The sequence below is a fragment of the Anser cygnoides genome, chromosome 1 (assembly GCF_040182565.1).
Source record: "Anser cygnoides isolate HZ-2024a breed goose chromosome 1, Taihu_goose_T2T_genome, whole genome shotgun sequence".
Taxonomy (NCBI): Eukaryota; Metazoa; Chordata; class Aves; order Anseriformes; family Anatidae; genus Anser; species Anser cygnoides.
The window spans coordinates 126577978-126720869 of record NC_089873.1 but is presented as its reverse complement, the minus strand read 5'-3'; the positions used below and the strand labels follow the sequence as shown (position 1 = coordinate 126720869).

General features: G+C 42.6%; 3 protein-coding genes and 1 long non-coding RNA gene across 13 annotated transcripts; 2 read left to right on the top strand and 2 right to left on the bottom strand.

The window, feature by feature from the left end:
• Positions 1–223: 223 nt before the first annotated feature.
• LOC106037856 (organic solute transporter subunit alpha-like) lies at positions 224–11315 on the top strand. 3 transcript variants are annotated; one of them, XM_048046009.2, is made up of 8 exons: positions 224–469; positions 1769–1920; positions 2034–2107; positions 3605–3763; positions 6533–6644; positions 7226–7372; positions 8698–8803; positions 9248–11315. In XM_048046009.2, exons 1-8 carry the CDS (start codon positions 391–393, stop codon positions 9433–9435), a joined length of 1017 nt encoding a protein of 338 aa, XP_047901966.2. In that variant the 5' UTR covers positions 224–390; the 3' UTR covers positions 9436–11315. The 3 variants fall into 3 exon arrangements, with proteins under 3 accessions (XP_047901966.2, XP_013039482.2, XP_013039483.2); XM_013184028.3 differs by lacking the exon at positions 224–469 and adding an exon at positions 710–990; XM_013184029.3 differs by lacking the exon at positions 224–469 and adding an exon at positions 710–1091.
• Positions 11316–36874: 25559 nt separating this feature from the next.
• PDK3 (pyruvate dehydrogenase kinase 3) lies at positions 36875–97449 on the top strand. The gene is made up of 11 exons (XM_048046002.2): positions 36875–37157; positions 58959–59100; positions 69903–69974; positions 77571–77755; positions 79479–79568; positions 83184–83261; positions 84753–84829; positions 85994–86095; positions 86307–86417; positions 90981–91094; positions 92179–97449. Exons 1-11 carry the CDS (start codon positions 37052–37054, stop codon positions 92320–92322), a joined length of 1221 nt encoding a protein of 406 aa, XP_047901959.1. The 5' UTR covers positions 36875–37051; the 3' UTR covers positions 92323–97449.
• On the bottom strand, positions 40746–44333 carry LOC136786684 (uncharacterized). Its single transcript, XR_010826045.1, has 2 exons — positions 43042–44333; positions 40746–41230 (listed from the first exon to the last, which is right to left on the bottom strand). It is a non-coding gene; the product is annotated as an uncharacterized lncRNA (long non-coding RNA).
• Positions 97450–103219: 5770 nt separating the features above from the next.
• Positions 103220–135339, bottom strand: PCYT1B (phosphate cytidylyltransferase 1B, choline). Of its 8 annotated transcripts, none has more exons than XR_010826025.1 (9): positions 135137–135337; positions 124069–124168; positions 121644–121760; positions 118317–118468; positions 117294–117372; positions 113997–114205; positions 111522–111710; positions 104966–105888; positions 103220–104356 (listed from the first exon to the last, which is right to left on the bottom strand). XR_010826025.1 is itself a non-coding variant. In XM_066980622.1 (9 exons), exons 4-9 carry the CDS (start codon positions 121687–121689, stop codon positions 106845–106847), a joined length of 894 nt encoding a protein of 297 aa, XP_066836723.1. In that variant the 5' UTR covers positions 121690–121760; positions 124069–124168; positions 129931–130076; positions 135137–135291; the 3' UTR covers positions 106835–106844. The 8 variants fall into 8 exon arrangements, 7 of the variants coding, with proteins under 7 accessions (XP_066836685.1, XP_066836698.1, XP_066836723.1 ...); XM_066980622.1 differs by lacking the exons at positions 103220–104356; positions 104966–105888 and adding exons at positions 106835–107063; positions 129931–130076 and having other exon boundaries at positions 135137–135291; XM_066980605.1 differs by lacking the exons at positions 103220–104356; positions 104966–105888 and adding exons at positions 106835–107063; positions 133158–133278 and having other exon boundaries at positions 135137–135288.
• Positions 135340–142892: the final 7553 nt, after the last annotated feature.

Genomic DNA, 142892 nt, shown 5'->3' with positions numbered 1-142892 from the left:
CCCGGAGAAGATCCTACAGGGACCCTACCAGCGGGTGAAACGAACTCGGGGAGCAGAGAACCCCCCGCGCACCCCTGCCCTCTTGTCTGCTGGCACACGAGGTGGCGCGGGCCTCATCTCCGTGCAGCCGGGCTCATCGAGGAGAAGATCCGAGGCTCCTCCAGGGGAAGCCCTTCCCGCTAAGGAGGGGTGCCCGGCGGGGAAGCGCCGCGTGCCCGGGGCCGCCCGGCGCCGTGAGGCAGCGCGGAGGCCGGGCCAGGCTCGGAGGCCGCCCGCCGGCCCGGGCTAATCATTAGCCGCCCCTCGGCCCTGCCCGGCCGCCGCTCGCCAGGGCCGGGCTCCCACCCGCGGCCATCTCCCGCCCCCCGTCCCCGTCCCCCTCCCGGCGCCATGGAGGGCGAGGGGAACGCGACCCTCCCCCCGCCCTGCGGCGCCAGCGAGCCGCCCTTCGCCTGGGAGCTGCTGGGCAGTGAGTGCCGGGGCTGCCCGCCGCCGCCTTGTGGCCTGGGGGTGCCGGGCAGGGAGGCAGGGGGCGGGCGGGGAGGCAGGGGGCGGGCGGGGAGGCAGGGAAGGGGCCGCGGGGCCCTCGGGGCTGAGGGAGCGGGGCGGCGGCGGGCAGGGGGCGCGGGGCGACCCCCGGGGGGCGCCCACCCCGAGCCGGGGCGCCCAGCACGGCGGCTCCTCGGGCATGGGGGGCAGGGGGAGAGGCAGGGAAGGGGGGTCCTGGCTTCGGGCCGTGGGGCTGGGGAGGTCAAAGAGCCGGGAAGGCGGCACGCCTTTGTTTCTTCGTGGGCCTTGCCGGTGGTGGTTGGCCGCAAACGGTTCCGAAATGAAGCGTGACCTCAGCGCCGTGCTTTCCTCCGTCGCTGGAAGCGCCTTCCTTGGGAGAGAATCCACCCCAGCCAGGGGTGAATGCCGACCTGCACGCCCGGTGTGCATCAGGCGTGAAAGATCAGGCGCTTGCACGCCCCGCAAGCTGACTCCGAGAAGGTTTGCACGCCTGGGGGGTTAGGGACAGGCACGTCTTTGAACCTGCGATGGCAGCAAAGAACTAACTCCGAGCAAATACACCGTTGCTTGTAGTGTGCTTGGTAAAGCTCCCAGAACATCCTCTGGTTTCTGTCTTCTGTTTATTTATAGCCATCTGAGCTCGCTGGTCCTAGATCCCTCCCTTTCTGAAGGGGACTTCTGTGGAATGCTTCGGGAACATGGAGGCATATTCCTCCCATATGCTGCCTGAGGATCCTGAGAAGATTTATTTATGAACTTAAATTTAAGTACTTGAATCATCCCGTGGAGTCAGTGGTCCCTGTGTGTAGCTAAGGATGAATCACGCAGAACCACAGCGTGGCTGAGGCTGGCAGGGACCCCTGGAGGCCACCTGCTCTGACCCCTGCCCAAGCAGGGCCACCCAGAGCAGGCTGCCCAGGGCCATGTCCAGGCAGCTTCTGGAGATCCCCAAGGAAGAGACCCCACAGCTCCCTGGGCAGCCTGTGCCAGGGCTCCTCACCCGCACAGCACAGAAGTGCTGCCTGGTGCTCAGAGGGAGCCTCCTGTTCTCCAGTTCATGCCCGCTGCCTCTTGTCCTGGCACTGGGCACCACTGAGAAGAGCCTGGCTCCGTCCTCTTTGCACCCTCCCTTCAGTGCAATGCTTTGCAGGAGCAGGACTAAGATGCCTCTCTCCAAGATGCTCTTTTTACATTAAACGTTTGGAGTGCCGATGACATGAATCAGATTTTTTGTTTGTTTTCTTTTCGCTTTCTGCAGGCCTTGACCTAGCTGGTAGATTTCTCTTTGCAATCTTGACTCTGATGACGCTAATTGCTGATCTGGTATTTATAGAGGAAGTGATCTACATCTACAGGAAAATCCCCTCCTCCAAAAGATCAATCTTAATTTGGATAAATGCTGCAGCTCCAGTAAGTATTATGGAAAAGACGTGAACCTGAATGTTGAAATTAGCATTTCCCTGACAATCTGCATGAGCCTGCTTTATCTCTGCCCTTCACACAGCCCTCCTCCCTTTCTCTAGGTGATTGCTACTACCTCATGCATTGGCATGTGGATTCCTCGCTCAACAATGTTTACAGATTTCACAGCAGCAGTGTGAGTATTCTGCTTGTTCTAGATGTTGCCCCAAACCCTGCATTTCTTCCCTTTAAACATCTGCTAGTCTTGGTAAACACAGTCATTTTGTAAATTTAACAATTTAGTAATTTTTGGTTTGAGTTGAAATCTCTTCGCAGCTCTTTTATGGGAGGTGGAAAATGCTGAAGCAGTTCCCAGTGCTGCAGCCCCCTAGTGTGGGAACGTCAGTATGAAAGAACTGTGACTTGCACGTAATTGATCGCCTTGACTGACGGGAGCTTTGAAGTAGCACTCTTTTCTTTTCTCTCTCTGAGTGTCATGTGGAATGAGATTCTGACCTGTGGCTCCTTCTCTGTGCTTTCATTAATGATGAGCTCTATAGGTCTATTATTAATGGTGGCAAGTGAACCTCCAATGAGTATATCAATGTAAAAATGTTCTGCACTTGTCCTGATAAAAGCACTTTCCGTGCACGCATGGCAGCTCTGACATGCACAGAGAAGAGTGAAGAAGCGCAGTCCCTGCTTTCTGGAGGTGATGGGGCAGCCCTCGAGGCGGAGCCTGGTGGGGGCACGCTGTGGCCACGGGCACACCAGGAGGGCCGGGATGGTTTTGGAACCCACTGCGGGACACTATCACGGTCTTGTGAATTGCCCCACCCCGTGTCACAGTGCATCTGCTAAGAGAGCAGAGTAAAAGAGATGGAAAGCAAAGCAGTGGGACTTCTAGCATGCTGCAGTTTATGCAGGTAGTGCAGGCTACCAGAAACTTCTCAGGATCCAGTCCTATGGTACGTTGAGCCTATCTCAGTCGCGCTCCTCCCTTGCCCAAGCTGCAGGTTCCTCTCCCTTCCCTTGCTCCATTGCTCTCACTTCTCCAGCTGCTCAGCAAGCTCCTTCAAGGAGGCAGTGCAGCTGGAGAGGACCTCTCTTATTTGGTGGGGCTGGATTTCAGTGAATCGGTTCCCTAAATCTGCGTGGGGCCAGGAGGAAAGGGTGTCTGCACAATCTGTAGTTCCTGGGAAGGGCTGAGAATGTGCAGCTGGTGAAGGAGGGAGAGGAGGGGCTGCAGCAGACACTGTCTGGATCTGCTTCGGCTGCAGAGGAACCGCACCCTGACTGGGGCAGCACATGATGCTGGCTAAATGCATATGTAAACCTAGCCATGTGTTGTTGTTTTTTTTCTTTTGTGTGTTTTATTGTTATTGTTTTTTTAAGAGGAGGAATAGGACCTGTTTTGAAAAGGTTGCACCAGTCAGGACTGGATAACTGATAGAAAAATACGGCTGCAATGACTTGGGCTAAAAAGCCTGTGATACTGACTGCCACCAGCGTGCCTTGGGGAAAACCTGAAGGTTTTTCACAGCAAGCGCCAGACTTTCTGTTGATTGCAAATCACGAACTTTAAACAACCTGGACAGAAAGTTTAAAAAACCCGGACAGGACTGGCCTGCGCAGGCATGTGCGAGAGGCAAGCAGGAAGTCCGTTCAAGCTGGCTTTTTCTTCCTCTCCTAGATTTTTTGCCATAGTTATCCACAAGTTCCTGATGATGATGATTAAAGAGTGCGGGGGCCAAAAGCTGTTCCTCAGGCGGTTTGAAAATGGTCGCTTCAAGATCAGCACGGGGCCCTGCTGCTGCTGCTGCCTTTGCCTCCCCGGCGTGCGCATCACTAGGTGAGTTGCCCTTTAAGATTTCCCAGCTGGAAAACCGCAGCTGGAATTCAGCCAGCTTGGCGAGCCAGGCTTACAGCAAAGGGCCTCCCTGCTTCCCGAAAGCCACTCTCAAGCTGTCTCTTAAACGGCCGCTGTCACTCGGGGCTGTACGCCGCCGCTAATTTCTTTCATTTTTATAATGTGGAGCTGCACGTGAGAGGCGAGAGCACAACATAACTCATTTTAACCCAGTGCGGTGTTCCCACTCTGCAGTCGTGTTGAGCGCTGTGGTATCTGCCCTGCTAATCCCGTTCTTTTCCGAGAAACCATTGGTACTGTAAGCAGTCGTATGTGGGAGGAGGAATTTCCACTCTAGAAAACCCGATAATTGGGATTTTGGTTTCTTTTCATTCCAGGAGGGAACAAAAGTCTCCAGACTGGGTATTTTTCACAAACAAAATCATCAAATTGAGTCTGTCTTGAAAGAAATTTTCTTGTGCTTTGATAAATTGAAATGTTTCTTTCTGATTTGGTCTTTAAAACTACTTCAGATTAAAATACTTTTTTAAACAAAAATAGATGTAATTCCTGGAGAGCTTTGATCTCAGTGAAATGCCGTTGTCTGGTGAGGGAAAACCAAATATTTTCTTCTGCCAAACTAAATAGCAAGGCACCTTTGAGAAGCGCGGTAAGGATGGAGAGCTGCACCTCTGGGAATCACCGAGTGTAACATAAACCCTGCCTGGTGGGGCTCCTCTTCTGGCAGGAGCTCAGACCCTGCTATTTACATGCTGTTCCACAGCCCGAAAGCCTCGTATGTTCCAGGGCTTTCCTACTGGCGCAGAGCATGAGAACGTTTCTCCCATTAACAGCAAAATCTCAACGGCTGAATGTGCAACACGGAGACGTTTCTGTGAGAGTCTGGACGTTCATGTCAGAAGGGATCTTAGGGACTTTTTGGTCTGGTTAAAAGGAAGTGGCAAACAGAAAGCAGTGCGGTGGTTTGTGAGGGATCCTGGAACGAGCAGGAAACAGTGCTGAGGGAAAGGGACTGAAGGGGAGGTTTACTGATGGAGCATAAGCTGCAGTGAAAAATATGTGAAGAATTTAACTAACAGTATACATTTGAAAAAATCTTCGTTTTTATTGTAATAATTTTTCCTTAAACTACCTAATTTGGTATTATAATTTTAACTCTTATTACCATGAATTTATTTTAATGGGATAACAGTATTCATTTACATGGAGGGGACACCAAGAAGAACATGTAGTAAAAAAAAACACATAAAATGTACCTCCAGAAATAGATGTGATACAATGATGTAAAATGGGTAAGTTATGCCAGAGAAAGATCAGTCTTATATTCCTCCCATAGATACCTTCTGGGGAGACAGAGTTACTCCAAGGGAGGGATTCGTTACTTTAAAAGAAATCATAGAATCAGAGAATATCTGAGTTGGAAGGGACCCACAAGGATCATCAAGTCCAACTCCTGTGTCCCCAAAAGACCACCCAAAAAATCAGACCGTGTGTCATATACTACTGAGTAGTCCTGGGAAAGCTAACAAGGTACAGAGGACAGATAAGGCAAAGCGACAAGCCGTCCAGCAGAGAGATGTGGCAGAAGAGGTCTGATGGTAAAAAAAAAAGAAATGGCAGACCTGCGCTTTCAAGGAAGACAACTCCTGGCATTGCAGGGACTGCACTGTTTGTCATGTTATTCTTCAAAGCCCTTCGGGAATAACGGGTCTTTGAAAAGGCACAGGCACTAAATGGCCAGCCAGTGGTAGGCCCTTCCGCATGTGTTTGTGCTCTTCATAATTCTGTGGTTATTAGCTCTATTAATTGAGCAATTCATGCAATTCCTGGTTCGTGTCTGTTTCCCGTAGCACACTAACTGGCAGCCTGTTGTCTGCTGAGGCACATCTGATGGCATTCTCAAGGGACCAAGGCGCTACAGTGAAGACAGCATTAACAGTGTGGGAAGTACATAGCGGCGGACTAAAACATGAGCAGCAGTAGCTGCCGCAGCTTGTCCTGTGAAGACTGGGGGAGAGTTTGTGTCAGTCAGCTTGCATGTCCTCAGTTTGCAAGGGCATCTGCCCCTTTTCTGGTGACCTTTAGCATTGGCAGGCCAGGTCATTGTGTAGGGGCTGTATACCGAGAGACAGTAGTAGGGAAATCATGAGTTGTGCTGCTGGCTTTTTGCCAGCTTGCCAAGTGAAAGTTAGCCCCTTTCTCCTCTTTCTGTACAGAGGAGAAAAACCAGGTGCTTACATGGCAGTATTCATGATGCACTGAAAGATTGCTAGTCCTTCCACCGAGGTCTGCATGATTCCTTGTCTTGATCTGCCACAGGACTGGCAGACCGGGCCTGTCTGAGCAGGAAGGTAGAGTCTGACAGCATCACTGCTGAAGGCAGGCTGGCTGTGTCAGGGATCGAAGCTCTCTAGTACTTTGCCTTTCAGCTGAAGGTTGCTCTGCCCAATTTTGACAGAGAACTGAAATAACAAGGCAACAAGGCAAGAGCAAGTGGCGTTGTTCAGAAACTGGGTATGCTACTACCAGTGCTGTGGTTAGAAAAGTATTGCTTTTGGAGAGACTTTGCTAAATAGACATCTGGGTAATTCTTGGAAAGTTTTTAATCTTGAAGCTGTTTCTCCCCAGATTTTAGCCATGTGCAGTAGGAGTGGAGAAGTTTCACTGCTTAACAGCATCCAAAAATGTTATTAAGGTTGCTAATAAGATTTTGGCCTATGTGATTTTTTTTTTATTTTTATCTTTTACCAGGCAAACCCTCTTTTGGCTAAAGCTGGGCACCCTCCAGTTTGCTTTCTTTCGACCCGTGTTCATGTTTCTGTCAATAGTGCTTTGGACCAATGGCAATTACAGCCTTTCTAATGTAAGTAAATGTTTTAAACAGAGATGGTCCACAAAGTCCACAGCTTTTGGTTTGATTTTAGTATCTTAGCCTACAACGAAAGTCTGGAATTTGGGAGCGTTTCCAAGTGTGTCCTTGCCATGTTCTTTTGAGGCCCTGAAGCATGTACTGTACTTCTGCTTTGTACTGTGTAAGCTGCAAGCTGATGGAGAGGTCTGTACCTGCTAATAATTTTGCACCTCCTGGATAATTCAGAGTAGCAGTAGTATTTTTGCAGTTGTTATTTCATGGTAGTAAAATAAGTGACCCCTCTGAGATGTCATGCTGAGTACACTCTCACGAGCTTGCTGAGCATCCCCAAGAGCTGCTGGAGTCAGATGGAGGGGCTTTGTCATCCATTACAGCTCCACGGTGGTAGCACTCCAGTCAGGGCTGTGCAGCTTCCCCATGCAAGCCCCAGCGACCGCTGTTGGCATCAGCTTTCGTGGAGATAGAAACAAACATTTTATTGCCTGCATCATCCAGTTTGCAGCTTCTGCCTGGAAATAGTAACATCTGCACTGTAAAGTTTTATTGGTACGTTTGTTTGATTTTCTTCTCAGTTGTCTCCTAAAGGAGCTGCGATATGGATTAGCTGCTTTGTTGCTGTCCTTACCATTATTGCTCTGTGGCCAGTTGGAATCATGTTTCAACAAGTCAGGGTTCTCCTTAACTGTAAGAAGATCATCCCTAAATTTGCTCTTTATCAGGTGAGAATTTTAATATTTCTGGTAAGAATTTCTCTTGCTGTTGATGCAACACCATCTCTCTGTTTCTTGACCCTTTGCTTAAAGATTATAGTATTTTTTTTTCCATTAAATGCTGCTGCATCCCCTTGAAGCACTTTCCTTGGCTGCTGTTCAGTTTCAGTTTGAGCCAATTTACCTCTAGTCTTTCAGGAGTGCTGGAGATGTGAGAGCTTTGTGAAATCCATTCATCTCCGGGCAGCTGAAATCAAAACAGCACCTTGAAGGAAGCTTTTTCGATGCCGTATCCTGAAACACAATGTTAAAAAGCTAGTGTGTACTTTTAGAAACGAGGAGAGGATGTGGAGCATTGTGTGGGTGGCTTTTGTTTGAACTGTTTCGGCATGTCATAATGTGCTGCTTTGACAATATTTTTCTTGGCCATTCTTCACTACGGAGTTAGATAATAACGAAAATACTGGCTGGGACTCATTACATAGTAAGGAACAGACCCAGATAGGCTGTGGGACAGGGACAAGGCCACCCTCTCCCACGTCACCCAGAAGAGAGAAGAGGGTACTATAGAACGGTAGTACAGTGTCTTCCAGTACAGGACACAGAGCACAGCTGCTGCACTAAGAGCTCTGATAAGTAGATCATTAAACCCTTATAAAAGCAATCAGCAGGATAGTCGCACATGCAAAGCTGCATCAAGGTGAATCCGGGTTTAAGGTGGCAAACTCTGTGCAGGTGAGGGTTTATACTCGGGCAGCTGCACCAGAGAGACACTCTGATGTCTCTGAGACACCGAAGGCCTAGCTCAGTGAATAGCAGGCACTGTGATGTGTGGTTATTGCTGAACCCAAGCTGCAGGATCCTCCAGCCCCTTTGGCAAAGAAGGCACTCGTGTATGTTTTGGGGAGCACCGCACCTCCCTGTTGCAGCAAAAAGATGAGACAACCCCAAAAAAACATTCTTTGAATGCTTCCTCCCACTAAGGGACAGCATAGCTCATGGTTAGATTAACAGGAAGCTTTTAAGACATTGTTGCTTACTACTCAGAGCTCAGTATTGCTTAAAATCCCAGCTGGGAGCTCTCTCCCAAATAAAGGGTTGAGAAAACACTTTTAGAACAGAGGTTTAATTTAATGCCCACATTCAGAGCAATATCTTCCTGACCTACAGATGAATTTTGCAGAATGGCAAGTGGCCTGGTGGTAGATGGAGGAGAGGGAGGGCAAGAAAGGAGGAATGAGGTGAAAGAGGGTCTATGATGAAAGCAAAATCTTTGTGTGAACAATAATCCTTTTCCTGGTAGCTAAGGCATCTGCTTTCTCTTTCTGGCACAGTTTGTCCTGATTCTGAACCACCTGCAAGCAGCTATTATCAACATCTTGGCCATGCAAAGAATTATCCCCTGTGCTCCACCACTCTCCTCTTCAGCAAGAGGAGCATGTAAGTTCTGTCAGGAAGGACGCTCTTCATTGACTTATAAAGGTGTCAGTTCAGAGTTGCTAACTGCAATATCTGATGTTTTCCCAAAATATGTGTTTCCTGGGATTACGTAGCTTTTGGAGAATCTCAGCTTTTATTTAAAAAACAATGACAACTTTTATAGCCATCATAGTTGCAGAGAAAAACATTAGTTGGGATCAGAAATTGAAGAAAAAGAAATCAACATGCATGATCACTGTTAAATCTCTTGGGTTTTGGATGCCTAATTAGCTGCGTGCTTATTGATGGGCAGTACTGTAACTCTGTAACTGATTTTATTGCCCAGTGTGAGAGACAATCTGTTATGGAGGCAGAATGGTTACATTTGTTCCTTTTGCACAGACCGTGGTGAATAAGATAGGTATTTATTTCTTGTCCGATGGTCTTTTTTCTTTTTTTCTTCAGATATAACCCACCAGCTCCTCATCATGGAAATGTTTCTGATAACCCTAATGTCAAGGGTGGTCTATCGGAGAAGATACGACGAACTAGAGCCTCCAGAGTGTGCCTGTGAAGAAGATGGGGACAGCAAGCAGACTCCTAAGATTATCCTGAATGGTGCAGTTAGTGAAGATGGATTGCCAGGCTTTTAGAAGCCCCCAGTGCTCCTGTTCTGCAGGAGCTGGAAGCTCAGCTTCAGGAGCTTCTTTCACCACAAATAGCCACTGTCCATGTCAGAACAACTTCTGACATAAATGCATGTGTGCTACACTGAAAGGACCAATGAGTGGAATGATAACCCTATTTATTCTCCAGTGATACATACATGGTGTGAATGTTTTAACACCATGTTCTTTTATCCTGTGATTGAGCACTGGATGGTAGCCAAACTGTCTCATAATGTGATTTTTATTTTTTTTTTTATCTATTAGAATTGCTGTGATTTAGAGTTAACCCAGAGCCATTCTTGTATCATCTATTTTGAATTCTTTTAATCCTCTTTCAGGTAGCCTGGATTGCTGTCATATGTCCCAAACCACATTTTCCTATCCTTCCTCCATTAAAATTTATCAGCTCTCACTCTGTCACAAGGTCACCGTAGCTAATTCTGATCAGTAAATACATTTGCAAATTTGATCTTAAATCCCAAAACCTCCCTGAGCTCTCCACTACATAAATGGAAATTTTCATTTATGGGAAGACTTTTTACATTCCCTGTCAATTCACCTCCTAACTTGGTAAATACACAGTTGCTGTTTTTAAATATGTCATTAGCTGATGCTCCTCTTAGAGAAGGGAGATCTCTGTCACTGGTCTGGAAAAAGAAAGTAGGAGCCGGTCTGAGATGCGTTCTGCAACTGCTCTGGGATGTTATGTTGTACTTTGGTTCTCTGTGTGGAAAATGGGAACTATGATACTCAGGATCCTTGCATTCAATGTGCCTGTGGGGGTGAACACTGTTGACAGGATTCTTTCAAAACATTATTTCCCCAACATCTTCACCCTAAATCTGACCTGCCCAGGTGTTCAGTTAGACTTAAAGTACTACTAGATTTTTTGAATTCACACCCATTGCTCCATTCTGCTGAAAACAGGTTTTAGTTTTATTTTTTCCAAATGATCCTAATGTTCTTGGATGAACCCAATTGCTTTGGTTTAGCTCACTGTAATTTATAATATGATACCATGTTTAGTAAGCATTTGGATATGCTGTTTATTGGGAAAGGAGATACAGCACCATATGCTAGCACTTGTCTCTCCTCATCTAATCTGACCCCTAGAAGTAAATGCTTCATCTGTATAGCAAGAATGGTAGACTGGGAAAATGCTTCATGTTGGAAAAGATGTAAATAACGTCCTTTACCTATAAGGTATCAAATACAACATTACATCAGAGCGAAGCTAGGCAGATAGTGGGGCTTTATTTGTATTTTATAAGGAATTCCAGAAATACTTTCAGTTTGGGAGTTGGCTGTGGAAAATGAAATATTCTGAAAACCTCGTCTAGTCAACAAGCTGGGAGGAGAAAAGGGGGTTGAATTAAACAAAATATTTTCTTACTGATTGAGGTAAAAAATATTATTTTCTTTAACAATAGGATTCCATTGTACTAGAAAAAATTGAAATATTTTTGGTTTGAAGTGGTTGTAACAATTTTTATACCTAGCTTTTTACTAAGCAGACAATCAGAGAAGTTAATACAGATTTCTGAACTCCATTAATGTGAGTGAATCTGCATTTTTCTTTGAAAAATAATTTAGGTGATAATTTTTCACGCTGCTCTAGAGTGTGACAGGAGAGTTAACTGGGATCAACTAATATCTTCTTAACATGAGAAATCTTCTTAATGTAATTTAACATTATGGCTATTAGCATATTCCTAATCTTGCCTTATATCAGTGTATTCTAGGCTGCAGATATGTTTGTAATGTTGCTCTTACAGACTTAATTTCATAACAGCACTGGGAATGGTTGGCTGTGAGTCAAAGAAGCTTCAAAACTGGAAAATAAAATATTTTGAGTTGGTAAGGTATCTTTGTCAATTGCTGTGGAAAAGATTTTAATTACTAGAGCAAATGAACCCTGCGGGAAAATGTTTTCTGTAGCGGCTCTGTAAAGGTGATGTCTTGGTGAGTGAGATCTGTCGCACGAAGAGCAGATCCATGTGCCAAAAGCATGGACAACACATTTGAAAACAGGTGGAGCACATGGACAAATGGTGGTCTTTGTATGTCCAGCTGGCAGGCTGCAGCGAGAGTCTTCATCCACCCTTCCTTGGGAGCACTTGTTCACCAGACAGAGGCCTTTTCTGCCATCGCTCTTGGTCTGGGGTCTGCCATGTCTCTGAAATGTCTACTAAATATATCTTGCAAACATCAATGTAGGCCTGATTTAGCTTCAGCTGGTATGCTTTTGGACGGGTACTTAATATTTATTGTGATATTTGTGCGATAAAATGTACCGTCAGGTGGTGATCGTCAAGCAGACATCAGATTTAGCAGCAAAGACTTTCCTTTTTACTGTGTACAGTTGTGGAGGTCTCAATCCAGAAATCACTTGCTTACATAGAACCCTCTTCAGAGCAGAACTGGGCATTCCTAAAGATGTGCCTAAGAGCTTTCCTGACTTACAGCTTATGCAAAGGCAGTAGAATGTATGGGGTTTATTGTTACAAATTTATTTCCTTTTCTGAGCCCCACCTCTGTCTCAGACCAATACCCCTGTAACGTAGGTGCCCCTACCTAGCAAGGGAAGCATCTGGGGCAGCAGGTGGCCTGCACTGCAGTACATTCATTCAGGTGCTCTTGAAATCACAATATTACAAATCACCAACCTTCAGGTTTTACCGCAGGCAGTCCGAGTATGGAAAAAAACAAAGTAGAAAGCAGGAAATTCCTCCATTCTCAGCTCTGATAAGGGCCTCTTTAAGGTCAGTGAAAAAATTGGTTTTCAATTATGAGTTGTGATTAAAGCACATGAAAACATTTAACAAAAGTTAGAAGATAACAGATTTCACAACTCATTTTATACTTCTGCTGTAATGTAATAAGTGTAAGGTGAGCACCTTATCTTTCTGCTAACTTCGCTTGAGATTATCTTGTCAGGAAGGGTAAAGGTAATTTTATTGGTGTCTTTTGCGATGATAAAAGGCACTAACATTATTAAATAGGAAGAGAGAGAGGTGATCAAAGGTTGAGAGTATAGGCAGTGGAAAGCAATCTATGATGACACAGAGGAAAAGATGAGTTGCACGTTTTGGGTGGCCGTGCACTAAAAAATACAAGTGTGGAGGTGAACGCTGACATGAAGCTTACCTGGGTACGGCGTATGGTTATGCAACGGGAGCAGCACATGCACAAAAGGTCACAACTAATGCCAGCAACCAGTAATTTTGCAGGAGTTGCTTGGCAAACAAGAGCTGCTCAGTGCTCTTCTTTTTCATCAACCACTCAAGCTACTTTTATTTTTTTATACATATATTTAAAGGCAGGCCTTTGTGTTTTGAGGGTCTCAGCAGCAAAGGCGACATGACTTAATGCCCAAGGGGGTTGTTTCAGGTGTTAAGAGGCTGCTCTGCTGATTATAGACCTTTTTGTCCCTCCAACCCTCTGCAAACTGTTCTGTCTGTTCCTGGACCCTCACTCATGCCCCTGCCTTGTTCTCGCTGCTCTAGAGAAAGAAACGGAGTGCTCCTGGGGCTGGCAGGGTGTAGGCTCCCGGGGCAGACAGACTATGAAGCCTGCCCTCTAGGAAGAGTTTGCTTGTAAAGAGGGACCAAGGAAGAAAAAATAAAAATAATAAAAATAAAAATAAAAATAAAAATAAAAATAAAGACAATACAAGAGCTGAATTGTGATCTCATGGTTCCCTGAGCTGGAGCAGGGTAAAAAGAAGTTAAACAATACGACAAAGATGCACACAATGTTAAATTGAACAAGTTGGGGGATAGGTTGGTTTAGAGTAAGCAGTAGGGAATCCCAAAAGAAGACTATGGATAACTGAGCAAGGAAGACAGTAGCCATTTGCTGCACAGCTGATGAAAACACTAGAATAATAGGTCTGTTTTAACAACTGCACCTATTGGATACATTGACATTTGGCTTCCTTAGTCTTTTAAACAAAGTCTGACAGCTGCTAACTGTTTGAATGCTAATCCTTTTACTGACAGCCATTCTGTCAGGGCGATCCTTCAGGACAACTGATTAATCAGCTTGCACCTCCATAGCTCCCAGGTAAAACGGACTGCTGTTTCTAAGACGATTTGTGGGGAAAGAGGTGAACTTGAGAGCTTGATCATCTTTGTTTTAGCCAAGAGGAATCAAGGCAGGAAAATCTAGTGAACTTGCCCAAAGAGGCAAGGAACGCAGGGAAGTTTTGTATCAGCTAGGATCAGGCTCTGAAAGTTATCCAGTCTCACCTCCCTGCTCTCAGAATAACTGCCTCTTAAACATGGTAAGATCACAAATTAAGCTATGAGTGTCTGAGTTAAACAATGGTCAGATGATGTTTAGTTGCGGCCACCCCAACAACACGAGTTGCTCTCAGCATTCAGAACCTCATCTGAGTAAGAGCTCCAGGTGAGAGCACCTCTTTGCAGCTTGTGGAACTGGTGGGAAGAACAGGCTCTTATGTTGCTGAGCTGCAAGAGAAAGTAAGCAGTCTCAGGCTATTTTCCTTGCTAAGCCATGCCTTAGTATCCAGCTGAAGGGCTGTAGAGCAGCCTCAGTAGTAGATATAGTGTCTCCTTCCACAGACTCATCGCATTCTTCACTTCTCAAAATCCCAGTTTCTGTTAAAATGCCTTTACATGAACACAGTCAAGGCAGCAGATTTAAATAGCTCAGAACTCTTTTTTTTTTTTTTCCCCAGAATATTCTTTTCTTTCCCCCCTCAATTATTGTAACCTGTTCTCTCTGTTCAACAAGACTTGTGAGGCTTACACTGATGCCACTCACAGCCACATAATAAAGCAGCAGGTGTGCCAGCACAGCACTTGATGGCACAGGTGCTTAGAGACATACCGAAAGCAGCTTGAACTCTCCAAAAATTCATTCTTGTTCTTCAAATTAGAAAAAAAAAAAAACTACTGAAGAATATGCACTGAAAAACAGGAAGAAGATTTGAAGAATTTAAGACATTTTTACATTTTTTTAATGGGAGAAATTAGGCTTAAAATCATGGAAATATTTTGGACATTCTTGGTCAGTTCCACGGAGAGAGAAAATTGTCCAAGGCAATCTCCCTTTGTGACTACGAAGAGGCCACCATCTTTAAGACCTGACTGCCCAGCACGCATTACACAGATAGGGTCGTGCTGTACGGAGAAAATTAATGGCAGGATAAAAGGACTTCAGTCTAGTTTAATGCAACTGAGCAGCTGAAAATCATCAGTTTCCCCTCTAGAGGTTCAGGCATCAGATCACAGATACCTCCTGGGGTCTGTGGCGTAGTTTTTACAGGCTGCACCGGGCTCAGACATCTAAGAAGAACGCCAAGCTGTGAGGAAGCGCCGCAAGGCGTTCTCCAGAGTACAGCCATGACAAGAAAGGTAACCCTGCTGCCAAAGGTGAGGGTGTTGACACAGAGATAATTAGCAGCCCAAGGCTTCCTGCGGAGAGAAAGCAACACGAAAAGCATACAAAATCCTCCAGAAAAGCATCGGGTAGCCTGAGGATGTCAGTTTGGCAATGATCAGCCCTTCCAAGCGGCAGCTGATGTCGACCCTGCCCCACTTGACTGGGGGCTGCCTGGCCAGCAGCGGCTCCTTGGGTGCTCTGTCAGGGGCAGTGAGCCCAGTAGCTTGTTCTACCTATGGATGCTGTATATTGACCAATAAATCACAAGTCTTACTCTTCTAAGCTAGGAGATCCTTCTTGCATAATCTTGGCATGTGGCAAAAGCCATCAAAATGAACTGACGCACAGAGGGAAGACTACAAAATAAGGGAGAACTGTACAGTATGGGCAGCACCTCCTCCTGCATCACCCTTTGAGAGTCGTGGCTCTAAGGGCTAGAGGAAGAGTTGGAAACAGCACAAAAACAACTTCTGAATTTACATTCCTCCTTTGCAGCAAATTACTGGAAAAGATGTGTTTCCGTGCCTCCTCATAGCCATACCCAGCCAGCAAAGGGTGTGAGCTAATTGTTAAATTCAGTTCAACAAGTTCCTCATTAGGGGAAAATTACTTGAGTTTGAAATATGCTAATTTTCCAATCAGGGTGAGTGTTTGCACTTGTGATTTGGAAATAATTAACACATGGTATAACATCAAAACCAACGTAAAGGCTAATGGTAGAAGGACTAATTTCCTTGGCATGAAAGTGGTGTGCTTGGTTTCCCCAGAGGTCTATTACTATCCTTTCAGTATAGGTATCTATTACAGAAGGTGTTCTGTTATTTATTTAGCTTGATTCTCTAGAGAGTTGTACACTTTAGTGCTAATTTTGAAAAATAAAACTTTTTTTTTTTTTAAGGCTTGGGGTATTTTATTTGTTTGCTTTATTTTGAAGGGAGCTATTTTTATTTCTCCTTCTCCTGTCAACACAGATTTTTCCAGAATGACTAGCTTCATTTATCTCTAGAAAGAGATCATAAACTGTCATTTCAGACTGTGACTTTAGTCTGAGTTTTGCAAAGTTTAAATGCACGTTCCCTGAAGAACCACGTTCTGATCCTTAAAAGCGTTCCTGGAATGTGAAGGCACTGCAGCATTTAGAAAAGGGTGTTCAGGTGGGACCATTAATTGAGAGAGTGGATTTGTAGGTGGGAGAAATAAATGCAGTTGCAAAATACAAACTGAGTTTCTACCTTGAAGTTTCAGCTGCTGATATAAACCACATCATCACCACCTTGATGCATTATCAGACAATATTGGCTAGCGTAACCAGAGATCGTTTCTGGCAAATGATGCTACCCTTACACCTCAGAGCTCTGCACCAGTACAGCTTGGTGCATTAGTCATCTCTCACCACCAAGCTTGCAAGGGAGAGGAAGGATTTGGTCTCCGGTGGCCAAGTCAGCTCCACCCGAGGGTGTTGTCAGCCCTGCTGGTGTGAGTACGCTGCAGCCCGTTGACAAGAAGGGTGTGACTTGCCACCTGCAAACATGAAGAGCCCGTGCCCTGCGAGCAGGCAGCTTGCTGCAGAGCACGGACATGCTACCCCTACTAATGCCTAGTCTACAAGCAGTCCAGTTTGGGCTACAGATGCAGTCACCCAGATCGTGTATATGAGCTCTGCTTGCTCACTGTTAGCATATGGTGCTTTTCCTTGCCTTTAAACCCCCAAAATCTCTCGCAAAAAAGAAAACCAGGGTAGGGTGGTTTTAAGTGGCATCTGATCTACCGATGCTTTGTGGTGTCAACCAGCATCCTTAAAGTAGAAATGCTGCCCTGCAAAGCGTGGGGAGGGAAATGTGGCCTGGGAACAGCTCTTTCTGCATTGCCCTGTCTCCTTTTGTGTCCACAGATATCTATGGCAACAGTTCTCACCAAGATACCAGTTGTGTTTCAGGTGTACGTGACTCAGCACATGGGAATTCTGTTGCTCGATTAATCTGTCTGGCTTAGGTAACCTGTTTTGAACACTTCCAGCATGTTAATAGTTTGGAGCTTTTTCTTCTTACTGCATTTTTGGATGGCTGTAAACAGAGCTTGGGTTTCTTTCTTCACAGAAGCGGCATTTGTGTGTTGCATGCAGGTTTATCAAGCAGCATTTGTGCTACTGGAAATGCTCCATGCAGGTGGTACATATTTGCATTCTCATGCAAGCTGACCATGACTCCCTTTCTCAGTCAATTTTACTATGTATAGCTCTTTGCTTATGAATCACTGTCTCTTCTGCAATTGTGGACTCCAGTTCTCATTTCCATTTTTTTTTCCTGTTGCTCTGTTTCTATTCACCTGCCTACTTTTGTTAATGACATCAGCTGCTATTTCTGTGCTTCAATAGAAACCGTTCACATATGAATTGGTTGCTTTGGTTAGAGGCAATGTTTTGTGTGTCACATCCCCAGAGCATTTTGCCTTCTCTCTCTTGTATGGAACATCCCCCCCTCCGCTGCTCATATGTAATGTGAAAGAGAGCATGAGCAAGTGAGCCTGAGGGGCTAATACATTAAAATTCATGGTTTTGATTGGAGATGCATCTTTATTTTTCTGAATCTATGTATTATCCCTGCGTGCGCTATCTTTTACTTCCACGGAGGATCAAGTTCTGGTCAAGTAACTCGTATTTTATAAGGAAAGAACGCTGCTCTTTTCACTCTGGTTCTTCCTAAGCAGTTATTGTGTTACAAATGGCACACCTGGTAACTCAGAGAAAATGTTTTCTGTAGTGCCAGCTGCCTTGGGAGCTGGTGAGGAACCTACACTGCTGGAGCAAGGAAGAACAAAGCCACTAGGTCATCTGTCAGACCCAGTGCTGCCTGTTGCCTGCCTGCGGATAATGTTAAGGAGGTAAAGCACAACCAGCTCCCTCTGTTTGTTTCTTTCTTCCTCTCTTACCCTTTGGCTACTAGGCAACCTCATCTTTCATGCTCCTTCCTCCCTTTGAAATTCTCTTCTTTGAGGCCTGGAGGTCTTCAACATCCTTCAGACTTGAGTTTCAAAATAGCCTGGACGCCTCCAAGACACACGTGACAGGCCAACATCTGCTGTTTAAATCCTGTTCATGTGCCTGGTTCTTCCTCTCCTCACCTGGCTGGGGCTTCTGCTTTCGCCAGCCTCTCCTGAAGGGAGGTGCTCCACTGGCCTTCACGGACTCTAGCACCGGCGTAGCTGCACGCTCGCAGTGAACTTCTCATGGGCTGACCCAAAAACAGGCTGGGGATAGGGTTCTCAAGCATTGCAGTGAGAGTTACGTGGCAAAATCCTCTGGTGAGCTGATACCTTCCTAGCTTGTGCTTTGCTGTCTGCTGAGGACCTAAGGCAGCTCTGAGCCCTCAGGTGGCTGACTGTGAGGTTATGATCAGTATTTGCTGTCCATACAGCTCTGCATCAGAAAATCTACCAGCTTCTGGAAGCTAAGATTTGTCTCTTAAAAATCATAAAGAGTCAAACGCTAGTTGGTCTCTTACCAGAAAATTGTGCATGCCAATTGTAAGGTTTTTAGTACTGTTTGGTAGCAAAGTAAAAATAAATAAATAAATAAATAATGATCAGCTTTTGGTGATTCTTCCAATGCATGCACACACACAAATGCACCAACTTCTGTCCTACAAATTCTTTATTTTCAGCCATTTGCAAAGATTTAACTGGGTGGCATGCAAAGCTAGTATCAGTGCTGTATGAAGAAACACCTGTGTATGCTAGGCTGAGAGAGACAAAGGATGATTTTTTGGGAGCTGTTTATATACAATCCAACATAAAAGCTATCTGACTACACTTTTCCCAACAGTATTTACAAACAGCTGTCTGGGCTGTCAAGCCACTCTCTATTTGTGGTCCAAACTGACCTGTTGTTAAGCATTGGCCCAGCATGCCACATCCCTATGGCCCGGATGCTTTGCTCAGCTCCTTCGGTCCCATGCACACAGTGCAGCTCGTCCTGTCTGCCTGGCCAGGGAGCAACCCCAGGTTGTCTTATGCTGCCCTCGACTGTGGCTTCTTGAGTAAAACTGCCTTAGCAGATCCCTGCCAAGGAATTAACTCCCTTCTTTTTCTTGTAATGATTTCAGCAGGATTTTGAATTCTTTCTGTAATTTTAAACCGAAGGCAATGCTAGTATTGTGTCTATAGCCCTGTCAACACCCTTAGCCTGTCACACTCTCAAAAAAAATAATGCTGATAAATGGAGGGAGATTAAAAGGATTTAATTTGGATTTATCTTCCTTAATTTTCTAATCTTAAAACCACCCTTTGAATGGCTCTGTTTGAGGAAGCAGTCTGAATCCTTTATTGGTTTAATAGGATTTAGCTAAGATTACTGACCTTATCCCATCCTTAGACTGGACTTCCACTGATAGTCTCAACAGATTTCCCTGACACTAAGCAAATTCCTCTCTGTAAACAGTTGTAGCTGCCTGAGACCAGATTAGCTACTGATGCTTTCCCTCCTTGCTGCTATGCAGTGGCTGTTGAAACCTCCTTTAAGGAGAAGCGAGGGGATTGTCACCTATATTACTTACATGTTTTTATTACTATTTTCTTCTGTCTGTGCTTTTCTGCCACTTGAACCTGGGTGCAAAATCTGCAGTGAGAGACACTTAGTAGAGCTTGACCACCTTTTCCCCCCCACCATACAAGTTCCCGTGTTCAGGGAAAGCTGCAGGCTGACCGTTCAGCAATGTGCCCTTCCCAACAGCAACAGTCCTTCCCAACCCTGAGCCCATGAGGGATTTTCTCTCTTTTCCAGCCATTGGCAATAGTTGAAACTGCAAGCATGTGCAGGTGTTCTCCCTGCCTCTTGCATCCTTTCTAGTTGTCCTGTGTTACAGGCTCTGTGTTCTACGCTTTCCGTCTTCATTTTTTTTTTTTAGCAGAGAACTGATAACCTTTTAGTTTTCTAGGATAGCTAAAGGACACGCTATGCCAGATGCAGCATAAAACTCTAAATTTTGAAAGCAATTATTGGAAAAGGGCACTTTTTTTCCCTGAGAAATATTTTAGAGCACCTGCCACGATTCTTTCAATGCCAAGAACACCTCATGTTTTCCCCAATACGCAGCACCCACACTATTCTCATTGCACATGTCTGTGAGCAAGGCTGTTTGGTCAAGCCTTCGGTGTCTCTATACGTCAGTAGGAGACAAGTTAACTCAGTTACTTCTGCAGCTAGTACGTGTGGCTTTCATGTGTGTGTGTGCAGAAGTGGCCTTGGAGCAGAGAGGGGCACCACGAACAAGCCCCCTCTGAAGGAGGGTCAGTCGCGGTGGGGCTTGGCAGCAGTTCCTCGGCAGTCCAGTTTGGGGATTTAACTCATTCAACTTCTTATTTATATTCTGCAGTGGCTTTATCACTGCACCTTACAAAGAAACCTCAACTATTTTTGGCCCTTCTCACAAGGCCCAAATCGCTGCCTCTGAGACAATGCACCAGCCGGGCTAGGAAGTCAAACCCAACCGCCCCAGGGAACGAAACAGGGCTAAATACTTGCCCCAGACCCCCTCCTCTTGCCTCCCCTTCCCCAGCCGGGCCGGGGGGCCCAGCAGAAGCCCCCAGGGGCCGGGGGTCTCTGGTGGGGCCCGGGGCGCCCGAGGGCCGCTAGATGGCAGGCGCCGACTGCTCACTGCCACCCTCGCCGGGGGTCGCGGGGCCGGGGGCTTTGGGCCCTCTGGGGGTTTGCCCGCGGGTGCTGTGCTGAAGGAGGAGGGTTTTTGTAGAGTCCCTGCCGTCCCTTTGTCTACGCTCCCCCAAATATTTGCTAGGAGTTCCCGTCGCTGCGACGGGTAGCACGAACCGCAAGAATCAACACTTGCTTGTCTGCTGGCCATTCAGTGCTTCTGCAGTTACCTCAGAGGAAAAATGTAAATAAAAGCACGCAAAGGGCGGCAGCTTCAGTTGTTTGTGCTCAGATCCTACCGTGTCAGCCCTGCCAGGTGGGGACCAAACTTCCTCTATCGTACAGCAGGCCTTTGTGTCGCCAAAATCACCAAGGCAGTGAATTACTGCCGTAGTTTGGCTCTGACTTTCAGCCTTGCTAGCACAAGACCACTTATGGGATCTGAAGCTATATATACACATGCTTCTTCAACCCAGTCTTCCAGGGAGAGGCACTGGTGCTTGAACCTTGGGCCAGCTGGTTCTCCACCTTGGCCTGGGGTTTCCACCTTGGCCTGGGTTCTTCACCTTGGGCTGAAGCCCACCCCAGCCTGTCGCAAAGCAAGCAACTCCTCTGGGATGCATTTTTACTTCTGGTCAGACTGTGTGTGTCTACACTACTGTTTTAAATGGGATTGGCATTTGCGAAGCAGATCTTGTTTCTAACGATGCTTTGGACTGCACCGTGGGCCTCATCTCTGAGCTCTCCAGTGGGACGCCCTTAGGGTGAAGCTCAAGGGGTAGTCGCACACCTAGCACTCCTCAGCTGCTAGCAGGCTTTCAGCCCACGGGACCGGCCCAGAGTTAGGTCAATATGTAAGTAAAGGAGGTATTAAGACTTCAAATACTGCATCTGTACAGATCTACTGTACAGTAAATCTATACTGCACTGTACAGATTTACTCCTGTTGTGCCACACTGCTTGCCAAATGTCCATAGAGTCACTGTTACTGGGGCTCAATGTAAAATTTATCCCAGTCTTTTTTTTTCTTTTATTTTTTTCCAGTAGCAGTCCTTCAATCTATACCTCACTGATCTCTGTACTGTATGTTGTTTCTTTCATATAAAAGCTTTTTGAGAATTTTGCCATCAATTAGCTAGAACGTGCCTACTGTGCGGTATTTTTCTTCCCTTCCTTCTCTTTGCTCCCCTAAGTGCCTGTCACTGTGCCTGGATCTAAGAGGATTCAGTCATACACTGTGGCTCTTTTCAGCCTTGCTGTTTTTCACCTTATCACTTATGTTTGGGATAGGATGTATAAAAATCCAGGCTCATGTGCCCTCTAGTGAGAGCCTTGTCCTTCCCAAACGCTTGGTTAAAGAGGCACTGTCAGAAATTATTTAGTGTCCTGGTTTGTTCTTCCTTCCTTGAAAGAAGGCTAGAGAGAGCCTGTAGATACCACTTACTAGTGGAAAAAAAATGCTTCACCACTTCACAGCACCCCCTTCTGAGAGCAAAGAGCATCCGCACTACCTTGTGCTGCAGTCATTTTATGCATCCCCATTTTTGTTGGTGGTATTTAGACCTTGAAGTCTTCCTGCATGGCAAGAAGAAATGAAACAGCGGCAGAAGGAGAAGGACAGGAGACCCAGGACTAGCACTCACACCTGCAACCTTTTCTCAGAGGGTCATTTTTTTCTGCTTGGGCACCTTGTATTGTGCCAAAAGGTTGCAACTTTTAAAAAATTGGCAACTATTTGTTGGTTAATGCATACAGTACATAGACTTACAGGCTGCTCAGCTAAGTATCAATGATGCTCACTACCCTGGCAAGAAGCCTCATGCATTTTTGCTGAGTTGGCTCTTTGGACCATGTTGTGGTCCCTCACCTAAGTGAATTGCTATCTGCTGAGTCTCTGCCTTTTTTCTTTATGTTGCATTTTTATTATTTATTTATTATTATTAATAATAATAATTTACCATGGTATTTTTCCTTTTGAATCCCTGACCTGCTAGCTATTACAGTATTGATAATTTCATTTCTGCCTGCATACTTAATTTCACATGGCTTTGATTTACGCTCTTTCTTACAGCTGGACAACAACTCTGTAAGCAAAGTTCAGCCAGTTTTTAATCACTGTCCACAGCGAAAGCAAACCTTGGGTCACGGACAGCTGAACGTCCGGGCTGCAGTTTGGTGTTTGAAAGTTAGATGCATATTCCCAACAGAATAAAGCTAAAGACATAATATTACCCTGTGTCATGACACCTAGACTGATCATTAACATTTTTTTGCTATGATTAGGGCAGGTTAGACTACTAGCTCTTCAGGTATTGTGGTACTGTCATGAAGAAGTTCAGGCTAGACAGCTCATAAGAACACCAGCAGCAGAGTTTCTGAACCAACCATTGATTATAATGCAGAAAGACTTTCAGATTAACACGCTGATTTTGATTTCTGAAAAAAATCTTCTAATGGTCGGAAGTTTCCCAGAGACTTAGGTAGATTGTCCCAGGGGTTGCTTTAATAGCTCAGGAAAGGACCAAGTGTACCAGAATGTTTTCAGCAAGATGTGATGGTTTTGAAATAGACTGTAAAAAAATTCAGCATGATATTTTGTGGTGGATTCTTTTGTAGAGAACAAATAGAAGACTAGAATCTACCTTTTTACAGTTCAGACATATTGGAAAAAGACCAAGGTTTTTGGATAGCAGAGCAGAAAAGCCCCCAGGTATCTGATAACTAAAGGAACCACTTACTTATCAGAAGCCACACATACCGAGGATGAAGGATGTGATCTTGGTGGGGCAGCTGGAAACAACCGCTTTGATATGCCAGTTAATCAGAATGTACTGCAGAGAAATCAATACGAGGATAATCTCATTTGCTACTTATTTCTGGCTCGTATTTTCACAGGCTTTGAAATGTGCATTTCATCAATCATCTACTCTGGAAAGGAACGGTATGATTTTCAGCACTTCTGCTATTTTTGCCTGCAAAATATTCAAAATTGTTTCTGCAGAAGCTATGGGCAGCAGTGGGGGACATTTATTGAAAGAAATTTGGAACAATGGATCGCTAGTGGTTAAAATAAAAATGGAAATTACATTCTGGATGCAGGAGGTAAATGACTATTGCATTTACAATACATTGGCATTTTGCATGTCTGAACTATCCCTGAGTAGATGCATTTTGGAAATTTTGAAAGCTGGCTGTCTTTTGAAACCTATGGAAAATGCAGATTCAGGATCCTGATTTTATGCTAATGTAAATAGGTGAAGGAGAATACCGTTTTGTTGAAACAAGGGAATTAGCATGTGAATGGGGAGTTTGGGGCTTCTCCCTCTTGTAAAGGCAGCTTTCAAAATAGACACTGGGATTTAAATCACACTGTGATTTTTCTCTTTTCATACCCCTAAATCATGTTACTTGTAGTGCAGTAACAGCCTTTGAGCCTCTATTCCACTGGGCTACTGGTCCTGTAATTTTAATTAATAGCAATAATCTACAAACCTAACCACCAGTGAAACAGCCTGTTTTCTTTGCCCCTTCCTAACTTCTTTTGGATCTCAGTTTCCGTTTCCAGGACTGATAATTATAAAAACACGAAGTAAGAATTTGAGTGGGAGACCAGCCTAGACTCCTTCCCTCCTCTTGTCAAAGCCTCTCAAAGGATGGTGCTGCCAGCCACGCCAGAGAGGCTGCGTTTGATGGGGATATATTCCTCATGAACAAAAGGAGCTGGCAGCAGCACGTTGCTGAGTAAGCCAGATTGCAATGACACAGGAGAATTAGTGCCTACTGAAGGGAGAGGACCTGTGAAGATAGTTTCAGGAATGTTTCCAGCACAAGCAGGTATCCGTGTGTCTGAATACACACAGGTTGAACCTCCTAGTCACACACTGTAATACGTCAAGCCACCCGCAGCACACACTATGACTTTCTTTGCTCACGTGAGGTAAAAGGTCAGGAATCTCTGATGTGAATGTAACTATAATGAAAGCAAGCTTTCTCCTTCCAAGTTCCTCCTCTCCCTCTCCCTCACCTCCATCCCTGGAATTAGCCATGGAAACCTGCCCTGCATTTGAAACGCCTGTTTGCGTTTGTGCTACGGTGTGTGTGTTTGCTTTCCTTCAATGCATTTTATTTGCCTTTGATTAATGATTAAAACAAAACCATTGTGGCTGTTTTTAAGTGCCTCCTTCAGCAGGGAGGAGAACCTGCAGTAAGCCTGCTCTGGTGGCACGACTCCTACTGCTGCTGCCAGCACCACCCGGGACGTACAGAGTACGGCCCCGCTCCAGGGCTGAGTCCTGTGAACGCACTGCAGGCCCTGCTGGGGACGCTTTGGTCTGCAAGTCCATTCACGTTGTGTTGGGAACAAGATTTTGCTTGTAACACAGAGATTTTTCAGTCGTAGTCCTCTGACTTGTTGGGGGTAATTATGGTAGGTTTCGCTTTTAATGATGTAGAACTGATTTGAGCTCCATAGCAATGGGATGCTCCAACTTCAGTGGCTAAAATCCACTTCTGCTGCGCTGCCGTTTGGAAAGATGGCAGGAGGTACAGTTAGATTATGCTGCTTTAAAGGTTATAAAGCTCTTCTTCCTCCTGGCAATGACAATATTTGCCTTTCTGACTAAATGACTGACTTCTTGATGGAATAGCTGCTTTGCTCCTAACGGGAAATGTAAGTCACTCAATAAAACAAGTGTTTACAGTTATAAGATTACAAATGTTGTTTGTTTTTGTATGTTTTTTGAATGGATGAGATGTGTACTTGTCTTGATTGCCCTACTGGGCGATAAAAGTTCTCTAATCAGTTCAGTGAAAATCTTGATTGGTACAGGACTGCTGTAGTTGCTTCTTTGTAATGAGACGTAGCATCTCCCAAAAGGGTTTATTATGAGACATCTATAATCTTCTCAAGAGAAGGCAATTTAAGTGGTAACTGGTGGGAAAGAACATGCCATTTTCCAGTTCAATTCGCTTTGACCTTTGTCTGAAGGCAGGAAGTGGTGTCGCATTCCTACATCTGCTTTACATATGGCTTGATTTAAATGAGCTCCCACCTGATGTCTGAATCAGAGAATCAGAAAGCTGCCGCCACGCTTAGAGTCAGGCTGTGCTTAAAGAAGAGGCGCTGTACTACCGCTGAGCAAACCCCGTGCTGGAAGGAGAGGCTCTACTGTCACCCTGGTTCTCTCACAGCCCTGGAGAGGACCTGTAACCTCCTCTCTTCCCTGGTCTGGTGAGGAGTGGGGACGTGGGAGCAGTTCTCTGCTTCTGCGGGTTGAGCTCCCTACACGAGCACACCCTGAGTTTGGGCTCGTGCCCAGAGCAGGGCACAGAGGCAGCCCCGGGGAAGGACAGGAGGGGGGGTGGGAAAGCCACCCGCTGTGTGCTGCATGTTTGTGGCACGGCCTGAGCCTGATACAGCCGCAGGTGCCGGCTGTACGCTCAGACCGAGAGGATCAAAATGGGATGGAATTGCAAAGTCCAGCCTTTTGTGAGCAGCACTCCATGACAACTCAGCACTGGCTTATCTAGAGCTGTTAGCCAAGGAGTGCCCTTTGATTCTGAAGCTGGAGCGTTAGCAAGCCAACTGGGCAACTTCAGCTGGGGCCAGGCTGGAGATTCTTCCTCAGAGCTGTCTCGGCTTCTTACCTTCCCTGAAATTGTTTACCAAGACATGCCTTAAGCAATTTTTCTGGATCATGAATGTTGTTCTTTGGAGCTCCTTTTGATCTGCTCAGTGTGGCAAGGCAGAATAGTGTGCTGTACTGAGCTGACCATTTTTAATGCACTATTCTCCCACATCCTGCAATCACACATGCTTATACTGAAGTGCTTCACATTTGTCTTTGTCTCTCCATGAACCTACATTAAATCATAAAGATGAAATAGAATGTGTGTGTGTATATATATATATATATTTTTAAAAAGCCTCTGTGTATCAGTATATATGCTTGGGAGAATTTTTGTCAAAACATTTCAATGTGTTTGTCAAAAATCAAGACGTTGAAAGAAATTTATGTACTTTAAACATATTCTTTGGTGGGAGAAAGAGTTGAGACAACAAATAAGTATGGGAACATTTCAAACTTTTCTCTGAATGCTAATGATGAGTAACAATAAATAAGAAAATATACTTCATAATTCCTGTTCTGTAATCACAGTATGGCTGAGGCTGGCAGGGACCCCTGGAGGCCACCTGCTCCAAGCCCTGCCCAGGCAGGGACACCCAGAGCAGGCTGCCCAGGGCCATCTCCAGGCGGCTTCTGAAGATCTCCAAGGAGGAGACCCCACAGCTCTCTGGGCAGCCTGTGCCAGGGCTCCTCACCCGCACAGCACAGAAGGGCTGCCTGGTGCTCAGAGGGAGCCTCCTGTTCTCCAGTTCATGCCCGCTGCCTCTTGTCCTGGCACTGGGCACCACTGAGAAGAGCCTGGCTCCGTCCTCTTTGCACCCTCCCTTCAGGCATTTACAGACACTGATGAGATCCCCCTGAGCCTCCTCTTCTTCAGGATGAACAGTCCCAGCCCTCTCCTCCTTTCCTCACAGGAGAGGTGCTCCAGTCCCCTGAGCACCTTCGTGGCCCTTCATTGGACTCTCCCTGCTATGTCCACGTCTCTCCTGTGCTGGGGAGCCCAGAATTGGACACAGCACTCCAGTGCCGAGTAGAGGTGATCACCTCCCTCAACCTGCTGGTAATGCTGGCAATAATCATAACAATTGAAATTCTTCATTTATTTTCACAAATAAAATTATTTAGAAGGATGATATGAAATGATTTTTTGGATGAAAAGCATTTGACATTTATTTTTTCTGTGAACTTAAGCATTAAACCAGAATTGCCAGCTATGACACTCATGAATAAATAAGAAGTGATTTTGAAGGGAGATCTAGTCTGGATGAAGAAGGACAGGTAAGTACCTTAGAAATGGTATGCATTGCATAATGTTTCTACAGTCATAATCTAATACCTTGGTAACCGTCCCTGCAGCACATCTAAAACATTTCAACCACACAGTAGTCATGTAATCAGTTTGTGTCACTCGAACCATTTCTGTGAGAAGGAGAGGGTCTTTGATTTGGGAGGAACAATATTCAATATTCATATGACATTAATTTTCCAGCTGTCACTGAATAGCAATGAGAATATTTTTCATGTAAAACATGCAAGCTACAATAAAATAATCAAAGTCTGATCTTAATGGGTGAAAAATTATATAACAGGTATAAATATGACAAACAAGATGGTAAATATCATTCCATTATAAACAATGAGTCAGGAGACAAAAGCAAAACACCTAAAAATGCACCCTTGCAACTACCTTGAAACTACCGTTTCCTTGACTAAGCCTGGCTCAGAAAGGTTATTTTCCTGTTAGTGGAACTGGAATCCAACTTTCCCTTTGACACATTGTTAAAGGATAGTGAGGAGTGACACTAGTCCCCCTGTGTTCTTCTGAGAGTGTTTTGAAAGAATAGAGCAAAAGAAAATTTCTTAGAGCAACTCGTTCTGTGCTGCTTTTTCTCAAGTGTTTCTTCATCCCCACTTTCTGCTGAGAAGTTCAGCTCACGTTTGATGTGGTATCTTATCTGGAAACGTGGGGTTTACTAATTGTGGTCATCCAACAGTAATAGCTGTTATATATACAAGACAGGCATTTTGAGCTACAGGTTACAGTTATCTAGGCCTGCTAATGCTGCAGTTTCACTGTCGTAAGTGCACCTGATGAACATTTCTTCCCCTTTTCACTGACTTAGAAAGGCCACGTTGCATTTGTATCACACTCATTAGGCATTTGTGACACCAAACTACCAGAAGTCAATGCTGGTGAAGTGGTTAGGGGCTTTTGAAGGTCTACAGAGCAGAACTGAAAATAAGCAAGCATTCAGCAACCTTAATAAGAGAAAATGGCCTCTGTTCTTTATTTTGATTTTCAGTGTGCCTGAAGTACAGCAGAAAAGCATTAAAATTACATAGATGTGAAAACATTGCTAATGATTTGAGTGTGAGAACCTCATGCTTTTTATTTGGTTGTTTAATGAAGTGTAAATATGACCTTGGGCCAGCAGCGTTTCTGTTCTTATCCATATCCCTATCTAATCTTTCAAAGCTAATCCATCCTACAACAAACGTGGAGACCTGTGTTATGGTGCAATGTGGAGAAAGTAAGACTTCCATGTAGTCGGATTTCTGCACAGGATCCGTTTCTCACCTAAATGACAGCAGTTTATCACTCCTGTTATCTTAAAGCAAACATCTACCAGCAAGCACTGAAACAGAAGTTTTCTCCCTACCCATGAAACTCTCAGGCTATGCTTCCCTGCTGACCGTCAGAATAGTTTGCAAAACAAGCTGTATAATATGCTTCATAGGTAGAAGTTAAAATATATACATACATGTTTGTTTCTTTTGTTAAATTACAGTATTTTTCAGTCATCTTCTTCAAGGAAACTGCACAGAGACCCAGGCAATTTGCCAAGTGGTACTGATGGAAAAGCCATCAGCTGTTGACAGCGGGCCTTCGGGCCTGAATTGAGGCCTGCTCCTTTTACCAAGATCAGGTGCATGGACACGACAGACGAACGGGATGTGTTTACTTCTTTCTTGGACTAGGAACACAAAGCTGACTGAAAATGTAGTGGGATTCTTACCTGGCATTGGTCTTGTGTCCCACTACAGGTGCTGATCTGAGCAGCCACACTGACTTTCAGATGTCAGACTTTCCCCACTGTCAAAAGGGAAACCAGTGTTATGGTGCAGGAGCAGCTGTACAATGTGTACAAGAAAAGCTTCTCTCTAACAAAAACTCCTGTGCTGTTCTAAACCAGACAGAAGTTTCTTGTGTCAGTGAGGAGAGGCAATCTTCCTTTAATGGTTCTTTTCTTTCTCCTTGCAGAGCTTCATTTGCTGAAAGTTATGTTTAGGGCTAATTTCTAAAGTCACTGTAAACAGACATAACGATTGTGTTTGCCTGTTTTCTCATCTAAACTCATCTACAAGCTACAGTTCGGAAACCACTACAGAAAAACAAACAAAACGTATCTTGCTGTTTACTCTGCAGTGAAGAGGAACTCCAGAATCTGGCAAAAGGCAGTATCAGCAAAAGGTGCAAAAGTATATTTGAAGTTCAGGATGTCACAAAAAGGCCAAAGATAATATTTAACTTGTGTTACGTAAGCCAGCTCAGCTTCTTTACTGTGCACTTGCACTGTAATAAATAAACAGAATAAATATATGAAAACAGGAACAATAAAAATTTATTGGTTGAATAAAGGCTGAAAAGTGCTTTTCCCAGAGAAACTGAAGAAACTACAGTCATTAGTTTAAATTTTCCATGAGCTTACGTTAAGATAAAAAAAAATAAAAATAATGAGTAAATATATAGAGTGAAAAAGCCTGATGAACACTAAAAACCACAGGTTAATAAAACATATTAGGTCAGACAAACCTGATACTTAAAATCACTGTAATTGCATGTTTGTTATACAGAGGCATTCTGGTAGAAGTAATGCTTATTGATTGCAGAAAAGCACTTGATACGATACTGAATTATAAATCTTTTATCATTTGGTGTGTGAAATACAGGGAGATATCATAATGGGGTGAAAAGGAGACTGATCAATGCGGAGGAACAAAGTGTTGTATCACTGCATCCTCAGTGGGCAGAGCTGCTGCTGGAACTGAGACTCTTCTCTCATCCCACTTTCTACTGCCAAGATCTGGAAGAAAGGGTAATCGTAAAATGCATTTGTCCTTCCCTAAAATTCTGTTTCTGTCACTTTTTTTTTTTTTAATTATTATTTCTTTTAGAGGAAAATGGCTGACAATTCATTACAAATGTATTTAGATTTATAATTTATATTAATTTGTTTGCCTCTTGGCACAGAGCTACCTCTGGAAAGTGCAGCTCAGGAACGGGAATTATACTTTGGAAGACTTTTTAACATTCAGAAAGTTCTGCTATGACAAGCAGAGCAGCTCTTCTTCCCAGTTGTTTCTGGAGCTGAACTTCCACACTATTTTGTTTAAAGAATCCCATAAAATGGGTGGTTTCTCAAACAAGAATGTTTTGATATTTCTACAAAAAACATGTTGTTTCCTGGCATCTTTAATTCTCAACTCATGGACTGTACAGAAACCAAAAAGCCCCAGTTTCAGGACAGTCCATATGGCAGCGCTGTGGAGACTGGGGCATAAAAACCTTGGGAAACTTGCTTCTCCAGTGCTCCAGAAGCCCACTTTATAGGGTGTCAAGCAGTGGGAGTACCAGCACAGATGGGAACAACTTCCTGTGAGATTATGGCAATTTTCAGACAAAACTGACTTTCTTTTGAAGAACTGAGTGTGTGGAAAACAAATGTTCTAACGAAAATGAATGAAAAGGAATTGCTTTCCAGCTGAGAACATTCAGAGCCAAGACAACTCAAATCTACTCTCCTAAATTGCAGATTTTATTACATCTACCTGAGAATACAAGAACTTCTGCTGTTGCTGAGCATGGTAAATCCCATGTAGCAAGATCTAGCTCCTTTTCATTTTTTTCCTCTTGAGACTCCTACAGGGTTCAATTTCTGCAAACAGAAAGGCACTGAGGTAAGGTGTGCCAGGGTATGGTTACATCAGCTCAAACTGAAATAAATATTTGAATTTCCTCTAGGAGATTCCCTGGCAAGGTCGTGAATGACTGTGAGGGAAGAAAAAAAAATATTAAAAAAAAAAAAAAAGAATTTCTTTTAGGGACTCTGCCCTTTTTTTAATGCCAAACTGGTGCTGTCCTCCTCCTTGGAGAAGGTTGGTGATCCTATTTTAATGGATCTAGGATATTAGTACAAAACCCACAAGTGTATTTCTGATGTATGTCTAGTGCCTCTTCCTCAGCTGGTGTTTTTACAAGCTGTTTCTGGAAGATAAGTTTAAATATAAATCCTTGGCATAAGTTTGCTGGTTAGGTTCAGTTTTGCACAAGTTTTAAATGCAAGTTAGGATCTGGCTGTGTCATTTTTGAACATTTGAATAGTAAAAGTAGTGCCAAGACATAATCTTATGGGGAAGAGGTTGTTTTGGTATGGTTCTCTTCCACCTGGTCATAGTTCTAACTCACTTGTTCCAACAGTTGCTCTTATGGTACAGGTAGAACAAAATACTGTGGCAGCAAGAATCCTTCTCCTAGGCAGTTTCCAGGATTAAAGCACTGTTCCTTTCTGTCAACCATCTGTTTGGTTAAAATGGGACTTCCCATCCCACTGATGTTCTACCTGCCGGCTGGAAGAGCAAACCCCCTTCAACAGGACTGTGCCCCCAGTGGGGTTCAGGGCTCTGATCACACCATGTGGAACTGGCTGGGCGCTTGGACAACCACAATGCCTGGCTCCTGCTGGTCTCCCTGCTCTTCTTCCCCCGAAATGCATTTGAGAAAAGGGCAGATGTAAACTCTGACGGGGAAGGGAATAGAGAGAAACACCCACGAAGCAAAAGGAAAAAGTGTGGCTAATTGTGTAGTGTTAGGAAAAGAGTAAGGTAAGAGTAGGTAAACTCATAAAGTGAGCTTTCCTCACTGACTGAGAGAAGTAGTTACACTCTTTTTATATGTGTTTACTGTTAGTAATTTAGTGGCAAGTATTTTCTCTCCTGCACCTCCCGAACAATTGCAAAAGAAAATCACATATTTGTTTTTTCCCCAGAGATGAAATTTTTATGGGCTGTTAAAGAATAACGTAGCTCTGTCTGTTAATATTGGACAAACAGATGGTGTCATCTGACAGACAGCTGACAGTGCCACCATAGTGGCAGCCAGCTCTACTTCTTCTAAAGCAAATTACTGAGGATAGCTACATAATTAGGAGACATGTGGAGTTCATACTCTAAAAAAACTAGTACTTTTGAGCCAACTAATTGCAAATGCTTTCACAAGCATTTTTATATAGTAACTGTTATTATTTACAAAGCCATGTACTTATATATATTTAATTCCAAACTCTTAGATTTACTGAATATAATTTTTGATAGCCCCTGATGCTTGTTTTGGTAAGATCTCTGAACTTTGCTGGTTAGATAACTGGGATGAGGAATACTAAATATAATGAAAACCAGCTTTTGCTGGCAAAAAAAAAAAAACTTAGTAAAGAAACTTTGTTTTCTTGGGTAACAGACAAGAATGACTGAAAAGGTAGACTATGACAGTGACACAATCTAATACTACTCATGTGATCCCACATGTAGTTAGTGACTATGCTTACTTTAAAGTCATGCCTGAGTGCTACCTATCTTCTGACCATTATGGGTAGTAGCCCATCCAAACTTACCCATCTGCTTGCATAAATGTTAGGAAGACATAAAGTATACAAAATGAAAACAAGTCTTTTTTGAAGTTTAAGAAAGCTTCATCAAGAACCCTTATTCCCTTCTAACTCCGTGTGTTCCCGATGTGGCTTTGCATGATCCGTTACTTTAATTTCCCCTTGAAAGCACATAATGGCAGGTGTGAAAATACAGCAATCTTATTGAGAAAAATTAGTACTATGAGCAGAAGTAATTTGTATGAAACGTCTCACTACTATACCAGTTTATCCTGTTCTGTGCTGTTTTTTTTTTTCTGTCGCTTTGTAAAATGTACTTTGGGACTCTAATTCTCTGTGTGAATTTCCCCAAAATAACTGTTATTGGTTACTGTTATTGTTAGTGTTTCAATTGTATTATACCCATTCTCAATGAGTGCTTCTGAACTTTAAGATATAGGGGTACAATAACTTCAATATAGCTTTTTTTTTGTTGCTGTTAAAAAATTACTGTGAATTCCACAGAGGCATTGTGTCCAGAAAACACTAATAACCATGTTTTCTTGGTTTACAGTTTAACATTCCTTTTCCCCTCCTCTGACACATATACAAAGAAGTTCATTATGCTGAATCCCCTGCAGTTACCAAGTATTCTGCAGTGAAGAAAGACAAGCTTTGTTAAGGAGATTATGGCTCTGGTGTTTTAACAATCTGAAATGTTCATTGAGAATAAATCTTAATTGGACTAAACTTTAAAGGCTTTTGTTGCTCCCTGAAAACAGAAACACCTGTAATATACAGGTCCTGGAAGAAGATGATCTGAAAAGTTAACAAAAATGTGACTTCTGAACTTCCCAGATGAACTTTTGCTACAAATTTCTATGGGAGTAATTTTCTATAGGAGTAATTTCTAACTGTAAGCTAGCACTAAGAAAACTAATTTGGTCAAGGCCTTTCATTTCTAGTAACCGAATTTTTCTGACTACTACAAGTGTTCCTTCTTCATCCCTGTGGCTCCACTGAGTTCCCATATCGAGACTGCTCACACACATAGGTGTCAAGGAGGAAAGCGTATGCTCTGCATGAAGGGAGCCAAAAGCAATGAACCCCCAAACATGGGCTGGTCTGCCTGTGTGCTCACCGGAGACGGTGGGAACCTCCAGGGGGCTGGGCAGGGGCAGGGGGAAGCAGAGCAAAGAATATCAGAGAGTATTTCTGGCCCTCTTCCCCTCCAGGACCAGTGTGGAAGTGATAGAGGAGTAATGAAAACCAGCCTCTAGGAGTTTAAGGGAAGGAGCTGTGGTGAAGCTGGCTCTGCTGGATGTCTGTCCGTCTGACCGTTGTGCTCAGGTTCTCAGGATTTCTGTGCTGCTGGGCCTGGGGGCACTTCCCAGGTCTGGGTGTGTTGCCAGGCCGCATTCTGAGTACAGCTTATGACAAGGAACTTTTTTCTAAGCAGAAAATACATACGTGAGTTTGAGCTAGGAAATAAACTAGAAAATTAGGAGTAAGAACTATCAAAAATGCAAAATAGAGAAATGGTTAAAGAAGCCTTTATTTATTTATTTATTTATTACCAAAGAATAAAGATATATTTGAAGATACTACCTTGAAAATGATTTTTGACCCATCATGATTTTTACAGCAAGATCCTACCCCTCCTTGTGAACATAGATACTGACTTCAGCGACTGTTCAGGAAACAAAGCTCCAAGTAAGAGAAATCCAAGAGTTTACTTTGACAAACACAATATGAATGTTTTAATAAATACCTACGGTGAAATATAAACTGCAATATCCTCATCTTGAAGATGAGCTCTTGCTTCTCCTGTCTGCTTAAAGCATATTTGCATGGCTTCCATTACTTCCTTGATTTTTTAAAATCAAAGCATAGGTGAAAGCCAGTGGTGTGAATGGTTTGTTATCAGTTCTGTATGAATTTTCCTCTAGGTAATCCACTTCTTTCCACACAGTATGATGCCAATTAAATCAAAGTTTAACTTCTAGTTGTTATGTTACATCGTTAATTTCTAAATGATCCTAGAGACTTCTGATTACCCTGTTATGTTCTGTGAGGGATATCTCAGTTTGAGCATGGATGCTGGTGGTTCTGGGAAGCAAAACAACAATCCAGTTGCCAAACCAAATCTCTTTCCTCCCCTTCCAGTTCACTGCAGTGTCTTGCATGGTCACCACACAGTTCTCAGCCATTTCATTACATGTGCAAATTTTCCTGAGGAGATAAAATCGTGAGCTTATAGTTTACGTCTATTGATCCCAGTGACATTTTCTACTTAACAGGGTTTATGTCACTAATTTCTCTTTGTTCAGGCAGATTATTTAAGAACTAGGATTACTCTTCAATTGGTAAGACAATTGTAGATTTATCTATGTGCACTTTATGTTCACTCATCCAAGTCTTGTAGTCTTCATATGTACAAGGTTAGGCAGTGTTGTTGGGCGAGTTTGTCATCTGTATTTGTCTTGACTGTGTGTAAGAAGAGTTTTCAGGGCTCTATCTGTTGGTTATGTGACCGGATTCTCCAGTGTAGAGAGGAGCTGTTGAACGTCCATTTGACGAGAACAGCACAGCTCTGCTCTCCAGTGACTTTGCCTGTACCTTCATTATGTTTTTCAGTCTGTGTCAGAACAGACAAAAGCAATTCCGATTTTTACCTGGTCTGGTGAATGTAGGTTTAAAAAAAAATCCCAACAAAGTGATGCTGTGACATTGTTTATATTGCAAAAAATGTTTTGTGTTTAGAAAGGCATCTCTGTAAGTAATTGTGGTCTTGCTATGTTCGAGGCAGAAGTGAAATCACATTAGGATTAGTTGAAAATGTAAAAGGCATACATAACCATGTGGCTTAAATTTTGACAATGTATCATCCTTTGTACCTGCTAACATTTGTGTTAATATGGGGAAAGATAATTCTGTCTGTAATGGAAAAAGATAATACTTGCTGCCACATAATTCTCCAACTCATTTCAAAGTTACGCTGTAGATAAACCGCAATCAAATCCTGAAGAGTGTATAGCAAAAGTTTAAAAACACTTTTCGTCATCTGCCAAAAAAGCTTCAGAATTACAGGAGATGTTTCATTTTGTCAGCCTTGATTACATGACATGTCTCTTCAGGACAGTTATTTCTGTAACCTGCAATTGAAGTGATTTTAAAACGTTTTCCAGCTATTAGAAGTTATTTTGTGCATTAGGTCAGGATTTCTCAGTCTCCAATTCTGTAAGGGCAATCACGTTAGGAAGGATGGAGAGAGACGTTCGGAACTGAAGAGTACCTCTTTCTCTTGTGATTGGGTTACAAAATTATAGTAATACCTTGAATGTGCTGAAGTTTGTATTGAATTCATTGGAGAAAAGATAAAGGAATTTGTGACAGCTTGTCATTAAGTTCATTTGCTATAGATGTATCTAAAACACAGGACTGCAAAGTTACACCAGGGGAGGTTTAGGTTGGACATTAGGAAGAACTTCTTTACCGAAAGGGTTGTTAGGCATTGGAATGGGCTGCCCAGGGAAGTGGTTGAGTCACCATCCCTGGAGGTCTTTAAAGACGTTTAGATGTAGAGCTTAGTGATATGGTTTAGTGGAGGACTTGTTAGTGTTAGGGCAGAGGTTGGACTGGGTGATCTTGGAGGTCTCTTCCAACCTAGATGATTCTGTGATTGTGTGAAAGCAGGAGAAATGGTGATTTCATTTGGCGGTACACCGTTGCTCTCAAACACCAGACTTTAGATTTTAGCGATCAGAATTATCTTAACTTTATTGAGGCGCGCGCTCTTTCTCAGATAGAAAATTGACTTTCCAGGAAATCGTGAGCAGCACCGGAGAGCTGAAGCCTGACAGACACCGGGTATGGGCTGTTTTCACAAGGAACACAGGGCTGTGGGAGATGCGGTGGGGCAGCACGCACAACCACGGCAGCTGCTGCGTTACGAGGGGGGTCTCGGAAACACGTACGGGGCCCCCGCCTCAGCGGCCCGACCGTTAGCGAAGGCGGGCAGGGGGGCTCCAACCGTCGCCGCACGCGCCTGCGCGGGGGCGGGGGGCGGGCCTCCTGCGCTCGCCCCTCCCGCCGTGCCGTGCCGGGCCGTGCCGGGCAGGGCAGGGCAGGGCCGGGCCGGGCCGTGCGGTGCCGGGCTGCAGCGGGCGGTACGCTGGGGCCGGGCCGGGCCGGGCCGGGCCGGGCGTGAGCTGCCCCCGGGCATGAGCGCGGGTGGCCGCGGCGCCGCAGCGCGCTAGGGGCGGCGGCGGGGAGGCGCCATGCGGCTGTGCGGGGCGCTGCTGAAGAGCCCGATCCCCAAGCAGATCGAGTACTACTCGCGCTTCTCCCCCTCGCCGCTCTCCATCAAGCAGTTCCTCGACTTCGGTGAGTGACGGCAGGGGGGGACCGAGGGGGAGCGGCCCCCGCCGGGACGGCCCCGGCCCCGGCCTCCGAGGCCGCCTTAGGCCTCGCGTCCTCCCCTGCGAGGCCGCTGGGCGCCCCGCCCGGCCGCGCCTCGCCTCCCCGGGGGGACACAGGGGGCTGCCCCCGAGGCCGGGCCTCCCCCGAGGCCGCAGGAGGGACGGCAGACGTTTGTCCCCCCCGTGCCCGTGCTTACAGCTGGGGTGTAATCCTCACCTGCTCGTGGGGATTTTGTGCGCTTTAGGCAGCTTTCCCGGTGAATAAATAGGTATTTCTCGTCGGGAGCACGGGACCCAGGTCTGGGAATGGCTGGTGTGGCTGTTGGGGAGCTGGCGTGTTGCTCGAGATCACAATAAGTTTCTCATATCTGGGTCAGAGGTTGCTTGGCTGCCGTCATCTGGCACCAGGGCTGCCTACATGTTGTTATCCCATGAATGTTGCCTGTGAAGTAAACATAAAGGTCACGCGTAGCGCCGTGAAGCTTAATATGGTGCTCCTCCGTTCCAGTAGCACGTTGAAGGCAGGAGAAGACAGAAACGAGGCCGTGGTGTTAAGCCACAAAGCGATTAAAAGTGGAAGCGGTTGCATGTTCATGGCAATGGCATTAGCAAAAGAAGGCTGCGAGTTTAAAGAGCCTGCACTGGGAGTGTTCTTGCTATGGTGTCTTAGTGACGCAGGGCTTTTATCATTAAAACAAAACAAAAACCGACAGCACGCCTCGTCCTGGGTTACTTCAAAAAGGGAACATGACTAGCACCCTTGCTTTCCTCCTCTCGTCTCTGTTCACGAGTCTGTCTTGGCCTTCCCCACGCATTCCTTTGCTGCTGTGTTTTCCCTACCCAACATTTATGCTGCTTGTGCCATGTCTCTGCAGCAGCCTAAAACCAGAGTATCTCTATTTTAGTCCTGGCACTAAATAATTCATTTCGCCATTGTCTAATTGAACGTTCAGTTTGTGAGTTGTTGCTGGGAAAGCACTGATATTTGTGAGGCTCTTGAGTTGTGACTAGAGGGCTGTAAATACTTCAGTTTTTATTTTATTGTCTTTGGTATTCTGGGAAAACATAATGTTTTGGTGAGGATTTCCACCATCCCAAGTTGTCCCTGCGGTACTACTTGCTGTTGGATATCTCTGCTGTGGCAACCTTTTAGTAATGCTAGTTTTTTTTAACCTCATAGTATTTGTATTACTTCATGGTTTAAAAAATGTCTCCGTCTCCTCCAGGAGGAAGTAGTCCTATTTCTTCATTTTAAGCCTGATTTCAGTTAGTTGATATGACCAGAGTAAGGCAAGTATGTTACAGCCTGGCCAGTGCTGTTCTCTGGGTCCGCTCCCAGCTGCTGTCACTGGATGTGGTTGTGAAATCTGGTGTGTTCTTATGGTAAATAGTTTAGTGCGGTCATGTCTGAAGACTGAGAGAAAACTGTAATCTTTATCATTTAAAACCTCTGCAGAAAAGAAAGAAATACCTGCAGCTTAGGCTCCAGAGATCACCACGGGATGTTTTCAGGAGTTTACAAGATTAGTAGCTTACGCTGCGTCTTGCTAAAACTATCAGCTTAAACTTAGCAAGCTGTGTGGGCTGCTTACATCTCCACCGACTTTCTCTTTAGCGTGCATGTTTACTGAGGAAACCTGAGTAGGAAGATTACAGTGGCTTAATCAAATAGGTTAAAAACCACACAGTTACTTAACTTGTTGAGGGTTTTGGATGTTTTCAAGTTTGACTGGAGACTTCAGAGGCCTCTGGGAGAAATTGGCAACAAAATGCCAAGGTGGTGGATGCTGGGGCAAGAACTCTGGTGCTGTAGGCATGGAAAGCTTGGACAAGACTCAGTATGTCAGGTAGCTACATTACTTCCGCCTGAGCTACCTGAAAAAGAATTTACTGGTGGCACAGGGGACAAGCTCTCAAGAGAGCAAATAGGCCAGGCTCCCAGAGTGTGACACTAAGGGTGCAGTTCAGCTATGTTTACGTGGCCTGACTGCTCGATGGGAAGAAGAAATTCTGGTCTTAGGCAGCTACCATAAACTGACTACATCGTGCATTTAAAAACTTAACGCAGTGCAACTTAAACTTAACTGCATTTAAAAGCTTAACTCAGTGCAACTACTACAAAAAACAGTTAAGCTACTTAAACTAACTCATTAACATGAAAAAAAAAGTGAAACAAAACAGAAAGCAATACTTAAAGCAGTGGCTTTCTGTTCTTTTTTCTAGCCGAGTCCTATTTGTGTCCCCATACCATGTTCTGCCCCACGTGATTTACTTTCTGTCAGGCGTGCAACTGTCCTTGTAGCATCCACAGCTTTGTAAGGGGTGGCAGTGCCATGGGCTTGGGACCTCTGCGCCACAAACTGAGCACACGGTTTATACAGGCCTCTATAATTATTCTGGTCTAACCCCCCCCCCCCCTCCCCAACAGCCCCCCAAAACCTGGATTCACACACGTACTTCTAAACTTGGTAGTTACCCTGGAAGTTATTTTGGTAGGCTTCCAAGTGCAGGCATTCCTAAATGGCACAGTTGCAATTGCTAAAATAGCTTTTCTGAAACAAGCTTCTAAATAGAGGCATTCAGGTGCGTGAGGCTTTGTACACTTTTGGGGTTGGACTGGTTTGGGGGTGTGGGATACCAGTACTGGAGATCCGTATTTTATGTCAGCGTTGATAGAACATCCTAATTTAAATTTGCTTCATCTGTGCAGAGCAAGCCTTATAGGACTGCAGGTTGATTTGGAAGAGCCAGTATTCTGCCACAGCAGCTACATACGAGGGTAACTGGGCAGTCAAGCACGTCTGGGGAAAGCAAATAACCAGTTGGGAGTCTCTGCTGGAGAGAGTGAAGTTTCTGTATTCAGCAGTGCCCGAGCGTCTGAAAAAGCACCCGGAGAGGCTTGCGCTCACTCCACCTGGCTTGCTAAGGGCTAGCTTCGAGCCACGAGCCTTACAGCCAAACTGTCACGGGGCTGTGCCCGAGCTAGCAAGTTCTGTGCGACTGCGTAGTTTGGGTCACGCTGTTGACAGTAAACAACTGGCAGTAGGGCTACTAATGAATGCTTCTTGACCAGAGCACTTGTACTGAAAAGGTTATTTACAAAATAATCGAGCACGAGTAAAGAGAAGTGATGTAAATTACATGCAATCCTTTGATTATGCATGAAAGATTCACTTTGGTTTGCTATTGCTGTTCTGTGAATGTACACTGGTAAACTATACTAACGCAAAAGCCTCACTGCTGCTGCTCAGGTGACGAAGTACCTGCGGTTTATCAGGTACTCCGTGCTTTTGGGGCTTGTTTAGTACTATAGCTGTCTTGGCCGGTTGGAGCTGCAGCCTTTTTTGCTTGAAGTCTCAGATCAAACGTTTTGGATGGATTTTGTAGCTGAGGTTAAACGTGCTTTTGGTTAGCTCTCTATGTGTATAGGTAAAGCTTAACAGAGTGGCACGCACTCCCGGCTGTTTGTCGTACGTTAGTGATCACAGACCGCATAGTTCTCGTGACTTTGGACAAAAATGTCAAGTGTATACTTAAGGAAGAAGACAGCGAATCACGGGCTGAATGAGCTCTTGTTGTGGAACGTGGTTTAGGAAGTCCTGATTTCATTGGTTATAAACAAAGTGTCTGTGGCAACTGCTGCAAAGCCTGGCATTGAGGAGTATCACAAAGGCAGTAATTTTGCAGTCGTGCTGTACTGTGAACAACTGGAGCGTGCAGCAGATAATCACAGTGAGTACATGCCGTTTGGGTGCCGACGTGTTCTGGAGCCTGTCTGGAGGAAAAGACGAGCAATGTATCCTCCTCATTTTTAAATGCAATCTCTGGTATGAAATTGGTTAGCTTGTGGTCCCCATTAAACTTACCTGTCTTGAGGAAACGTGTAGGCCTGTTCCAAACCTGGCAGGAAGAGCAGGCCAGGTACCGGTGTTGCTGTCAGGTGTCGTCACTTGTGTGTGCAGTGCTAGTTCAGATTCCTGCAGGAGTGTTTACACTTCATGTTGCCCTGTTGGCAGCGGGAAGGCATCAGCGCTGAAACTGAAAACATGCTTAAAAACAAAAAACTGACAAGGTAACGAGCAGACAAAATTTGAACAACAAGATAATGGGGGTTGGAAAGTAGAGATCGAAAGCAGCCTTATGTCTCTGAGCTTAATTATTGATCTTCTTTTAGAAGATGGCTATTATAAGATTCTTTTACACACAAAAGGCTTTTTTAATGCAATTTTAGTGGAGAGATTGGCTAAGACTTTCACAAAGTTTAGTGCTAAAAGGAGCTATAAAGTAATTACCTACTGCTTATTGCACACAGCTGCATTGCTCTACTGCTGTCTGTGTACTCTAAGGCCTTGTTTGATTTAAGTGTATCTTCCAAAAAAAAGTCTTAACCTGAATACTAGCCAGTGGTATGCTAACCGCTGAATCAGATCAAAAAGATGAATGCTAGTCAGACATTGCCTTTTTTTTAAATCTTACTGGCTTCACTCCTGACCAGCAATTTTGTTATAGCTTTCATTGGTAGGTTAGGATCCTTTTGATGCCCAGATTTTTTTCTCTGAGGTATTTATACATTGTGTCTCATTTTTGTAAAGATAAATATATTCTTTACATGAGATCTTTCTGGCCTCATGAAAATACCATGGCATTAACTTCTTTGGCTTTTCCAGGGTTTTCAGTATTATTCTTTAGATATATTTGTCAGCTTTAAATAGAATCCTGCTCTGAGTTTTGCCTAGCGTTGGAATAGAATAACTTTCTTTGGCTTTGTTTTTGTATGGACAGACTAGCCTTTTGATCCAGTGCAAGCAGGATGGGCATGCTGAATTGTCTGTGTACACTTGTGCTTGGATTGTTTTGGGAGTATTGCTTTTTGGTTTTGTGGGCATGGATTCCGTCTGCACCCCGTAGTACAAAAAGGGGTCGTCTTTGAGTGGGCTGTAGCACAGCAAGTAGCTGGAAGCCTTTGTGTGATGCAACTGTTGTTATTTACAACCTGTTACTATTTACAGCTCTGCCCCTCTCTGGCATGCAGCGGTATTCCCACACTGTCTGTAATACCAAAGCTTTTTATAAGGCCTGGTATCGATTGTTCTGAAGGTTCATAAGAGTTGTCCCAGTTAAATAATTTGGTTCAACAGTCACTATTGACCTGTGGTATGGGAGAGAAAGGTTGGTTTTTTTTTTCTTTTTCCTTTGGGGTTGTACTCTGTAGTATTAGCTCACAGTGCAGAATTAGATCAATTACAGAACTGTCTGTATCAGTCACTTTTGGAGGCTGTTTGGGGAGTGAAGTATGCTTGTTTGATAGTGACTTTTTTCAGAAATGGTTTGCTTTCATTAATCTTATGCTGCTAGTTACATTTTTCACTAGTTGAGTTCTGCAGAGTTCTCAAAAAATGCTAGTGTTGGTTTAAATTTTTAATGATTTTGATTATGCAATAAATGACTTCATTTTTTTAATCAGTAATTTAAACTCCATGTATTCTGAATCCAATGTTTTAGTGTACTTGGAATACAGATTCCTTAAATTGCTGTGGACAGCTGAGCTGTCATATCCAGTTATATTTAAAGCTAATTCCTAAGATGTGAGGAATATCAGATGTGTCAATTTCTGAAAGCAAAATGCTGATGCAGACAAAAGATAAGAGAACAGTAGAGCAGCGTTAGGAACTGAAATGCTATTCATTAAGAAATCTATGTCCTTGTTTCCAGTTCTCGTGTGTGTATATATATATATGTATAATGGATTGCAGTACAAATAACAGTAAAGGTGAAAACGCAAGGGAGAGAAAAGCAGAGAAAAAGATATTTTGCAGTAGTTAAGGAGAACATCGAAATACAGCATTTACCTCAGTGAAGTACGTAATGATAAAGACTGCTGAGTTCATCTTTGGTTTGATCTTCAGGAAAAGACAAAATAGTATCCAGACAGCTAAGGAAAAAGAAGGAAATCACAACCCCTCCCACTGCCGATACAAGTTTTGGATAAGCTGAAGTCTGCTTGGATCCTCTTGGCTCAGAGGATGGCAGCAGCAACATGCAAAGGCAGTGTTTGTGGGGAGCTGCCCGCTTTCTTTTGTAAATGCGGGAGGCCTGGTGCAGCCCAGCTGTTGCTTGGGGGGCTCGTGGCAGTAACCAGTGGTGATGGTCCCAGGGCTGTGGGATTGGACAAGCACAGCGCTTGCCTCTCGCGGAGAAGGACGTTAGGATAAGCCAAAAATTAGTCGAGTCATGTTGACTTAAATAGCTGAAAAACTGAACGAAGTGGTTGTGACGTAATGCCCAGATGAGCAGCAGGAGATAGCGGGGCGGTAAACAGTCAGTGCGCGTGGAGTAACTTCGAGACGTGCAGTAGGTGTACAGCGTCCTGCTGCGTTGGCCCAGCCAGGAGCTCAGCACCCACACAGCCGCTTGCATCCCCTCCCTCTTCCCCAATGGGGCCGGGGGAGAAAATAGGAAGAGCGAACGTGAGAAAACTCATGAGCTAAGAGAGACAGTTTAGTAAGAGAGGGAAAGAGGAAGAGAAACAAGTGATGTTAAGGCACTCACCTCCTCCCACCAGTAGGCTGATGCCCCAAGTGGTGGTTGTCTTGGAAGACAGCCCCCCTAGGCTTTCTCTTGCTGACGGTGACGTTTTGTAGTATGGGACATCCCTTTGGCCAGCTGGGGTCAGCCACCCAGTCCTGGCTGTGTTCCCTCCTGGCTTCTTGCCCACCCCAGCCCACTCACTGGGAAAGAGAGAGCCTCGAAGCTGCTGGGCAGTAGCAAAAGCACTGCTGTGTCATCATCTCTTGTTTTGGTCTTTGGTCACAAATCTGAAGCACAGCACCGTATGGGCTGTTGTGAAGAAAGCTGACTCCGTCCCAGTCAGACCAGTACAAAATCTTTATCAAAATATTCCATGTATAGTCAACATTTCACCAGCAGCAACTAGTTTTCACAGTACTCTTCTGTGGATAGAGAGCAGTATTTCTGTGGTCCAAAACAATGTAATCAGTTATAGGATTTGGCTTTGAATTTAAGAATTGTTTTATCTAATTCAATACCTGCCACATTAAAGCAGCTTCTCTTGGTGCCAGTTATCCTTAATATACTAATGTTTTTTTTAAAGCTACCATTTTCCCAAAATTGCAAAAGTGTTTTGTAGACTACTACCTACCCTTCTTACAGCATGTTGATGTTTTTGTGCGTGTTCCTGGAGTCACTTAAGGGTCTAATTTTTCTTGTTGGAATAGTAGGCTGAAAGGGAGGGTTATTTTATTAAAGCGCTGAACTGTGACTCTGAAACATTTTTCTAATGCTCTTTGTGTGTTGTAAGAAGCTATTATATTGATCCGTCTGTTCTCTGAACTGCTGAATGTAAACGTGACATTCTCTAACATGTTGCTTTGACCTGTTTAAATTATTCTTTTCCCTGGGTGGAGGCCACGCTTACCGTGTACACGTGTAACTCTAGCACGTTAGTTTGCAGTCAGTGTAAAATAAATAACACAGTATTGTAAATACCTTCACTGATTTAATTCTTTGATGTCATACACTTGTGCAAATTTTTGTGGTTTTTATTTTCCAAAATTAGGCTTGAGACTGTGCAAATAGAGAAAGAGGAAAGTTAAAAAATATAGAATAATGTTTTGTTATTTTTCTTTTACCTGCTAACTGCTGCTACTTTGTTCTATTCCTTTCTCAAGCATTTAAAAAAAAAGTGTAGACTGGGTAAATACATGGATTTGGTAACTAGTGGTGGCAAGGATGAGTCTTCTAATCTTTTTGTAACATGTTTTGTAGAGCATTGAGAGCATTTTGTAACAAGGTGGATAACAGCTTTGTTAACCTCACTGAGACTGAAGGGAAATTACACCATGTGTTATCAGTGGTATTTTTATGTAATCGGCGTTAACTGTGTGTCTTTGCTCATAAACTATAATTTTATTTATGCTGGTGATTTAGAGTAACTTTCCCTTTGGCATCTTGACTGGGACTAAAGAATAATGCAGAGATTTGTATTTTTCTGAAACATTTAATATTTTTCTGAAACAGTTAATGGGAATTATGGACATTTCCCCTAAGGGTTTGGGAGTAAGCTCTCAAAACTGAGAGCGAAGGGAGGCTGTTAAAACTGTGGAATACCCAGCTATGGCCTACAGTGTGAAATACATTTTTGTGGGAAGCAGAAGTGATTATAAGCTCAATGGTACAAAATCAGTCCTCTCCATAGTCAGTTTATTGTAATCAAATATAATGGAAGAGCAAAAAACAGAATAAAGTATCTTTGGCTTGGTGTTTTAAGCCTCCTCTACATTAAAAGCTTTAAAAAACCAATTACCTTAAAGGAAGCATTAGCGAGATGGGGAGTGGGCTCTTCTCCCAAGCACCAAGTAATAAGACGAGGGGAAATGGCCTCAAGCTGCTCCAGGGGAGGTTTAGGTTGGGTATCACAGTATCACAGATTTCTAGGTTGGAAGAGACCTCAAGATCATCGAGTTCAACCTCCGACCTAACACTAAGTACTCCACTAAACCATATCGCTAAGCTCTACATCTAAACGTCTTTTAAACACCTCCAGGGATGGTGACTCCACCACCTCCCTGGGCAGCCCGTTCCAATGCTTAATAACCCTTTCGGTAAAGAAGTACTTCCTAACATCCAACCTAAAACTCCCCTGTCGCAACTTTCACCCATTCCCCCTCGTCCTGTCACCAGGCACGTAGGAGAACAGACCAACCCCCACCTCTCTACAGCCTCCTTTAAGGTACCTGTAGAGAGCGATGAGGTCTCCCCTGAGCCTCCTCTTCTCCAGGCTGAACAAGCCCAGCTCCCTCAGCCGCTCCTCGTAAGACTTGTTCTCCAGACCCCTCACCAGCTTCGTTGCCCTTCTCTGGACTCTCTCGAGCACCTCCACGTCCTTCTTGTAGCGAGGGGCCCAAAACTGAACACAGTACTCGAGGTGCGGCCTCACCAGAGCCGAGTACAGGGGGACAATCACTTCCCTAGACCTGCTGGCCACACTGCTTCTTATACAGGCCAGGATGCTGTTGGCCTTCTTGGCCACCTGGGCACACTGCTGGCTCATATTCAGCCGACTATCAACCAATACTCCCAGGTCCCTCTCGGCCAGGCAGCTTTCCAGCCACTCATCTCCCAGCCTGTAGCTCTGCTTGGGGTTGTTGCGCCCCAGGTGCAGGACCCGGCACTTGGCCTTGTTGAACTTCATACAGTTGACCTCAGCCCATTGGTCCAGCCTATCCAGATCCTCCTGCAGAGCCTTCCTGCCCTCGAGCAGATCGACCCACGCACTTAGCTTGGTGTCATCTGCAAACTTACTGAGGGTGCACTGGACGCCCTCATCCAGATCATCGATAAAGATATTAAAGAGGGCCGGCCCCAGTACCGAGCCCTGGGGGACACCACTAGTGACCAGCCTCCAACCAGATTTGACTCCATTCACCACAACTCTCTGGGCCCGGCTATCCAGCCAGTTTCTAACCCAGCGAAGCGTACGCCAGTCCAAGCCCCGAGCAGCCAGTTTCTTGAGGAGAATGTTGTGGGGAACTGTGTCAAAAGCCTTACTGAAGTCAAGGTAGACCACATCCACAGCCTTCCCCTCATCCACCAAGCGCGTCACTTTGTCATAGAAGGAGATCAGGTTCGTCAAGCAGGACCTGCCCTTCATAAACCCATGCTGACTGGGCCTGATCGCCTGCTTGCCCTGCAAGTGCCGCGTGATGACCCTCAAGATAATCTGCTCCATGAGCTTTCCTGGCACTGAGGTCAAACTGACAGGCCTATAGTTCCCCGGGTCTGCCCTGCGGCCCTTCTTATAGATGGGTGTCACATTGGCTAGCCTCCAGTCAACTGGGACCTCCCCCGATAGCCAGGACTGCCGATAAATGATGGAAAGCGGCTCGGCCAGCTCCTCCGCCAGTTCTTTCAGTACCCTCGGGTGCATCCCATCCGGCCCCATCGACTTGCGCACATCCAAGCTCCGTAGCAGGTCGCCAACCATTTCCTCATGGATAGCGAAGGCCACATCCTGCTCCCCATCCCCTTCCACCAGCTCAAGGCACTGGGTATCCAGAGAACAACCGGCATTGCCGCTAAAGACTGAGGCAAAGGCGGCATTAAGCACCTCAGCCTTTTCCTCATCCTTAGTAACTAGGTTTCCCCTCGCATCCAGTAAGTATTAGGATTTAGGGTATTAGGAATTAGGGTATTAGGAGACTTTTCTTCACTGACAAGGTTGTGCGTCATTGGAACAGGCTGCCCAGGGAAGTGGTTGAGTCACCATCCCTGGAGGTATTCAAACATGTAGATGTAGAGCTCGGTGACGTGGTTTAATGGTGGACTTGGCAGTGCTACGTTAAAGGTTGGACTAGGTGATCTTAGAGGTGTTTTCCAACCCCAGTGATTCTGTGAAAATTGTGGGTCTCGCCGGAACACAATGCAGTGTTTGTCTTATCCAGTGTCTCCTATCTAAAAGCTGTGGAGCCTCTTCCCAGTGTAGATGCAAGTTGTGCTGCACCTCTGTCTTTCTCCGGGGCTACTCCCTGTTCGTGTCTTAGGGGTGTTACTGGAAGAGGAGCGGATGCTCTCTGAAAAGCCCCTTTCTCTTGGAGGCTGCTGGTTAGGGAGTCTTCGGGTTGTGTGGGTAGCTCAAGGCTCAGGAATCAGGCAGGGACCATGGTTTCTCCTAAGGCCATTTTGGTTCTTTGCCTCTCGTATATTGTGGGTAGTGCCTGTGAAATAGGCAAGAGAGCATGTCTGTTAAATGGTTCACCTGACTTCCAGCCTACTCCCAAATTGCCCTGAGGACAGACAGCCTTGGGCGTATGTGAATTCTTCTAAAAAACACACAAAAAAAACCCAGCAGCCTGTGGGTAGTTGTTTGAGCACCTTTGCATTAAACTTTATGGATTGCTTGACTACTCTTTTCTCTCTTGGCAAGTGCTTGAAAATACTTATTTCATTAGAACTGAACGGTGAGCAGCTACATATTTTTAGATCAGGGAAGTTTATTTTAAAACGTGTATGTACCTCTGTTAATTTGTGGTGTTTTATGTAATAACTGGTGCTGGCTTACAGCTGTTATGAGTGGTTTCCTGATGATCTGTTCCTCCTGAGAGACAAACATCTTCCCTCAAATCCCTCCTGTGAAGTGAAGGCTGTGGCTCTAAGTGCAGTTTGGCGAAGACTTTGACAGATCGGCGATGTATTGTTCACCTGACCCTTCATTCCGTCATCTGTTCCTGCTCAGCAGCGAATTAAGCTTCTTTCCAACAAAACCAATTCCACGTGAAGGACCGTTCACTTGCAGCCTGCTTTCTGGGGTTAGCAAGGGGCACGTCCTAGCATGCAGCTAATGGCATAATGGATCTGGTGGCTTCTTCTGTGTTGAGCTGTTCAGACACACTGATGACAACCATGTGAGGTTAAATATTTTGTACTTAACTCGTGTTAAAGTGAAAATCTGAACTGACTTAGCACCCGTGGTACTCATCTGTATGACCATAGTAATCAATACACATACGGGTAAACAAGCTGATGCTTCAGAGATTTTTTTAAGTAAGTGGAGACGAGTATATTTTTTTCTGTGTACAAATTGAACAGTAGTTATGATATTTAATTTTAAACTCCTTAAGTTGAAGTCTAGACCTCTGACTCATGAAGAGGATTTGGGATGATCATCTAGATAGAGAAATAAAGTCTAATGTGTTCTCATTAGTGAGCAGCTCCCTGAAATCTTCCTTTGGAATGGAAAGTGCTACAGCTGGCCTGGCAGTCAGAGTGCTTGAATCTGTTGTTAGTCAGATTGCCTAAATCAGAAATGCGTTATTAAACTCGGCTATTTCTGTACGCCAGCTCTGGTAAATTGTCCATATGATGTGACGCATGACTGCTAGAAAGCTTAGCTCAAAAGCTAACAGGCATGTGTGCTTGTTAGGTTGGGCGCAGTGAGTGTGCTTAGCACTGAAATGCCACAGGGCACAATTCAGCGGTCATACGGCGTTAACAGCTAACCTCTCATCTGCGAACGTAAATATTTTAGGAAATAGGGAATCCAGTTCAAACAAACAGCTTTCTTAGGGGCAGCCTGTGGTAGGGAGTGAGTGTCAGCAAGAGTCAGCATTTCCGATTACGGTGTGTGTGCACCTTTTCCTCTTGCTTCATCATCCTTATTACATCTTGCAAAGCCCTCTCTTAACCCAAGCAAACAAACCCTGTGTGCTTTTTGTGGGATTGATGTTTTTAGTGGTTGGTGAGATAAATCCCTAGAGACGGTGCTGAAAGTCTCTATTCCTGTTTGGGAATAGGAATGATTTTGAAGTACTGGGTGGTGGTGTTTTTATTTTTTTAGCCACATCTGTTAGTGCTATGCAAGCATACTTTGTTTATCTTTAATATATAGTCTATGCTTCTGAAACGGTGTATAATCAGTGGAAATCATAGATCCTTGTTTAGCTCTATTTTACTAGTTTCAGCAGCAAGATCTTAATTTTAGCCTATGCTCATTCTGCTCTGATGCCTTGATCTTACTGCATCTTCTTCTGAAGATTTCTCTGTCCCTCCCTTTCACTTGTTTTGTTTGTCTATACAGGAGCGAAAAATACTCTGAAAGCCTAACAGAAGAGGATAGATGTGGTTGATCACTTTCGTTCCTGTTTTCCTTTAGTTTTGCCTTAGAAAAGACCCAAAAGTAGTTTCACAGGGATAGGAAGTGAAAGGCTTCTGATCTTGTTTTATGGCTTTTGAATGGAGCCTGTCCTCCCTGACATACAGCGGGTGGGACTTTCCTGCTTTAGAGCCTTACTGTGGTGTGGTGTCTGATGTTTCAGCTCAGTGTCAAACAGCCAGCGGAGATAACTAGACCTCTAGGTGCAGTGAAAAGATGAAAAAGCACTTTATTTATCCTGCTCCTGTCTCCTCTGTCAGGTAAGTGCCAATACTCAGAAACTACTGCTACTTTTATGGTATGAGCCGGGCAGTCCAGTACCTGGTAGGGACGTGGCAGCAATGTTAGGTTTATGAAGCAGGTGACTTTGATCACCATCCGTGCTCCTGTAGTTTGCTCTCACATGGGTGTGTCATGAATGGGGGAATCTGGCAGCTGAACTGAGCATTTGGTAATGTTCTGGGGGGACACGACTTCATGGTCTCTTGCTGAGTTTCTGCCTTCTTCTGGGGTGAAATCGAGATGTGTATGCGCCCTCTTCTGTAGCTTTCTGTATGTAACTAATCCTTTTGTATCCTTTTGTGATCTGAATCTTGGTCAGCACGGTATTTTGTTGGCAGTTTGTAGAATTTGTCAGAATTGAATTTGCATCTGCTGCATGTGTGTGAATAGTCTCTGTGTTATTTGTGCCTCCTGTTGCAGGATCTGGAACAAATGTTTTGTTTTTTTTTACTAGATCCAGCTTTGCAACAGTTGTCTAATTCCATCTGTACAATGGAAGGAACTGAAAAGACCCCGCTTCAGAGAGAGCACTGTCATGAAAGTTCATTCCTTCCAATAGAAAAAGATGTATATATTTTCTTCCCTGCCCACTACAGACATATGATCCCTAGAGCGTGAGTGGTGCTTGTTATCAATGCTGTATTTGTTCCCATTTCTTAGCACTACGGGTGAAAAAAAGATGAGGAGAAGACAGGAAAGAGAATAGTGAATGTTCAAAGTAGAGTTAAATCCCAGTGAGGGTTAAATAGAAAGATTAGTAGATAAACCTCTCTGGAAACACAACTCTGCTTCCTGAATTTCCCTCAGATTGAAGGTTTCCTGGTGATAATGTTGACATATACCCCCTCAAATGTTCCACTTTTAATCTTTATCCATCTGATGGTATTGCATTTGGAAGACTTTAAATGCATTCAAGCCTGCTGTTATGGCCTGTGTAACTCTGATGCTGATAGTGTGTTTTCTTCATGTTTTCTTTTCTTTTTTTTTGCCCCCTCTGATACCCATCTCATTCATTAATGGTGTGGTTTGTTTTTGGTGGAAATGTTTTGGCGGAACACTTTTTCACATATAAGAAAAAGGATTTTAATGTTAGATGCCACCTTTTGGGTGACCTTCTCATGAAATGTTAATGCCTTACTGTTTTATTTAGGCAAGTTTACCTGTATTCTCAACTGAATCTGAAGTTGCAAGGGTAATCAAACCAGTTCTTCAGATGTGTCATACTTCATTGCAAAATCAAATGTACCATCATTTTTACCATCTCTTTCTGTCTGTAGTGGTTGCTGACTGCTCCAAATGCAGCCTTGTGGAGGTACCATTCCCTCTGCATCGTTATAAAGCACACCTGGCTTGCTTCTACCATGGAAGGATGTTCATTGAATGTTGTTCACTGACCGTAGTTTCACGTCAAGTCCGGGAGATCTGGACACTGCTTACCTCCCTGTTCGGATGATGTATCTTCTCTTTTGCCCTATGCTGAAGGCTGTATCTGTTCTCAGTTACACCAACTAGTACAAGAGCCTCAGGGCTCGCATCACAATCAGTTCATTGCAGATTTGAAGGTGTCAGAGGGGAGCATGCTTTCCTGTATGGCTTTATGGCTGACTAGTCTGGACAGGTGAGAGGTTCAGAACATTCAGGATGATGCAGCCCTTATTAAACAGCCTTTTTTTTAATTAAACATGTTTTTAAAGGCCTCCCTTGGTGACACTTGGCATAGCTTTTAGTTTTTTGCACTTGCTGTGCATGTAAAAGTAATCCTTTGAAGATGACTTCTTCCACAACTAAATGTTTAATGCTATCTTTTGTCAGAGTAACTTCTAATATGTAGCTTAATCTACACAGTCTCTACTTCATTTTTACTAACTCTGGCATGCTTCAGAGTTCTCATTTTCTACCTGTTTCTACCTTCTTTTTATGTGTAATCTTCCAGTTTAGTATTACTGGTGTTGAACAGAGTGGGTTATTTTTGTGTGTGCTTTTCCTTCGCCCTCTTTGGTCAAATTCTCAGCTAAGCTGTAAGCACCGTAGGCATGATCTGGGAGTTTCTTAATCAGATTGAAAGTGTAACTTTCATGAAGAATAGTAAAAATCTAGAGATAATCTAGACTCCTGAATTTGAACTAAAGTTTGCCCCTTAGAAAATAATCCCTAGTAAGTGTTTTTCTACCATGAAGAGCTGAGCTGGGCTGCGATGTTCCCTACAGCAGCATAGACCTATAGCAAGAGGTATTCTGTAGAGTTATATTTTATGTTAATAAACATATAAGTTCATGAGATACTTCTCATTGAAGGAAACCTCTTTCAGTGCCTGCTTTAAGAACTTGACCTGCACATTTTTTCCCAATTAGAGCACCGAGGCTGAAGTATTATTCAATTGAAATGAAGTATCGCTGTATTCACAAACAGTGGAAAATAAACGTTGAGCACGTGCATGAAATTGTGAATCCCATATATCAAGTGATGTCATCTTGTCCTTTCATCATGCCTCTGTGCAGAACTGTTTTACTTTGACTAGAGGCTTATAATACTTCTATCTTTATTTTTCAAAAAGCACACTTGTAAATAATTTCGGTTTTTTGTGTGGTTTGCATTATCAAGAAGGTAGAGAAATCTAGTTTGCTTTGTGTGTCTGGGTGTATAAATGTATATGTATGAAATAAACTGATGCTGTACACTTTAATGTCCTTTTTTGCTGTTTTGCTTGTGTTGAGCATCGATTATCAAGTTCAAGCTAATTCCTTCAAGTCAGAAGGAGTTTTGATGAAGTATAATGGATTCCAGAAATCACTTGCATACTTACTAATGAATGATTCAAATTTGCAATACTTCGAATATATCTGTCCTTCATTGTTCACAAGAGCCTTAACAAAGCAGAATATTGCTTAATTCTTCAGTGGAAACTTGGCAGAGTTCTTGTCTTCACAAAAATCAACGTAGAACTTGTAAAAACTGAAATAATTGCAATTCCGATGCACTATTCTGAAAGATTTTTATTTTTCTAATGCAGAATCTTAGCTATCTGACAGCTTAGGTATGTTAGAAGTGGCATTATAATCTTTGCCTGCTCAACAGTTTGAGAGGAGAAACAGTTATTGCTGATGGATTTCTATACTCGCAAAAGTTTTTATCCTTCATTTTTATTTTTTCCATTAATATGTTCAGGACCATCAAAAATATTCAAAGAAAGGTTCTGGTGACTTTGTCTGGGCTTCTGTATTCTCACAAGTAACTAGACACCAGAGGGTGATAGGTCGAATGCTTTACTGAAACATTGCTAGTATAAGTGTAGCTAGAAAAAGTTGATTAAATAAACTGGATTCAAACTTTCTGTTTAGCTGTAGAGGATCCAAGACTTCCAGGTGCTGTGACATCTTGGGTTTTCTCTCTTTTCCAGTGTTTCTAATATCCCATATGTATCATTGGGAAATTCAAGTTCTTGCTTTAATTCACGGGTGTATCACAGTGTGGGGGCTGAACCACAAATTAGGTGCTAATATTGGAAACTTATGCTGCTCTCAATTTAAGGAAATAACTTCTTAGCTTTTAGTCTTGAAATTAGTATCTTCCATAATGCCTGACTTGCAGAGAATTTTCATTTTCTTGAAATACCACTCCAACACGTTTTCTTTAAAATTCTGCTTTAAAGTCTTAAAAAAAAAAAAGGGGGGGGGGGGAGAAAAAAGTGCTTTCAAATCCTCTCCAATGTTTTACTTTTAGGCATTAAAACTACAAGTTGAACAAACAAATTTTTGTTGTGCTCCTTTGCTACTAGAGCTTGAAATCTAGAATTCAATTATTTGACTACCAAGCAGAAGCATATAGAACTGTCATTACTGAATCTTCGTTTAAAGAAGGTTAATATGCGTTGATATTGAAACATTCTTAAGGATGAAATGTTAACCTGGCCTTAATTCAAACTACTCAAACTTGCTGTGAACATAAAAGTTGCACAGAAATCCATAATTAAGGTATAATATTTTAATGGAAGCCAATCTATCATTCAGAGAAAGTTCAGTCTAAAACTTTAAACAAGTCTTTGGTAGGTAAGCTGTTTTTAATTTAAACATACTCATTTTACTCAGACAAATGTGGGTGAAAAACATGAAGGGAGCAAGACAAAAAAGAACCTCAATCACTAGGACTTAAATACAGAGCATCTCAGTTCTTACTCTTCTGCATTTTTATTTCCTACAGTTCAGTGATTTGGTGATCTATGGGCAAAAATCCATGACTCCTCAGAGTTAGAAATGAATGGTAATTTCATATAATTTAACAAGATAGCGAAAAGCTGTATTTGCACCATATTGCTTTACAAAATAAAAGCAGCAGGCCTTCTATTAGTAGGTGATAACGAAAGCTGTATTCATAGCATATTATACTGCCACGCTAGCACTGTGCTTCCATATCATTACATTCTGTCTTGGAGTCTGCTACTACCATTGCTCCTTAGTGCACCATAATTAAACAGCTCTCTGCCACAGCACCCCTTGTTTTGGAAATAAAGCTAATTGCAGTCCTTGATGCCTAGTCCCTAGTGCACTAGGGCATAGGATTACTGTATTCTTTCTTATGTGTGAATTCATACAGAGGTAAGCAGGTCATGACTTAGTGATATCTGTCTATTATTGAGTAACTTGTTGGGGGCTGTGGTGTATAAATCAAGGTGAAGTTATTCACAAGTTCTATTTTGCCCGTAACCTTGAGCGTGGCTTCAAATTGTGTTGAACTGAAACTAATGGATTGAAACTGGATGCAGGCTGTGGTGTTTAAGCTGAAAGCTTGTTTCTGGCAACGTGCAGACCTAGCTGGAATGATAACAAAATCAAGAAAGAACACTGTATGTTTTGAAAAAGGATCTAACAAAGCAAAAGTAAAGCCAGCTTATGAATATATATATATATATATATGATTGTAGTTAAAGCCTGTAGAAATGGGTTTACAACTTGCTTGAACACTGTTTCTAGGAAAACTCTTTAGAACTTGCATATGATAAATTATATTAAGGAAATAATATAGACTCAGATTTATTTTTTTTGCACTTAATAGGTTGTCCCTCTTTTTGACACATCTACTATTACAGGAAAACGTAGTATTACAGGAACTGCTGTAAGGAACAGCAGCCAAGGAGCAACCATTAGGACACAGTATGTTTTCTGTTTCAAAAGCTGAAGGGTATCCAGTTATTGCTGATCTGAGCAGATAGTCATTCTCTCTGCCATGCACGTGCTGTTTGGCAAGCAGATAACTGACCTTATGCTAGAAGCTGAAGCAATGCCATGGAGGCTATCAGATAAAGCACGTGCAGCTAAGCAGACATTATTCTGACCACGTATCACAAAACAATGTACTGAGGCTATGGTGAAACAAGGCTTCAAGTTAGGCTGCAAATAGCACTTCCTTTCCTTTACCTGAAGTGACCATGCAGAGGGACCCCAAAATGCTCTGCACTTGAACACAGCAAGGCAACTCTCTGCAAAGAGACCGTTTAGAACTGCTGGGGTGGGACGGATGAAATAGAAATGTGCCCTTGCTTATAGGAGAACAGGACATTGGTCTTTTCTGCCAGTCCTGCTTTCCAGTCCAGCAGCTTTTGTTGCCTTCCTTGTACAAACTCAGGGACTGTGTCCTTGGAGGGCCTCCGTGCCCTTTCGCAGGCTGCCACAGGCTATGTGTTCTTGTTCACTTTTTCCTCATTCTCAGGGCTGCATTTCACTCCTTTTGCTTTTTCTTGCCTATGAAACAACCAAACTTTCTTGTCTGACACTCTTGGAAAGAAGCAGAACAGTCATTGTCTTTGTTCGAGTTTTTTTGCAGCCCAGAAGGTGTAGGGTAAGCTAGTCAAAGACGTCTCTCCTGTTGTCTGGCCAGTCTTCCTGAAGACTTGCAACACCAGACAAGTTGTGAACAAACAAGTGGCTGCCTCCTCTGTCGTGGGTGGTGCAGTGTCAAATGTCAGTGAAGGTGTGAACTCTGAATTCATTACAGTGCCTCAAGAAAGCAGCGATGTGATGTTGCATTTCTTCTAATTTTGTTAGGATGTGTTTTGCATTTTCACCTCTTCAGTTACAAAATAAGTAAACCAGGAGCAAATGTTTGCTGGAAGACCAGTTAGCAGAACTGCTGATACCAACAGAATGTAATGATCCACTGATCGGGGATACGTAGATGAGCAAGAAAAAAGGGAAACCCTAACCCTGCCTGCTTTTTCCCCCAAGCTTGTGTTACGTGGTTTGATTGGGAACTAATCCATCAATGCATGTTACCTATGCGAAGAAATCTCTGCTGTTCAGCTGATTATAATGGGACTGTCTTAAAAAGTATCGCATTGATTGTGCCAGTTTCATTGTACTCGAGTCTTCCAAATTGCAAGTCTTAGTGATTATGTGCCTTGCAGTGCTTTTAACACTTTCTGGTTTGCTTGAACATAATTTATAGCTCTTGTATTATGTCTTCACTCATAAATTTTGCAGGTGGTTGCACTGGTTATGATCACAAAAGACATTTACTGTCTTTGTGGATGAAAGCAGAATATTGGCTGTTCATTACAAGTAAAACTTCCTTGTTGTTGTTGTTTTGTTGCTTGTTTTTTAATTTACCTGGACTCTTTGGAAATTGGTTTTGGTGAGAAACCTTTTCCCTATCTTGTGAAAAGCTACAAGGTACAAGAAGTGTGTCAAGTCAGGCCTAATCTTCCATCTGAACTATCTGGGCAAGAACCTTAACATCTCATGTTTTCAAATACTTGCGGTTAAAGGTTTATAGTTACCTCCAGTGACTGATTTAGCAGAAGAATACTGTCAGTCGTGTCAGTCTTCTGGTTTCTGTAGGGTAGCTCCAGAGAATTACCATTGTTCCAAGTCGGTTCCACAGCATAGTTGTAGTATATTTTGGTTCCCCTTTGTTTGATTTCTGATGGGGTTTTTTCTTATTTTCAATGCATTGTGCTGGATAATAATCTCTTAAAAATGAAAGTCAAAGATTCTCAGCTGCAGCTTTTCAAGACTATGAGCAGGGCACTTTACTTGCAGCTGTCTGGTGAGCTCCTTGTAGCCTAGTCCTAGGAGGGATGACTATTTTGTTGGTCTTCCCATGTGCTGCTGAAATGTTGAAGTACTTAGCAGGTCTGAGAAGCTTGTGATGTGAAATACCAGCCAGCTGTTGCCATTCTCTTTTGGTGCTTTGTTTTTATTCCTTGCCCTCCATTATATATGCATGTGTTTCTTAAAAGCTCACTTTTCTACTGAGGTCATACTGATAAAAGCTAGTATTTTTACAGTCTTATTTCCAACTAATATCACGTATTCGGTATTAGATGATCCTTATTTATAGGACGAGAGCTAGGATGATGCTATTACCCTTTATGCTGTAAGGCACTGATAAAAATGTATAGCATTTTGCTGTCTGATATAGCTTGTAGTGTGCGTAGTTTAGTAATGTTGCTCTAATGCTGTAACTATTGTATCTAATGCTCTTAAGATCGTAGAGCCGCAGAATATCCTGAGTAGAAATGGACCCACAAGGATCGTGGAACCCAACTCCTGGTTCCACACCACACCACCCAAAAATTAAACCCTATGTCTGAGAGCGTTGTCCAAACGCTCCTTGAGCTCCGTCTGGCTCAAGGACACTCCTCATACAGCTTCCCCCCCAGACCCTTCACCATCTTTGTGTCCTTCCTTTGGACACTCTGATAGTTTTATGTCCTTTTTATACTGTGGTGCCCCAAACTGCACACAGTGCTCAAGGTGAGGCCGCACCAGCACAGAGCAGAAATGATCACTTCCCTTGACCAGCTAGCCATGCAGTGCCTGATGCATCTGGGGTATGGTTGGCCCTTTTGGCTGCCAGAACACAGTGTGCTGACTCATGTTTATCATTATTTAATGTTTTTTCAGAGCTTAGATATTTAATGCTCTTTCAGGGCTCAGAACTGCAGAAGTTAGTATATTTAAGCAGTCTAAAAGGCAAGTGCTTCTTTTTTTTTAAAAAAATAATAAACGTAGAAGTACTGTAATTTTTCTGTGAAAGGGATTAGAAAGGTTTGTGTTATGCTGGAATTTGCTGTAGCAGTATACATGAAAATTCTGAGGCCCAAGGAGTCCTGTATAGAATAATAAATGAGTATCTGTAAGTCATTTTTAACTGGGATGCTTTCAGCTGCTCAAGTTTTGTCTTGCTGTTATTTTCTGTCTCTCTAAACTTCAGAGTAGACACAAAGAAAAAGCTAGTAAATGGAATGAAGAGCAATCTCTTGATGCCTCTCATCCATAAAACCATTTCTTGCAAAACCAATGCGTTTCTCAGACATCTGAAAGAATAAGGAGAAACTCAAATCTGAAGTTTTTCATGTGAGAGTGTTGGGAGGTGGCTGATATTGTAGATGTGAACCAGAGAGGACATAAAAAACAATCTAAGGGGATCAAACTCAATCGGGGGCAGTAACAGACCTTTCTATTTTTCTCAGAAAGTTATCTGTACTTTGATACGTGTGCGAGGTGCTGGTGAGGATGAAGTCTAAGCACATGAATGAACAAAAATCAGATTGAGGCAGTCAGAAACTGAGCATTTAAAATAAGAATGTCTTTGGCAGATAAAAGGGGGTAAGCTCTAGGAAGGTAAAAGTGCCTTCCATTGTACCAAAGAAATAAGCACACAAAAATATATGTTGGGAGTGAGAGGGGAAGGGAAGGTGGGTACTGAAAAAAAAGTTGATTTTAAACGTTTTTTTACCAAGTGACTTTTTAATCTTCTGGCACTATCAAGTCTAAAATTTGCTGTGACGTCTGTATGTTTGTTTTTTGTTCCCTGTAACAGGTCGTGACAATGCATGTGAGAAGACTTCATACATGTTTCTGCGGAAAGAACTTCCTGTGCGGCTAGCTAACACCATGAGAGAAGTCAATTTGTTGCCTGATAACTTACTTAACAGGCCTTCAGTTGGGCTAGTGCAGAGTTGGTAAGTTGTTTTTTTTTAAAGTAGATTGAGAAATTAGTGTAAAACTGATACTATATGTGGTGCTTTACTTGTGATTTTTTTCCTTCTGTCATATGTTAAGTACTCTAGTATGGGTCTTGGAGATAAGAATTTGCAAGTTAGTATTTTGAATAAAAACATACAGTTGTCTCCCAGGTAATTAGAATCAATTGATAACTCTAAAAAGCTATCTTTTAAAAAGCTCCTTACTGTGTTACACCCAAGACTTAAAATAGCTTGTTCTTTCCTGTTAATTTTCTTTTGTCGAAAGTACTGAAAACAAAATTAAACTTTGCATGTTCTTCTCATTAATAAGTTTTTAACAACAAAAACTGGTGTTCAGTGGAAATTATGGAACAGGATAAAATTCTGTTGTTATCCAATAAGTAACATTCTCTTATTAATAGTTGTGCATTATACTTAAGTAGTTTTTAACCGGACTGATGCTAAATGCTGCCATCTTCTCCACAGTAATTCATTTCTAGTCTACTTGCACATTCGGTGTATTTTGGAGACTACTGCCTTGTATGTATTAAAAAATGTTGTTCATAGGGTATTGATTGTTTCTTTCCCTACAAATACTTGAAGAATTTCTGTAAAAATAACTGTAAAAATACAACAAACTTCCCTTTGCGAATAGCAGCTTATCTACTAGGTACACGAGTTGCAATTCATGTTGGATTTTGTGAGTTTCAGTCATAGCCCGTGAGCCAAGAAACTCTGCATTGACTGTATATTGACTGCTGGGCTTGGTCTCATATTTACCGAACTTCAGACTTAGAAAGTGTAAAGTGAGATATGTGTTATTGTATAATTTGATTTAAATGTGTTTGCCTGCGAGAGGTAACATTGGCTGTCTTGATGACTACTTCAAACATAACGATTAAGTGCTTCAAATAAATGTAAATGCTGTGGAGCCCCACAGTAGCAATTACTTTGTGGCTAAGTGACAGCTTGCAGGGACTGAAGGTTTGTATCTATTCGATACTACCAGAAGCTGTTATACTAAGTAGAACAGAATGGATAATATCTGGGCCTTTCAGGCTTTTCTGATCTAGATTACTTGTGAAGCTGTCTTAGTGGAATCCAGACAGATGAACACAGAAAAGGAAACAATTTTTCTTTGACTATAGAGTATAATTCTTCTAGTCCAAAAATATGTTCTATGGCATATGCTTCCACCCTGCTCGTGCAGGTCTGGCAAAGGAATTGAATAGGTGTTTAGAGTGGGTGAACACTTCAGAATTTTTGGTTAGTTCCTTGAGGACTTCAGGTAAGATTATGGCTACAGTAGGTAGGGCTTAATTAAATCTGGAGCTCTTTGGAATACATGATGGTCTAAATCATACCTTTTGTGTGACAATGATGCACAATAGCTCAGCTGTAGAGTGATAGTTTTCTGTTAAATGGGCCAAAAGACAATCAGTAGAGTTAATGTGATGAACAGCTTCAAATAGATATCTGACTCAGTGTGTTCCTCTGATTTTGATCCTCAGTTAAATAACAGCTTTTGTGGAAAGGAATATCTTCGTTAGGATTATGTGAGAGTATATTAGGGATTTGATATCAGAATTACTAAGGTAATCGTAGAATGTTGTTTTTCTGATTATAGATGTGGACTTTGAAGAGTTTATTTCCTATTTTTCTGCTTAGAGTTTAGATTTTTTTAATGTTTACCTGTAGATTAAAAGGCCTGTTAATATACCAGTTAGGAATCTTGGGCAAAATATAATCTGTAAGTTAGGTCTTAAAAAATAAATAAACTAAGCTTAGGTTTGAGTGACCAAAAATATTAGGCAGTTTTGAAACCTACGTTTTAACCTAAGCCTTAGACACACCTAGAGAGAGATCGCTGAGTCTTATGTAAAATATGAATTCAGCTGTTCAGCTGCTTTGTGAACTTCTAAAATTGAGAAATCTCCTCTTGATGCACTTATTTTGTACTTAGACTTCTTCAGATCAGATTTTACAATCCTTTATTTTTAGTATGTCGTAGGTTTAGAAAGCTTGACTGTTTGTTAATATGCAAGCCAAAAAAAAAGGTATGTTTGCCACAAGTAAGCAAATACATTTTGTAATACATTATTCACTGTAATCTGTTTAATTGCTGATTTCTTGTAAGTAGATAGGGCTTAATTAAATAAATCTGGAGCTTTTTGGAATATATGACTGTAATATACTTACCTTTTGCGTGACAGTGATATGCAATATCTCAGCTGTAGGCTGATAGTTTTCTTTCCAGTCACCAATGTAATGTGGTAGTATAAATAAATCACAATTACAATAGAGCCTTATGGTTTTAATGTGTTTATGACAAGACACCAAATTAGCTGGAGCTTTAAAATGCAAGTTTCCAGTGTATTCCTTAACGTCGGCCTGCCAAATAATTCAAAAGGCTCCTAATCCTTGTAGTATGTTTTATTATTCTTTTAAACTAGCGTAAGGTGGCTATAGATGGAATTTAGGTTTGGTGGAGTAAGAAAATAAATTAGCCCCACCTACTGTACAGCATGGATTCTTTCTTGTCAATCTTCGATCCAGCCAGTCAGTAACATTCGGGATTGCATGAATTTCAGTCTCTCACAGGTCCCTTGGGAAGCAGTCTCAACCTGACACTACTGAGAATACGCTCTCTGCTGCAGGCAAGCCCTGTTCTTTCGGTCTTCTAATCCATTTTCATGGTCCTGCTGTAGGCACTTTGCTTCCTGTACCACACTCCTTGTCTGCACTGTGTAACAGGAGTTTTACAACTGATTGCTTGATTGCTCTCAGGAAAAGTGCAGTCTGTCTTTCTCCTTTCTGGATTTCTTAGGCTGATGTATGTGGCAATGAGGATAAGCAAGACAGCTGTCCTTCCTTTGTTCTATTTGGCTACTCATTTTCAAATCAAGCTGGCATTACCCACACGGTGAATTATGAACAAACAAACAGTTTTGAATTTCAATCTGCACAAAGCTAAAGCATTATCCCAGTCCCAGTTAGAATTTATAACTTTGCGTGCACATATGTTTTGCATGAATTAGCAAGAGAAGGAAGAAAATGAATGAAAATAATGATAATGCTTTTAATGTGTTTTGGCTGCAAAGTGGAGTCATTCCAAATAACAAATCAACAAGCAGCATGGTAGGGATCAGCAGCTTATTTTAGTTATTCAAAATTAATGGCCAACTTCCCGCTACTAAAGAAGAGGGCCTTTTTTTAGGTCCGCTTTGAGAGGACACTCTATCTAAAATTTAGATAGAATATGCAGAGTATGGAGTGTGGCAGAACTGCCTAATAAAGGACATGATCACTAACGTGATGTGGAGAAAATAGTTATGATAAAGCCAACGGATAAGGTCAGGGCTTATGAAATACCAAAAGTAACTGTGAAGGTGTCACAACGAGCTGCTACTCTGTCATATCTGTAATTCCTATTTTAATTAACCCTGATTTTTCTCTACTCTAGTACTTTCCTGGAAAGAAATATAAAATTCTATTTATCTTCTTGAAAAGATGCATTATAGAAATCATTAGCTTGAGGATTAATAATTATTTTCCTCTATTTTTTTATATTCAGACTATGCTAACGAATTTGTTACCATGGAAATGTGTTCTATCAATGCTTGGGTGTTAGAGATTCTAAAGGAAAATCTTACTGAAATACATGTGGAGAAAAAGTAAAGGCATCTTGCATTATTTTTTTATTTTTAAAAAAAAAAAAAGGCCAGGGAGGGTGGGAGTGGTAGTTAAAATTTGGAGTTGGCATTATGGGCATTTACAGTGATTTCATGTATGAAATGTAGCATTCTGGAATTATTGCATTTGGCAGACTGACAAGAATTCAGTCTACCTTGTGGCAATTAACAAAAGAACAAGGTTAGAGTGCTTGAAAACAAACAGATTGCCCAGTGAGTTGTGGTGGATTGTGCTAAAGAAATAAGGACTAGAAAGACAACAGATTTGAAGGGCATAGGCTTGGATTCCTGCTTTTGATGAGTCACTGAAAGTAGCAAAATATAACTGACACTTATTTCGTTTATTTTTTTGTAGATTGTGTTCTGTCTTGTTGTATTAATTTACTAATAGTATAGCAAAGTGTCCATTATTCTAATACTTCTCTCTCTTATTCTAGCTGGCTGGTAATTTTATGTGAACTGTGTTTAAAACATGGCCAGTTCTGCTTTCCAGTGCTTGATAAATCCTGTAGTTACAACCTTCAGTTACCCTTATCTTCCCCTACAGTTCTAATCAAAAGAAAATTCAAGGAAATAGATGAATTGTATGAAAAGGGAATGACATACTTTACACGTGCTAACTGACATAGCAGTATACTGCATTGCTGGCTCTGCACTGATAGGTAAACTGTCCTATTGGTGGTTGTTAAGATAGTGTTGTGAGTTACTTATTACAGTTCATCAGGGCTATAAATTTCCTTTTAAACATTTTTACTTCTTAGTTTCTTCAGTTTGGGGCTGTTTGGGGAGAAGTAAGGAATGAAGGGATGTAAGCAGTTTGAAAAATTGTAAATTGCAACTAAAAAAAATGTACGGCTCTTGCAGCTCTGAGTTTTTATTTGGAAACTTGGGCTAATACACAGGGTATTACAACATCCCAGATTGGATGATATATAATCCATAAGCATTGTACAGTGGGTTAGATTTGTTTAACTTCAGGTTATGTCTTTTCCAACTTAACTTATTCTGTGGTTTGGAAGAAATAAAGTGATGACATTTGAATAACTTCATATTGAAGTTAATAACCTTTCTTCTGAACTGGTCTCTCTAACTTGCTTGTGCTAATGAACTTGGCTTTCTAAAGTAATACCAATTTACTTCAGAATCAGAAAGACACATCTAAATACTGTTGCTAACCCTATATAAAGGAATAGCGTTGCCTATTTCCATAGGTTCTCCATCACCACAGAGATTAAAGTCAAACCACTTCAGTATATTGATACATTTACTTAGTTTAGAGCATTTTGTTTGTGTAATTTTCCTTTGTTTCAGAAACTCCCAGTTCCGCAGTGGTGCTGTGTTGTGCCTGCAGCATAATGACCTTAGAAGCTGTTCTGCCTGCTGGTTCCACTGATGGCTGGTGACCATGTTTGGCAGCTTTTTTCTGGTTGAGACCTGCTTTAGTCTTTTTCTGACTGAGACAGTTTTCTGCACAATTACTTGCCCCATCAGAGGAGAGAAACACTTGGCTTGCCCCTGCCTGTTACTCGAAGCGCTGATCATTCAACACAGGAGTAGTTTGACTACTCCAGGGGCAGCAGTCTTAAGACCAATGTGGCAATAAGCAAATAAAATGTACAGATCTCAATATAGCACACTAGTAGTAGTGAGCAGCCAATCAAATCCAAGTAGCATAAAAATCAGGTATCAGCTACATTCCGTACCAGAAACATTCATCGCTGTGTTACACACAGCATCAGCACAGAATTGCTGATGTTCAAGATTCCTGGTCAGAGTTCTCTAGTAAAAAGCACCTGCTGTGTTGCTGCTTAAGTGCGGTTATTATCCTGCATCTTCAGAACCAGGGCGTTCAGGATATTGTATGATGGCAGGGGTCAGTAGCTTCCAAATAACCTTCTCTGACTTACTGTGCCACCAGAGAAGGTGTCACCTCTCTGATGATACAGATTTACTGAAGCATCTTTCATATGGGAAGAGCCTGAGAACACTGTATATCTCTTTGGAAATACTCAGAAAGATGTCTGGACTGTTCAGTCTGGAGAAGAAAAGGCTCAGAGGGGTGAATAATATCAGTGTGTATAAATACTTCATGAGAGAGAATGATGACGAGGGATCCAGGCTCTTTTTAGTAGTTCCCAGTGACAGGACAAGAGGCAATGGACACGAGTTAAAGTCCACGAAATTTCATCTGAACAGAAGAAAAAAACCTTTTACACAGTGAAGGTGATCAAACACCACAAAAAGGTTGCCCAGAGAGGAAGTGGAAGGTACATCTGTGGAGTTACTCAAAACTCAACCAGACATACAGTCTACGACAGTCTGCTCTAGCTGACTGTGCACAGGGGTTGGAGTAGAAGATCTCGAGATCCCTTCCAACCTCAAAGATTCTGTGATTTCCTTGGAAAGCTGAGTTGGAACCCAGCTCCTGGGAGGTAGAAACTATTGTTGAAAAATATGAAAAAGCATATACTGAAGGTGTGGGGAAAATGGAGAGGGCAAGGAGAAGAAATACAGGCCTCCACAAAACAAGGAGGATGGCAACATAAATTAAAGCAGGAAGGGAAAGAATTTCAAGCCAGGAAGAAGACTTGAAAGGATAAGGAGTGGAGGGGTGGTTGTTGGCAAACTTGCTAATGCCTACAGCATTTGGACCTTTGTATAACATGAGAAACACGTATCGTGCTCTGCTTGTGCTAGAAAGCTTCACAGCAGTTTGTCCTGCTCATTTGTTCAGGTCATGATGGCTGTATTGTCTTTGACACATTTGGTGCTCATCCACAGCAGCTCCTAGTGTAGTTTCTTCTGAGAAGAACCTGATTTCTAGTGCCAAAACCAGTTTGCAAATGTAAGCAGTGTTGATTAAGGGAGGATTATTGGGGAATTCATTTCAAAACCGTACTGCTGGTTTAGATTTGGGTGCTGATGGAGACACAGTCATTGAGTACCAAGAGATCAACCGTTGTTCGAGGAACAGAAGAAGACTGCTTCACAGTAATCAGGCAGGTATTTTCTGGGTAGATTGCTTTTCAGTGTAGAATCAAATATTTTGCCTTTTTTCCCCACACAAACAGATTTAAGGTAGCAAATATTTAATTACAAAGGAAAGTCTTAGCTTTCTTGTTTGATATGTTACAACCCATAGCATGAGGGAACTACTCCGGCCTGACGGTCGTGGTCTTCCTGACTGGGTCAAGATATGTGGCTTTTTTCATTCCTAACTAAAGTGGCAAGAAAAGGCTGCCCCATGAATATCCTTTTCTTTGTATACCCAGAAAAACTCCAGAAATCAGTTTCCTCTTTGAGATAACCATGGGTTGGATGACTTAGGTATACTCTGAGCATCGGTCAAGGAAACTGAAAGAGGTAATAAAGCCTGTTTGCAGAGGGTCATATATTCATTAGAGCTACAGGAAAATTGGACACAGGAATAGGCGTAAATGTTCCTTCTGCATGAGATTGCCTGGTTCAGTGAGAAGTCAGAAGCTGATCTGAAATTCTGATACACTGCGTAGAACCTAAGCCCTGAATTGCCTCACTGCCCCGTCTGACACTCCCCCGTCTTTCCTTTTGGAGGTACTTTACTGGTTAATGCTGTGTTTTGCTAGTTGTAATCATTATATCTTTTTTCGTCCTTTACACGTGATTAACTTGACTGACATTGGTTTGTATGAGGAAGATGATGTTGAAGAAAATGTCTTCAAAACAAAGGAGTGAGGGTGCTCATAGATATGTTCTGTGTTAGGTTTCACAGATGTAGCAGCAGAGCTCTGAAAGTAACGCTGTTTTTCTCCAGTGAGAATGAAAAGGGAGTGCATTTAAGGACGCATTCTCAAAGAAGATTAATTCTCATTCTCTCTTTCAGAAACCCAGTCCCTCTTCCAGCTGACTGTCCTGATGATTCTTCCCCTGCCTGTCTGTCCTCTACATAGCTCTACCTATGCAGGGACCTTATGTACTGTTCAGTATCTTTCAAGCTGCTAAATCTCGCGCTTCTCAGGAATGCATCTTCAGTGGGCTTTGGCTACACTAAGTTACTGTCTGTTCCCCAAAGCCATCCTGGACAGTTTCTTGATTTTGTGGGAGCAGCTGTGGTGGTGGTTCTGAACTGGTGCTTTTCTTCTAGTGTTGTAGAAGAACAGGCTTTAAAAAATGCAGTGCTAGACACATCAGCTACCTGCCGAACTTGTAACTCACTGTTTGGGGGATTTCTGTAGTTATCTGTGGTGGTTGTAGTAGGCTGAAAATATCCAATGTGACAGGAGCTGATGTTACTGTACCGACCATGTTGAAAATATTACTCTGTGGAAAAATCCTTACTGTAGCCTAGGCTAAGATCAATTCAATCGAAGCAGTCCTGGACTGTTCCAGAAGTTTTGCATGATTTCCATGGACAAACTCATTTCCTAACACTGTTCTGCATGATAACCTTATCCCAGACTCACAGACTGGCTGAGGCTGGCAGGGACCTCTGGAGGTCACCTGCTCCAACCCCTGCCCGAGCAGGCTGCCCAGGGCTGCGCGCAGGCAGTTGTTAAAGATCCCAGCATGTCACCTGCACAGTACAGAAGTTCTTCCTGATGTGCTCCAGTTTGTGCCCATTGCCTCCTGTCCTTGCACTGGGCGCCACTGAAAAAAGCCTGGCTCTGTCCTCTTCGCACCCTCCCTGCAGGCACTTACAGACATGGATGAGATCCCCCCGAGCTTCCTCTTCTCCAGGCTGAGCAGCCTCAGCCCTCTCAGCCTCTCCTCACAGGAAAGGTGCTCCTGTCCCTTGTCACTCTAGTTGCACTTCTTGTCCTCTGTGTGTAGACTTCTGCAAGACTACAGTCATCGTCCACAGGGGGATTTTCAAAGACTGCTTGTGCTCTGGCGGGGCAGTGGGGTAATGTTCAGTTTTCAGCACTTGATAGAACTGATCTCAGCTTTGTTGCTGTACAGGGTCTGGCTGTGATGGAGTTACCTTTCTCACAGCGGCCCGTGTAGTGCTGTGCTTTGGATTTGTGACTGAAGAGGTGTTGATGACACCAGTGTTTTGGTTATTGCTGAGCAGTGCTTGTACAATGACAAGGCTGTCTTTTACTTCCCACGCTGTCGTGTCCCCCACCCCAGCGAGTAGGTTGGGGGTGGGCAGGAGATGCGGAGGGGACACAGCTGGTCTGAGATGTCCAAAGGGACATTGAGTATTACAATGTGCCATTGGCCTTAGTAGTAGAAGCTTAAAGAAAGGAGGAGGCAATCATTGTGCATGCTGAGGCCCTGCGTCCCGGGATGTGGCTGGACATCTGCCTGCTGCTGGAAAGTAGTGAATTAATTCTTTTTGCTTTGCACTTGCAGCTTTTGTTTTCCTGTGAAAATGTCATTATCTTGACCTGTAAGTCTTCTCACCTTCCTTCTGGCTTTGCACTAGCATCAGGCAAGGAGAGTGAGCAAGCAGCTGTGTGGGTGTTTGGCTGTTGGCTGGGATCAGCCCAAGGTCAGATGCCTGTTCCCTGTCTTAAATCACTGCTCTTCATCACTTCTGTTGCAACTGTTGCTCCCTTCCCTTGGCCCCAGCACTTCTGATACAGAATGACAACCCTGGCATTACTTAAAACATTTTGGCTACACTTCATATCTAACTTTGAATGTTAAGGTCACTAGTAAAAGCTTTCATAACAAATTGTTACCACTTTTCTTAAGCTTTTTGCTTGCTTAGAAATATTGTTGCTTCTAATATGTTGTTCCCATAAAAATATGGTTAAGACCTTTAAAAACTCGTTTTTCCCCTGGAATACCCAATATTCTGTAGGTTGGTGAAGCTAGCTTTCTAATGGATTGGAGTTGCATTATGCTCTTACTAGGTTTTCTTTCTAATGTTTGGCATTACAATCTGACGCTCACTTTGAAATAACTCTGAAATAACTTCTCTCCCCATCAGTGTTGCCCTAAAACTGTGGCTAAACCGGGGCACTCACAGGTAGGATGCTGGTTTCATGGTAGGGGGTGCACTGCTGCTGAAGCCAATAGGCCTACCTGCCTGCTGTCTGCTTTCAGCTATGCGCACCCCCTGCACCCTTTGTTTTGGGTCTGCCAGCTGAGGTAAGATCAGCTACTGATCCAGATTTAAATCCAAGCAGTTCCCAGAAGGAAGGGGGAATACTAATTGCACTGTCATGCAATGGCGGAGAGTGAAATGGTGATAGGGTAGCAGCACAGGGCTCTGGAGGGAGTCATCTGGACAGCAGTGCTGTCTTAAACTTGGCTGCAACTTGAAAGCGTAGGGTGAGGTTTCATAGCCTACTTATTAAGCTTTATGGTCATCTTTTCTCTCTTAAGCTAGCTTTAGACAGACCTTCCTATGAGTTGTTTTCATGTACTGGAGCAATAAAAGAGAACTATCTGGCTGACTGTTTTGTCATTGCAGCAAGCTATAGTTGTTTACACAAACATCTGATTAGCAGTAGTATTACCCTAATGTGAGTGGCAGTGCTTAGCCAGGAACAAAGGGAGAACAAAAGGGAAGAGGAGTGATAGCTCCTTCTTCTGGTAATGTTGAAGCCCTACCTTTTATGTGGGTAATTCAGACCAAGAAACAGGTCCGCATTTTTTTTAAGCTGTAAAGCTACATCTGTATTACTTAGAGTACCTGCTTCAGGGAGGGGAGCCTTGTCCTCAGGCCAAGTGTTGTGGAGTAGTGAGTGGTGTTTATACACTGGTGTTGGGTGAGTTTCCTATAGAGCGGGCTGGCCATGTTCATGTTAAGTGGTTGGTGCTTTCCCTTAAATCTTCTTTGGGGCCAGTGTGGTACCTCTGTGGCTCTAGGCCTCAGTAGTTATTTTGTTTGTGTTGGATGTCTGACCTAAATGCTATGATTCATTTTCCTGAATTGTGGACTGTAGGGACATAAATGATAGTTTTTAAGTGAACATGATACATTATTTTGAGTTTTAAAAGTATTGTACTGTAGTTGCTTTGTTACAGTGTTGCTCCTCATTATAGCTTTTGCAGATGTCTGTGCTACACTACTGTTGTTTCAGATGAGGTTGTATCCTTAAGACTTAAACCTAAATTACTTCTGATTTTTTTTAAGTATTTTAACTCTTTCTTTATCTTCTTTGCTTGTTTCAGGTATATGCAGAGCTTCCTCGAGCTTTTAGAATACGAAAATAAAAGTCCTGAGGATCCTCATGTTCTGGATGAGTGAGTAATCTATTTCTTTGTGACAGTTTTTAATTTTTTTTAGCCATAGGATAATAGTGATCTTATTTGTAATGTAGAATTCATGTAGTGAAAGCTGAAATTGTAACCAGGAGCTGAATACAGGAATCTAAGTGCTTTTAACCAGCGTATTCTAGATTTATGCAGCCTGATAGGCTAAGAAATAGCATGAAATGTTTCCTCCGTGATGTTTTAGACATAAGCGTTATTCACTGAGCTCAGTACTCTGTTGTATGTAATGTATATTAACAGGTCGAATACTGAGAGAAATTTGATGTATCAATCATTGTTAATTATCTGAAAGGTTTTTTAATGGATTTCAGGTATTGATATTCAGCCACCTCATTGAATAATATTAGTTATGTTTTGAAAAGAAGGGAATATTTAATTTTCTTTATCAACGAAATAATATGAATGTCCTCAGAATGTTTTCTAGAAATTTGTTCATAAAACACACACAAACATATGCAAGTGAAAAGGTAGTGCAGCAGTATGCATATGCATCAGAGATTAAAGAAAAAATACGATTAATTCTGTAGTTAGCTTCTACTGTAAAGCAGTCAGCTTTGTTTGAAAAGATTATTTCTTGTAGATTTATTTTTTGTTGATTAATTATCTTCAGGTAGCTTGTCTTTCAAACTTGGGCTTCTGAATATTCTACCTGATCAGATAGTGTTGGAAGGAAGTGTTTTTTAAAACATTTTGCAGTCCAACAAACTGCCTGTCCTGTGCAAAAATGGTGTTTTGTCTTCACCTAATTGGTTTAATGTAACTGAATAAACTGTTAATTTCAGATATGTTAACTGATTTGTTAGCTTGAATAAGGGTTTTGTTAGGTAACGCTAGACAGTATGCTCTTTTGGTTGTGGGAATATTATCTGAGATCTTTTTACTTTTATTTTTTTAAGCGTAAACCAATGCATGCAAGAGAAACTCAAGAGCATGAGTACCCAATTGCCTGCATGGCAGAACTGTAGAAAGAGCCATAAGGATTGCAGACTGAATGAATGAACTGTAGTGCTATTGAACAAGGAGAAAGTAACAATTTTCTCAGTGCGAGTCCTAAGCTGGAATACTGTCTTCAGTTCTTGGTACTACCGCTAAAGAAATTAAAACACAGGTGGACAGTATTGATGGGAAAGGAACAAGAGTTAGAAGCATGGAGTTTGACCCCTGAGAAATGTTGAAGGGAGTCATTTGGACTGGCAAAAAAGATTTGAAGTGCAAAGTGCTAGAAGTCTGAGCGTACAAAAAAGAAGTCACTATAATAAGGGCTGATTGGTTACTCTAAATGAGGAAGTGGAGTATTTGAAAGAGGCTGATACTTGCTAAAGCTGAGACCTGTACACACGGCAAAAAGTACAGATGAATAATATTAGTGAGAACAAACTGAAGAAGACCGTTTGAGGAGGCCTTATGATAATATTAAAAAGCTTCTAATATTAAAAGCTTTTAAGAACACATTGGATATCTTTTCAGTGATGTTTTAGGCATGGTTATTCTGTACTGGATAAATTAGTTGAACATGTTGACCATTTCTAACTGTTACTTCGGGGGATTCTATATTTACGGTGTATTTGCTGATGGGACAAGTTTTTGACTATCTTAGCAATAAGAGTTCCTACTGTTTGACTTAGTGCATTGTGAGTAGAACTCAGTTACCAGAACTTCGGTTTCCCTTTGAGATGACAGAAGCTGTCCTGGACATTTGAGTGAGCCTGGCAAGCATAACAGGTCCCGTTAAGCCTATAAGATGCTGGGTGTGCAGATGGAGGCAGTGTAGTTATGAAGCTTCTTGTACCATTTTAGATGTTCTGTAGTTAGGTAACTGAATGTCGGTGTTTTACAGACTTCAGAGGTTCAAGGTAGTTTACTAAATATATATTTACTTATGGGGTATGTGAAAGATTGATCAACAGTTTTCTTGGAGATCTGTTTTTGGAGTTTGTTCACAATTACTAGATGTATTATGTGATTGTCATAGTGGTAATGGGTATTTCTGACATTGACATGAACTAATGTGAAATATTCTGTGAGATGTTCTATATCAGTATGATACATCAAATATGATGAACCAAATATTTACTCCATCAGTGTAATTTTTGTTACAGTAATTGGAAGATGTCAGAAATCTTATTATGTGTGTTTAAGTACACGTAGTAAGGACACTGGGAACTTTTTGCTGCCTACTGAAGTCCAACTACTACTGAAGTCCAACTATACTTATAGTCCGAAAGACAGTAAGAGTTGTCTTTTATACTGAGTTTGGCCTATGAAGAGATGCAAAACCTACATTATCCAATTAAAGACCAATTTATTCTTACTGATGATATTGAATTGGCTGCCTAAGATTAGGCAGATTTACTTTCCTGCTCTTTTGCGTGTCATCTCTTCCTAACTTTCTGAAAGCCATGCCATCTGACAGGATATGGAGCTGTAATTAGCAATTATTTTAAAAATTTTCTCAACAACTGTGTCCGTATTTCATTTGTAATAATCCAACAGATAAATCTAACAATTTCTCAACTTCTCTACCAGTGTCCCATGTTGCTGCTCTATAGCCCTGTCCCCTTTTTATGACTGTATGGTAGGAGGAAAAATATTGGGAACTCTTTTCAGTGACGCTTATATAACACTTTGCTTTTGTAACTTCATATAATAATGAATTCAGAATTTGACCCGTTATCTGGGACCTTCTGGGCTCTTTGTTAGCTGGGGTGGACTTAAGGTTCTGTTACAGCAGCTTGAGAGAGAAGAGAGAGCTAAAGTGCTCTTTTAAACACATTTGATAAACATAGATGTGCCCTTAAGGATCTGATCACAGTTCTATACTTGTCCTCGAATACCGTGCAGCAAATGAAATACTCTAGTGTCACCACCAACCAGCTTGTGCTGAGGGGCAGATGTCCCATAGTCCAGGTAGGTCTCAGATTTCCAGTGTCAGTCGCTTGATGGCTTGACTGTGGGTGTGGGTCTGAACCTTTAGAATGCAGAGCTTTAGCTTGCACATGATGAGTACTTTCTGAAGTTTGGGTTAGATGTTTTTTTATAGTAGTACAATTTCTACAGCAGGCAAATTGTTTTGTTTTTTTTTTTTAGTTGAAAATTAAATACATGTGTCTCAGTCTTCAGAAATGAACTTGCTGCAGTTTGAAAATGTACCAGATACCTTAAAATGACCCAGGGCTACTCATTATACAAGTTTTTGTCATTCCAAGCGTGATCACTAAATCTTACAGGCTCCTCTTGGATGGAACAGAGCAATGCCATCTGCTTCAGTCAATAGTTGGCAAGAGGCAGCCTTGCAGACCAGGATTTACTTTCTTTCTAAATATTTCATGGCTTTTTGGTTTTCTGATACTCGTTAGCAAATGTGTGGATGTCTCGCTTAACCCTTCTTTGCACAGCATTTATCAGAGTCAAGCTGGGCTCAGTGTCTCCAGGATCATATGTCCTCAGGAGCAATTTCTAGCACAAGTAATTGCAAACTGATTCAGAGTTTGGACCTCTTGCAGTAGTGAGTTTTTTTGGTGGCAACCACCAGGCAGCATGGCTTTTGAAGGGTAAGATGCATGATGTATTGATGTTGGAGGTGGTTCTTCAATTAATGCTTTCTGAAATGGTGGAATGACAGCATTAGTTGAATGTAAAACTTCCCTCTGACTTTGTGTCACCTCTCTGCTCATCTGGGGAGCCTGCTTGGGTGTTCTCAGAGCTCAGGGTCTCCTTCTGAGGAATCCCTTCTTCGTATCAACATACAGGATTGTAGATGTTATCCATGTGTTGGCATAGCTGTTTGCTAAGCCGTACAGTGAAATGAGTTGGGAAACTGATCTAGTGGAAAAATAGTCCTCTTTCAACCCCATCAGTCCCTAAACTGTTGTGCCCTGAGGCCCACAAGGAGAGCAGTGCCAACGCAATACAGGGGGTGAACAGGTATGAGTAAGTGCAGGCTAAACCAATGCTAATGCTGAGTAATGGCTTCCCAGAGTAGCCCAACTTACCTGTGCTCTTAGTGTATAAATTTGAGGACAGATGCTTAGTCATGAGTTTTTCTGAACATGGGGAAAAATACTTCAAAGGGATTTTTCTGTCACAGTATTTCTGTGCTACAGAGGATCAGGGGTGCTTCAGTTTCTTCGTGTTCTATTGGTTAGTGGACTGGATGAAGACTTGCTACAATGTTGTCAGACCTTTCTGGAATTTTTGATAATAATAGTCAATATCTTTGCTCAAAGTACAGAGGGGTCTGGTAGGAAGTCTTGCCGCATTTCTTTCAAATAATGTGATTGCAGAAGCTTTAAGATAAGGTGCTCACATTTGGTAGAGTGTGTAAGCTGGCAGAAGTGTTTGGAACTCCCCGTGGTGTCAGTATGCATCCAGATGAACATGCGAATGCAGAAGTTGCTTTTCAAAAACAGAAGGTTTTGTAATAAGTGGTGTTTATACGGACATTGGAGAGAGAAAAAAAAAAAAAGAAAAAACAAACACACCACATCCTGTACCCATGAGTTTCTTTTGATTTTTTTTTTCTTGCTCACCCTGTGGTGGTAGAGTGTCAGAGAAAGTGTTCTGGAATCAAGAGTAACTGAAGTAATACACTGAATATGTCTATAGATAATGCACAAACATGAAACTTAGTAATTAAAAAAATAACTTTCCCTTGTGCAGCACAAAGATTAAAACAGCAATTCTGTTAGCAATTTGAAATAACTATTGCAGTAGATTGGAATAAGCACATGGTGTTTTGTTACTTAAAAATAATATGAAATGCTACTTCACGTAGTGTTTTGCACTTTGAAAATAGTTGCACTTTTTAATAGGGAAATCTTTCAGTGTGTGAATTTAGTTCATCTTTCTGGTGATTTTCAACTACCAGGTAGCTAGCACTTTTTAAAAAAGAGCAGTCTATCAATCAAAGTGTGTGTGTGTATATATATACATAATATAAAATGTCTGTTCTATTGAAAGGGATGTTTGGCTGTCTACACTAATCAGTTTTTCTTCAACCTTTCAGATAATGCTATCCATAAAATGGGCATAGCAAAAATTCCCTTTTGTCTTTATACTGTGTTTTTTAAAATTACTTTTCTTGCACTGTCCTGATAGATCAAAACAGAATAATACATATTACTGCCATTAGGGACTTAAAAAATAACTGTTGTGTTGACATTCATTAATTATCTTCACAGGAATGCATAGGCTTAATTTATTTAATAGCTATGGTAACAAACATTGTTTTGTTAATACAGAAGCCACCGAAGTTCAGTTGACTGAAATAGCTTCATATTAGTAATTTCTCTTCTGTCAAACCAACAGCATTATTCGTTGTAGTTTTGTAAATGCAAAACAGAATTTTTCTAGAGATTTATTGCTAAATAAAACTTTCAGAGCTATTTTGCAGTTCACTTTTCTCAGCCAGTCCCATGACCACTTAAGATTTTTTTATGTGGCTTCCTATGGTTTGAGTATAGTAAGCTTCAAATGCCTTTCAGGTGTGTGCAGGATGGGGAGTGGGTAAGGAATGAGTGGAAGGAAATGTGTTATGGTTTCTGCCCCACTGCCTTGAAATTAGCATATATACTTTGATATGTTTGGTCATTTAAAAGCATCTACTTTAGGGGAACACTTGAGTGAACTCAGTTATCTTTGAAGATAGGGCAAGAGGCTGTCATATCATTGTAAGAGTGAAGAATTCCTTTACCGTGTGCATTTACACACTGAGCTTCAGCTATGGTTTGCTGGTCTGTAACGGGTAAACAACCCAGACCTTTGTTTGCCCTTCCAGCACGCTCAGTGCATTTGAGCACTTTAGTAGCAGGATATCTGCGAACAGTGTGCCCTCGTGGAGCACATAAGCATCATGTTGTATATATTGTGGGTAGTGGAGCTACTTAAAAATGAAAAGCACAGCTGTCTGCAAATAGCAGCTAGTAGAGAGTGCTGTCAGTTGTTATCTTTCAGATATGATTATAAGTGTTACTTCTCAGCTCTGTTTTAAGCCAGTCTTGTTGCTCTGAAACGGAGACAAAGCATGAATAAAATAGCTAGGCAGTAGTCTTGTCTGGAAAGCTAATACCCGATCTCAGTGGTTATGGATCATAAAGGATCAAAACTTAGATGGTTTGTAAATTCTTTATTAAAATATTTGAAGCAGCCAGCAAGATTGGAAAGTAATAGGGAACAGTTGGTCTGTACTGTGAAAAATTTCAGGGAGATTTAGGCAGTTAAAACTTCCCCTTTTATATGCAACAAAATAGTGTTGAAAGACTACTGAATTGCTTGTTAATATATGGGCAAAAACTGGTGATCAGAACAAAGATGATGAAAAAGTATTAAATATTAATGCTACGTTCCTTTGGAGCTGGTACAGTAGAAATAATTTTAAAAGCTTGTCACTAGCTAAGCATATGTTTTACCATCAAACGATTGTCTTGGCTAACTGGTTGTGAACAAGAACGAAGCATGTGCTTTAAACGTGGTGACTAACTGGTAGTCTCTTACTTTTTGTGATCTTAGTGTTCTTTCCTTCCTTAGCTGGTGTATATTTATATTTTGCTTTTGATGCAAATAATACATCTCTTTTCAGTATAAATCTGACTTTTTCTTAAAGTCAACTATGAAGCCAAGTCTGTAGATTTGCAGATGGAGACATAGCCCAACAAGACTCCCAGCTTTGTTTTCTTCTGAAAGCTGCATTTCACCGTGTTTTCTAACAAGATCATGTAAACATTGTAGTGCTAATATCATTTAATATTATAGAATATAGCAGAACTGAGTAGCACTGATTTTTTTCCATGTCTAGGCTTTTAAAAGCTATTAATATTTAAAGTATGTACGAGTTTGCATGCGGAATAAAAACGATGAGCACTTTAAAGATAAGTGTAGAGCTGCCTTGGCAGGAGAAACAAAAATCCCCCAAGCTGATTCAAGAGAAGTACTTTTTAAAAACAAAGGAAGTGGTATCCTAAAACTGCCCCTGTCTGCTACCAGACATCTGTCAGAGCACCGTTGTATGTGTTCTGCCATCCAGTGGTGTAAAAAGGAAACTGAACAGAAGTCATACAGATAATAATTACCTATCCCAGCATTCAAACTTCAGAATAGATGTCAGGTAAAGAAATGCATTCAAAAGTTACACTGCACAGGGTGAATTTTGGGAAGAAATGATGAAGTGTAAAATTTGTCAGGAAACTATATGGGGCAGTAAGGTACTATTTTCTGAGTTACCTCTCCAATCTGCCAGCTACCGTTAGTTACAGAGAATGAGAGTTACTGTGGTGCATATAAAAAGGAAATCTCTTGTTCTCAGTTAATAGCGAACAGATTTAGTTTAAAGGGATGTTTCGGGAAGGAATGATTCAAATTGAGACCCTAAAAATTTCACAGACCTTGTGAGTTAAGAGTTTGACCTAATATTTCTCTTTAAATAGGCTTGTTTAGGTATGACTGTGTTTTATTTACTGGGTGGGATAGCAAATAGATAAAATGGTTATGTTGTGGAGAGCTGAAAACAGAAGTGAGAGATTGAGTTTAATTATACCTTTAACAATCTGTTTTTAATTTTGTTTCCTCTAGCTTTTTAGATGTTTTAATTAAAGTCAGGAACAGACACAATGATGTGGTTCCAACCATGGCGCAAGGGGTGATTGAATACAAGGAAAAATATGGCTTTGATCCATTTGTTAGCAGTAACATCCAGTATTTTCTAGATAGATTCTACACCAACCGCATCTCTTTCCGTATGCTTATTAACCAACACAGTAAGTAATTGCTTATTTCATCTTCAAGAGCTTGTTGCTTGTAAACCTGAAGAAGCCGTAGCTTTGTTTTAGTATTTTTCGTAGTTGTGACTAATTCTTAATATTCTGTGCTAATTATGGTAAAAAATATACTGGCAACAGGTTAATATGGTACTTCACAGCTATCAGAAATGAATCCAAACCACCAGTATGCTTTCTTCCAGAACTGTCAGGCTTTGTCAGCGTGGCTGTCACTTTTTAATCTTGCTGGCAGAGACAGCTTGCATAGTGTTACATGAAGTATTTTTAGACAACAGAGTAGCTATATTTTTCTGCTCAAATTCTCTCAGCATAGCTTGTAGAGTTGGCATTTATTTCATAATCAAATGTGAGGGTGCAGAGATAATTTATGTATCTTTTTGCTTAATTTGTCAGGAAGTTATATAGACTTCCTTGCCTTTTAACTAATACAAATTGAGTATTTCTAACTAAAGGTTTAAATTATATTCATTTTCTCCCTCTACTCCCTATTTTCTGTTTAAGAATAAATACTTGAATTAGTTTTCTTCTGTCATTGAGTTCTATTTCATTGCTTTATGTTGTTACTAATAAACTTTTTCATATTCATATTACAGAGTGAAAGGAGTTACTTGCACAGCTCCTATTAACCATTATGTGCAGCCATGCAGAAAGTGATCTATGTAAAGTTAAGATCAATCTTGATCTCTTAGCGTATCTTGTACCTTTTAGCACTAAAGCTTCATTGTCTGCCCAGTATTCTGCTTTTATGGGCTATTAGAATATGGGCGCACTACAGGTAATGGAGAGCAAAAGTGGAGTAATGCACTGTAAGGTATTTTACAAGTTGTGTGTCTTTCCAATAACCTTTTATGAGACTAGCAAATGCCATGCTGTCTCTGTACAAGTAGCTTTCATGTGCCAAAGCATGCAGTGAAATAAATATGCCATTTATTCTAGTAACTGGGCAGACAAATGATGAATAAAAAATTAAAAGGCTCTCTTAGGGTTGTAAGAGTTACAACAATAACAAAAGCTTCATCCTAATAGAATTCCTAGGCCAAGCGTGAGCATAACATGCATTAGTTCTGAAGTATAAAACTTATTTCATTGAACTAAAATGCCTTGTCCTGTGGTTGAAACTTTAAAAAGCTTGTAGATGCTTAATCTAGTACAAGTTCCCTGTGATAACCAATGTTAGTGATCCATCTTTGATGCTAAAAATTAATCTTGAAGCACTGAGAAGGACAATTGAAAAGTAGAGTTTGGATACAGGTTATATAGCTTGCACTTTGTTTCGTTATTGACACTGTCTCTTGTGTGGTTCTGCAATGTGCAGTGTGCCAATGTATTAGCTCATCATTACTGGAACAGAAAAAGCTTTTGTATTTTGTCTTTTGCTTACCTCATACTGCCTCTGTTTCTTATCTGCTTAACTGCTAAAGCAGCAGAAAATCACTTCTGAAAAAAAGTGTAAAATCTTTCTGCGTCTTTGAGAGTTAAAATCTCTCAGTGAAGGGTCTAGTGAATGCCAGACCCTGTGCAAAAGACAGAGTGGGGAGCATACTGCCGAGAGCTTTCCTAAACAAGGATTCTGACAATTTGCAGGCGTATCTTTTTACAAAATGACGTGCTATTCAGTAAGATCAAGATGATATCAGATTTAAACTTTCTGTGCTGCCTCAAGCATAATAGACAAGTCACTGCTATTTGTTTTTCCTTTTAGCACTTCTTTTTGGAGGAGACATTAATCCTGCTCACCCCAAACATATTGGAAGTATTGACCCTAATTGTAATGTGGCAGAGGTGGTTAAAGGTAAGGAGACTGGGTTCGTATTTTTGTTGATTAAAAAACTCACAGTTTAGAATATGCATAAATGTATTATTCAGATACAGAAGACTGAAGGTGATTTTTATTGATTCAATGCACTTAAAACAGTAACCAAAAGAAAAAGAAATACCGAGAAATGGAAGCTCTGCAGTTGCTTACAATAAAGCCATGGCTTATTCAGAATTTCTAATGGCTTGGTAACTAAGAATGTTGAAACTTCTGGTATGTTAGCAGAAGCAGGGAGACAAATATCAGATTAAGTATCTAAATGTTTTATTAAAATGTACATGCCTTTTTCCCCCAAAATATTTAGAAACAGGTTCGAAGTTACTACTGTTTTTGCTTAATACCAGTGCTAAAGAAATTTGAGAAAATGTGCAATTTTCTGATTTATTTAGTAAGGCCTTTAGGTAAAATGTTGTCAGTTATATGGATATTCCAGTGATTAATCATGTGTATCTTACCACATCACAGCCTATTCTCTCTTGTACAGAAGACGTGTATGTGATGGCTGTACCTGAATGATCTGTCATAGTCTCACATGACGTTTTGTTTGCTGGATGTTATGCTTATAAGCTTTCTGAATGTTAGTAAATATGCATGAGGCAATGCTGTCCCCTTCAAGAATTCGCTTATTGAAGATTCGCACTCTGGGTGTATTTACAAATACAGCTTTTGCTGTAAGAGTGAATTCTTCCCCCTCTCCTTCAGCTGCTATTTATGCAGTTACAAAAGAGGAAGAATGTGTTTTCGCCTTCACCTTTTGTCAGCTTTCAGCTGAAAGGGAAAACTTTGTCAGAATTTGGCCTGCATGATAGCTTGCTTTGTAATGTAGATGCTTTTTACTGTTAGCAGGGCTTCTTGGCTTCTAGCTCTTTGGCTCCAAGGTGGCTTTTTTCAGCAGTTCTATTTTCTTTTGATTGATCTTACTACTCTTTGACCTTGACATTTTATGTTACAGGCTTATTTATTTCAATGTTCCTTCTAATAGCAATCTTCGGATCTATTTTGATCATGAAATTCATAGGTGCTGTCTGCCATGAGCAGAGGAGTGCGTAGTGTCAGAAGGTGCTCAGTCCAGTTTTTAAGCTAGTAGCTAAAATACATCATCTGTATCTGAAGAAATATCCTCTAACAAAATGAGGACATCATAAACAGTATCCAGTGTTGTTTCAAAGAAACCAAATGTTCTTAAGGGCAGAGCCTGTCCATAGTCAGTGTAAGTGAGGCCATTTCATCTTCAAGGTGGTGGAGTGGTTAATTTACATTCTGTATCCTGTGCTAGCTCCAACATGTTCTGGTGCCTAGGTTGTATTTGGGGCAATTTGTTAGAGTTAAGGTGTTGGCACTCTATGTGGCAGCTACAAGCTCTGTAAGACCTTCAAACGTGAAAGAAATGACTAAAACAACCACGTCTTATTTCAAGCAGCTTCACCTAGTGTTGCGCCTCTAACTGCCTGAGGTAGGTCTTGGTATCTCACTGACTGTCCTACAGTAAGATTTGTTTGAGCTGAGAGCAATTCCCAGCTTTTTACTCGAACTGGCTTTTCAGATGTACTGATAGATCCTTCAGTCCTGTTGCTGCTTACCTCCAGCCATGACATGAGGTGTGCCTTGAACCTTTTGGCACAGTCTCTTTTAAATAAAAGTCCTAGGTTTCTGCCAAAGACAGAGAAGAAGGGTAAAATTGAGACTGCTCTCTGATGCTGTTTTTTTCCTCATGAGTGGATACTTCACTGGATCGTGAAGTGATGGTGCCTTCCCCTTCATCTCAAGGGTGGCTACTTTGTGAAAATGGGTGAGTCTTACATTCGTTCAGCTTAGGGAGGCTAGGTGGATTTCTTTTTCAGAATCTCTTCATTCTCTTAAGTTTTGCATAGTGCCTGTGTCTGCTCTACGTCTGTATATTGAGGTCTTTTTCATTTATTACCACCCTATTATTGGTATGCTTTTCAGAGGCCTTGGTGTTTTTCACCACAATAAGGAATCCGACTTCTACCCCTTTGGTCCACATCTGATACCCACTTACGATGCGGAAAGTCTCTGAAATGTGCTAATATATTCTTTTCTCCACGTAGACAGCCGTACGGTCATAACAGCTGCATACCTGTCTTCAACTTTTGATGACTGAGTCAAGACTGTGGCAGTGCTCCTCATGCCCTTTTTAACTAAAGCACAATGGGATTATTCACAAGACCATCAAAAGTTCTGAGACAATGTTATAATATCGTGTAGGTGTAGATATTCGTGCATTTTTTTCTTAAGTTATGCACATCCCAGGCTGAGGTTTCCTGCAGAGCTTGGATATTAAATAGGATTTTGGTCTTTTTACTAGGGCACGTTTTATTGTGCTAATGACAGGACTATTTTAGAGAAGGTCTTTGAAGTTGACGGGCTTGATACAGATGATTCCTGTTGGACAGCTGACTTTGAAATGTTCTGGGGACTTGTTCAAGAACATTCCCAGCATTGATTAGCTCCATTTGACTAAAACTCAAGCAGCATCTGTGTCAGCTGTGTTTGATATGTCCAGCCTCGCAGATGTCAGAATAGCTGGTATAAATTTTTTCTAGTTAACAGGGTACATATATAGATTGTTTGTAGGCAGCGCATTTTGAAGTAGAACAATTAAAGGTAAACAAGCAGTCTGAGGGCTAATGATTTTACTTTCATTGTGCTTGTTGCGTTGCTGTAAGTCTTGGCAGTGACTTTGTTTTGTAGCATCACTTCGGGCAGGAGGAAGAAGGTAATTTCTAGGGCTGGATCAAATGCAACTGCTACAGTATCTTAGCAAATTTCTCATTGTCTATAGAACTGCACCATCTGTTCATGCGCTTGTTCCTAGCCAACCCTAATTATAAGGGGAAAAAAATCATTAAACCATTTTCATTAAGGTAACTTAAGCAGTGTAGTTGCACATAGTTGAGTTTGTAGTTTCTCTTTAGGCTAACATTTGTTGCTTGTTTCTGAGGTGTTTTTGCAAAGGAGGTACCAGTGAATATTTAGAACAACTGCAATTTTTTCAAACAAAAGATAACTTCAACTTTCTTGCTGTATTTTGTCAGTACGTAAAGGTTGATATGGACTATGGGCAAGCTCCTTGTTTTGGTTCAGTAGGAGAGAATGAGTAATCTTAAAGACTTCAGATTCTCCCCAAGATGACATTGAAAAGTTAAGTGTTGTAAACTGTATCGTGGTTGAAAAAATTAAATTGTGGTTGCAATGTCATCTTTTCTTTGATTTGGAGAGAACAAGTATTAAGTTGTGAATAGGACATGATAAATAAGTAGTTATTATGGTCTGCCTAGGTTTAGGTCCTTCCTTTTTTTTTTTAAGCCCTGAGCAGAGATGGAAAAATAGCTTGTCTCTAGTAATTTCCTGTTTTGTTTTTTTTCCAGACCTTTAAATAGAATTTGCTCTTTCTTGACAAACTGGCAATGAATCTATAGATAAAAAGGGATTAGAATGGATACCAGTTTCATGCTTGTAAACAGGCTAAAACTAGTGTTCTGCTTGTAGTCTTTCAGATATGGGATAAACTTTGCTAGTCATCTTTAGCTGGTTTTTCATAAGTTGGTGTTCTGTTCTCTCATTTTGTAGATGCTTATGAAACGGCTAAGATGTTGTGTGAACAATACTATATGGTGGCACCTGATCTGGAAGTTGAAGAATTCAATGGTAATTGTGAAACTCATTTAAGTGATGTAGTTAAGAAAAAACATGTATGATATCTGTGGTTTCCAGTTTATCTAATTAATTGTAGGCTATAATTTGAACTCTGCGATCCTATATGCAGCTACTTTTCTTGTCCTAATGTGTCCCTGTGGACACCTGGATTTCAGTTCATCACAATGATGTTTATACAGAATGTTATCTGCTAAATTCACTATCACTTTAAGAAAAACAAAAGGTGTTTGAGAATCCTTGTGGCTGGGAAAGAAATAGGCCTGCCTCCTCATGTTTTAATGGAGCTGAAACTGATTTCATTTTAAAATACCCTCATAAATTCTACTGTCAGTCCCTTTTTTTACTGTCAAAAAAAAAGAGTCTTGAGTAATCCTCTCACAAAGTTTGGACAGCAGTCCAAGCAGAAGATGTTTCCAAACTTCATCAGAAGGCAAGGATTTGTAAAAGTCTCAGAAACAGAAAACACTCAAAATAAAATTTTGAATTTGAAAAAAATAAAATCTTGAATTTGGTGAGGCATAGGAGTATGGACTCAGACAAAATTTACATTAGTAAACCAGCAAGTTGCCTTACAACTAATTAAGCAGAATATTATTTGGGTTTTCACCCGAGCTTTTGGAAATCAGAAGACTTTGCATACCCTCCTATCTGTCAAAGTAGTATTTGGTATTATCATCAGCCTTCAGTGCCAAAAAAGGATGAACTTGACTCTGTGCATTCATGTTGATATCCACCTGCAACTTAAGAAGCATGGCTTTAGAGCCTTCTCTTCAATGTGAACTGCTGCTGAGCCTGACAGGCTGTGACTGTATAATTTAAAGTCAGTAGATAATTGAATGTTCAGGGATGACTGCATCTTGAGCATGAAAACTGTCCTGGAATGTATTAAATGCAGCTATATTAATTCCTGCCAGTCAGCTAGCACTCTAATGTCCAGAGCTGTGCCATGCCACACACCTCTGCTGAAGCACTAGCAACAAGGACAACAGTAGACAAAACAATTAAGTTACGTTTTGGAACAAGAAAATTGTGATAACTTAAAATGTATGGTACTCAGACTTTCAGAATGTATTTTCAATGCTTTAATTAAAGGAAAATGTTTATTTTTTAGAATATTTAAACAGTGATTTTTTTTTAGTTCTAGGACTTCTTGTCCAGCAAATGTTTAAATATAACGTGTTAAGAAAAAGAAAAAAAAATCCCACACAAGTGGGGAAAGCTGTCGTGAATACCATGTTTAGTACTAAATAACCACTGCTTAGTCTAGTTTTATATCTAAAAGTTTGCTGACATTGTCTTTTAAAAACATTTTGGAATGTGTCATTTAAGGTGATAGCAGTAACTGATTTTTTTTATGGATCATATTTTGCACTCAGAAAACAAAAACATTCATGCGTACTTCTCTTTGCCTATAGCTTCATGTTAATCCTGTAAGTAAAAATGCTTCAAGATACCGTTTGAAAAAAATCTTTTTTTTTCCAGCTAAAGCTCCAAACAAACCTATTCAAGTAGTCTACGTACCGTCTCATTTGTTTCATATGTTATTTGAATTATTCAAGGTAGGTTGCGCTTGTTAATATTTGGAAAGGGTTAGTGAACTTGCATTCCTGTTGAAATTGAGATTCTTTTCAGTGACAGTTCTGAAGTGTTATTTCAGTTTTCCTTTCTTATTTTTATCCCAGTGAAGAGTCTGAAGTTTTGATGAATATCAAGTTCACAACTCTCTTATGCCCTTGTATAATTTAAAAAAAATGAGTTTTCCCTCTTCTCCTTTTGGCCTTTTGAAGCTGATTAATTTAAACTAACTCATAATAGTCTTTGCAATGATGATGTATTATCTTACAATTTCTACAAGCTTGCTTCATTATTGCATGTGCCTTCTGTTTAAGAGCAGTGCATATATCTGAATAATGTAAATGGCATGCTTTGTCTTGTTTTTGTGTTTTGTGAATCACTGGAACAACAGTGAACATAGAACATGAGGGCTACTGTATCTTTGGAATAAGACAGGTGGTCTCTAGGTGGTGCAATTGAATAGAATTCAAGAAAAAAATTACATTTGGTCAGAATTTTTTCATAAATAATAGTATTTTGGTTTTGATTGCTGGCACTGGTCAAGCACGTTCATTTAGATCTTCCTCTTTTGCCATTTGTATCACTACTTCTAGAGCAGAACAGATGAGAATTAGTATACTGCTTGTTTATGCTTTGGCACAAGTCATGAAACAGTGTGAAATCAGTAAATTCTAGCAATAAGTAATGTTAATGTGTGATGGACTGCCAGTGGAAACTCTTTTAATAAATATGACAAAGTCAGAGTGATAGTCAGACTGTAACGTAACATTTTCTTGTCCTGGGTCATGTAGTTAAGAGCTTTTTCTCTGTAGTGCACATCAGTAGTGGTGTTCTGCAAGGTGGAGGTGAAGGATGCTGTTGTCCCTTACCTGATTTTGCACAGATTTTTTTTCCCTTGCTTTAGGTTCTCTTGAGTTTGTCATATATAAAAGGATGTATGATAGTTCTGGTGTAAAAAAAACTAATTGGACAGCTGGTTGTCTTGAAAGCACTCCTTGAATTTCTTTTAAATATGCCCTTTCCTGTCTTGCGTACAAGTGCAGGACAAGGTATCTAGATTCAACAAAATACATGCAAGTTCTAGATTGTAACAAAAAGCATATATGGTAAAGTTAGAATTGAAGATGCTTTTTTTCTTTTAACTTCAGAATTCAATGAGAGCTACTGTAGAGTTGCATGAAGGTAAGAGAGAAGGCTATCCATCGATCAAAACCTTAGTCACTTTGGGGAAAGAAGATCTATCTATTAAGGTAAGTACCTAAAGATTAAGTTTGTGTGGAGCTTAGTAACTGTTAGGTTTAAATAATATGACTTGTAATTTGAAAAGTCAAATTAAGTACTGTATGACTTCTGATACTTGTTTCATATTCATTAATATTTCTAAAGTCATTTAGGTAATTTTAATGTGTTTTGCAGTTTTTTTCAGAACATAATGTTTAAAACTAACTTTTTATTCCTTAGATAAGTGATCAAGGTGGAGGTGTACCTTTAAGGAAAATAGACAGATTGTTTAATTACATGTACTCAACAGCACCCAGACCTAGTTTGGAGCCCACGAGAGCTGTGCCTTTGGTAAGCAATTGTAATACATAATTAAATGTCCCTGAGCGCTACTCTGTCAATTTCCTTTCAGTGCAATTTACTGGATCAGATTTTCCATTGAACTAATAGTTTATTGTTAGCAATTCTATGCAGGTAAAACACATCAGGAGAAAACGAGGCTTGTTATCACCACTTAGTCCTTGGAACAGAAAATTGTTTTTCTTTGTCTTGACATTATATTCTTGGAAACAAGCATGTGTGCATAAGCACAATATTTTCACAGGTTAATGGACAGGATTTTTAGTGCTGTATTACCATGAAGGTGGATAACCTAAAGAGCTCCTCCTTGATGCATAAATTACTGTTAATCTGAGTTTATTGTAGGAAATGTATTGAAGAGTTGAGCCATGCTCTGAGCAACAGCCCTTGAGAAACCCCTCCTGGTAATGCACAATATATGGAACTTTGAAAATGATTCTGGTGTAAGTTATGGACTGTGAAAATGCATTTAAAAAAAATCTCTGATGTGCATGTGATATCATCACATTTGATATATTCCTGTTCAGTTGGAGATCTCATGTGCTACTCTCAACTGAGATCAGATTTCAAACAAACAAAAAAAAAACAGAGCTTCTAAATAGAGAATTATTTCAGTGCTGAATGTGTCTATTCTTTTAGTAGGCATGATTCTTTAAATTATTAGTAAAAAAATTAACAAAACAGTTTACTAATCATTTAAATTGCACATTGGGCCATTCTGATAAAAAATTGTACGGCTGCTGTTCCCTCTGTTACCTTTGTCTTTCAACAAGAAGGTTAATACTGATATTGTGTTTTTATCTGTTCTTATTTTATCCTGTATTGTTTCTAATGTCTTTGGTTGGTTTTGCTTTTCATGCAGTCCTTTATCTTCAAGCATGTCAAGAAAAAAATATCTGGGAAGTTTCCTTTTCCTATTTCTCATCTAGCATGTTCTTGAGTGTTGATTTTTTTTTGGTACTTCTGTGGTTGAAGTGCCTTCAGGCAGCTAACATAAAGTGGTGCCAGAGGGTGTATGGCTATGCATTATTCTGATATAAGACAATTAACAGTGAATCGAAGGTTGAAACTAAATCAGAGTGGTTCAGAGGCAACAAAATTCTTTTTAGACTATAAGCAGAATCTTTGTGGTACTGTCTTAGACCACAGATTATAGCATCGTGGTATGTAAGTGTATTGCATTGTTTTCATCAGTGCTTGGTGTCACCGTGGTAGGTATGAAGCCCAGTTTTGTATCTACATTGACTTGACATTAGTTCTTCAAGGTTCCTCATTCTACAACACATCTTGGTAAAAAGCTTCAAACGGTACTATGCCTTTCATAAAATAATTAAAAAAAAAATCTGCCTGAAAAGTGAAGTGATAAGGAACAGGCCTTTTAATTCAAATATGAACTTCTTCCTTAAAATCAAGAATGGTGGAATCTTTCTTGATTGATAATCTGCCTTTGTTCTGTCTCAGTTTTGATCAGCAATTTACTGTAGGAGCCTACAAAGATTTCTTGAAACTTGTCCTTACTATAAACTTGCACCTTGATTGCCAGTTGTATTCACTATTAAAATGTCTCTGCCTTTGTGACTCTGATTGTAAAATGTTCAGATTAAGATTTACACTATATTCATTTTTTTCTCTTCATCTTTAGCAATACATTCCTGTATTTATTTCCTAATCTTCCAGACAGCTTACTTTGATTCGATGGCATTTATGCTTAGTTTTCTTCTGCTCTGCCCCATCCTCAGGCTTTTTTTTTCTTTTCAGTCTGTATGTCACTGTAGTCAGACCTGCAAAGTGTCCTCTCTTGTGAGCCTGGCAGCTTTTGCCCTGTGAATCTGACCAATACCTGCATGACTGAACATTTTGAATTGTTGAGCTTTTATGTGTGGGGTTCACATAGGAAAAATAAATAAATAAAAATAAAGAACTACGAGTCTGTGGCATACCTTTCCACTAAGAGGAAAAAAAAAGGGCTTTCGCAGTGAGGCTTGACATGTATTATGGTTCAGATCCAGTTATAAAAACAATTATTCCGTACTTTGTATATCAGTCTAAAAATAATGTTTGAGCAGAAAGGTTTCACATGAATGAGTCATCTTCAAAGTCTATGCAGAAGGAAGGCTTCTTTATTGCTTAGTGCCAAAGACCAAACCACTTAAGAATTACCATGCTCTAGAAGGTAGATCTGTGTTCACATGTCATTCTTGACTTAGGTAATACTCATAAACTAAATTGCAGTGCAGTGTAAATAGATGTATTTTTCTGCTCTAACTATCCCTCCTCTTGTTGTATGATTCCCCCATCTTGTTTATGAAACGTTTATGGACTTGGAGTGGAAGAGAGGGCTTGTTTTGTTGATTGGTGGAAGTTCTTTCTCGGTGTTATTGAAAATGTTTTCTTAATCTGCTGCGAAACCTTGTTACCATGGCAGCATTCTGCTTCTAGCAGGTCTTGTGCTCATCTGTGCTGTTATATGCGCAGTGGAAATGTTAGGAACACATGGTAATGTTTAATAAGTAGATTTTCTTACAGAATTTAATGATTCTCCCTTTGGCAGCATTTGTTTATGGTGGGAGAAGTGTGGCTTAAATCAGGTTCAATTAAACCTGCTGACACTAGTGACGCTATCAATTTCTCATTTGTATAGTACATGCTATGATATTTAGTGAGAAATTGACCCTAAAAAGCTTTCTCTTCTCAAGGTAGGTGTGTCGTCATTGACTATATTCTGCCCTCTAGGTTGAGCACAGATCTATGTAGTAATCGATTCTTGATGAGTCTCTTTTGCAAAATACATCAAGGCTTGCCTTAACCAGTTACTCATTTGGCATATTTTGTCTTCATGTTTCTTATAAATTACCTGCTTTGGAAAATAACCTGAAGACAGCAAAGGGGGGAAAAAAACAGGTTGTTTTTTTTTGAGAGTTGAAATAGCTATGTGGACCAGGACACAGTGTAAAAACATTTTCCTGGAAGGCACAGGAGACAAACCAGAAGTTGGACATGGATTTTAAGGAGGTGTAATTCTCCAGAGGGGGAAGTATAATAATAATTTTCCAGGATTGCTTGGTACTGCCCTTTACCTGAGTAGGGCAGTATGTACCATCTACAATTTGCCTTTTGGTTAGTTTGCTTTTTAGTTTTGGTAACATTTATTGTCCTGTCTCCGGAAAAGATACAAGTAAGCTTTTGGATCCTTTTTTATTTTAAGTGTCAGTAGGAAAAGATGTCTTTCTCTGCTGTTTCTGTTTCTCCATTTGCTCATCTGAACTGTTAAAGTTTTCATTCAGTGTGAGCAACTCTGTAACCAGTTAAAGGTCACGGCACTTAGACTTTGTAAAAAGGCAAAGAGGACAAAAGTTACTGTAGAAATGGTAGCTGACCTCAGGAGAATTTGTGATGGATACTGTAATACAAAGCTCTTTAATATTCACCCTCCTTCCCCAAAGAATTTCTTAGTGAGTGACACCACATAGTGGCTGTATTACACTGCTCAGAAGTTCTGCTTCTTAGCCTTCTTTCTTTGTCTTATTTTGGGGCTTTGTTTTTAAGATTCAGGGAATGATTTTCACTTATTGCTTTCACTTATTTTCCCCTTATCATCAATAAGTCTAGTATTACATCAGTCAACTAAAATCTTTTACTCTCTCTGTGAATCCACGCTCTTCCCAGGTTCTTTCAGGTTGCCTTTGTAGAAATAGCATAGTGGAATGAGTTCGTCAGTTTTCTGAAACGTCAGGTGTGGAATTCTTCTTGTAACCCACCTTTTTGGAAATGCTCTGTTATTCTATTGCCTCGTATATCCTTACTTTCAAATGCTTGTATATCTGGAATCCTTCTGTTGTTGCTTTGGATAGCCCTGAAGAATTCAGGGGGATTCAGGTGAATAATCAAACAGTGATTGTCAGCATGTACCCAGTCATCTGAAAGAGATGGTCTGCAGACTGAAATCTTATTCCTTGGCTGCAGCGAGAGTCTTGTTTATTTTTATTATAACATCTTCTGGCAAGAGTGGGTTGGAAGAGGTGTGCACACCCTTTGCTGAAAGGGTAAACAATACCAAGGATTACTTGTCTTGTATTGCTTTGTATGTTGTTAATGAAGTTAACTTACTCTGAGGTAGTCTTTGGACCTCCACTGCATCTGTGGCATCTGTCAAAAATTTGGTATTACCAAAGAAAGAATGGAGTATTACATCAGTGGTAATCATAGCGAGGAAGTCATAGGCAATTGGCAGCTTTGATGATTGGAGGCAGCATATTCTGCCTCTCTGAGAAAATAAAAAATAGACAAGATAGAGAAAGAAACCTTCGTCGGGTCTATGTTTATTTTCCCTTTTTCTGTACTTAAGCTTAAAAAAAAAAAAACTGTCTAGGAAAAAAGATTGCTCAAAGCAGTGAATCCCAACTTATAGTGCAGGCCAAAGAATTAAAGGAAAACTTGAAGAGTAATTTGAGGCAAATCTGGTATTTAGGTATCTTTTATAAACAACAGCAGTGATCTGTAGCACTTTTTTAACCTTTCCTCATGTTTTTTCTATTCATTTTCTTGTTTTTCTAGGCTGGGTTTGGCTATGGCTTGCCAATTTCTCGTCTGTATGCTAGGTACTTCCAAGGTGACCTTAAACTCTACTCGATGGAAGGTGTTGGTTCAGATGCTGTAATTTATTTGAAGGTATGAATTTCACCCTCTTATAAGCTAGCAAGGCAGTGCAACTTGATCGCTTATAGCAGGCAGATGTTCTGCTTAATAACTGAACTTTCTTTTCACTCTTTGTTTTCAAATTCTTAATCACAATTTTCTTTACATTTTATCCAAATTAATTACACAGAATTGTAAAAACAGAACTTTATAAATGTTAACATTGACACTAATACTAATTGGCTTGCTTTAGATTTTTTTTTTCAGTCCTGTGTTAGATCTTTGCATTTTGTTAACCCATCATAAGTGCTGAATTTTCAAACAACTGTGTGATAAGAGAGAATTTTTGGATAATACTTTTTGATTCTATGAGTTTTGACTGCAGTAAAACTGAAACAAGAATTTTGATTAATTCCTGACTGGTACACTTTTTTTCTATGCAGTCCTTGACCACTGTGCAATAGATTGTTTTGAACCTGTTGTCCTTTTCCAGGAGTCAGGGGCTCTAAGCTAAAACTAACTGCTTGAATTTCATCAGGCAGTGTGAAAGAATATATTGTAATGTGTAGCTTGTGCACTGGTCATTGACTCAGTGTTACCTCTGTGCCTTGCTGCGTGTAGTGAACAAGCTGTGGAATCCTGCACTAACTTTGGTTTCTGATGGATTTAATCTTCTGTGTGTATGCGTGGGGGAAAAAGGCATGGTGTTTCTCAGAAGAAAAAAAAGGCATGCTAATGGACTGAGCTATTATTTCCAGATTTGTGTGCTGACTGAACCTGAACTTATTGGGAAGTTTGAATATTTAAAGTATTAACGACAAATCTCTCTGAAATGCTCCTGACCAAAACTTTTTCCTCTTGCTGCGTAGACACTACTCCATGAAAAAAAAAAGTTTTCAAGTTCTATTACTTTATTTTAACCTTTACTGTGACACAGTACTTCAGGAACAAATGGTCACAGCCGAAGTATTCTCAAGATAGTGTTGTGACATGTAACACTTGGATGATTAAGACACTTCTATAGTTGCTGCTTCCATATTGGAACAACTCCCCGGAGTATCATCTTGCTCTTTGTGTCTCTAAGTGATATCTTACTGTTGCTTTTGTTTTTCCGTAGGCCCTTTCAAGTGAATCATTTGAAAGACTTCCTGTTTTTAATAAGTCAGCGTGGCGACACTACAAGACCACACCTGAAGCAGATGACTGGAGCAATCCTAGCAGCGAACCAAGGGATGCTTCTAAATACAAAGCTAATCGATAATTTGCTACCTTTTGTCTCTGCTGGAGATGACCTCTGCATTCAGTATAAAGTCTCTGCTTTGTTCCAAAATCCTTCAAACCACAATAGCTAATTACTTCCAAACAAAGACCTAATCAGGGCATTGAAAAATAGTAAGAACAAAGTGATGATTGGGACTTACAGGAAGGCACTAAGCACGTTTGGTATGTGAACTCTACCTACTTCACAGAATACGCTTGGTTGCTTCAGTCATGCATTGACAAAAGGGATTGCACTGTGATTGCACCTAAGTACATAAAGTTGTAACAACAGATACTATTTTAAGTGCCAATTTTTATTCCAGTAAGGATTGGCAGATTGTGCAGAATCGCTTTTCCTGGTGAACAGTATCTTGGACAGCAATATGGTGTAAGAGAGAAATTTTAGTATAGTTAAACATATGCTTTGAAAATCCACTCTTTGCTGTGTTTTATTCTGCTCAGTGTCACCTGTTACAGAAAACCCCTTTGAGCTCTCTAGATCTTACATCTAATGAGCTTATAAATGCATAGTTCTAAAAAGGGTTGTACAGCTTTAAACTGATGCTTACCCCAAATTCCCAAAACCTTTTGTCAAGTGCATACAAGAATTATGTTGTTGTAAGACATTGGGACTTCCATGTTTTGGTATGCACCTTAATGATTCTCTTGACACAGAAACACAAATATATTTTTAAACATTTTTCCTTGTTTTAAGGAAAAATCATAAGTAGTTAAATCATCTCTCCATACAAAAATTCCTGTCAATGTGTGGGGGCAGGAGGTAATTAAATTTCGTGTTTACTGCCTGTCATCTTGGGGGGTGGGGAGGGCTGAAGGGAGAGAAATCTTAAAGCCAGCCAGTCATATTTGCCTTAAGAGTGTTGGTTGCTTGGAACCTGATTAGTTTAAAACCTGTAAATAGTTTGCAAAGTTATTTATATATTCAACGTCTGACAACAGTCTGGTAATCTGAATTTGTAGTGTATATAAAGATGTTGTACACCAGCTTTTGGAAAGTGTCATTGGTCTAAATAAACGAAACTGGAAGTATCATAGAAATGGGAAGGACAAAATATAGTTGGTACCGGATTTGAAAGAAAAAGAAAATTAAAGAGGACAAAACTGTTATCTCCTTAACTTTGTTGTAAAGGTTACTACTGAGTATTAGGAATCTGTTCTTCACCAAGTCTCTGCCAAATACTGTTTCTGCTACTGTGGCCTTTCAGAAGAATTTGTGAGGTTTTGAGGTTCTGGTGATGACATAGCCATGGGAGTAAAGGAGATGAGGTGGAAACAACTTTGCACCTTCGCTTTCTCCTAGATGTTTTGATATTTTTTTGAAAGACATTGCAGATTTTAGCATGGAAGATGAAACATTTACTGAAATTGTGGGGGAACTGTCTTTTTTTCCTCTCAATATTTACTTTTGTAAAGAACCAGTCTGTTAGTTAAACAGGGAAATGCTGAGTAGTTGCTAGATTTTAAAAAACAAAAAAAACCTTAGTTTAACATCATGATAGTACTTTGCACTTGCATAGCACATTTCATCAAAGGATTATAAGCAATAAATTACATGTGGACCCACTTCTTTCTGAAAACTCAGACTCCTGATCTCCCAAACCCGTGCTCTCAGCCGTCCCAGTCCGTTCAGGAATGTGTATGCACGTAGTTCTTGAGTTTGCAGGGCTCGAGTCCCTGTAGGCTTCTCTCCACTGTGAGCTGAAGTCACGCTGGAGCGGCAGCTGCCTTTAGCACGGTCTCTCTCGTGCGTGTCTCCGCAGAGTGCTGCGACACCGACACCGTCGGGAGGCAGAAGCGGCAGGAGGGCTGCTGAGCGCTGCCCTTCGGAGCCCGGCAGGTGGGAAGAGGGGGCGTGCTGGGGGCTGCCCTGTCCCCAGCCTGACGTGCTGAATGCTCCCTGGGAAGTCTTCACAGGGCGCAGTGAGGGTGTAAGTGTGTGTGTGACCTCCAGAGCAATAATTTCCTACGGCTGTAGGCACGGCGGCAGGGGAGGCAGATGGATGTTCAAGAGGTGCGGCTTTGCTGCCGTGGCGGAATCGGTGCAAGTTGATGTGACTTCCAGCTGACGTTCCAGTTCTACTAAAATCTAGTCAGTTAACTTCTGCCTTCACCCCTAACTTCTTACTGTTTCTTGAATCCATTTCAAGTTGTGTTTTCTCTACTAAAAATAGAAATTTGTGATGAAACTAATACTTTCCCAGTTGCATGTGGTATTTTTTTCCTGGAACATTACCTAAAAATTACCTAAAACATTCCAAGGAATAAGACAGTTTGTGTAAGAAGCTGAAGTTCAGCTTTTGTTAGAAATCATATTTTGTAGTAGCAAGTCCTGACCTGGTGCTTCTTTTTGGCACCCTCCTTATGAATGAAGAGGAGAGGGAACAGATAAAAAGAGGATGCAAACGTATTGACTTTTTTTCATGAAGCGACTGTAAACAATGGAAGAAGCCAGCAAACAGAAGGTGAAGGTCTGTGGAGGATCTTATGTTGTTAGTCATTTCACTTTCTTCTCAAAACCAGTTGGTTGGCTTTCAGGACTAAAGCGTTGTAGTACTTGGGAACTGAAGTCCCCTGAAATGGCAACTATTTCCAAGAACTAAGGTATAAACTGTTCAGAGCAGGAAAGCAGAGCAGAAGGAATGCATTTTTTTTCCTTTTTCCAAAGCTTGTCCTTGGGCATTATGCTGAATGAGTGAGAAGCAGCATTGCTCCTCTCCAACCTTCACCAGGCGGCCTGTACTTTAATCGAGGTCTTTGGTATGCAATAAATTACTTACTTGTCCTCCTGCCACATCTCTACATAGGCGTATGTCTAAAAATTGTCTTTGGAAGCAAAAGCAGCAGACCTTCAAGAGTTTTACAATGGGTATTCCTGAAAAATGAGGGTGGATAGGTTTTTAATATGGCTGTTTGCCTGCTGATCCTGTTCTTTTTCCACTTACTGCTACTTTTTGATTAGCATCAGTTATAACTATTTGCTTTAATATTTGGGGGCAGTTAATTCCAGACTTAATTTTCTGATGTTATAAAAGTTGTTTTTTTGTGGATTTCAGATGCGTGGCCTGCTGATGTTGTTGCAACCTGCTTGTCTTGGATTACAGGGCACAGTAAATAGGGAGGAAAAAAAGATGTTTTCAGTGAAAATGCTGTGTATCTTTTGTGTTTAGTGATTAACAGAAACAAATTTACAAACGACTTCTGTATGTTGCAGTCTAACAGAATAGCTTAGCTTTTTTTCCAGTGCTTATTTTTCTGGTGTATCTGTTGTGAATGTAATATAATAACGCCCTGTCTAGTTTAATGTTAATAGACGGGAAGCCTCTCCAAACAACATACACATCTCTGCTCCCTGCTTTTCTAGGCTTTGTTTTGAGGTGTCAGCACTTGATGAGAAAGATGGTGAAATGGTCACAGGTGCACAGTCTTTGTCTCCGAACTCACTGTGATGGTCTGGAGTCGTACTGCAGGAGCCTTTGTCCTGCTGCAGTTTGTGCCACCTCTTGGGCACGTTCAGAACAGGTCCCTTGAGACATGCACAAATAATATGGATGTTAATTCTGATGTTCTTGGACAACTCAAGCTACTTTTTGGCTGTGTAAACTACACTTGTTGCTCCAACTGGATAATGTGATTTTCTTTCTCCTCGGTGGCATGTAGAATTTGTTTGCTTTGCTTAAACAGCCGTTCACTTTGTCCAAAAAGTAAATGGAGTGACTATTTTTCACTGTAGTGCAATCTCCTCTTCACCTCAAGGCACGTTAAGTATTTAGGGTGAAACCATGACCTCATTGATACGGAAAACATTTCTCCCCCTTCACCTTTAATAAGCACTTCTAGAGCCTTACATGTGGGGTGCTGCAAAGTGATCTTGATTGATATAAACCACTCTGTAGAAAATGAACTAAATGTTTATTGTTAGTATTTATCTCGACGATAACCACGTCCAGTTGTGAGGTGTTTGGTTAGTATGCATGTTTCCTTGGTTCCCCTACAGATGCTGTGGTTGCTGCTAGCTCTTCATCTCCTCTTCCTGACGTACCCACTCACTTAAAAATTATACCAGATAAGTGTGTTTTTGAGAACTTAAGATAGCGTGATGGCAGATGACAGAATGATGTATTACTGAGCTCAAAGGTGAGCTTGATTGCAAGTGAGGAACGCAGTCATAAATTGTGTAGCGACTTCAGGGCTGAACCTTGCAAAAACTTGCACAAGTAACAGCTTATGAGAGTCATCCCACTTAAGTGAATCTGTTCTCAGGATCAAGATTTAAGCTGTTGACATTCATTTGAAACAAAGTTTTTTTGTAACTAAGGTTTATTCCTAATTAAGAACTAATGAGAAAGTTTAAAGTTCATATACTTTAAATGCCGTATTAAGTTGCCTTAAAAGATCTCAGAAGTTGGCATAGGGAACTTTTTTCTTAAATTCAGAGGGTTTTTTGTAGGATTGGTATGTCTGTGGTACTTCTAACGTCGTCAAGCTATTGTTAAATTCATTATTGAAACTCTTCCTTTGAACTGAATGCTGCTGAGAGGTGCCAGGTTGACAGTACTTCGAAATTCGTACCTGTGTCTATGGACCACACTGCACACAGGCAGTGGCAGGGCAAGTGTCCCAGTGGTGCTGCCAGTACTCGGCTCTTCAGCAAGACCTGCCCTTACCTGGGAGGCCTGCTGGCAGTTTCATGCTTGCCTTCTCTGCCGAGCTGTGAACAGCGTGCTGAAACTTGTGCCACTTGTACTGGGGTTTACCATGCGAGCTTCTGAAAGTGGGAATGGGGTGGATTTGTTCCCAGTGTTGGTTGTGGGACAGAGTTCTTGTGGTGCCAGCTCAGGTCGCTGGTGTGCTAGCCCGTGCTGTCCCCTCCAAGAGGCGTCGCGTTGCTTTCTTCTGTCGTGGCATCGTGGAACCAACCCAGCCTGTAACGGAGGAGCGGGAAGCTGTATTTCCATGAGGTTACCTGGTGGTGTTTTAAGTTCAGCTGTGAGTCTTCTGTACTTTGTGTTGGAATTGTTTCTAGCCTGACGCCCATGTATATAACTTGTGTATACTCTTATTTCCCTTTTCTTGTCATTGCTGACAAATAAAAGTATGCAAAAAACTACACGATGACACTTTCAAGGGACTGGTTCAGTTTCGCACACGCTATATGGAGCTTAGCCTGTGATTTGGCAGCTCGGGGGAACCTCAGACATGCCTTCAGGTGGACGTTCAGTTTGGGGCTCAGAGTGGTTTTAGGTAAAAGTATCTTTCTTGTCTGTTTTGTCACAAAGCAGTTTGAAATTTTTGTAGGTCTTACAGAAACATGATTCGAGTGTTTCCAAGTTCACCTCTACCCCCTTTCATCCAAATTTGTGATCTCAAGCATGATTCATTTTTGGTTTAGTTGGTTCTAGAATTATATGTAAATGCAATTGTTTCTGTATTGTATTACTCTGAATTTTCCGGTGTATTTAATTTGATTTCTTTTGTATCAGTATCTTAAACTACCTGGAAATCTGAAACTTTGTTTTCTGAGTTTTATTCCTATCAAGTACGAGTCTGGACTTTATGAACACATTTTCACAGGAAACTCTTATCTTCTTTCTAAAGCTTTGCCATTTCAGTTATCTTTCAATGATTTTTGTGGCATAAAACTTTGTTTTTAGAAAGATAAAATCACGTGCTAGTGTAGCTGGGCATCACTATTCTTGTTTTTGCTGTTGTGCTAAGAACATGACACCAAAGTACTTACGACGATGACAGTTCTGTAGTCAACAAAATGGGACTACACTTTGAGTGGAAATTTGTAATGTAAGAATTTTCTCTTTATTGATTGTGAATCTGAAGCTGTATCTTTCTATGGAGTAATGGAAATGCAAAAGCACATACGGGAGACATTCTTTTTGAAAAACTGGTCCCTGCAGAAATTACTCTGCTTCCATCATTTTTGCAAACTGTTGTTTTACTTCTTCTTCCGTATGGGCAGGTGTACTGGTTTCTACAGCTTAGCAGCCTGGGGGACATGGGGTGGGGAGAAGGCGATGCGGTGTGGGTGGGAATACGTACCCTAAAGTATCTTGGGATGAAACATAAAATCATATTTTCTCTTGTTTTGTAATCTGAGTTCAGAAAATTGAGTTAACCAAGTGACTCTCCTGTTCTCCTCTCCCTCCTTAGCTAGAATCCATTGCTCCTTTCTCAGAACAACGAGGTAAGAAAAGTTCAGGCTTCTTTTTGAGAAACTGCTGTTTTGAATAACTGCCTAAAGTAGGACTGTAGCATGAACCCCAGATTCTCCTTTTCTCACTGTCATGAAGGAATCCAAAAGTGGTTGTAGTTCAAGAATATGAAATTGCAGTCATTTATAAATTGAACTTACTTGGTGACTGAGAATATGACCATTTGAAAACATGAAATGTTTAAAAAAAAATGAGTTTAATTCATGTTCTCTGCTTTTATTTTGGGGGAACACACAGGTTGATAAGCAGGAAAGTTGTTAGAAAAGTTGTTAGCACTGGTAAAGCATAGGAGCTGACTTAAGGAGTTTGGTACCATCTGCACATCTTTTGAACTTCTAACTTTGAACTAACTTCTGAACTTCACTAAAAATTCAGCTAGACTGTTGTGGCTTTGTTAACTGTGTTGTTATATAAGGGCGCGGGATTTTTTTTTTTCCTTTGGATTTGTAGCCCTTACTGTTGATCAAGACTTGATTGTTTAATAATTCGGTAATTTATATGTTTAATGTGTCAATGACAGTAAGAGAAGGGAGTACTTGAACCCTTGAGTTGTCGTCGTTACTGTCGTAGCAGCACGACCTCTCAGCACTCAGGTGGCCGCTTTGCACAAGTCTGGGATTCAGCGGCACCAAATCCTGCATGATGCTGAAGGCAGTGGTTGAGCTACCTGTTTTGGCCGTGCTGATGCTTTCTCTGAAGTGATTTGAAGCCTGCTGTTTTAGCCACTGTATTTCCGTGGAGTATCACATTTCCTTTAACGATTATTATGGATTGCCTCTTTCACTCATCCTTGCTTCTTGAGGTTTTTGGTTTCCTGACATTTAGGCAATAGAAGCTTCTATAGAAGTTTAGAGCAAAAAGTGAGTTGTTGTGGGTTTCCTAAACTCTGGTATCTGATTGCTCTGTGTACAGCAGCAGTTTGTCACCACCCATTTTCTTTGAGGCATATGAGCACTTTTTTTTTCCCCCTGCTGTATAAATCTCCCTAAAACTAAAATTTATTGGATGATTCTTGACATTTGAAATATCTGTTACAAAATAATACCTCCAGGCTTCTACGTGGAAACTTCTTCAGCTTGCCATAAAGTTTTATAAGTGCTTGTAACTTTTTGTAACTAACCAAGCAATTCCAGGGCAGGGAAATACCCGGAGACCCATATTTCTTAACTCACTAACTCTTTCCTTAAGTAGTGAAGCTCAAGTTAGTAATAATTTTGCTGTATCTGAGATAAGTTCATCTGAAAGAAAATTTTGAAACTTTAGAAGAAATGTATTGTACTTCCTCACTGCTTTCCGTTTGACATAATAGGACATTCACAGGAGCTAAGTGGTTGATTTGCTTCTCTGTCCAAAAGCAAAAGGCAAGCCACCATGCATGCAGCTATAGGAGACTTGATTTGAAGGTTGTAATGAGTGTCCTTCTTAATCTATCACTTGATTCTTTTTCTTGAAATTAATGCGAAGATGCATGTAAATATATAAAAAAAAAATCAGAAGTTTCTGTTCTGCCAGTTTTCAAGGTCACGCAATGGTCTGTGTTCTGGTAGTATTTCAAAGGACAACTTCATTAAAATTTTCTTGTGGTTATCAAAATCAATGCCAGATTGCATTGCGGAATGTAAATCGTTGACATGTAGGAGCCAGCCTGGCATACCTGAGGTTGTCACCTGGTGTGTGTCTCTCTTGCTGTGCTTCCTGGAAGCAGCTTCCTTACCCGATTTTCTTTGCTCTTTATCCTTACGATAATAAATATCTTAACTGGTATAAGAATACTTGATATAGTACTTGGGGCTGTGGAGGACCAGCACTTGTGGCATGGTTACTTTGCATTCCGTTAAAGGAAGCTGGATTTTTGTGTGTGGCTGAGGTGGTCGGTCATGGCTGTGTGGCGGTCTCTGTGTTTCTAGATGCTGGTGAATTAAAGTTTAAGCTTTACCAGCAAGGAAACAATGGTGTCTTTTCGTCTTTATTTTTAGAAAAGCAAGCTGGTTCATTGTCAGTATGATGCAGTAATGCTTGAGAACTGCCTGCTGTGTTATGCACTAAGTACAGTAGCCAGGTGCTGCGCATTATAAAACTTACCAATTTCACAATTTTATCAGAAATATATTACCAGCCATTTATGAAGTGTGAAGAAGTTGGAGTTGTGCTTTGTTTTGAAATATTTCAATATGTTTTGTTTTGCCGTTACTCTGTACGCTTTATGGTGAGGAATACCAACTTGCTAAACGTTGGGTTTTACAGGAGGAGAACTGAAGTTTCTGGGTTTTTAATGACGTGAAAGATCTGATTTCATTCAGTTGGTGTGCAAAGTCAGCTTTGGCATGGCAGTGCTACCATCTTTTGCATAATGGCTAACTGCATTTTATCGAACTTCTGACTTGCCTTGTGCTCCTCTGTTCAGTTTCTGTCTGTAGCTAATGATGAATTGACTTGAATTCCCAGAAACAGGAAGGCAAAAAGTGTTAGAATAGAGCTGTTTGACCTGATACCATTGTTTTTTCTCATATCTCTTTAAAAGATACAGAACAGGAGCTCGCTGATCTTCTCTGGTGGTTCTCTGTGTTCTCAGTGTGTTTGATACACCTGTGTGCTGGGGAATTCATTGAAGAAAAGGTACTCTGGAAAAAAAAACAAACACAAAACACCACCAAAAAAAAAAAAATTGCTGTGCTGCTTGGCTTAATGTTTCACTTGGAGTCGGCAAATTTAGAGAGGAAATCTTATTAATTCTTATACTGTATGTATTGAAGCTTTCTACTTGCATGTGAAATCATGAATATTTAAAATGTCCTTGTTCTTTTCTGAAATAGTGCACATGTTCAGGAGGGACCTTTTAGATAAGCAAAGCAGGAGAGGGACAAATTTGTCTGTAAGGGATAGTTCCGTATTTAATTTTGGCATTTGGCTCTTAATCATGTATTACAGTGGTACAACTTATGGCACTGTTAAAAGTGAAACTTTTTAGCTTTTAAACTGATGATACCAAATGTTCTAAGTTTGGACAAAAAGTGAAGTAACTGAGTAACTGGGCTCCTATTGGTTTTATGCATTATTTTTAAATGAAAAATCTAGAGGCTCGAATGGCATATAATGAAGCACCTGTTGGCTTTGAAAGCTAGCCACTTCTCAGCTGTGAAGAGTAGGTTATAATTAATCTACTTTTCCGAAGTGGATGATGGCCTTGCAGCTCAGTTACTTTATTATACTGAAAATCAGGGTTTGTTTGTAGGGAAACGTGGCTGGAGAATGATAGGGAAGGGTTAGAGAACGATAGGGTAGACTTAAAAGCTCCAGAAGGTGCTGAAAAGGCCGTAATGCCTCTGAGCATCCTCATGGCCCTCCCCTGGACTCGTTCTAATACTTCTGGGTCCTCCTTGTGCCGGGGGCCCCAGAGGAGCTCTCCTTAAGAGGAGGTCAGAGGTGGGCTGCACCGGGCGCGACTGCAGCGTGCCGGGGTCCCGCTGGGTCGATGGGACTCCTCCCGTCAGGGCAGCACCAGCCCCACAGGGAGCTAAGCGGGCGAGGAGAGCTCACGGCGGGCGATGCTGGGAATGCTGCAGGCCCAGCCATGGGAAGTGGATGGCTACCCTCACTCCGAGCCTCCTCCTTGGGGAGACAGGATTACACCGTGAGAAATCATCTGGTTTGCTTGTAGCTTTATGTGAAATGCCTGTGTTTTGTTAGTTTGTCTGACTTCCACCTGTCGGTACTGTTTTGTGCTATTCTAAATATTGTCTTCTTTTGGAGAACTCAGTCCCTGCAGTATTTGGAAATCATTTTTCATGTACACACACATTGTAGTGTTTTTTTAAATGCTTGATTTATCTTGCTTGAGCATTGTGAGTTAAATCATCTCTGTCAGTGAGCTTACACGATATTTTATTTCATACCTAGATGACGTCAGGGTATAGAACTAAGCAAATACTCGGGTGTTACACAAGAGCTGGCACAAGAGCTCTTTGCCTTGCACTGCAGAAAATCCTTTCTGCTCTGCTGACCAACTTTGACTTTTCTTATTCCGTATTTAAAAATGGCTCAGCTGGGAAATGCTGAAACCTCGTCTGCTGGTTGAGCTTCTCCCTGCCTGAGGCAGGGCTGTCTAAAACAAAACAACAACAAAAGGGAAAAAAAATGCGCACAGAACTGCAAACCAACCGAACAGAGAACAACCAAATGACTTGTCTGCAGCTGCTGCAGCAGCAAGAACTTATTTCCTACAGGAAGGACAAAAGGGAAGGAAAGAAGCAGGAGCACTCAGCCATCGGGCTGACTCAGCTGGAGTCGAGTCCCAGGAGCTGCCCCGGGGCTGCTGTTTGCTCTCGCACTTCTGCGTAGACCTGGCGCACGCGGAGCACCGCAGCTGGGGCACAGAAGCAGGAAGGTTGCGGAAACCCTGCTGCCTCCTTCCATTTAGGAGTGAAAATTCACACAGCGAGGCCCTGATTCCTCTGCGCTGGGGCAAGGGGCAGCGGGGATCCCCTCGGCGCAGGGAGCGGCGTGAGAGGCTGCTCGGGTGGCACTGGCGAGGGCGTGAAGCCCTGGGCTGCGAGGACGGAGGCAACGAGAGGTACCTGTGCCGTCAGTGGGTCAGGCCGGGGGCTGCCTGTGCGCCTGAACGTGCTGTGAAATGAAGGTGAGAGGCGGCGCGTATCTGTTGTACGCTGTTTATTTTTCACGTGGAGCTTGGCTGATAAATAGGACTGAATTAAAGCAACACTCATGAAAAATAAAACCCAACCATGACTCAGAAGTGCAAAATTGCCCTCCACGTGTCCAAAGACAATGAGGTTCTGGTTTGCTGGAGAAAGCGTGTGGATATCGGTGCCTGTACCAGCGGGGGAAAGGCTTCAGCGTTGATGTCCTAAACGTGAGGAGGACGCCTGGTACAGTATATGGCTTTGTCACGGGGTAGCCACCTGTGACTGAGAGACAGCTCCCGCTGCAAAGAGGTCACGCCGCCGAGTTTTTCTCCAGGTCCTACGTACAAGTCACGGATGCTGTCTTCCGCTCAAACTGCTGATCAGGGGCTGCTGGACAGAAAGCGTTATGGAATTCAGACAAACAGAGGAACTGGGGAACAAGAAAAACCTGCCCACCTCCATTGCATTTGGACATGGCTCGTTGTGTAAACAGCACCAGTAGAGAGCAGACGGTTCCATGGTGGAGGAGCGGGTTGCGATGGGAAGACTTAGACTTACAAAGGATCAGAGAGACCGACGAGTGCATCCCAGGTGCGAAATTACAGTAACGGGTTGCCTAAGGCTGAGGAAGGTCGTAATTGCATGGCCCCATCAGGCGCACAGCTGGCAGCAGCTGGACGAGCCGCGGCTCTCCTTGCGCTGCCCCGTGGAAGCAGCGGTCACCCTGTTCCCTGATGGCCTCTGTGCGGCTCTGCGAAGGACCCCGCTGGGCTCCAGAAGACAAAGAGTGCCGTGAGATACTGGTTGGTCTTGCGGTAGTCAGAGCTGTGTCTGGCAAAGTGTTCCCGAAGGCAAATCGGTTACCCCATTACCCCTTATCCCGTAGGTGAAAGCTGTGGGGAGGGAACTAAACACGGGGCTAATGCGGTGCTTGGTGCAAGGGGGCTGCGATTTACCTGTCTGGAGAGTTTGGGAGGGAGGGAAAGCAGTTACCCAGCACGTCCCTCGGGAAGGAAGGCTGCTGCAGGGCGCGCTCGGGCTCTTCCTTCAGGGCTCCATACGGGCAAGGCTTTGCCCTGGCGCAGAATCCCATTGCTGCTTCACAGCTCGACCCGAGCACCGCGGGCTGGGCGCTTCCTGCAGCTTCCTGCATGGGGGGATGGGGCAGCCTCAGGGACGGGGCAGCCTCCACGCTCAGAAGCCCCGCGGGCCTGCAGCCCCCTCGCCGGTGCCGGCTGAGGGACTGAGTGGAGCCAGGCTGGCAGGCTTCTCGCTGCCGAGCTGGAAGGAGATCAGCTGGAGCATCAGGGGCAGGGGAAAGCTGCGTCAGTGCTACTGCCGCTGTGGTTCTGCCTGGGGACAGACGGGTGTCACAGCAGGAGGGGAAAAATCCCCATGCCTAATCCCGTTTAAAAGGTTTCCATTGTGTTTTCCAGCCTCTTCTCCAGGTTGGGATAGAGGAATGGCCTCGGGACCCCGTGCAGGGGCAGCGTGTCTATGAACACATCTTGTTCAGGGTTTTACGAGAAATTTAAATCTAATTGGATTAGTAGCATGTGAGGACAGTAGCACTGTTGGGCTCGTCGCTTGGCAATGCCTGTCTGGGAGCAGCAGGGTTCCTGGGAGAGAGGTTTGTTCTTAGGCTGTGGGATCCCACGTGCGTTTCTGGAATTCACCAGTAAAAACCATCAAGGCCTTCAAACCAGCTATTTCCCACAGCAAAACATTCCAGTTAGGACTGTCTTCATTTACTTACTTGTCTCTGAAGTGCAAAAACGGGGAGCAGAACAGAAGTTGTCAGGCACTAGGAACATGGGGAACGCTCTGAGAAAGCAAAGGGGGTCGGTACGGCCTGAATCTCTACGTATGCCCTGGACAGAGGCTTGGTCAACAAGCAACATTGCGCAGCCTGAATGCATCGAACGACCTTCCGTAAACCCAGCCGGGCAGCTCTCCGCTTTGCTGGCACGGTTTGGGCTCTGGGCAGACTTCCTTCAAAAAGAAAGAGGTGAAATTTCCTTCCCCCTTTCGGAACACGTTTGCAGCAGCAGCGCCCTTCCTTCCCGTGCTGGAAGAGCTCAGGGTTAGCAGGGTCCGACGCAGCGGCCGTGGCTTTGCCCGCGCTGCCTGTGGGCTCGGTGCAGGTCCCGCCGGCCCGGCCAGCCCGCGGGGCAGAAAGCGGCAGCGCTGGGGAGGACAGGACGTGCACGGAGGCGGGTGCTTTGCTGCCAGTCCCCGGTACGGCGCCGGGCAAGCGCTGCTGGTGGGGCCTCCAGGCACCGCGAGGGAGCGGGGGTGGGATCGGCTCTTCCTGAGATCTCCCTTGCTGTGCTCCAGTCTGTTTTCGACATCTCCCAGGGCACGTTCCCTGCTGTCAGAGGGACCCCAGATGGTCCTCGCGCTTCTCCCCATCCAGCGGTTGAGTTCATAGCTTGTTCTTCTGTCTCATGGTTAAAAAAATATATCTTTATTTTACTTCTCGTCCTCGTCTCCCTCGCTCATGCTGCTGAGGGAGGCGGAGGCAGCTTTTGGAGAAGAGGGAGGGGAGGCTTTATTGAAGACCCAGGGTGGGGACGGCGAACGGGACGGAGAGCGGCCTCGCGTAGGGCTGCTGGTTGGGCTCTGCCTCGGAGAGAAAGCCTGGAGCATGCGGCCGCTTCGCTCCTGGAACATCTGCTTCTGCAAAAACAAAGGGGAGAGAGAGGTGCTCCGTGAGAAAGGCGCAAAGAGGGAGGGGAAGGTGTCTGGGCAAGCAGGGGCTGCTCCGCGTGGCTCCTCTTGCCTGAGGAGGGCAGAGAAACCGGCTTCTGCTCCGAAGCACAGCCAGCCCATCCCAGATGTGCTTTGCCTCTTACACCATGCTCGTACTAAGTTGTTTTTACTTGACGAGGTTTTTGTCCTAGCGAGGACACCCCTAGTATGAGAAAACTCCACGTGTTGTCCTGAGCCAACCACAGGGACCTCCCTCTGGCTGACTGTAGAAGTGTTGGTGATTCTGTCTCAAACAGCCAGTTCTCTGCCTGAGTTCCAGGTGCCCCTCGTTCCCAGGACCTCTTCCTCCTGGTGTGCTGGGACAGGGCACCTGCCTCCTGCTGAGCTTCCTGGCCAGCAGAGACCTCTCCTCCTCTTCCCCTTCCCCATGGAGGCAGCCCCGTGCCTGCCAAATACGGGCAGCCACTTCCCCAGGTACCTGGGGCATGCATCACCAAACCCTTCAGGTAGGGGGCAAGGGAGGGAATGCCAGAATTCAGACATCTATTAAAAAGAGAAACGTGTGCAGGCCGTATGTTCTGCTTTGGGCTTTATTGTCGTTTGCTCTGTAAAGCCAAGTGGGGACCTGCTGGAGCTGGCGGGGTGCAGCAGCCCCACTTTTCAGTCAGGTGAGCGGCTGCAGTAAGGCAAATGCTGCTGCTTGTTAGCGCCGGCGTGGCCTTGCAGTCAGGCTCCAGGGGCGGGTTGCAGGAGGTCTGGCTCGTGCTGCACGGCTGCTGCAGGCTTCATGTTGAAAATGCAAAATCCGAGCGACTCACTGCTGCGCTTGGATAGGGGGAGCAAGAACTCAGCCTCGCCTGGAGCGCTGGAAGTCGGCTCGTAGGTGATGCTCAGCTGGAATGGAAGAGCCATCCCCAGCAACGTTAAGTTACCTGAGAGCAAAACGCTTCCACAGAACGTGTGCTGGGCATGCTGCTTGGGCAGCCGAGGTCCCCAGGCTTTCTCAGCTTGCATTTATGTTTGGTTCCTCCTCCCCTTCCGTGCCTGCAGCGGTTGTGCCCTGTGCTGTCCTTCCTCCAGCCAGGGAGCACAGGGCTGCCCCTCTCACTCTTCCTCCCCATCCCTTTGCCACTCAGTATTTCCTGCCAGAGGAGCAGCAAACGCGAGGTTTTTCCACCAGGTTTCTGCTCTGGGCTGATCCAGGGCATTAAAGATCGAGCACAAACAACAAACCTGAGTGTTCCTCTGTGAGCTCCCTCACCCAGTTTATGTTTTTACCCTGTGGGCCTTTAGCTCTGTTATAGAGCCTGGATTTCACTGCAGTGCAGGTGGCAGAGCAGCTTCTGACTTCAGGCAAGCTCAGCACTGCTCTCGTGCATGAAGACCCCTGGGCTGTAACCTCCCCCTGCGCCTCCCCTAGGTCCAGACCAGGCAACACTTCCTCAGCGCTCCACAGCCAGCAGGTGGCTGCTCCTGACACGTACCGTCAGCCTGCCACGGAAGGGAGGCATGTAGACGGGGGAAGGTTGGTGCTGCTGAAAGCTGTGAGGATGTCATGGGTGCTGGCAGAGCCCTGCAGCCTGCTGCAACCGAGTGGTGGGAGTGCAAAATTTCTGTTTAAGTCAAAGAAGTTGAGTTTCTGTTCATAGAATCACTTGATTTCTGCCAGCCTGCTGTGAACCCCTTTGCTATAAACTTTGGGCCCAACCCATCAGCCAGGTGTTCGCCCGCTGTGTTGGCTTGATTCAGCCAGTTTTCCTCTCCCTGAAAATAACCCTCACCAAAAGCATGGTCTTTGACATGAAATATTTTTTTATCCTGGCCAAGCAAAGCAGGTTGTCTCCCTCCTGCCCCTGGCACCTCCCAGCCATTTCAGGAAGCTCAGTAACATTGCGATGCTTCCTGGTATTGCGGTACCTGTGTTGGAGATGGGAGCAGCCCAGCCTGACCCGTCACCGGCCCTGTCTCTGCTCTGCCTAGCCCGCTTGGCCGCAGGCGCGTGGCTGTGCCCTGGGCTGTAAGGGAGAACCCCACCTTCCTGCTAACTCCCCCGGCCGAGCCACAGGACGCCTCCTCCCTGGTCCTTTCCTCACCGCAGCTGGGTGCCTGAACAGACCGATGCGCTCACACCTTCAGCTGGGAGAGTGCCCAGCCTGCCCGTCAGTGCCTGAGGCACCAGCCGTGCTGGCTAAACCCCTGGCAGCTGCCAGAGGTGGCGGCAGCATCGTTCATTTGGCTCCAGACTGACCCTCCTCCCCCCCAGCAGGGTAACTCACACCTCCAGGTCTTCACAAGCCAGCGCTCCTAGCGCGGGGGTGCTCTGGGCGCTGGTGCTGAATAAATACACCCAGTTAGGGACCCACCATACACACCGGAGGGTTGGACAACGCTGGGGCTCTGGACCTTTCCGAGACACCACACAAGCATTTCAAAGCCTTGGTTCAAGCAAGTTCAGATACAGCCAGTTTAGAAAATACTTTGCTTTTGGCAAACTATTGCTGGACAAATATATTTTTCCCACTACCGAATTTTGTGGCTTGTTGTAGCATTCATGCTGCTTAGCGTGGGATCTGTGTTGACACCTACATCCTACGTGAGGCTGGGCAAAGGAAATTATATTGCCTACACATCGACGCTCCTCTGCTTCACCAAACAGGCACCAACGGGGCATTACGAAGGACTGCTGCTTTTGAGATGCTGATTCTTCTGCGGGCTTTGAAGGTCCAGGCCATGCGCACCTGGCATGGTCTGAAGACCAGCCCCGGGTTCCAGCTGCAACCCATGAGATTCACCACGGGCGGCCGTGTCCTGACGTGGCAGTGCCCGACTCCCTCTGTGCACTTCACAGAGGGAAACCAGCCCCTGAAGGGATGGTTCATCGCACTCGGAGGGGAAGACTGGCGCAGAAATCCTGTCCTGTAAGCTTTGCTTTCTCTCCACTAATCTGAAACGCAGCTGTCTGCTCATAAATGTCTGAAATGGGGTGAAATTAGTCCCACTGTTTTCTGCTTCCACGGCGCTCCGTGTCGACCAGGAGGGACCAGGCTGTGCTGTGCTGCTCTCAAGCCAGAACAGAAGTTTCATGCCATGTTAATTGCTGTTGTTTCTGACACCTCTGTGACTCTCCCAGAAAAACACATACAGAGACTTGTACAGGTGGGCTAAATTACAAACGAATTGCATACATCCTTGCAGTTCGGAAACTGACATTCTGACCTTTTCCAGAAACTGCTGGATTTTTGTGGGTTACATGGCCCTCACTTTTAGAAAATTGATGCCAGCATAAAGTATGTTCTAATGACTATTTGTGAGATAATAATAGCATATTAATGGAATGCAAATTGCTGATCTAGGAAGCTAGCATGCCCATAACGATTCCTGTACTTTTAATGTCAACATTAAAAGCAACATCTAACTAACTGTGATACGGCAAATTAATGTTAATAACAGTTTTGACACTAATAGCAAGTTATCATTATTTTAAAAGTCTTTCCTGCTGCAAGGCTCAAACTGATTTAAAAAAGCCACAACACCTTTCAGCTCATTGTCACTGATGCTTTTCCTGCAAGAGTACAAGGAGATTTCGCTCCTCTCGACACTTCCAGGCTTTTTCTTAGCAAAGGTCTCTGATTGCATCAGATTTCCTACTTTGTGGTCCAGACACTAACTCAGTAAACACCCCAACGTCCCCTCAGAAGACCTTCACAGAGCAGCTTTTCTCTAATAAATCGAATTCCACAAAATATTTATCACTAAAGGGTTTTAAAATGTCCTCAGTGTGTGTTTTTGAGTGGGTAGAGCAAGGTAATAGGACAAAGGCTTTGAAATTCTCCTCTTCTCTCTGCACAACCCAACTCACCTCACCTCCTGTGGACTTCACAGGACCTATTAGCATTCTGTTTGTTCAGCACCTACGGCCATAGGACTGTCTCCGCATTGGGAATGCTGACTTGCAATCAACACACTCTTCACGTGGATGTGGTCAGTGCAGGTAAACCTGGGCTAGTCATCAAAAGAGTTTACAGTTTTCACTTTCCAAAGGAAAATGATACCACTAGTGAACAATTTGCTAAAAGGACGAGGGTTTGTTTATAAGCGGAAGCTCTGCTGAGATCCTTCCAACATAGCGTGCTATTCACGACGCTGTATTGTTTGAGTATGGACTGATAAAAGTAAGGTGGGAGACCATTATGTGTGTGTTGGCTTTTTAAAACTACTCCAATAGTATCTGGTTCACGCTCGTCCTAAACTGTTTGTTTTCTGGCTTGCTGCCTCTATCGACATTTTGTGTCAAACTGTAATCCATAAGCAGTTAAAGCTGTGCACAATTCTCTTGCAAAGGGTTTGCTTTCAAGTGAGGAGGGAGCTGCCTGTCTGCACACCATGGTGTGAAAAGGTACCACTGAAGCATCCTGCTGTTCTGCTCAGTATTTGTCTAGTTCTTATTCTTCTCCCCTCAGTTTATTCTGCATCGCTTGCTGCTCTCCTTCCCGCTCCCACACATTTCCTGAGACCTAGCTAAAGCCTCGCTAGGAGCTTCCAACTAAAACAACACATCTGAGATCGTGCCTGTATTGAGGGGCTTGGCTGGGGCCTGGGCTTTCACCAGAAAACACCTGCGCAGAGCGCTTGTTGGAAAAGGACCAACACCCAGCAAGAAGGGCTGAGAAGTTCTGTACAAACAAATGGCAACCTTTGCATTCAAATTAAGCTTTGCTGCTGGCTTCAAGCTAGCAATGGGAAGTGTTACAAGAAAACAAAGCTGCTGAATGTCTGACAGGCTATCAGAAATGAAAAAAGGGGACCAGGACTCTTCTGGGGATCTGGATTGTCACCAACTCACCACTCATTGCGTGATTTTAGTTTGAGCAGGTAAGACCTTCGGGTTTCTCGTTAGAACGGTACTGTTACAGCCTCTCAGCTGCCCTCCCAAAGCACTGCAAACCTTTGGTGAATGGGCAGCGGGGCACTAGCACTTACCATGGACTCCTTCAAAAGTGCTTCAGTTTTACCTGAAACTTCTCTGTAGTCAGTTAGAAGACCCTGGCCACTAGACATGTAAAATCATTTCTCAGAACATTAAATCGGTAGTTTTTAAAGCTAGAAAATTGTCATCTTCTACTGTTGAATGCAGAGAACGAACGGAACAACTCAACTTTTCAATGCTGCTGTTTCCCTCACCAACTTCAGTGTATAATTTCTCTCTGATGCCTGTGTGGTCCCATTTAGTGCTAACGGGGAAAACAGACGGTATCAGCCTGTTTGCTGGTATGTGGCTGTTAGGCAGCACTACTGAATGCAGCATCATACCCAGCATTGCAACTTATTTCACAGCAAGGCATCACCCTGGTAAAAAAAAAAATCTATAAACATTAAAGATAGAAGTTGTCCTGAAGAAGCAACAGACATGGCAAATCCTCCTGCTGCAGTATTGGCATGCATTATTGGATCCAACAAGCAGGTCTGGCACTAGTCTGCTGTGCTGGCTTTCAAAATAAAGACTACAGCAAAAGAATTTGCTCTTGATCTGTGTTATAAGGGATAAAAAATAATAATAATAAAAACAACACTCAGACTTCCTGGGATGGCAGAACACCTACCAAAGCTCCATCAGGTCCAAACAGCTCTAAAAAGTTGCCGATAAATTCCCTGGACTTTTCTTCCCATTTCTGAATGAGGTCATGGCTCTTCTCTTCCACCTTGTTAACAAATTCTTTTGATTTTTCTTCCACATTCTTTACTTTTTCTTTCATTTTGTCCACTTGGTTTTGAAAGCGGTATTTCTTTTCCTGTTTTAAAAGTGTGGACAGACATTAATTATATATATAGGGATTTGGGAATAATTAGGCACTGAAAGTAGAGAAGAAGAAAAAAAATCTCATTAACGTATCGTAATGCATATGGCCTTGGTTAACTGTTCTCACTTTGTATTTATATACACAAATTTAATGTATGTGTAATGAAGTGCAGGAAGTACATATCGAAAATAATGTTTTACATGATTACTATCTTTATTCCACTACGTGACTCTTTACTTTATTTGCAAACTGAATGAAAAGTTGAAAATTTTAAAATTTTGTGAATCTTGTGAAGGATACGAGTGAGAAATTAACAGCTCTAACTTTGGAGCAAGCAAAAGCAAATCTCCCTCTGCTTCCTAGCAATGCATCCCACTGCTGAATTGACAGCCTGGATGTTGACTTGGTCCCAAATGCCTCTTTGGCCAGATTTCTGCAGAGCAGAAGGAAAACTACGTTCACCTCCGAGCCTGGCAAATACAGGAGCTTCTGACTACAACAGTAAGATGGGCATAGGCCAGTGGCTTGTGGCTAGGAAACTTAGTAGAAAAGAGAATAAACTCCTAATTGCTTAGTAGCACAGACAAAGAGAGGAAAAGAGAAGATAATGTTGGGACACTCTCACCTGGCCAAGCTTCTAAAACACTTCAGTGGTTAAAGGTTTTTTGTTCTGAAATGCTTCTGTGCTCCACAGAAGTACAGTATACAAAACTACCTACAGCTGTGCCCCTGAAGGCAGTATCATCTTCATAGCAGCACGACTCACTATCAGCTTTTAATTTCCTGAAAACTTCATTTAATTGACCCTTTACTTTCAAAATATATACTGTTTATTGCTGGGGGGATGTGGATGGGAGGGGGATATTCTATCTCAAGAATCACAAGAAAAAACATCTTTGCAGGCCACAAAGCCAAACAAAATCAATGAATTCCAAAGAAACCTAACTCACTTTGCACCTAGTAAGTAACCAAGCCTTCCTTTATCTAGGAAAACAACACTTTTCTGTCTTGGTGAAATCGCATTTTTTATTTTGAAACACAAAATGCCTCTGGTGAAAAGTAGTATTTTTGCAATTGAATTACTATAAGCTAAATAACCAAATGTCAGGAGGGACTTCAGAAAACTGATACGGTTTAGTGGAGGACTTGTTAGTGTTAGGTCAGATGTTGGACTCGGGTGATCTTGGAGGTCTCTTCCAACCTAGGTGATTCTGTGATTCTGTGATGAGTGTTTGCGAGTGGGGGAAGCCTAAGATATGTAACAGTATCTTAACCTCACAATAGTTAAAAAGTAACTTTAAGAACCACCAAGGCATCCAGCATGCCCTAATTTAAGAGCTATTTTGGGTGGAATACTTGGAGCAGAATTGTTTAGAGGTGTAGAAGACTGAAAAGAAGGGCAGTGAAATAAATATTTATGCCCTGTGTACTGTCATTTATCTGCCAGACTTCAAAATAAGAAACGAGTAAATAAAATCCTAATGACATGACACAATTCAGTCCTTCACAAGGGGATTTCCCAGCTCCAGAGAAGAGGGGAATGCCTCCTATGATCTAGCCCAATCACAGTGAAGATTTCAGTAACGTAGGGACTTGAAATTGGGACTTGGAACAGAAAATGGAGGGAAGTAAACTTTCATTTCTGCTACTTTATGGGAGGGCAAGGTGCAGTTCTGTATGTGGAAGCTGCATAACTTGAGCTGCTAAATTTTTCTGAGAAATCCTTTCAAAGAGCACTCTTGCCCTACCTATTTTGCTACATACCGTCTCTTCTGGCCTCTTCACCATCATTTAAGCATTAACTTGCTGACATACTTCCTTGTGTTTTAAAATCCATTTTAGCTTCCTCTAGTTATCTCATGTCTTGGTTGTTTTTGTTTTTATCTTGTCTCTCTGTCGAGAAAGTTTGGATATCAAAATCTTTGCTTTCTGTGCTGCCTTCTCACAATGGGAACAGAGAAACAGATCATCTCTTGGGTCTGTGTTTGAGAAGACTGCAGCTGGGGGGTTGATTTTCTTCCTAGTATGTTATTAAGTCAGTTACAGCTCAAGGAGAAGAGGGAGCAGCAGCTTTCTTACCAATATGGAAGTGTAAGATGGAAATGAAGCCGCTAATTAATAGGAGTAATTAAAACTATCCTCAGCTTACCAATTCCTTTTAAGTCAAGTTCCTCACAGCTCTGCCTTCTATTTTTAAAACACTTTCTTAGCCTCTGTGCTACGTTTGGGGTCCTACGAGAGGCTGTTTCAGAAGTGACTGTGGATGAGTGTACTTACGTTTATAAAACTAACATTCAGCTCTTTGGCGGTGTATCCCCGTTGGAGGTTGCGTCGGGCATACACGTCATAGTCCCGGACGATCCTTGTGATGATATCTGACGTTGAGATGCCCTCAGTTCTCTGCGTTGGTACGAACATCCCTGAGCAAAGTGGGAAAAGAAAGCCAGCTGGGAAAGCACGGCAGGACCGGGCACTGTGGCAGGTAGCTGAGAATGGATACAAAAACGCCTAACCATAGTCAAGACGTTTGCAATTCTGGCCATCTTATTTCTAGTTTATTTTATCTCCCTCACGTGTGAGCTTAGAGAAGGCACTAGGTTTCTACATGGTTCATTTTCCCTCAGCCTGCAGAAAGGCTAAAACTTGCCTGCTGCACGGTGTCAGTTGTGATGCAGGAAGCCAGACTGGCTCCTGAGCCAGCCCTTATTTAACATTATATAAAGGGCTGGGGGGGAGCAGTTGGCCTCCACTCACATTACTGAAAGGCTTTTTGGGCTCTCCAGCATATTTCCACTCTCCCCTCCATTTCTATGTTGCACCATCTGACAGTCTTTGTTCTGCTGAGTAAAGCAAAGCGGTAAAACAAACCACTGGCCAAAGCCATGGAGCACCTCCAGGTTGGAGATGTGCACTCTGCATTACAGTATGGAAATGGAAACACCCAGGAAGTGCTGGTAGCTTGTAACAGGAAGATGGCAAGTAATGGTGGTGTGAACGAACGTGGATATATACAATGGGGACAGGCCATCGGTCTCTACAGCCCATTTCATGTACACCTGGCCATGTTAAGGGGTTGGATAATCACTCTCCCTTCTCCAACTAATAAAACTGGCAATTTATTAATACTGCTTGATTTTCCTCGACATAGATGAGGAACATATTGCTCCTCATCAAGACAGGCTCATTTAACATGTTAAAGCAAGTCACAAAGGCAATAATAGCAGAATACTAGCTCACCTTGTTTTAGTAGTTATTTAGGGCTACCAAAATTACTTCTATCACTTACATGTAATTGCAAAATTAAACTGCTGATGAGAGAGAGAGAAGTTAAGACTGGAAATGGTTTTGGAAAAAAAAAAAGTGCCTTGTCTTAAAAGGACGCTATCGCTTTTGTCAAATTAGTCTTCACATACTCACTTGAAATAGGCAGCATTGGTAGCCAATTTCGCAGGGTTACAAAAAGAACTGGTGAAGAAATCAAGAAGCTTAGCAGCCTCCTGTGACTAAATGATAAGTGATACCTTCTCTTTATGATCTCTAATTACTATTCTGCTCAAAAATAGATTGTTTTAATCGTGAGCAGCAAGGGTTCCCTGATCACGCTTTTCAGGCATGCAGTAGTCACTCAGGAAACTATTTTTGGAACCCACTTTAAGCTAAAAACCTTTATTGACAGGAGCTACAAGAATTCATTAAGAAAACCCAAACCCTACCCTTGCTAAGCCAAGTGCTGAATTGTTTTCCAGTAAGTGGACAAAGCCACATGCAGGAACATCACCTTTAGTCACTGGTTTTGCTTTCATTGGCTCCATGTGTTATACTGATTGATGTTTTCAAACCTAATTGTTTACAAATGTACAGAGGTTTAGTCAGCACACCATTGCACAGCTCCCAGTTGTCCATATACTCTCCCACCCATTGACTAGAGTGGGGAAATAGTAGTCCATGGGAATCTACACAAAGAGCTCCACACTTCCCATTTGTTTTTCTGCTCGCTAACTACTCAGTGTGGGAAAATGAGAGTAATGGAACTAAGGAAAAAGCACAAATGCATCCTCAGCATTGGTCTATTTAAAACAAAATACCTTACAGGAAATTCATTGCCATCATAATGGTGTTCTGGAGTGTCAGGACTACTGTCACTAGAACTCAAAACCCTCCACAAGTAACATTATTCCCATCTTCAATCTAACAAATTTCAGTCATACAAGGTTGAAGTCACTTCTCCAGCATCCTGCAGTGACGGATGTGCAGGACAGAACACATCTCTGAAGCTATAAGTTCATATTCTGTTGTGCAAAGTTTGAATTCCTCATAAAGATGCATGCACATTACACCCATTCCTAACAACAGCAGAGGAAGATGTGCCAGGTTTGGGCACTCTCCAGCTCAGTTTGATAACGACAGAGTGACACCAAGGGTGCCTGTTCCATTGTACTGTTAACTCAGCACCTTATAGGTCTAAGTCAAAACAGCTTCCCAGCTGGCACGCATTCTGTGTGTCCCTCAGTGACCTGTCCTTACCAGAGGTATGTTTGTCCCATTGCCTAGTAAAGGAAGCTGGTGCTGGCTCTGAAGCTGTAGAAAAAGCAGTTCCCAGAGGAGGGTTGTGAGTCTGACACCACAGTGATGTTTGCGTTTGGAAAACGATCAAGAACTGCTGCTATAAAAAGCTTATTCTTTTAGCTCAGGTCTACTGAGCCTACTGCTGTCATTGTATAGCTTGAGAATGTCACTTTGCACTACAAATTATCAGCAGGCGGATTTGCTCTGGAATTCTTTTAAACGTCCAAAACACGTTTTTGTAGACCTGGAAGAGGATGGATTCCCCGGTATTCAAAGCAGCACCTCCAGGAAGCAGTGGAAGAAAGGAATGACCAGTTCCTACTCCTCCACTAGTCATTGTGCTGGGATAGCTGCTGCCTGCAAATGTGGCTAAACATGGTCTCCTCAGATTTAATTCAGCTTCCATGAACCAAAGAGACACAAACTCCTGATGACTTCAGCATGTTCACCTTCAATGTAATACTGTAGTCAACCAAATAGCTAAATGGTCATGCCAATTAATTACTCTGGCACTCATTTAAACCATCTGCCAGGGTAGCGAAAAAAACCCTCGGTGCAAATCACAAGTGGATCCTAATGACTCCTGAAGGCTGACGGTGTGCCTTCCCACATTAAAGACTGTTCTGTGTCAAGGAGTCATCAACTTGTGGTTACCAACAAGTCGCTGCAATTGGCTGGGCTGTTGTGGGAACTGAACTCATGTTTATTAGTTCAGAGATCTTAGCTGAGCAACCTAAAATCATTTAAATAAAAAAAGAAAAAAAAGATGGGGCCCCTTTTTGATAGATTTGAATGGTTTCCTGGGGGTTATGGCAAGAATTCAGCCAAGGACATTGTGATTTGCAAACTGAATCTTTCTGCTGATGTCAGCAATACCTACTGTGAGGGTGTAAGAGAACGCAGTATTATCTCTGCTGCTTCTTTCTCAGCAGTTGTGGTCAAAACGCAGTAAAAGAATTTGAGCCAAGGCTGAAAAGAAAGGTACTAGAAGTGTGAAGTTGCCCTTACCTGCCTCCTTTATATGCTTGTATACATCATCTGAGCCAGCGGAGGAGTACGGGATGTCATCGTGGGCTACAAAGTCAATCTGCCAGTGAACAGAAGAAGAATCACATGCCACCATCACTGAATCTTGGTTCAATGAGGGGTCGTTGTGGAGGACCAACTCTTTTCTTGACTTCAGCTGACTTGCTTTTGACATTCTCATCCTAAAGCCATCACCTAGAATATTGCACTAGATTTAGGGCTAAAACTACTATGTTCTGTGATCAGTTAGGAAAGTACAGAAAGCTTGTCTCCAGAAGCATTGTCATTAACACACTGCTCTGGCTTTTTCTGTGTGATATTCCGTAGAAAACCTAAGACAGCTGTATCTGCTTTTATTGTTACTGGAAGAGCTAAGTCAAGTGGCAAAGCCTTTACTTGCAAAACCATGGAGGCAGGATTATTGATTCTGTCTCCTTAGGGCTGTGCGTATATACCAGCCCACCAACAGCTGTCATGCTGTCCATTCATCACCCAGTGATGTGGACACTAATTCTAGTTAATTATGCTTTTGTTAAGACATGTACTGCAAGACAGTCAATAGCATGTACGAAATCATATTCTGCCTTTTAGAAGACACGCTGTATTTTTATGTATTACTGGCCAATTATTGCACCTGTTGACATTAACTGGAAATGTGCCTTTAATTCAGGACTTTAATAGGGCTTCAGTCATGACATGATAACTTTACTGATCTCCTCATGATCTCCTTTCCTGAATGTCAATTTATGGATGACCCTTTAGTGCTATTTTGCCATTCAGAAACCATCCCAGCATTCCGAGAAATCACCCCAGCACACTGAGAAAAAAATGGCAAGAGAAATACAGCTTTTTCTGACAAAGGCTAAGGCAAGCAATGCAGCTTACCTAATTTCAGTGACTGGAGTTAACTGAATTAAATAATCAGCTGATACACGTTCACAGGCTTGCTGTTATCTTCAACTGTCCGTCTATACAGGGGAGGGAGGGATCAGGGGAGGAACATACCTTATGTTTTTCAAGAAACTCTGGTGTCAGCGTCCAGGGTGCATCTCTGATGACCTCATCCACATAGCGACAATGCCTGAGGGCTTCGTATCTCTCAGTTTCATTCATCACAGTGAAGCCTTTGAACTTATGAGTTAAATCATCACTGCAAACTAAAATATGGAAGTATCAACAAAATGGCTCCACCCGCAGTAGAAATTGCTTGACCAGCCATTTATTATTTCCTGATAATTCCATTAAGCACTTGGTTATTACAATTTTAGGGAGCTCCAGGGCATCTAAGAGTTCTGCTCAGAGTTGGCAGGTACAACCATATATTTATGAGAGATCCTTCCCTTCTAGAACTGCAGTCAGAGCCTGAGTGAGATACTGTAGCACATCTCAGGTGGTACTGTACATGCACGTTGAGGCAAGTGAATCCCACTACAAGGGGGGATTTTGGACAATGTTTTAAAAATAAACAGAAAGTGCAGTGTCAGCAATCACACAGTGCTGACAAACCTCATGTACCACAAAATGGTTGAGGCAGGAAGGTACCAGGACATCACATAATCCAAACCCCTCCTCAGAGCTGGGTCAACTACAACAGGTTTCTCAGGGCTACGTCCCAGAGACGGAGACCCCACAGCATTTCTGGGTGTCCTGTTGCAGAGTTCAACCACCTTCACAGTACAAATGTTCGTTCTTACATAAGCAAAGTTCTAAATGATTAATTTGCCAACACAGCTCTAGATCACAGCAGAAAAGTTTCTCACTAAATAAACACTGATAGAAAATAAGCCATGGCAGTTTTTACAGGAATCTGTCTCTGAATTTAGCTTTGAGTTCAGCAGATTTCATAGAAAGAGAAGTAAGGCTTGTGCCATGATCAAATGGGAAACTGCAGAAGGAAACCTCGTGGAAAGGACTTGAAGAAGCTATGTGCTCTAGTGAAAAGAACAGAGTTAAAAGCCCAGGAATCCTGCATCTTTAACTCTGGATGTACCAATACCATATCACATATTGCTTTTAAATTGAGGGGGAGGCAACGTCCATGTTACTGGGGGACTATAAAAGCTGGCTATTATCCTTCTACACACATAATGTTGCAGGAGAGGCAGTGGCCTGTCCCTGTAGCTGTAACTCTGTCTGGCATTACAGCTACAATAACCATCTGATGCCACGTGGAATAGTTTGATACCATCACCACAGGTCAAAACCATGCCTTTGGGTCTTGCTTTTCTGCGACACCTGGACAAACAGTAAACGTACTTGACAAATGATAAATGCAACATTATTAGTGCTGCAGGAAAGTGTGATAGCAGCCCTGTAGCTGCTGCTTCTTTCTAATTTGAAAATATCAGCCTATCAGACAAGGCTCTGACAAAGACACAGCCTTTTTTGAGATCTAAAATGGATGTTCTTGCTGTGATGGTAATGAAGGGCCTTTAAAGTAGGAAAAATGTAGGAGGGTTTAGATAGCCCTGGAGTTTGTGCAAAATTCAAAGTCAGGTAATAATATATATGTATTTCAGCTAGCTAAATGCTACTCTATCCTATTATGTCATTTTTGATGCCTGCTGACAAGAAATTTAATGGAGATCAAAGCATTTGCAGTAGAAACATCCCTTCTGAGATTGTATTTATATTTCTTTACAGACTTTATATCATCTTAAAGCTACCCTCCTCTGGAAGAAAGGGTCTACTAAAATTATTGCAAAATAGTAATTTTAGCTTGTATTCTGTAGAAAGGTTTGATTTCAATTTTTGATTACTATTTTTTCATGTACAGTGCAGACACAATATGTCTGTATTTCCTTTTGATTCTGTCATCCTGCTCTAATGACTGATTTGAGAAGCTATAAATATCTTTAAAAAAAAAAACACAACTTAGCTCCAAATAATTATTTTCACAATAAGAAATAAAAGGGATTGGTTGTGGTGCCAACCAACACATATGAGACCAGTGCTTTTGCAGCACAAATTGTATGTGGGTGTGGAAAAGTGCCCATTTTATAAACATGCTAAGATACAGTGCATTGCTGGGAAAAGGTATTGATGAGTGCTGGCTGCTTTGTCCTTCACTCCAAAAATAAAGGGCAAAGTGGAGCTATGCCACAAAATTCAAAGGAGCTAGACTTTTGCCCCAGAGCTCCTTCCCAGATCCATGACACCATGACTCCACTCCTCTCCTTTTAAAAAACAAGAACAAAATCTACATAATTATCATTTTTTAAGCCTCATTCTTTTGCACCTCTACATGCTGCTTCTGCAAGATACCTGGCTCCGGAGAGAAACATGAGTCCTAAATTTTTCCTTCATAACAAAGGGAATATTGTTTCCCTTCCAGAAAGCTCCATTTGAATTGCCACCATTTGTAAACTTAACAGTAAAATGTAAGATTGTGTATATATGGAGATTTTGCCTTTCTTCTGTGTTACGTCTTTTTTGCCCTCCTTTTAACTGATTTGGGACAAAGATACAAAATCATTTATTTATAAAGTGTCTGAAGGTTGCATTCACATTCTCTTTATCATCATTTCTGTAAGCATTTGAGCAGCAGCTGAACGTTGCTGTGCAATGTTTATGAGAGACATATCTCAAACCCAAAGGTGCAGGGAAATTGGAACTGAAACGCACGTTCATGAGGCCTCACGAGAGCAGCGTGTGCACAGCCAGCTAAGCAGGAAACAGTCACTCTCCCTGCAGTGACTTCTCTGGCATATACCAACTGCTGAGCATCTGTTAGCAAGCCGCACAGCAAAAAAGAGGATAGTTGTGGAAAAAAAAATATGAAAAGAAAGTAACCTGCCCGGGGACACTTGTGAGCTGAAAAATATGTTCAAATCATAACCTACATTTCAGTCTCCAATGATAATGGTCTGAGTTTAGCTTCTCTGCTGATGTTGAAGGTTGGGCCTGCAGACACAGTACTGACCCAGCAGCCAGGGGACGTGGGCTGTGTCTGACTGGCAGAAGGACTGAAGAGCCAGAAATAAATGAGTGGTTGATCTCATTCACTCATCTCCATCTTTGAACAATTTTGAGAGAATAACTGAAAAAGGTAAATTATTCATATGGAGCTATTCTAAGCTCAGAGTCATGCAGGCACCTGCTTTAACTAGAATGGGAATTGTGCCTGTGCTGCTGAGGGCAGAATTTGACTTTTACTTTAATTGATTCAATTATAAGACATAAGTCAAGGCAAATCACCTATAGAAAGCCCCCAGAGTGAAAGTAGCATTCAAAGTCATAGTGTATAAACAGCCGGGGGTGAGAGCACAGCAATAACGCTTACGCTGAAGCACAGAAGCAAAACTCCAGCACAAGAAATAACTCTGATCTTACCTCCTACTAATAAGTAGCTATTTGGGAATAGAGTTTTGGCTTGCATAAGAGCTCTAGCATGGCCAGAGTGGAAGAGGTCAAATATCCCATCTGCATACACTCTGACAGGTCTGTCAACTGTGAAGAAAGAAACACAACAGTGATTTTCCAGACCCAAAACAAGTTGCACTTAATTCTACTGGACAGGTTTTTGTTCCCAGATAAGATCATTGTGGAGATTTACCCCCGTTCTGATATTCAAAATACACCGTGGGTGAACTTGCAGTGTTTTATACTGCTTATAACTTCTCCTTCTCTGTACTCTCTGCTGTTTTCTCTCAGACTTAGCCTATTTATTATCATCGATCATCCCTGTATTTTAATTTAGAGAAAATGTCATCTTCCTGTCTCATTCAGAGTTCCACCATATGTCTTGTTCTTTTCCCTCTGCTTTTCTAGTTAGTTCTGCCTTCTGGATTTTTTGAAAATTTTCCTTAATTTTTTTTCCTATCACCTCACTTTTTCTCCACTCTGGTCTGTGTCTTTCTTTTTTCCACAGCTTCCACATAAACACCTCATTACCCTTTTTTAATACTTCCCCCAAGATCTTTTCTTCTCATCAATGAGTCTATCTTTTTTTTTTTTTACCATCCACCTGCTGTCACCCTTGTAACTCCTTCTTTCTATATGAAATTTTCAGCAACAGTCTTCAGACAGAAAAGGTAAAACTTGGTTTACCAAATGACAGACCTGACAACAGTGTGGTGGGTTTATGTGGCAAGGTTTTCGTAGTGGAGATTGCAGGGGTGGCCTCTGCGAGAAGAAACCAAAAACTGCTCCATGTCAGATAAGGGCCAGTTTCAGCCAGCTCCAAAAGGATCCACTGCTGGCCAGAGCAGAGCCAATAACCGATGTTGTTTGCACCTCTGTGAGAGTAGATTCAAGAAAAGGGAAAAAAACTGCTGTGCAACAGCAGCTGGGAGAGAGAAAAATGAGGAACAGCCCTGCAGACCCCAAGGTCAGTGCAGCAGGAGGGCAGGAGGTGCTCCAGGCAGGCAGCAGCAGTTCCCCTGCGGCCTGTGGAGAGGCCCCTGGTGGAGCAGGCTGTCCCCCTGCAGCCCATGGGTCCCACACGGAGCAGATCTCCACGCTGCAGCCCGTGGAGGAGCCCACGTGGAGCAGGTGGATGTGGCCTGGAGGAGGCTGCGGCCCATGGAGAGCCCCCGCAGGAGCAGGCCCCGGGCCGGAGCTGCAGCCCGTGGAGAGGAGCCCACGCAGGAGCAGGGGGTCTGGGGGGAGCTGCCACCCGTAGGGGACCCTGCTGGAGCAGTTTGCTCCTGGGAGGATGGATGGACCCCGTGGTACGGAGCCGTGTGGGAGCAGTTCTTGAAGAGCTGCTGCCTGTGGGCAGCCCCCGCAGGCTCAGTTCAGGCAGGACGGCATCCCGTGGGAGGGACCCCATGGGGAGCAGGGGCAGAGTGACCGTGAGGGAGCAGCAGAGACAACGTGTTAGGGACTGACCGCAGCCCCCATTCCCCGTTCCCTTACATTGTTCAGGGAGATGACGTAGAACAGGGTGGATAGATAGAAGGTGTTTTTAATTTGCTTTTAGTTTCTCACTGCTCTAACTTGTTAGTAATAGTTAATAAATTTTACTGATCTCCTTATGCTGAGTCTGTTTTGCCTGTTATGGTAAATGGTGGGTGCTCTCCCTGTCCTTATCTCAACCCTTGAGCCTTCTTCATCATATTTTCTCCCCCTTTTCCTTTGAGGAGCGGGAGTGAGAGAGCAGTCATGGTGGAGCTCGGCTGCTCACCTGAGTAAAACCACCACACAGTGCCACAGAATAGCCACCTCCAAGCAAAAGGACAGCAGAGATGATAACAACAAAGATCCAACATTCATGGACTGTACTTTATGTATTCGGGACTTTCTGTGAAATCATTCTGTTCCCCAAGCCCAATCACAGACATAAGTCTGGCAAAAATGTCCAGATAGAGTTCAGAAATTGGACATGGTTTCTTTGCAAAGGACAAATGGCCTTTAAGGCCACTTAAGGTCTGATGTGGTCAACAAGAACATCAGTGAAAGAAGACATGTTCCGGCATACATAGGCAGCATGTGAAGAATCCCAAAAGTAGCCATTAATCAACACAATTTTCAGACTGTCTGGAGTCGGCTGGCAAGCCTTCCTTTTGACCAACATGCAGACATCCATGAAAACATCAAACTCTAACTTGAAACATTTTCCCTTGTTGTTTCTCCGGCGGAAGACAATGGTCCTCTAGTTACTTGTTCCTTCCCCATTAGCTGATAGCACCAGATACCAGGCTGGCCTTTCTGCTTCCAAATGGAAGGCAAAAGCGAGTATTGATACACAGCTGCAAGGGAGAGCCTGTGCTTTGGGAGTGCCCATGGTCCTGCTGATGTAGCTCTCTACACATACCTGGTGTTCCCAGGCGGGCTTGTGCAATGGTTAGCTTCTCGTGGGGTGCTCGGCACTGACAGCTTGTTTCATCTGCAAATGGGGCAGGTGCCGTCAGAGTCTAGAAGGGGGGAAAACACAAAGTCAATTTGTTTTTCCATTGAGTAGTTAAAAAAGCACCATTTAACTGTGCTCTAACCAGGCTTAATGCTGGTTTGTTCGCTGGGGACTTTTGCTTTTTGGTCACCCTTCAGCATATACAATTCACACAATGTGAAAAGATGAGGAAAATAAGGCTTTCTAAATACAACCTAATTCATTGCCTGTGTTGAGAAGCTCAAGCATTGTGAAGTGAGTGCAGGTACATAATTTCTCTGTTTGCAGGACAAAGTCAGGTCTGATTTTTTGTTTTTGTCAGAGCAGCTTAATCCTTGCTTTGGTCTCAACAAGTCCAAAGGCCCAAAATGCAAGATGTATCCTCCTATGTGTAAATTATAGCTGGAAAAACTAATTGGGATTTAGAATGCTACAAATGGGCTATCTCCTCACAAGCACCAGTTCCTTCCACGGACAAAACATCAGTACAGATGACTGGGACCACAAGCCGTTTTAATGTGTTTTTAATCAGAACTTTAGACAATTTTGAGGAGCCATTCAAAATAAAGCCAAGACCGCAACCAGAAGTCCCACCTAGCTAAAGCAAACTGAGCTGCAATTCCTTTCTCTACTCTGACGTGTACTGTAACAGTACTAAAATGCTCTGCGATCAGAGCACCATGAGGGTCCTGGCTCTGAAGAGCTTATAACCTAAAGATATTACAGAGAGAATGAGGACGTGTGAAGAATGACGTGGTATTATCTGTCAGGAAACCTGACTACAGGCATTGGTTATTCTGCCCATACCTCTGTAGGAAGTTATCAGCAATAAGAATCTCAGATATTTATTATCTGCCATATGGTCTGATATGAAAAAAATGCTTCTCCTGCTCTAGGCTTGAAATCTTTATGGAATCGTAGAAACAGCAAGATATCATTAGCTGAGATTTGGGTTGTTTTGTTTTTGTGAAATGAGTCGGTGGTTAAGACAAGCCAAGGGAAATATTTAACTTACTTTGCCTCCACCATGATACAGCTGGGACCTCATGACCTTGAACCAGTTGTTTGGCTTGGTTTTGACAGTCACCATTTATACAATGCACATTTATCATTATCAGTTTGTGCACCCATGGTTGACAGTAACAGAATCTCTTCCCTTGTATTTACACTTCTTCAGCTTTTAGACACTGAACACTTGATCACTGAGCATTTATTTTCCTTAGCATCGCTTTACCCCAAAGACATGTATTGCCTAATTGCTGCTGACCTCTGGGTTCACTGACTTGTTGCATGTAAAGCTCAGAGAACAGTATTAAAACAACAGCAAAAAGTGAGCTCTAAGATTCACTTTCAGCTCTTTCTGCTTTGGAATTTCCTATTCAACTTGTTTCCCAAAAGCACTCAACCTTTATATATATTTCTTTTTTTTTTCTCTTCCATTTTTCCTTCCTTTTTTTGCAAGCTCAAGTGCTACAGGAAATCATCCAAGGTAACTTTAATACATTAGTGCTGAAAATCACAGCTTCTCCACACAGACAAGGCTAAAATTGAGACTCTATGGCAAACTCCACATTTCTGCTTGGGCTTCACGGAAGGGAACTGTTCGGCTGGCCACCCACGTAGCACAGCGTAGAGCATTACACATAATCATACAGTGTGAGCTCCTTTCTTTATTTCCTAAATACTGTCTTTTTGCTTCTGTCTTTGTGATCCCTGAGTGCTAACCTGTCTTTTTATCTCCAAGCAAGGTCAGGTTACACAACAGCCCGTACAGCCTGGTTCACGCTGGGATAAAGAGGAAGGCAGAAATGTTAAAACAATAATGGCTACGGTCTGAGGCCTGCAACTGGTAATCAGATCCTAGCTTGGTAGAGGCCGTTGCCTTGGAGATTATTTGAAGAAAATAGGCCTGGTTCGCAGCAAGATTTTTCTTTTTCTAGGCAAACACTGTAGTGCTTTTTGTCCATGTAAACGCCTGTGCAACACCAAGATTTTTCTTGTGGTCCCCACTAAATGGAGAACAACCACTATTAGCTTCCCTTCAATCCAGTTTTTGTAAACACTCATCATTAACGCTCACTTTACAGCCAAGGGCTTAGAACCAGACTTGTCAATATTTCCATTACTCTCTGACCTCTCAGTCATTGGATATTAAAACGCATTAAATACAGTAAATTAAAATCAGCCAAGTTCCGTCAAAGAGAGAATATGTAGACAGAGAAATACATAAATATGTTGTGCTGACAGATCAAGTGAAATACAGCAATAGCTCCCAAGTGGTACATCCAATACTATTTCATTTTCCCTGGCCCAGAAAAGATGCCGCAGAGCTTAACAAAAATGTCTGATGAGTAAAATATTACAAGACCATTTGGTTTGTCTACCAGAGCATAAGACAAAATATTTCAAGAAATATTCAAAACCCAGAAATAATTTATCAAACGTCTTTCTGTTTTGATAGAATTAGTCATATTCTTTCCAGTTTCTTGTAATAACTGGAATTGGGTGAAGAGAGCAAGTAATCCATATAACAGCCTTTTCATTTTGGTTAATCCATTAAAGTACCTTTAGAAGTTTGCTATAGTTCTGCCAATAATCAGATGGTTAGACAAAGACTTCGTGAAAATGTACTTCTGTCTTCATCTGACAGACTTTTCCCTTCATCTGTGCCTTTATTATTTTCTGGGCACTTACATTTTGTGATTAGCCAAGCAAGCCAAATCACCCTTGCATTTTGGACCAAAGTAGGCTTCTGAGATCTGCATCATCCTGTAGCATGATTCTGTGATGCAAGGTGTTCTACAGCTTCAGTGTGAGTTCAGTGATGAATTATCTCATTTTGTTTGCTCAGCACCTGCCTCTTGCTTGTATTATTTGATATTCTTGCACTGGAAGCTTCAGTAAATTCTTCCACAGTCACCTACTCCCCATCTCTCACAATTTCACAGTCCTCTCTCTTTTCTCCCCTTGGTCACTTTTTTCCAGGCTGAAGAACGCCTCGGAGCTTCACCTGCACACAGTGATGTCTTTGCATTCCTCAAATACATGAGACAGTAAGAGCAGAGTGCAGCGTGGTAGGCAGCACTCCCCAGCTGAGCTGGTTCTGTGGCCAGGACACTTTAGAAAGAAATCCTATATAACGGATGGAAGTAGCTCATTTTCAGGTGTATCTTGATGCTGCCTTTTTATTATCCCTTCTCACAGCCTCTCAGGCTACTGTAACCATTTAACTTAGCTGCAATTCAGCAATATAAATATTAAAAGCTTATGTTCCCAAAGGATTTAAAAGAAAGTGGTAGGTGTTTTGTAGATGAACAGGAGTCAAACCACTGAAATGACATGTAAAAAGCATGAGCACCTTCACACCTTCTTTAGTTTGCAGTCTGTAATAGGAATAACTAGTTGTGTTAGTTTGTTTTCTGTGTTTCTTGTTTTTTTCTTCTTTTTACACAGCAACAAGGAAGACAGAAATACTTTTGAAAAGGGGCAAACATAGACCTATCTACACAATATTGCGTCCGCCATTATAATTCTGCCTGCAGAGTAATTGCATGCGACGTGCTAATAGAAGGAGCTACTTTATTTATTTGATTAAGACAGCTACACTAACTTGTTCACCACATAACAAACAGGTAAAAACGTCATTCTCTTGATGGAGAGAACAGCTATACGTCATCAAAGATTTTGCCAGTAACACTTCAGACGTTGAACCAATACAACTATCCAGGTGAAACTTTGTAGAGCTGGGCTTTGTAGGGCCTGTGCTTATAAAAAAAATTAAACTGGCAGGCAAATGCTGTGGGAGGTATGATGCTGTAATCTCCTTTCATCTCAGAGGCAGTATTTAAAACAGATAACTGATTTCACTGGAACAAATCACGTGGGGAAGATCTACTCATATGAGGAAAGATTATTTTGGGAACCTGCTCCTGATGTTGGCAAACAGTAATTACAGAGCAGGAAACGCTGACATCAGTTTTAAGGAACATTTGTTAAAAGCAAAACGCTACTGAAACTCTTTAAAAGGAACTAAAAATGCCTGCTGCATTTCTGAAGCACGAACGCCCTTTGCAAGTGGAAACACTATCTGAAGGACTACCCAGGTCTTCTCTTAGAGGTTCAGGGAGTGAACAGTATGAGAAATGAAAATCCCGTTGTCTGATGGATTTGTGACCTTCAGTAACTTTGGCCCAAACAGGTAAATTTATGAGCAAGGAAGTTGTAATTGAATGTTATCAGTGGGTCCCTCAAGGTAAACTTTTCACAAATGAACAGTTCCAGTATGAACGCATGAAACAGAAGAAAACCTAGCTTGTTCTCCAACAGTTCTGCTGACTCAGAGAGGTGGATGTAACAAAAAATAGAGCAAATTAACCTAACAAGAATAAGAACTTAAAAAAAATAATAAATCTGTTTGCAAGCATTCCAAATTGCCTTATTCCCAGTTGCTTTTTCTGGGCTTTACCTTCAATCAAATATACTTTGCTTGTCATTAGTATTAAGTCGGTAATGAATAAATGCAACATGCAATTAGAAATTTAAGGTACAATAGCAGGAAAAAAGCTTCCACTGCCTTCTCAAGAAGCACATTGATGTAAATATGTTTCACAGAACATAAAACTAGAACAACTACTATATAATCCAGTCTAATCTTTGCAAAAGGCCAGAGAGATTCAAGACAAGACTCCTGCATGGCAGCTGCAACTTCTGACTGAACTGGAGCATGCTTTTTAGAAAACAAAATCCCTCACAGAGGTGGGATGGGTCCCGAGTCAAGCACAACTCACATGAATGAAGCACCTCCACTGACCTCTGCAATTTGCAAACCCATCCTCACTGCCCTGGCACGACTGGACAGAGCACTGCACACAAGGGACCTGGGCACGACTCACCAAAAGAGCTGAAGTTACAGCAGCAAGCAGTCTGTGAGCCCACACCCTACTGCCCTGCTTGCAGGATACCCATCCAGGCTGCCAGCTGCCCCAGCCCTGAGGAGGGACGTACAGTACCGCAGCCCACGGAAGCACGCGGCTCCTTCAGCAGGGCGCTGCTTACCGCGCTGCAGTCTGCAGAGGCCATCGCAAAATGAGGACGCTGCAACTGGGCTGCAGAACCAAACTCAGTGGATTTGCACTTAAAAGCTGAATGGCAGGTGCTTGCTGGCCCATGATTAACGCTGAGAGTTGGCAGTGGACAACAGACCCAAAGTGTGTAAGCACTGCTCCGATGCCACTCTGTGTTTTATTGACTGATCCAGAAAATGGAGATAATGTCAGCTGTTATTTTGTTTTCATTTCTAATAACTGTTTCTTTTTGCTCCTACGTTAGTGTATATACCTGATATATGCCTAGAAGGCACACATAAAACTTCAGGTTTAATACAGGCAAGGCTTAATCTCCTGAAATCACTCAAGCTATAGTTGAGATATTGGGAGAACTTGGCCCAATTTCAATCTCTGCTTGCGCTTCTACTAAAGATACTTAACGTCTATCAATTATTTCAAGTCAGATGTAGGGTAGCTTTTTTATATAAATCACTACTCAAAATAGAGCTATGTTGGGAAAAAAAAAAAAAAAAGACTAAAAGAGTTTTCCCCCAGCACATGAGGCAAGTATTCTCTGCAGTTCCCCAGCTGGAACACAAAAGCACCCTGGGATGAGCTATTTTCCTGCAGGAAGTGCAGTGCACTTCTGTAACAGATCTCTGATTTATCCCGTGCCTTTCACAAGAGCTTTTCCACTGTAAGCCTTCTGTCTCTGTTTGTGTAGGGAAGGAAGGCAGATTACCTGGGAACAAATGTGTAAGTGCACAGTTCCAGTTGCACTGAGTACAGGACTCTAAATGTGGGATTATACACTACACGTAATTCTTGTATCTGCAGCATTGGCTTTCTTCTTACATTTCTCATATATGTTATAATTTTGAATACACCCTGGGGGAGAGAACAGAGAGAAACTATTCACATTGGTTTTCTACTTATTTTTAAAGATATGATACAAACCTTCACAGTAGAGACAACAGCACAGTTTAAGAACTTGGTAACATTCTCCTAATAAAGCTGCTTCTAAAATAGTATCAGCGATGTATTTGCAAGCAAGGAATACAATGCACAGAGTGTAATGTTTGCTCCCTGTGTTTACAGGTCATCTGTGAATCCTGCAAAAAAGTTTATCTGTAAGTTTGTGATCTGACCAATACAGTTTGCAATGTATTTTTGCAGAGACTATGGCATTTTGGAGTGTATACTGATGACACGTTTTCTGATGCAGCAAAGGCAAATCGCAGCAGATTTCTGGTGCCTACAGGCCATTTTTTAAGTTATTTTTTAAGCGTGGCAAAGATTGCTACGTGTTCCCAAGTGCAAACCATATTGGACATTTTTAAGAGTTTGTGCTTTTGTGTAATAGCCAACATTTACGAAAAGTTAAATTTTCCAGAGCAGAAACCAAACTTGTAAAGGAAATAAAAGATATTTGGGCAAATAAAGTCATTCTGGGTTCCTCAAATGTCAGGCTTTTTACTTATATATTTATGCTTAGTTCCAATTTGAAGTGAACAGATGGCAGACCCCCTAAGAATTAACATCAGATGAGAGAGAACAGACACATGGGACACTTTTGTAACCACAATAAAAGCCCCTAAATTTGGCATTAGCTCCTCTGGCTAAAATTGCATATATCTGTTAGTCATACATGAAACACAAATATGAAGATATATGGCTCATGGAAGTACAATATCTGAAATAATTCTAAAGGACGCATCAGACCCTCTCAAAACACTGTTTGCAAATAAGAACGAGGTGAGGCATCCAGGGATGAAAATATAAAAAGCCCAGGTATGCAGGTTTTACTTGCGATTATTTCAAATGTTGTGCTTAACATTTCATTGCTTAACAGCAGCAATAAGAAAACTGTCTACGGGAGTCTAATGTCACCTTCATTTCACTGTCATTTCTTCTAAAAATGATAAAGAAATAGGTAAAGCAGCTAATACCTAAAATGACATGAAAGCTGTGATCTTCAAGTGTTCCTGAGTCTCATTCTCCAAATTACTGCAGATATAGTGGCTCCAAGGCATCTGGTGCCTAAGTCCTATCGAATCATAAAAGCGTGTAGCCTCTGAACCTCAAGACAAGGCAGCAGAAGTAAGCCTGGGCTCGGGAGCAGTTGCTGGGATTGCCAGGGTGAACCTCAAATAGCCCCGATGCTTACAGTGCCTTGGCAGAACACGTTTTATCTGCCATATGGATAGCTCCTGAGTCTCCAGCTAGTCCCTCTGCCTTCACAACGGTGATGTTAGGCAGAAAAACCCAGCGCGGTACTTCCACACAGGGCAAACAGGCGAACAGGACCCGGCTGCAGCTCGAGCCCAGTGCCAACAGCCTTGCTACGGCAGTGCGGACGTCACGTAGCCGTGACCTTGGGAACAGCCTGGTGCTCCCGGGACCCCACTGCCAAGGGAAGGGCAGACACAGCAGAGAACACCCACCAGCTTCTTTCAGTCACCTGGCGGACTGACCCTAAAGTACTGTTCCCAGCTGCTTGATTCCTTCCCGGCCCTGCACCCACCAACATCCCAGCAGGCACAGCCACCCGCCTGCCTATGCCCTCTCCTCCCCTGTAGTTCCCTTTGGCTAATTCAGGTGCTTTTTGTGCCTAACTTCCCCTGCACGTTGCAGAAAGGCCTTTATTCCTCATTAGGGCGTAATCTCACATCAGACTAAAGCACAACGAGCTAGGTACTGCCATGGAAACATTCATTTCAGTGTACTTCATTCCCTTAACTGACCTAACCCTAAGGGCGTCAGCCAATTTTGAAAATATTACATTGGCACTCAGGTCCCAGCCATCCTTTTCCAGATGTTCTCACTGAGGCCTAGGTTGGATGACAGAGACATGAAATATGAGGAAAAGAAGCTCTCCGTATGTTGAAGGGAAGGATGAGGCCAACCAGTAGTTTTGAGGTTTGTTTTCAGGTAAGTTTCGATGTGTATTCGTTTTTGCTTTATTTGCAGCACTGTACTTATAAATTGCCATTGTTCCTTTTTGTGAAAGACACTATCTGGAATAGTCTTGCTGAACAAAGTGGGGTGTTGAAATGCCTGTTTCTTTATTGCAGGTTGAGGATTAGCAATTCTCAAGGTGCACACTGACCCTTCAGCGAGCTGCCCACATGGAGTTTCTTGTGTGACCAAAGTCAAACTCTTGACCCCAAGGGACTTGCCTTTTTCTTTTCAGAGGGCTTTATACTTCCTCTCCTGTATTTCCTCCTTTGGTATCTCTGCCATCCACTTAGACTAAGGGCACGCCTCACTTACGGGCCTTTTCGGTATAGGTAGACACAGGCAAACCTTAAAGGGGATTCCCACACCGAGATCTGGAGCCCACCAGTGGTCTGCAACCCTTAAAGTTACGTGGGGGCAACTGCCATATCTTGAATGCATGTCACAATATGACCAGGAGCAATGTTTATCCATTTAAAACAATGAAGGCCCCTGCGACCAAACCACGGATATCCCAGTGGCTAAGCAGGAGAAGCAATGCTCATTTAAAAAAAAAGAAAAAAAGTGATTGGACAGTGATAGATTGAAAAGTGGCCTAACCCAGCAGTTTGGTCCAGACGAGAAATGGGTAAGTGCAGAACTATACAAACCAGGCCTGGTGAAATGCTGTTTGTTTTTTCTCTTGACCACAAATCTATTCAAATCACCATTAGGGACAAAGCTGGAGGCTCTAGTTGATTTGTTTCTCTGTGGTGCACTACGACTAGGATACATAGGTCACTCTACGAGAGATTTTTCTGGCATCCGAATACATGGAAGTTGAGAGCATAAAGAAGGCAAAGACTAAGTGAAAGGTGGATCAGGGGAACTGACTGAAGCAAGAATGCTCATTAATGCTCTAGTCAGTTAAGAAAACCCAAAGAGTGTCTTGGGAAAAAATTAATGGCAATTTATATCACAACAGTACTACACACCGGAAAACATCAGCTTTCAATACACATTGAAACTTACCTGAGATTTGCCTTCAATGTGCCCTGTTTTCCTGCTCATTGAAGGATACAGGGGTTTTCCTTGGTCCTACTATGACACTTCCTGCCAAGCTAGCAGACTCCATAGCCTAAAATCAGAGGACCTAGTGACAGATATCCATTAAAAATATTCAGAGTTTGAAGGCTTTAAATAAATAATTCATTTTTCAATGAACAGGACAACAACAACTGTTGCAAAAAAACAACTAATCCCCTTTCGATCTTTTAAAATCTGGGCTCGTTCTTAAGTTTAATATCCTCTTTTAACACAAGGAGCTTCCTAAATACAAGCATATGCTAAGAACTTTAAGGCCCAGATAATTCATTTTAGAGCCGTATAATAACCAAAGAGAAGCATCAAAAAGTCCTCTGTAAACGCCACACTGGTATCGTCCTGAGGTACCATCCTGTGGTCCAGCAGAACAGGATGATACTAAAACGTTAACCGAGATATATACCGCTTTCAGATGTACGGATGAAGTACGTGACTTGTCCAGTGATCCACCACTGAGCATGCTGACGTCAAAGGATCGGGATCAGAAAATGTACTGAAAATATTTAAAAGCATCTGATAGGAGCTTAAAACCCCCACTACCACTCAACATCTGCGGAGTTGTGATTAGCTTTTCAGGACACCAGCTCTGAATTCTTCCCACTTGAGACACGGCTTTGTTAAGGGGAACTTGACTGCACTTGTCTGTAACATTCCTTACACCCTAACCAAGTGAGGCAGATCCCATTAAACTTCTTTTTTTCTTTTTTTTTTTTTTTCATTTTTTTCCTGAAGACAATGTAGATGTGCTGGCTGACAAAATACCACTTCATAAGGACACTTTTTCCATAAATCTTTGTTCAGCTAAATGTCTCCACTGCCTGTTATTAATTTACTGGTACCTGTGAAGATCTAAAACACCGTAATGAATCCCTGCTTTACTCGTGTACTCCAGCTGTCACCTTAATTTCCACAGAAATTATACTGGAATAGGTGACACTGTAAATACTGGCATCATATTGTCACTTCTTTCTTTAAGATCTTTTAAAATGTCAGACTGCACGGAGTAATGTATTCAGACGGGTTGTTACACCTGAGCTTTGACAGAGAAATCCTAGCGTGTGCGAACACCCTGCAGGAACGGCACGTGAGCTCAGCTTCCCCACTAGAAAGCTCCAAAAGCATCCCTTGAACAAATTAGAGAGTTTTCTTTTAAAGTTCATTCTAATTATACCACCAGCAAGCAGAAAACGTCAATTTAGGTCAACTCCAACGAGCGTTGCTATTCCTCGTCACATTAAATGTCTCGACTACCGCGCTGAGCTTAATTACTGAAGTCTGGTTTTTAAGCACGCGTTAATTAGGACCGTGACAGAACCCGGGAGCTCGGTGAGCTGATTCCCCGTGCCCAAACTGTTGCATCAGTCGCAGACCTCCACACCTCGGTACGCCTGCGGGTCTGGGCGCTGCGTGCAGGCATGGCTCCTGCCACCTCTACCAAGGGGCGTGCGACGGCAGGGCGAGGAGCGACAGCTCCTGACGGGAGCGACACAAGGCTTCGGGGAAAAGCCAGAAGACGCACGGGTTGTGCTGGGTCAGCGCACGGGAGGTAGGAGGCTCTGACCCCTCGGGGAGTCAAAATCCCTTGGGGTCCCAGCACAGGGCCGGCGGGGCTGGGGCCTCAGCGGGCTCCCCTGCCAGCAGGGCTACAGCACAGCGAGGGCAGCCTTAAAATAAGAGGGGGGAACTGGACTGGACTGAACTGAACTAACCTTCCCTTCCCTTCCCTTCCCTTCCCCTTCCCCTTCCCCTCCGTTCCCTTCCTCTTCCCCTTCCCCTTCCCCTTCCCCTCCCCCTCCCTATCCCTTCCCCTTTCCTTCCCCTTTCCTTCCCCTTCTCCTTCTCCTTCCCCTCCCTCTCCCTTCCCATCCCCGTCCCCCTCCCGTTCCCCCCCGGCCCCCCGCACTCACCAGGCGCGGCTGGGGGCAGGTGTGCTCCAGCTCCTCCATGGCCCCTCCTCGCCGCTCATCACCGGGGGATTTCGGGAGGCCGGGCTCTGACTCAGCACCGGCGGCGAGCACTGGCATGGCCGGCGGCGGCCCCCCCCCGCCCCTCTCCTCTCCTCCCCCCCCCCGCCCGGTCCCGCTCAGGCCGTCACGCGGGTGCCCGCCCCGGGGGGGGTCTCCCCGGGAGCCGCCCGCGCGTCGCCATGGCAACCGGGCGTCTCCCCCTCCCTCCCTCCCTCGTTCCCCGCCCGGCCTAGCGGCGCGCCGCGCTCATTTGCATGCGGCCTCCTGATTGGCTGGCTGCCGCCGCCACCGCCCCGCGGCGCCACGGCGGGCGCCCGCTGGCCGGAGGGGAGGGGCCCATGCGAGGGGGGGAGCGGGGGCGGGGCGCGGCCGGGAGCGGGGGGGGGGCGGCGCGGCTTGTTGAAGTAAAAACAGAAATAGAGAACCCAAAACCGACAGAACGACCCCGAAAATAAAGGCGAGGCGAGCTAGGAGGAGCCGTTCCTCAGGGGGCGAGGCGCCCGGCCCCGGGTGCTGAACGGACAGCTCCCGGCTGTTAACGGCTGCGCGCGCGGCCCGCCCCCTGCTGCTCCGCCCCGAAACGGGGGGATCTGACCAAAACCTGGGACTCTGACCCAAAAATGAGTGTTCTGACCAGAACTGGGGGCTCTGACCCAAAAATGGGTGCTCTGGCCAAGGGGGGTGCCCTGACCCACAGGCGTGCTCTGACCCCAAAGTGGGTGCTCTGACCCCAAAGTGGGTGCTCTGACTACAGGGGTTGCCCTGACCAAAGGGGGTGCTCCACCCCAAAAGGGGATGCCCTGACCAAAAAGGGGGTGCTCTGACCCAAAAGGGGTGCCCTGACCGAAGGGGTACTCCGCCCCAAAAGGGGGTGCTCTGACCCAAAGCGGGTGCTCTGACCCAAAGCGGGTGCTCTGACCCAAAGCGGGTGCTCTAACTAAAGTGGGTGCTCTGACCCAAAGTGAGTGCTCGTTTCCTCAGGAAAAATATTTCAAGGAGTGTTACACTTTTAGGAGGACATTTGGGCAGAGCAGTGTCAGGACATGAGCAGAGGGACCTCACAAGTAGCCCTTCTACAAACCCAACCGCGTGTGGCAGCTCCCCGGCGACCAGTGCCAGGGCGCAGAGGGAGCGGGACGAGGTAGATGCCTGGCTGGGGTCAGTGCCCAGCCCTTCCTGACCTAGCGTGGGAGATGAAGGGGAAGAGATGCTATGCAGCTGGATGACTGCCAATAAATTGGAAATGTAAATTCCTTCACCTCGCTTTGTGCACAGAAAGGTGAGCTCCATCTTTGCTTTCATGCTGGGAGTTTGCTATTGAGCCTGGCTGCATTTCAATTAGTATTTCATAATGTTTTTTCATAGAGATGATCTTTTTCTATATACATGTAGCATTAAAGAACAATATCTCTCTTACAGTGGTGTTATCAGCTAAGTGGTGCCAGAATTTCAACGTCGAAGCGGAATACCTTTGTTGTTGCTCACTTCTTTTCCAACTTTGGGAGATATTTTATACTAAAGCTTTCTTGCCTTCTGTTTGAAGAGCATGATCAAGAAAATGTTTTGTACCTCATTAATAGAGAGAGTTGAAATAATGGCAAAGGCTCTGGTGAGAAGGCGGGGGAAGACTGTGGGGTCCGTCACGTGCATCCAAACTGACTTTGTCACAGGCCACCCTGGCTCTGAAGATCTTAGTTAATGTTCTGGTTTTAGGTTCTTGGACAAGGCATCCTAAACTGCCTCTTCTTCTTGCTGTGGAGGAAAACGGCCTTTCAAAAGGCTGGAAGATGTGTTCTTTACTCTCTAAAATAAATAAATAAAAATTAGATTTGACTGGAGAAGCTGAGTGGATGGCCTTCTGGAAATCCTTACTAGTGAGCCAACTTTTAAAAGACCAGTGGAGAAAGAGTGATGAGTGGGATAGTTCATGCATCTAACTTCTTTTACGTAACCAAATATCTTGCATCAGGCTGAGTATGGTCTCTTGGGCACCCTCCTGCTACTTCTTCAGAAGTAAACGTGACGTATAGCCACGGCCTTTAACAGCGGAGCTCTTGGCAACAACTGCTTGGGCTTGAATAGACATCTGATGCATAAAAATCCTGTCCCATGGTGCATAAATTGATTTTATATGCAAACAAGCCCAGAAACCATGATCCAATCCCCTTAACACTAATTCCAAGATCTGAACTGAGTAGACAGCAAACAGGGAAAATTCTTAATTGCAAGGAAGGTTCCCTCTGAGATGTAGTGGTTGGTTGGTTTTTTGTTTGTTTGTTTGTTTTTGTTTTGTATTTGTTTTTGTTTTGTTTGTATGGAATTTCTTTTTTGCAAACTGGAACAATTCATTCTCCAAGTTTGATATATACATATATATATATATATATCAAATATTTAGCTGTTACATTTAAATCCCCTCCATTCTCAAACAAAGTATTATCTCCATCTGGACTTCTTGTGCTGCTGAACACCATGGAGACAAGTATTCCTGTGCAGACTCCTCTATATTTTCAGGCTGTCATTTTTAAATACCCCCTTGCCTTTTTTTCAATTTAGTCATTGAAATGCACACAAATGCAACTAAATAAACTTCAATTCCTTATAGACACCATCACCTATAAAATCTCTGTCATGCTTTTACCATAGTATGCATATTAAACTGAATCTAGCAGATGAGCACTGATCAGACAACATGGATGAAATCTGAATTAATGTGTCCACTTCCATCAGAGAGGTTATTCCCCTTTCTCTGATGGCTTAAGATAAGTGAGAAACTTACTTCATCAAGCTTACTACGTCAAGGTCATAGCTGTGCTGCTTAATGCATACTAATGGCATCCTTGCCTTAAGGCAAAATGCCTAGAAGAGCGACCTGTACTTGGAAACTGGGAATGAACCTGTTGAAGACCTCAAGCTGCTTGAGAAGGGAAATGTGCATTATACAATTAGTTAACAAGGAATGCTTTCTGCTCTTTAAATGCTAGAGCAAAGATATACCCCCATCTTCAGCAAAGTTTAATGACTTACCTCTAAGCCCCTCGCTAACACAGTAATTTGGCTCAGATGCCCTCAGTGGTCCAGATCTGTTACTGCTACAGAGAAGTTTGTAAACACTCAGCAAAGTCTCCAGGCTAAGGTCTGCTGTATTAGCAGGACACTCCATGCTTCTGATGTCCTTTGTAAAAGCAAGGACGGGAGTGTATTGCAGCCCCTAGAGAATATTACCAAGTGTTTGAAGTGCCTCAGTAGATAGCAAGCACTAAATACCACAGCAGAAGCTGTATTTAAAATGGTCTGCCCATGGGAGAGGCTGCAAGAGTCTTCTGACTTAGACCTGAGTCATACTACAGAAAAATAGACCCTCGAGTGTTTCCTGTCCAAAAGTCAGCAGGAAGCCGTGGAAAACTGGGGAGATGCATGGTTAAACAGGGTTTGAATTCAAAGACAAGCATCTACAGAAAACATCACAGAATAAATTCTTGAATATTTAACAGATGAGCTGGGTTGTGCTTCAATGTATGTTTTTTGGATCCTGAAGGCTTTAACGGCTGTCAGCTGCAAGATTTTGTAAGATGGAGGAATGGCTTATGGCTGGAACAGAATACTTAAAATACGATGTTTCTTTCTACCTATCTATCAATCACTCTCTGTGTGTATATATATATATGTACACACAGACCTATATATGTAGGTATAGGCAAGTCTCTCTATATATAGACTTATAGACTATATATACATAAGATACATAGGCAAGTCTGTACAGAGAGACTTGCTAGAATTAGTAGTCAAAAAAAATAGAAGAAAAAGATACCATATTGCTGTGATGATCAATTAGTTAAACCACATATTTTTAGACCGGGATTAAAACCCCAGAATTCTGGATTTTTTTCCCCACCTGCAAGGGCAGAGAATGAAAGGTATCAATTTAAATACACCTACTGGTTTTCACTGCCTCCAACACCATCACTTTGCTGCTTCCATGCAATTTTATCTGATACTGTAGCTTTAACTCATTTTTAAGGTGTAGTTCATCATTCCAGCAGAATGCACAGTGCTTACGAACTATTGCCTTTTTGTTAAAGCAAATTAAAAGTACTTCTGATTTATGAGAGTGCCTTACAGAATTGCATACGGATTAAATCCATACTTTATATATATATATATATATGTATATGTAATGACAGCCTGTAAATTATTAAGGGTAAAAACACAGGACTTGGTACAACAAAATCTGGCTTTTTCCACATTCCTGTAGCAGAGATGTGATTTTAAGTAAATACTATATTCTCAAAATGCTTGTACAGAATCAAATTAGACAGTCTTTCAATAATCATAGAATCATGGAACCACAGAATATTCTGAGTAGAAAGGGACCCACAAGGACTGTCGAGTCCAACTCCTGGCTCCACACAGGACCACCCAAAAATCAGACCCTGTGTCTGAGGGCATTGTCCAAACACTCCTTGAACTCCAGCAGGCTCAGTGCCATGACCACAGCCCTGGGGAGCCTGTCCCAGTGCCCGACCACCCTCTGGGTGCAGAACCTTTCCCTAGCACCCAGCCTGACCCTCCCCTGTCCCAGCCCCATGCCGTTCCCTCGGGTCCTGTCGCTGTCCCCAGAGAGCAGAGCTCAGCGCCTGCCCCTCCGCTCCCCTTGTGAGGAAGCTGTAGGCCACAATAAGACTTTTTTTAAAAAAGACATGTCAGTTCCAATATGCTTTATAGATAAATCTTCTGAAATCTATAAGTACCTAAAAATAGGGGCTTCTAAAGTGCCATTCGTCCATGCCTTATAGCACTATTTTGAATAAGTGGGACTATCGACTTTGGGGTACGTTCTTTGTGTTCTCACTCTTTTATGAACTGCTTTTACAAGCACTTTTGAAGAAAACAGTAAGAAATCATGGCTGGTATTGGACCAAGAAAATATGTGTCTTAATTTTATCTTTCTGCAGTCGTAGAACAGTCACTTAGAGTGGGAAATGTTAGGTCTGTTTCTCCCGTTATTAGATTGTTTTGTTGTCCTTGCTATTTTTAACAATCAAGCTTTTAATTATTGTGCTGTCATGGGAGGACAGCCTTCCCAGCAGTGGGACTTTCCTGCTGGGTGCACAGAGGTTGTGAAGCATTTCAATTAGCTAGTCTCTGCTCATCATTCTCTCCCCAGAACTGCAATAACTTAGTCGATCCATTCTTATCACCATTCCTACTTTCTTGTTAGAAAGTTTTTTCTTAACATCTAACCTGGATTTTTGTGGCCGCAGTCTTGCTTTTCTACGAGACATAGAGAACAGTTTTGTTCTCTTTTGCTTTTAGTAGGCATTGACTATTTATGGTTAAGACTTTGAAGCAACAGTTACTGGATTTGGAGTGGAGATCTGGCATTCAGCAGACAGGTTGCTATTTTTGACAAATCTCATATGCCTCTTCTAGACTAAACAGCCCCAGTTGTTCCAAAGTTTTCTTATACATCACATTTGACAGGCCACCTCACTATCTGCTGTGTCGCTTTTTGGGTATCTATACATTCCTGCGGAGTAGTGTAAGCATGGCACTATAGCTGCAACTTTACCAGTACTGAGAAATATATTGCTAAATATTACAGATCCCACTGCTTTTTCTATCTCAGTATAAAGTTTGCCTAAATGATTCATGCTGTCTCTCTCCTGCTTCTTACTCACTCATTACAGATAAATACAATTTAAGAAAAATCTCTTTCTTATTTGTATTTAAAGTATGTTGTTATCCTTCCTTTCTCTTTTTCTCTGCAAGCCATTATTTTCGCTCTTCCTGGAACAATTTCACCTTCCCCTCTTCTGCCTTTCTAGACATGCACGACAACCCCCTCAAATCCACACAAAAGCCTTTGCTAAGACTGTCTTGCCTGTATTTTTATTGCATTCTCTTCTACCCTTCCGTCATAATTTTGGCTAGGACAGAGTTAATTTTCCTTGTAGAGGCTCACACAATGCTGTGTTTTGGATTTTTGATGAAAACAGTGTTGATAACACATGGATGTTTTAGTTGTTGCAGAGCAGTTCTTGCACAGAGCCAAGGACTTTTCAGCTCCTCGTGCTGCCCTGCCAGCGAGGAAGCTGGGGGCACACCGGGAGCTGGGGAGACACAGCCAGGGCAGCTGGCCCCAATGACCAAAGGGATATCCCATACCACATAGCACCATGCTCAGCAATAATAGCTGGGTGAAGGGGGGACGGGGCTGTTCGAAGTGGTGGCATTTGTCTTCCCAAGAAACTGTCACACGTGATGAACCCTGATGCCCTGGAAGTGCCCGAACGCCTACCTGATGATGGGAAGTAGCAAATGAATTCCATGTTTTGCTTTGCTTGCACACGTGGCTTTTGCTTTACCCAGTAAGCTGGCTCTGTCTCACTCCATGAGCTCTCACATTTTTACCTTTCCGATTTTGTCCCCCATCCCACCTGGGGAGAGTGAGCTGAGCGGCTGTGTGGTGCTTAGCTGCCTGACGAGGCTAAATCACACCATCTTCAATCTACCTGCCACCTTCCTTTTCCCCCGGCTCTATTTCAGACTTCTTGGACTGATCTTCAGTGTTCCATCACTCTCTCTTTTTTCAATATTAAAAGCTTCCAATACCTTTTTTTTCTCTATCATTCTTGTGAACCTTTTTCTGCCCACTTGTCACATTTTCATGCAAATGCCTTCACAGGTCTTTTCCCGTACTATTTCAAATGCCAGCCTGCCAAGTAAAACACCAAAAGATTTACTCTAGACGGCATGCAAGCTGGGGATCAATGCTTAATATTTTGGATACCGGCAACCTAATAACTGTAGATTTTGCTAATCTAGAGATACGCACCTTATTTAAAGCATAACATGTACCCATCCACTGTAAAATGAGTATCTGTTAGCTAGTTTAGCTTTTATTAATAATTAAGATTGTTTGACCCTAATATCCTGTTTGAATTGCTTATAGCTTTGCCAACTTTGAAGCCTTTGATCTAACACGTTATCAGCTGGGCATCTTCTGTCCACTGAGCAGTTGTGGAAAAACTTCTGCCAGCATGATACAGCTGCTTCCCATGACTGGGAGGAGAAATCTGATATTTGGTTGGAGGTTTGGCACTCATGACAGTGGTGTGCCGTTTTCTATTTTCATGAAAATTGGGCAAATTTAGTCTTGGATGTAAGGATGTAAGTCACTTCATATGTGTCAGGGTCCTGAGGCACTAAGCAAACTTCTTGACCCTGACAAGCCTGATCTGGGGCCTCCACCCCACACCCTCTGCCTGTGGGCTCAGGGGCTCTATTTAAGCTTCAGCCCTTGTCTGAACAATGTTGGAGGAATACTGATCTCCATCATATGCTTGGCCTACCCACCAGTATGATCTGGACCTGAAGCTGCAGGCTGAATTCCTGGCTTGACCCCAACCCTTCCTTATTTCTGTAGACCTGCCTCGTGATCCCTGGACCTGTTCCTAACCTATATCTGCTGGCTGACTAAATGGCTTGACCTGCCTCATCACCATGATATGGCCTTACGATCAGGACACTTGGTTGGACCTTGCCACCATCTACTGTTCTGTCCTGTTCACCTTGCTTGGGTATGGTGGGACTGGGCCCTGACTGTTGAAGCTCCTGATCTGCCAGCCTTGTGATCCATCTAGGCTCTTGATTTGACTTTCCTTAAGGAGCAGCTCCCCTCCTGCTACTCCCT

Coding starts and splice junctions, on each gene's coding strand:
- PCYT1B (XM_066980584.1), bottom strand. CDS start 135,253: ATGCCAGTGCTCGCCGCCGGTGCTGAGTCAGAGCCCGGCCTCCCGAAA. Junction 118,469..121,643: donor TAGCTACTTATTAGTAGGAG/GTAAGATCAGAG, acceptor TCCATATTTTAG/TTTGCAGTGATGATTTAACT. Junction 111,711..113,996: donor TGAATGTTAGTTTTATAAAC/GTAAGTACACTC, acceptor CTTTTAAAACAG/GAAAAGAAATACCGCTTTCA.
- PDK3 (XM_048046002.2), top strand. CDS start 37,052: ATGCGGCTGTGCGGGGCGCTGCTGAAGAGCCCGATCCCCAAGCAGATC. Junction 77,756..79,478: donor TATGCTTATTAACCAACACA/GTAAGTAATTGC, acceptor TTTTCCTTTTAG/CACTTCTTTTTGGAGGAGAC. Junction 86,096..86,306: donor AAGAAGATCTATCTATTAAG/GTAAGTACCTAA, acceptor TTTATTCCTTAG/ATAAGTGATCAAGGTGGAGG.
- LOC106037856 (XM_048046009.2), top strand. CDS start 391: ATGGAGGGCGAGGGGAACGCGACCCTCCCCCCGCCCTGCGGCGCCAGC. Junction 2,108..3,604: donor ACAGATTTCACAGCAGCAGT/GTGAGTATTCTG, acceptor TTCCTCTCCTAG/ATTTTTTGCCATAGTTATCC. Junction 7,373..8,697: donor CTAAATTTGCTCTTTATCAG/GTGAGAATTTTA, acceptor TTTCTGGCACAG/TTTGTCCTGATTCTGAACCA.